The sequence below is a fragment of the Oreochromis aureus genome, linkage group 7 (genome assembly GCF_013358895.1).
Source record: "Oreochromis aureus strain Israel breed Guangdong linkage group 7, ZZ_aureus, whole genome shotgun sequence".
NCBI classification, from domain to species: Eukaryota; Metazoa; Chordata; class Actinopteri; order Cichliformes; family Cichlidae; genus Oreochromis; species Oreochromis aureus.
The window spans coordinates 52,378,566-52,505,247 of record NC_052948.1 but is presented as its reverse complement, the minus strand read 5'-3'; the positions used below and the strand labels follow the sequence as shown (position 1 = coordinate 52,505,247).

General features: G+C 39.5%; 1 protein-coding gene across 4 annotated transcripts; it reads right to left on the bottom strand.

Annotated features, from left to right (window-relative positions):
- Window positions 1–24,016: 24,016 nt before the first annotated feature.
- mast4 (microtubule associated serine/threonine kinase family member 4) lies at window positions 24,017–124,759 on the bottom strand. Of its 4 annotated transcripts, XM_039614695.1 has the most exons (31): window positions 124,155–124,759; window positions 106,382–106,535; window positions 100,214–100,341; window positions 74,878–74,909; window positions 65,775–65,855; window positions 54,700–54,788; window positions 52,028–52,097; window positions 50,630–50,708; window positions 49,328–49,482; window positions 49,147–49,222; window positions 48,854–49,063; window positions 48,611–48,712; window positions 47,796–47,928; window positions 46,431–46,492; window positions 46,219–46,310; window positions 45,828–46,036; window positions 45,600–45,738; window positions 43,162–43,294; window positions 42,915–43,080; window positions 40,310–40,411; window positions 39,563–39,685; window positions 36,360–36,469; window positions 35,601–35,722; window positions 34,441–34,655; window positions 33,815–34,015; window positions 33,132–33,358; window positions 32,489–32,611; window positions 31,993–32,129; window positions 31,129–31,254; window positions 30,870–31,054; window positions 24,017–30,773 (listed from the first exon to the last, which is right to left on the bottom strand). In XM_039614695.1, exons 1-31 carry the CDS (start codon window positions 124,401–124,403, stop codon window positions 27,142–27,144), a joined length of 7,662 nt encoding a protein of 2,553 aa, XP_039470629.1. In that variant the 5' UTR covers window positions 124,404–124,759; the 3' UTR covers window positions 24,017–27,141. The 4 variants fall into 4 exon arrangements, with proteins under 4 accessions (XP_039470629.1, XP_039470631.1, XP_039470630.1 ...); XM_039614697.1 differs by lacking the exon at window positions 31,129–31,254; XM_039614696.1 differs by lacking the exon at window positions 65,775–65,855.
- Window positions 124,760–126,682: the final 1,923 nt, after the last annotated feature.

The following is a 126,682-nucleotide window of genomic DNA, read 5'->3' as shown; positions in this document are numbered from 1 at the left end:
ATAGAAACCTGGACCATCATATACTCTGAGTGTTTATGATTTTTCTTTGTCGTTCTCTCTTAAGTTCTTATGTTCAGCCCTGGCAACTTTTTATGTGGATCTCCCAGTCCTACTTAAGCTTGATTTAGACTTGTGTGGAGCTATGTCCTAACTAACAGCGTAACTTGAAGCCCCTCTTAACCCTACACTGCACCCTTCCACACCATTCAAGTCGCTGTCGGCTGTGCACATCAGGTTACATTGAAGGTTACGGCGATGGGTTTAAAGGAGTTTTTGGCTATGTCCTACATTACCACTGAAGCATAAATCAGGCATTAGTCCAACCCAAGTTGGTTCAGAACGCATTAGCTAGGCTGCTAATAACAATTAGCACACCAGCACTATTCTTGATTCCTTTCACTGGTTTCTAGTGAAATTCAGAATCGACATTAAAAAGAAACATTAAAAGCAGCACTACTGAGACCTTATAACAGCAATCAAACTTTCCAAACAGCTGATCAGAGATTCTAACATTTCAACGCTCTTATTTTGTTTATCTTATCGTAGCTTTTCCTTAGTCTTTCTTCTATTAATTTTGGACATAGTCTACATCTACTGTTTGCATGTATGTGTGTATGTTGGAATTAATGTAAGACTGTATGTTGAAGCACTTCATAACTGTGTGAAAGTGCTATAAAATATATTATTATTGTTGTTGTTGTTACTAATGTGCAGAGATTTTGGTAGTTAAGAAGATTAGTGTACTTGGCCATTATGAAGAAAAAGTTAATGATCTTTTTCCACAGTAGGCAATTTCCATGTGTTATGTAAGCAAGTCTTCCTGTTTCAGTTCCTCTAAGTTTCTCTTTATTCTCGCCATTTTGTCATACACACACACACACACACACACGTATAAATAAATATGTATAACATATAAAGATCCTCTCTTTTTCATTTACTGTAGCTGTCAAACTCTGCCTGTCTGGAGAACTTGTTAGTGTCTGCCCCCTTCTCTGTGCATGCTGTGAGAGCGTGAGGTGACATGTCACATAAGCCAAAGAGGAAAAATAGGCCACATCGTGTGGAGGTGCAGCACGGAAAGTCGCAGAGCCAGCCATAGCTGCACTAGAGGACTCCGTTTGATGTGCATACACAGAGAACAGTGACCTAGTTGGGCAGTGACATGTTTATGGCTGATGAGCACAGGCCAGTGATTTTGCCAACAGAGATTGCACCCTTGCTTCAGGGCCCTCTCATTTAGAGCAGTTGGGCTTGAAAGTATTCCAAAAGACGAGACACGATTCTTTTCGAGTGAAACCTGAGCTCTCCACTTTCAAGCCAGCCCCCTTGACTTTTTCTTCTATCTCTGTTTTTAAGTCATTTTTAGGCATGCTTGCAGCATGACTCTAGAGTTGGTATATGCTGGTCAGTTTGGTAGTCAAACTACTGTAGGCTCAAATATATGTGATGGAGAGACAAAGTCCTAATGACTTTTTGAAGTCATGAAGTTTAGTGTGAATGTTCATGTGCCCCAAACTTTGCCTTTGATTGTACCACCTTCAGATCAAAAGTGAAAAGTTCTGTTTCTAGCTGAAAACAACTAAAAAGAACTCAGCCATGAGCTGTAAGTAAGGCTTGTATGTTACACTGTAACAAACTGCTCTACAAATACAGAAAATATAGTGCAGTATTCTCTGTGAATATGTCGGAATATTGTACATGCTCGTGCTGTTAAGGGAAAAATATTAACAGCAAGCTACTGTATAATCTTACAGCTAAGATACTTTTCCTAGGATGTGGTTGCTCAGATTATGGACAGTTTGTAGACAGCGGGCGAGTGCAGAGACTCATGGGAATGTAAATGTTTAAAATGGATGTGGTTTCTAGTGTTTGTGTGGCCGAGAATATTGTTAGGTTTTAGCTAGCAATGGGTCCCCCACGCCTGAGACTCCTGAAGGGATTAATCACATCCAACCGACATCCATCTTCAGGGTGATTGGGTTCAGGGTAAAAAATACAAATGGATACAAGAGGCTGAATACAACAGCGTTCCTGCTGCATCCATGCACATTTTGGGACAAAAGCTGATATGTGATGAAAAACATGAGACTGAGCACCTGTAGAGAATAGCGAATGGTGGTTTTATACATACAGCACCTTAATATGTTTTACAGTAATAGTATGGACATTATAATAGGAACACTGAAATAATAACGTAATGGCAACCATAAAACATATATTTCCTTTCGCACAGTTCTGGCATATTTTGCTACATTAAGAAACTGTAAAATAACAGTTTCAAGTTTGGAAGCTAGCTACAGGGACTTTTTTCCATAACGCACTGCACTGAATTGATGCCATTTTTACACAGACACAACAATTCACTGGAAACAATTGGGCAAGTACAGTACTGTGCTATTGTTTATGACTGCATACTTGCTGTTAGTTAATAAATGCTGCCATATCAGAGAAGGACTTTTATCACGTTTCAGTTTCGCAATTTTCTTTTTTTTCTCCTGGTAAAAGTTCTTCTTCATCCTTCCTCCTCACTACATGCGGCTCCTGCGTGGTAGTTTTCTTAAGTGCCTGTGCAGAGAACTCCTCTACTAGCTTAAATTATTCATTTTTTTCCCTGAACATGAGACAAACACATCAGGCTGCCTTTCTAAGTTTACATGCAGTCGAACAATAAACTTACTGACCCTTTTAGTTGCTCAGTTCTTTTATTTGTCAAAATGAATCTCTTCTTTTCATATGAAACTGTAGAAATAAGTGATATCCAGTGGCCTGTTTCGCTCTTTTTTTTTCTTTTTCTTTTTTTAGAAAAAAGATACTTAAAGCTCATTTCAAAAGATCACAAGTTCAAGAGCAACAATGAGTCTTAATTCCTCTGGTCGCTCTCAAATGGTGTCCAAGGCCATGTGTGAGTTGCCACAGGGCCTTTATGACAGCCTGCACATATTCATTTTTCTGATTAGAGCCTCAGATCAAGAGGCCTGCTCTATAATTACAGCCAACTCCACAGCTACTCTTTGTGAGATTCAAGTTGCCAAGGAAACAGCCAAATTAAGTATGTCTCCGGGGTGGGGGTGGGGGGGTAAATATACCCTAGCTCTATATATGTAATCTTGTTTGATGTGTTTGCCACAGTTCTCTGCCTGTGAAGGAGGAAATAATTCACAGACATTGGATGCGTAGAGGGCTGAGGTGGGCGAGACCATTGTGTTACCCTGTCATATAATCAGCCAGAGAACAGGAAAGACATTTTGTCCTCAGAATCAGTTTTCTTTTGACATTAATAATACAGTTACAAAACCACAAAGAAAGGCCGCTCCGTGTGATTGAATCAGCCTCAAGATCAATTTCCACTTGGTATTCAGTGGCAAGATTGTTAACCCTCTGAATGGACATCATGCGGGGAATTCTGAGGAATATGAAGTAATCAGCAAAAGTACTCCTTGGAAATATTTGTGAGACATCTGCTGCATGTGAAGCATTTTGGTAATAATTTCATCCCTAATAATTGCTATGTATCCATCCAGGATGCCCTTTCAGTACTCAGCCAAGAACACATGCTGCTCTGTTCTACTCTCTACATTGACACAGAGGATCTGTCCAGCTATTTCTCACCTGCGTTTCAAATTCGTCATCAACACATAGCAAGGGTTTCAAACTGTCTATTTGAATTACATGAGGGAGCTATAAGATCTGGCTGCAAATTGAATTTCCTGGTAGATGCCCATCCATCCCCCTGTCACTAACACTGCGGGTCCACTGTTACAGTTTCAATCAGATTACAAGATACATACATTCCTGGAGAGACGCTGCAATCCAGCTTTATTAATGATAACTTCTCCTTTCCTGAGTAAGGACACACAGTTAGCATTCTAGAACTTCAAGTAAAATGCATTGCTATAGTTGATTTTCTATTGCTAACTTAGTATAGGTTACATAGGTTACAGGTTGCCAATCTGTCACAGTGCTAACACAGAGAAACAGAGAACCCACTTGGGTCGATCGTAGCTCAAGAGTTGGCAGTTTGTCTTGTAATCGGAAGGTTGCCGGTTCGAGCCCCAGCTACGACAGTCTCGGTCGTTGTGTCCTTGGGCAAGACACTTCCCCCGTTGCCTACTGGTGGTGGTCAGAGGGCCTGGTGGCGCCAGTGTCCGGCAGCCTCGCCTCTGTCAGTGCGCCCCAGGGCAGCTGTGGCTACAATGTAGCTTGTCATCACCAATGTGTGAATGGGTGAATGACTGAATGTAGTGTAAAGTGCTTTGGGGTCCTTAGGGGCTAAGTAAAGCACAATACAAATACAGGCCATTTACCATTTACAGACGGCCATTTGCACTCACATTCACGTCTACTGACAATTCAGAATCACAGATTAACCTAACCCCACTATCTACATGTCTTTGGACTGTGGGAGGAAGCCAGAGTACCTGGAGATAACCCACTCAAATATGGAGACTGTGCAAACTTCAGAAAACACAGAAAGGTCCCGGCCAGAACGCCGATTCAAACCCAGGACCTTCTTGTAACAGTGCTAACCATCGTGCCACCTTGCTGCACTGCAATCATCACACCATGAAAAACAACAACAGCTCAAAAAATAATTAAAAGCCTAAAATTAACATGATATTCATGCCCATTTATGAGTATATGTGAACTTCTGACCTCAGCTGAATGTGTGGAAAAGTTTCCATGATCTGAGATGACTGCAGTAGCTCACAACTGTAATGTCCACAGTTGCCTTTGTTTTTAATTTAATGGAAGGAAAATAGACTTTATAATACCAAAGAACAAAACCCACTCTCACTGAACATTGACATCAGGGCAAAAACAAAATCTCAAGAATATCACAGAAGGAAGTGAAAAAAGAAACAAGGCTTAATACGCATCACTGAAACAAAGATCTGATCAACAAGCTGGTACTCAACTAGACATGCAGTTACCAGCATAAGGTATCAGTGTACAGGAAATGATGGAATGGGCACTGCATTGTGCTTAAGGTCAACTATCTGGCATCATTCAAATAAAACTGAGAGCAATGAGACCCAACAGAGTGTCAATCACAGGAGGCAAGCACAAGCTAGACTGAACAGCATCTGTCAAGATTGACTTGTGGGTCTGCTTTAGCAACAATCTCTCACATATTATTCCATTAACTAGGACGGTAGTCAATTAATGTTTCTTAGCACAATGTGTTAAAACAGATAGCTAGCTGGCTCTGACCAGAGACAAGAAATTCATCCAAAAAACAAAAAGAGGAAGAAGTTGTGGTTTTGTTAGGCCTGCGCCAGTTTCATGACTGAAAGCAAGAGCTTCCTCAAAGCATACTGTCAATGGGAGGTTACCAGGCAACCGGCTGTCCACTTCACTTACATATCTACCAATTAAGGATGTTGAGAAATGCTGAAGAAGATGGCTATTAATGATTTAGCAGAACTGAAAAAACCTATAACTAGCAATTACAATAATCAGTCCATCATTTCTAACTCCAGTTTCTCAAATGTGAAAACAAGTTGTCGTTGTCTTTATATTTTTTGATTGAAAATGGCTTTGTCAGGCAATATGACCAGACATCATGCAAATGTAAGTGCAATTCAGTGACAAATAGTGACCAAGTAGGTGATAGTTACACATGCTGGGCAGTTTTGTGGTTAAGCCTTTCTCAATCCTGAGGCAAGTTATTGAATTAGCAACGGGAAGAAACAACCTGGCAAAATAACACATGACAGCGAGATAAATTTATATTGGCATGTGTATTCAGAGTGTTACCACTATTCTAGGATCTCTATTGTCAGTAAAATGGAATAATATTTGTGACTTTAGACCTTTATTTAAACTTTAGACTTTAGCTTGAACTAAGACAGTAGAAGGTTGGTTTGTTATGCTTCAAGGTTGGATTTTATTAATGAAAACATTCAAGGGAAAAATGTTAACAAGCAAACAAACCTTACTAAAAATGTTCATGTTATTCATTGCATTGCACAACATATTGAAGAAAGCTGCAAGCTTGACTAAAATTCAAGTATTAGGGAGATCCATTAGCATCTAGTCTGGCTTCACTCTACAAGCCAGGACAGGTTTGCGTGACTGGAGGCTCAGACTGTGTATGTGACCGGAATAGACCCATAAAACTGGATGGAGCATTGTTTGACATATAATATTAATTCAGCAGTGGAGTTCTCTGCCAGGGCATGACTGACATTTATGAACATCGCTGTGAGGCATTTTATCACTCTTGGAGCCATATAGAAAATATTGCAGTTCCTCTCCCTGTCGGATAATGGCACTAATTTCACCAGCATGGTTTAAGCCTCTGTGACTGCTGAAGGGCAAGAATTATGGGTTCTTTGTGCGTCTTAATCCTTACCAAATAATGAGAAGAAGTCTGTCATTTTGCTTAGCTTATAACCTTTGTGAATTTAAAAGGTGGGCTTTTTCAAACCCCACATTAAAACAAATGTTTCCTTTTTTTGGCATGTATTCATTTATTTTGATGCATCATTCCAAAGTAGTTATGCAATATAGAAAAAAATCTGCAATGAGGTAACCAAGCAGGTCACCAAGGGACAGTCGCCATGGCATTTTGTCCTGATTGTGTCAAGAGCGTGGCTGTAAGCGTAAAGGGAGAAAAACGATTTTTCTTATTGCAGTTCTCAGAGTCACGAAATAATCTGAGAGAACTACAGGAAGTCAATAAACCACTTTTTTTTTCTAGATATATAATTACCTGAAAGAGTTGCTGAGACATGAACTCGCTTCCTGTTTAGTGGCTTCGCCCACTGTTTCAGCTTAAGCCTTGTAAGTTTTGTGAGGCTTTAAAACTCCAAATGAAAAACTGTGTGGCCTGTGAAAATTTTTTCCGTTTTTCCAAAAATTCAAAATGTGGGAAGCTGAATATGATAGAAGCTAATGTCCTACAGTTATATGGAAAAGAAAGCTGTCACAGGACTATGAAAAACTAAATACACTTCATTATTCAGTAGCCTGTAGAGCTACTTCTGCAGCAATAACTTGAACTAATCACCCTCTGTATTGCTTCATGGAGGGATTTTAGCTCATTCGTCTTTATAGCATTGCGTTGGTTCATTAAGATTTGTGGACATTCGTGCATAGCTCTCAAGGTCACGCCACAGCATTTCAATCAGTTTGAGGTCTGGACTTTGATTGAGCCATTGTTGTACATTTTTGAGGCTTATTTTGCTGTTGCATGACCCAGTTTCACTCAAACTGTGGGACAGATTGGCCTTACATTTTATTCTAGAGTATTTTGGTGTACAGGTTAATGGTTGAGCTAATAACGGCAAGGTACCCATGTCATGTGGTTGGAAAATAAACCCAAATCATCGCCCCTCCTCCAACTGAATGTTGCTATGAGGTTTTTGTTGTGATATACTGTGTTTGCTTTTTTCCAAATGTGGTGCTGTGCATTATAGCCAAACATCTCTTTGGTAATCTTTGGTCTTGTCTGTGCAAAGGATATTGTTCCAGAGGTCTTGTGGTTTGTTCAGATGCAACTGTGAAAGCCTGAGCCATGCTGCAGACTTTGTTTTAGAGAGAAGAACTTTAACATGCTAATTGAGGCCTGTAGAGTCTGGGATGTAGCTTTTAGGGGGTTTTTGCAGTTTCTTTGAGCATTGCACAATCTGACCTTGAGGTGAATTAGTTTGGACTGCATCTCTTGGCAAGACTGTTGAATCGTCTTAACAGATCCCTGAATGCTCCAGACCAACAAACTGCTAAAATGTCAACTTTTAAAGAGGCGATCACACTTGCTGATGACTGCATAGGGTCCTGTCAAAACTCTCTTTGTAACATTACTGTGTGGAGATCTTTGCTTAATCTGAGGAATCCCCTGCTACTTTATTTGCATGAAAAGTTGTGCGGTTAAACGTTTCAACTCTGAACAACTGTTGGTGCTGAAGTGCTTAAGACACTGCTATGATTGCTATGATTGTCCCTTATCAGTGCACCAGATTTTACCATATGGCTGTGGGTTTACCACTGAACTCCAAAAGCAGAAAAAATAATAACACATTAAGGCTGTGTACGGCTTTGCATGTCCCCCCTGCCAAATATCTTTTTAAAAAATATCACAAAATTCAAGCCAGTCATTTCATTTCATATTTAGGATTAAGTCTGCCTTCACTTTGCTAAATTCCAAAGCTTCCAAAAATGCCAAAGTAAATAATGCTGTAATTTCCTGTGCCCCATCTAAAGGCCTACTCTGTGTTTACAAAAACATGTGGTTTTTATACTCTAAAAGACCCATGGCAATGGCAACGCCTTTGACTGAATCCTCTCTTGGGACATTACCATATCTGATTCAGTGTGTGGAAAGGGTATATTAGAAGATCCAGACCCTGTTAAGAATCAAACATCCTGTTCCTTTAGCAATCTTCCACCAAAGTCATTAAGAACCCCCTTTCTAATATTAGAAGCTCCCTGACCCAAAATGATGATAACCCTGTCGTTTGGAACGGCAATGTCTTAAAACTGTGTTTGACAAGGTATAGAAATTTTTTTTGAAGTGCAAAACTTTTCTTTGGAAGTGCATGTCATTGTTAAGTTCATGCCTAAATTATTCTAACAGGGTGCATATTGGATGGTCAAGCATTTGCGTCACTGCACTCGTAACTCTTTGGAACCAACAAGTCGACAATTTGTGCACTTTATCCAGCTATTGTTCAAAAACACAAGAAGATGGCAAGGAGTTTCAAATTCCTCTACTTTTTCAGTCATTACAATTTCTGACAACTTTAGCAGAACAAAAGTCGCCTTTATTTGATCAGTTGTGATAGAGAGAGTGCATTGATTTAGGCTTGTAGTAAGAAAGAGCTTTGAGTGCTCTAATTGAGTAGAAAAGTACTATATGAGTACCAGTCCATGGTGTCGTGCATTTCTGCCAGTCTTGTGGTCTGCTCAGGACTTTACAAGCCTAAGCCATGCTGTCATGTTCTATATAAAAGAAGAGGCTTTTTCCAGCTAACCCTTGGAAACACAAACTTGTGCTCCTATGAATTTTAACATTTAGCATTCTAACTGAGGTCTGTAGAATCTGAGAGCTCTTGGATTTTTTGGTATTTTCTCTAAACATAGCATAGTCTTACCTTCGGTTGACATTGCTGGGAAATCCTCTCCCGGGAAGACAGCTGGCAGCTGTCCTGAATGTTTTCCACCTGTTAACAATCTTTTTCACTGTGGAATGGTGGACTTGTTGGGAAATAACTTTTATTATAACACTTCCCAGACTGATTGGCAATTTCTGCTTTAACAACATTGCTGGTGGCTTTCCTCTTTGGCATTGGGTATGTTAACCCCTGAATGCTCCAGTCCAGCAAACTGATAACACTTCCATTTTTATAATAGACTTGATTAACTGTTTACCAAATTTGCTGGTGATCAGTTAATCAAGTCTATTTGACTTGATTTGCCTACACTCTTACATCCAATGAAAGTAGCAAAGGTGTACTTAGTTTTTCCTGGGACTGCAAAGAATCCTTCATCCTATTGGTAGCCAAGTCATGAAACCCGGGTAAAATATCGGAATTTTGGGGTAGTTTCTCAGGTTTCCACACTTGCTGGTGAGTCTTTCTAGACTAAAATCAGTAGCATCAAATCCAGGTAAATGCCATTTGTTATTAAAATACTTCAGCAGATTGGTAATTTTTTCTGACTAACTGGAAGTAACAAGTAACAAGTTAATTGTTACTGACTTTATGGATTCGTTTGCATGAAATAGCCTTTTTCATACTTTGCATTTTCCACAGTATTGTGTTTTCTTCCTAGTGTGCTGCATGGAAACTCTATTAGAGATAAAAAAAAATCAGTGCAACACTGAATGATGCCTCAGTGTAAAATCTGATTATCATAGCCCTGCATGACTTTGGTCAAAAGCCCAAATCAATTTTTAGATATTTCCCTTTTCACTCAGCTGCTCCTTAGACAAACAAGACAGCCTTTGTTTCAGTTTTTTACCAAATTACATGTTCACTAGAAGGTAGGTTAGGCATTTACCCCATCTGATAACCTCATTCTTGATTGAACACTTAAGTGGATAATGTGAGTGGGAGGCTTTTCAGCACAAGTCCCCTGGAAACATTGGACCATGTTCTTGTCAACAACCAGTGTGAGTCATTCATTAAAGAAAAGTGCTTCCTCCGATCGAAGCCCAAAATAGATTGTGGCATTACAGATGTTAGCTTTAGTAGTTACTCTGGGCCTTTAATGCATTCATTTCACATAAATGCCTCAGTGCAAGTCCAAATGGTAAAGCTTATATTCTCTTCCCATCATGTATGCCTTACATTCAGTTTTTTTTCCAAAAAAGAAACCCTGCAGCTTCTCTGTATGCTGAGTATTTTTAGTATTTCACTGTACACCTAAGGGATTCTAACTGCTTTAGCAATCTATTTCTCCCATCGTAGACCACAAATTTTCTGCTTTGCACTGCACTCTGTATTTAGATACGCTCTTGGCAAATTTGGGTGATGCAGTGCTCTAGTGTGACCCTTCAAATGAATGACTATATTCATGGGTTTGGGTGTCATATGCTACCTTTAAAATGCTTAGAAATTATTTTTTTTAACTCTTGGTGGTGTGTTTGTGCCGTAAGAAGCAATGAACGTAGCCATGGGCAGGGGACTGACAGTTCTTCAGTTTCTTACAGTCCACTCGCAAAACCGTCAAAGAAGCACACGAACACGTTATGGTAGTTCTCAGTTGCATCACATTACTTTAAGTTTGACTTCTCTCTTGACTTCTTATGTATCCTTTGGTCTTGCAAGTCTGGAAGATGCAACTAAGGAAGAATCCTTGATTTTTCATGTTGTGAGCTATTGAGCTATCGACCTCAGCTAAGCAGCAGACACGTCCTCAGAACACGACTCCAATATGTCGCATCAGAGGTGGCCTTTGGTATCCTTTTTTCTAGGAAAGGTTTTCTCTTTTAATTGACTGCAGGTATAACACTATTTGTCTGACTCCGACTCGTGACTGTATGCCCAGTGTCTGTGTTTGTATTTGTATCTTTGCTAGACTTTGTTGCTGTGTACATAAGAACACGTATTCCACTTGTTTGCTCATCTTTTCACATTAGTCAATAAAATAAACTTGCACTTGTGCAGTTTCCAAAGACTAAGGCCATCTGTGTATCTTTATCTGTCACACTGAGCCACTTGTAATGAGAGAGAGTGAACATGTCTCCACCAAGCTGATTATTGCACAAGCCTATAATCTGCGAACATCTGCAGCTTGACTAGTCTGTCGCCACTGGTCTCCACGGTGCGAGAAATCTGCCAACAGCAGATTTGTCGACTTTCTGCTTAAAAGAATTATCTCAGTTTGGAGCCAAACACGGTCTTGCTCAATTTCAGCGGGCAGACAGGGTTGAATAAAGAGCCATATTGATCAGGTTCAATTCAGAGTAATCTCTAATACACCGAACTGTGACATACTAGAGCTAGAATTCTATTGCACCAAACTACCAGATGAACTGGAAGGATGTAAGTGTTGGCAGGAGAAAGTATTAAAAAGTGTGAATAAAACAACTGAACCGGTCACGGCAGACGGCCGCCCCTCCCTGAGCCTGGTTCTGCTGGAGGTTTCTTCCATTTAAAAGGAAGTTTTTCCTTCCCACTGTCGCTGCGTGCTCACAGGGGGTCATATGATTGTTGGGTTTTTCTCTGTATGCGCCTGCTGTTGTGATTTGGCGCTGTAAACTAAAACTGAATTGAATTGAAGTGAAAAGCTAATAACACAGTTTGTTTGTTTTTATGAGGACATTTTTCCACATGTTGAATTCTGTGGTGATTATTTCCTTTTGTTTTGGTTACAATTTTTCAATTTTGAATATGTTTTAGAGATCCTTCCATTATGACATAACTACTTTTATCTAAGTTAATGACTTAAATGCATCTTACAATAGAATTTAAAAGTGCCAGAACATTAGAAATAGTCTTGTTGGTGATCTCAGTGACAAATAAACTGGAAAAACTGAAATAGCTTTAAATCTAAGGATTGTTTTTAATAACTGGGTGAAAATTACTTACTTACTGAATGCTTATAACTGCATGCTCTATGGTGTTGGGTTCAGATGACTGACTTGGCCATTGAAGAAAATCCCATTTCTTTGACTTGAGAAATTCTTGGGTTGCTTTTGCAGTATGGTTTGACTCATTATCCATGTGCACTGTGAAGCACTGTCCAATTGGTTTTGCAGCATTTGGATGAATCTCAGCAGAGAGTAATCACCCTGCTACTTCTGTCTGCAGTCACATCATCAGTAAACACTAGTAATTTAGTTCTACTGGCAGCCATACATGCACGTACTGTACTTCGGTCATGTTTGATGTTCACAAGCTGTTTCTCTCCTTCTCCAGCCTTTTCTCTTCCCAGCAAGCTCATTTTGGTTTTATGTGTCCAGAGACAGACGAACTGCCAGGTCTTTTAGATTTTTTTCTGGCAAAGTCTGATCTGGCCTTCCTGCTCTTTAGTGTAACCAGTGGCTTGCACCTTGTCGTAAACTGACTGTATCTCGTGATGCATCTATTGGTCTTTCAGGTCTTTTGGCACTGCTGAGCTGGCCAGTACATTCCTCCTTTTTAATAATGTACCAGATTGTTGACTTGGTAACTTCTGAAGATTTTCCTACCTGATAGTTTTATTTGAGTTATTTAACCTAACAACCCCCCTTCTGACATCTTTTTGGAAATCATACTAAGAGTTCCAGTAAAAAGCTACCAAATACAAGTTCAACACTTGGGACACTAAATCTTTTATCTTATTTTAATATGTAATTAAAAACATAAAATAATGTATGTATGTATGAAATGATGAGGGAATGGGCCTGATCTGGCCATGACACTGCTTGTCAGTGAACTATCCAATTAATTTTGAACTTTTACCGTTGTTTTCTGCAGCTTTTTATTTAACAGTAGTTCATTGTTGTGCAGGTTCTACATTCTGAGCTGATGAAATCAGCAGCTGTAAGCTATGTGTTCCTGCGACTGTTAAGGCTGTGCCATGTTGGCAGACCAAGTGAGGCAAATCCAGTCTATTCCAATTATACTGCGGAGCACTTTACTCCACTTAAGTGCATTACCCCCTAATCAGTGCCTGGCTGTGCTTAGTTAGTACTTAGTGCATGACCTTCCCTTCATATTCATGAAAAAGTAAGAGCTTCTGGAAAATTAGCTTCAGTCACAGTGAATTCTCTTTTTCATATGTGAAGTTGCATTTATATGTGAAATTAGGAAGGTTTCTTTTAAGTTTTGATCAACACCAGTAACTGGCACAGAACACACAGTAGTTATAAATGCATTAAAGCAAACAACTGTAAATGCATTCAAGGTTCACTATGGATTTTTCAGCTGCTTTTTGTCACTGTGACACTTTGTATTTTGAATAACTGGCTAATGTGAAGGAGCAGAAACAAGTTGAGAAAACAACACTGACATGTCATCATCTTCCTCGCTGATATGATAAACTTGTAAGAAAGCGCTTCCTTATTTAGGTGTCATATCCTTATTGCACATTTAAAAAACAGAGAGCAGCTTTATTGTACATCTGGATTTTTTTTTGTAGACATGTGCTATTTGTTCATAAATCAGAATTTGTTACCGTTCTGTTAGCTCTGTTTTTGGTCCCTGGGTAGGTTTTAACTGCTTCTCTGTTGTCTAGTGTTGAACAGGCAGTGAGAGCTGAAAACAGATGCAAAAGAAGGAAAGAACAAAATCTGCAACAAAGTGAGCTCTTGGGTTGTAATTTTATTAAACTGTTATGGTCTTTTTGACCCAAAGTTTTGCATTTTTTTGTTTTTAATCCCTTGGTAAGAGTTTTCTTATTAATTATTTTCTATATTCTTGTAACTGTTGTGCTTTAAGTTCTGTAGTTTCAGCACAGGTTATATTTAAGTCCTTGAGTTTCCAGTTTATTTTGCCTCCCCTCTGTTTCCTGTATCCTGTTATCAAGTCTTAGTCTCGCTGGTAGTGTTTTTCTGTCTTGTTACTTTCTGCTTTCATCTGATAGTCATTTATCTATGGTGCCATGTTTTAGTTTTACTTCCCCATGTTTTGTCTGATTTAGTTCAGCTGTGTCTCCCAGGTGTCTGCACTCTTCCCCAGTTACCCTTCTGTTAGGTTGTTTTTGCTCCTATCCTGTGCACTTTTCTCTGTCAGTTATGCTTTGTGTTGTATTTTTGCTTAAAACCTATGGATTCTGCAGTTGAGTCTCTGTTGCGTATTTTCATTGCAGCAGGCAGTGGTGCACAGGTGGCAGCTGGAAGAGCTGCAGGCCACCGGCATGGAGGCCACCGTAGCCTCAAACACCTCCAGGATGGGGCAATGAGCCACCAGTGTCAAGGGGCATTTTCACGGATGTCCACAGGCCATCCTAAAGTGGCTGGGGCTCTCCCCAGAAGACCATTGTTGCTGGTTCCAGGGTGACTGCATGGGAGCGAAGGACCAGCCTTTCGCTTTTCTCTCTTCTCGCTTTTCGTCCTTGCCTTTCTGCTCTCTTTCCTCGTGTTCCGGCGGCTTCAGGTGCTGTCCCGAGCTCACCGGGGGCCGCACAAACATCGGGGCAGAAGTGTTAGTGGTGTGGCCAGAACACTTCCGCCAGGAGTGTCCACTCAAGTCAGACAGGTGTTCAATATTGCCAGGGCACCAGCACCCTCCCTTGGCCCAAGAGGGACGTACAAGGTTCCAGTAAGGTGCCAAGGGAGTATACGCAAGGCTATGCTGGATTTGGGCTGCATGCAGACTCTGGTCGACTAAATCCTGGTTCAGCCTGGGGCATTGTTGGAGGCAGATTGGGTAAAGGTTGGGCGTGTGCATGGGGACATTCACAAATATCCTATTTTGTTGCTCCAAATTAAATACAGTAAAGGCTGCAGTTAGCTCGTACCTGACACATCCCTTAATTGTGATAACCATCTCACACTTGCACAGAGAGCAGATGTTGGTGTGTTTGCAGATGTGATCTCCCCCCTGCCTGGCCGTACAAATCTCATAGAACACCATTTTCAAACACACTCAGCCATGACATGTGTTAATGGCCTTATTGGTTACCTGAGCGTAAGAGGCAAAATGCTCAGGAATGCTGAAAGTGGGAGTAATAGAAGAGTCACACAGCGTGTGGTGTAGCCCCATAGTTCTGTGGTGAAGAAGGGCAGGCTACGCTTCTGTGTCGACTACTGCAAGGTGAATGAAGTATCCCAGTTTGATGCTTATCCCATGCCCTGGCTCGATGAGCTCCTGGACCAGTTTGGCACTGCTTGTTTTTTTACAACACTGGATTTATCCAAGATTCCTTTGTCTGCAGAGTCCAAGGAGAAAACATTCACTCCTTACAGTTTGTACCAATTTATCACACTTCTGTTCTCTTGTTCGAAGCCCCGCCATTTGGCAGCATCTACTGGACCGCGTGCTGCGTCCTCACCCTGCATATGCTGCCACCTACCACACTGACACCGGGGCAGGCTATGTGCAGTGGGTGGTCCTGGAGTCCCTGATGGAGGCAGGGCTCACGGCCAACCCGAAGAAGTGTGTGGTTGGACATAGGGAGGTACAGTATTTGAGGTAGGTGCGCCCTCAGGTAGAGAAAACAACAGCCCTCGCATGCTGCCCAAGGATGTGTCCCAAGACCAAAAAAGAGGTGAGGCGGTTCTCGGGGCTGCCCGGTCACTACTGCCGGTTTGTGTCAGGGTTTGCGGGGGATGAGTAGGCTAGGCCGGACTAAGTCAGGCGATGGCGGTATGTGGTAGGGAGTGGTTTGTCACTCAGCTGCAGGAGGGGTGGAGCAATGGGTCCAGGGGTCTGTGCTAGGGGAGGCTAGCTGACAGCTGATTCCCATTGCACTAATCACCCTTTCCCCTATCTCAGTAGCTGCTGGGGCCTGGAGCGGAGAGTTGTGACTGAGAGCTGACCGTGGAGCAGATCGGAGACTGAGTGCGAATAAAAAAATCACTAAAACGCAACTCCGAACTCTTCCCTTGTGTTTGAATGTGTGGGGGGCGGGGACAAGTGTTACACCATGTTATAAGGCAATTGGATTGCATGCTTTTTCTTAGTAAGCCTAAGTAATTACAATTTACAGTGGAGTCTCTTTCCAGTTTATCACAGATCTCTTCCTCTTATGTCTTTCAGTAACTACCACACTGCAGTCTCAGCATATCTACACATTTTATGGCCTAAAATGACATGCACTTTTCTGTGGTTGTAGCCTCTTCCAGTGTCAGAGTTGCTAACTTCTCACAAAAGAGGTTGGTGTCGTTGGCTTTTAGTGAAACAGCGACAATGGTTGAAATGTGGAAGACTTAATTCTTATTATTTTACTGTTTTGTTTTTTTGTTGTTTTTTTAAATGCAGTAAATGTAAATGTAGTTTTGTATCTGTGGACATAGCCATGCTAGCTGTTTCACTCTGCTTTAAAAATGCTATGCTACGCATCCGGTGTCTTGTGGGTGGGAGTATAAAAGTATTATTAGGCATGTAATGACAACCACAGGAGCTACAAAAGCTTTCTGTTTACTAAGCAGTAAGAACAAAAACTGAGTTTCAAATGAGATTCTTGCAGACCTCAGGCTGCGTGCCATCAGCTATGTGCTTATTTTTCCACTCACAGTCCAAAGACATTCAAGGGAACTGAACAGAATTTTAATAGCTCTAAACTCTCAGTAAGGATCATGTTACAGTCCAGTTCATAACCTTTAGACAACCCTTAAGAAAAGCGTCATGATCACCCAGGGCAGAAAGGCTCTTTTGATTCTCGTTATCTGGGACAGCCTCAATCCTGCACTTATGTTAATCCATCCGTTGCAGCACCATGCAGCTGGTGTCTGTGACACAGGACTGAGCTAAAGCAGATTTTCAGTGATCTACAAACCCGGATGGCATACACAGAGTCTGAGCCAGGGCCTCTTACGCAAGTTCAGCCAGCTGTGGCTGTTTGGGCTGTGCGTGCAGGGAATGTGTTTACATAACGCTCATTTAGGCTTTTCACTTCACATAGCAGGACCTAAAGAAAGTCAGAGACATGCAGCTAGGACTAGACAAGAAGTTCCAAAAAGTTCTGTACAAGATTTTTTTTTTTTTTTTATTCTGACACTGATGTTTGATTTCCTCTCCAAGATTATGTAACAGTGGAAATAAAATATTGTGACTGTTTACTGAATGAAAAAAACTATTATTCCTGGAAGTTAAATACAGCATAGCTTCAGCCCCACACCCGGTAACCTATTTTTCTGTCCTGTGGCTAACTTTGGATTGAATAACGGAGTGTGAACTGCAGAGGTGCCGTTGTAAGACGTTCATATAAGAAAACAGCTCTTATATTACTATTATTATCTATTATCTACTATTACTATCTTACATTAATATTGTACTTACTCCAGAAAGTTGATTCTGTTCATCTGAATGTAGCATTTTCCGTGGGAGGCTGAAGAAGTCACTTGGATCAGTGACAAAGCCTTTCTCCCAGTGAAAACGCTACATCAAGATGAGCAGAATCAACTATTACCTGGATGACTGAGCATGCATCAAAAAGTATTCTACTTAGTTACAGTCCACCCCTGGCTATCGGTGCTCATAACACTCAGATATCATGTTTGGGAGCATCATTTTCTGTCCCAGATGGGATCAGGCAGCTCAGGTTAAGTCTCAGAGTATTTCAGGTACTGCTTTCATCTAAGATGACCTTAATGTGTCTCTGCCTCCATGTGCCACTGCAGTCATAATGGCAGCTCAGACTCCTGTCCTGCTTTTTCCTCAGGCGTAGAATCAGCTCCTGATCTGCGCTAAGCCCTGGGCCTTAAATCCCTCTCAGACACTCAATAATGCGCTTCATGTGGGACCACACCGGGGTCGTGTCACTCTTCTGAGCCCTGACAGAGGGAGAACCCCCCCCCCCATCATCCTCTTTTATTTGTTCTCGACCACTTGGTCTCAGCTTCTTCTACTTTTTGACCTTCCATTCTCATCCCCTCAGCTCTAAATATGACCGCAAATCCAAACGGAAGCAAAAGGAAAATCAAGAGGACCTCTGCAATGACCCTACCTTTTCTAACTGACATCACATCTAATTAGGCCGGTGAAATTTGTTTAGAGTCACACGTGGCTCGACGGAAGTGTATAAAAAAAAAGTCCTGCGGTCTGCTGAACTAAAAATAAAACAATGCAGCTGAATGTGAAACTTTCATGTGGCACATGTTCTGCTGCAGTTTCAGATCAATGATTGACGAATGTTCTGAGGAGCTGTGAAAGTACAAAACAGACTTCACACGCACTAAGTGTGAATGCCCGTCTGGCCGTTACAAACAGCGATGCACTGACAGTGCTATAAAAGACACAAAGTTCACATCGAGTGATGAATGACTTCCAAAAATATAGCAGCCTGTAATGATTAGCAAAATTCAAGCACCATGTGAACTGTGGAGCATGTGAGAGCCATTACTGCAACATGTACCAAGCCTTTTTCTATTTTACTGAGGTGCACTCTAGAAATCTATTTGCACTGCATTTAAAGCTCTTTCTTGAAAAGATGCACTAAAGAATATTTTTATTCTAACAATTGATTCAGTTACAATGTATAGCTTTATCGTTGCTAATGACTTCCTTCAGGAAGTTTAAGTTTGCAAGTTTGACCACATGTCTTTTAAACATGCTATACAAATAAAGTTAACTTGACTTGGATCAACTAAAGATCTTTCATGGAGCTTTTACAACAACCTGACAGAACAGTACAGTAGAAGAATCACAGGGCTCACAAACCCCTCCACCATGACTGCTGTGCCCATTTACAGAGGGAGAACGCAGCCAACGAGGTAGATCAGACATCTGAACGTCTCCTGTGTGAGGTGTTTCAGGCCAACCACGTCCAACAGAGACCCTGGAGCACACCCAGGACACACTGGAGAGATTAAATCTTTCAGCTGGCTTGGGAATGCCTTCAGGTGCTCCCAGAAGAGCCAGATGAAGAAGCTGGATAGAGGGAGGTCAGGGCATCTATGGGATCAGCTAGCTCCATGACCTGGATCCAGATAAGCAGTAACAAATGGATGATTTTGGTTGATTTGGTCCTGAAGACAACAAGCAGGAAAAAGAAAGAAATCTGATAGATCACTTATCAGTTCTAGCAACTCAAAACTACTAAACTACTGACATTTTTTAAATCAGTGTTCATCTGATCAAGTTGAATTATGGGTAAAAAGGATTTTTTAAAAGAAAACATCGCTCTCTTTTCGTACTATTCAAATCATTTCAAAGTCTATGTGGAGAGAGGCTGCCTTTATTACCACAATGAAACGATGCATAGATGGATAACAGCGAAATCCGAAAATAAATACATGAAAAAATGTGTTATACCACAACTTCCTGCAGAACATTGAACCAACACCTAAAACGCTAACACTGATATCATTTCTTGGTCACACACGAAGCTGAACTCGAGTTATCGTAACACAACAGAGTCCCAAAGGTACACGAGCCTAAAGACAGTATCCTCCGTTTCTGAGCTCAGAGTGTACACAGTTTGTCAGTACACCCGACATTTAGCAGCATTACACAGAGACCACAATATCGCCGAGTCATACACCATCCTCTCATTTCACTGTAATCCAGGCCGCGAGGGTTTTAATCATTGCGCTCGTTGTATTTTGCCACACATGGAGACGACTCCCGTGCGCTCTGAAGGAGCAGTTCAAGTCCCCAAAATCTATTTCAAACTCAAACTCAGCTGTATTCACTTATAACAGTGTTTATTTATTTAATTGTTGCAACACAAGCGTTCCCACAAGTCCTGAAAATAATATTCTTTTATTGGTATTCCACCCTGTTCATAACCTCTGCATTGTGTACTTTGTGCATTCACTTGCCCGAACTCAACCAGACGCCACCCACACATACAAACACTCACTTTTGCTTGTGTCCACATTGCATCATTCATGTGACTTTGCACGAAGAGCTGTATCAACAAAAGTCAGGTATGCTGCGGCGACTTGAGGAGGGCACACATGACAGTGTGAGCTCTTCCATAATCGTCAGGCTTAAAGGAAGAAGAAATACTTAAATTACATGTCACACAATCTGGGCTGGGCGTCTATAATCAGCAGATTCAGGATAGTGGAATTCATGCTGCGATCACAGACTGACTTCATAGAATTTATTCCAGTGTACCGAGACACAGACCGAGTCTTTTCTTTCCTACTCGTTCCTCAGCGTGTTTGTGATGGCCCGCGCAAGCTCGGCCTGAAGCCATCAGTTGCAACATGAGATATGAGAGCCGGGGCTGGAGTTTTGGCTTCTCCCCAAGTCACAGAATGTACTTGAGCAAATTCCAGCAGCAAAATTAATACGGGCCAGAGTGGATTTATCTATCTGCGTCTCAGATTGCATGCATCTAGAGGAACAAGCCTTCTTCCTGCTGCCGTTTTCATTGTCTTTATCTATAAAATTCTTTTTATTCTTTTGCTGTGTGATCAAAAATAAATTTAAAAAAAAACTCCAGCAACTTGTTACAAAGCTAGAGCGTGTACTGCCTGCATGTTTAAGTTACTTTTATTTATACAGCTACAACGGCAGCCCACTGGATGGCAATGATGTTTGGTTGGTCAGTCGACCGCTTTGCGCCACACTGATTTATCTCAACAACAGTTTGATGTACTGCCATAAAACTGCATCGTGGCATTCAGGCTCCCCACAAGTTGAAACCTGCTTACTTTTGCGATCCTCCAGCAGGCTCTGCAATGCCACCATGAAAGTGTCACTTTAGTTTGTATATGAAGAACTCCAACAATGACTGGATGGAAGGCCCCGCCAGAGATACTGTTAGTTTTCCTCACGCAACTCACTGTCCCCCTCTTATTCTGAAAAATAACTTTCAGTCTAAAACAAAGACAAGTGTTAACTCTGGCACAAAAATTCATTGACATGAATCCTCATTTATTTTATATCAGTAAATCTGAGTCATTTTTTTTATGATTAAACCCCCTGGAGGAACTTTAGTACAGCTTTATGAGCAGTAAAGCAAATGTGGGCAAACTAGCACTCTGAACAGACAACATAATCATAATCACCTGCTTTGCTAACACAAGTTAGCATTATTGGTACTAGCTATGCATGAACAATACTGGTTGTAATAATATGATAAACTTGTTAGATGTCATATTTTCAACAATATAAATGTGTAAAATTAAAAATATATTATACTAAAATAAATATGAATTCTAACATTCACAATGAAATATATAGAAGACTATAGTTGGCTAAATGATGGTCATTATAGTAGCTTACTTCGATCGCTTGATCAACAACCAGCAGCCGCTCAGCTGCACAGGGAAGATAAAAAAATTTGTTCAGACCATTAAAATACATAACAAACCTAAATGTCTACAACATAAACAAAAGTAAAAATGCGCACAGTAAGCATCAACAAACTAAACATATTGTGTCCAACTGAACTGCCAAATGTGCAAATATATATACTGTTGATTTGTATAAAATATTTGTATACACCACACAGACGCTAGTGCTGTCAGTGCCCTAGGCAGTGTTTATGCAAAGTTTCATCAAGATTCATCCACTTGTCCAGGAGGAGAAAGGGAAGATAAAAACCTACATGCACTATGATCATTAGCGTATGGTGCACATGCTAAAGCTTTTCGATATGATTTCAGTGTCTACAATCTACATGTGCCTGTGAGCCTATATGCCCCCCTAAATAAAATCAACACTCTGGTAATTAAAATGCACATGACTGTAAAAGAACAGTTTTCAGAGACATTCAAATTGATCAGAGGATAAATCCTAAAGAACTTCCAGCCATTTTCTCCCGCTTATCTGGTTTCGGGTCATGGGGGCAGCAGCAGCAGAGATGCCCAGTCCTCCTAACCTGAACAACTATACTCTTCTAACTCTAAATGTGATTTATCAAAGTTCACTTTGTGCTAAAACCCTGTCAAACTCAAGAAAACTCAAGAAATTCAGTACAGCTGAAGAATCAGAATAGTTTATTAATCCCAGAGGAAATGATGTGGTCACAGTTGCTCTAAGACCGTAATAGTTGCTAACAAGTTAAAGCACCAATTAAATAACACAATAAATTACAAAATATTGCAAAATTTAGCTGTTATAAGCTGACGCTTTATTAGCTTATATACAAACAAGGGCGATGAACACGGTGCCATAAACATGCTAACATCTAGAGTTAGAGAAGGCACATAGCTGCTAGCAAGGATGCAGCCTGTTACACTTTATTAAACTACTCGAAACAATTCCAGCAGCGCTCGATCATCACAGTATAACACGAAGTTAGCAAAACCTCTGGGATATCAGTGAAACATAAACATAATATAAACCACTGTGAATCCATTTCTCCTGCTTTGGTTGAAATCAGACTGACAAACGGTGCACTGGAGAGACAACAACAAAACCTCCAGAGCAGGGATGGTTTTGCAAGTGGTGGCCACAGACCACTGCTGTCACCTTCACTGATTTTTCTCTAGCTCAGACACTGCCTACCAGGAGGAGGACTCGCAGCTGACTCAGGACCCGCTGAAGAGGTTATGACTCTCGGCTGAGTTGGAAACAGGTAAGTGCCACAAAACGGCGGAAGGTTGTTTTTTGTTTGTTTGTTTTTTAAGATTAATCCTCTGAGAAATATGAATGTCTGTAGAATACAATGTTCTGATCCATGCTGTTGATCATACCCATTTAAATTAATAGAAAGTGGAGCTTGGGGGTGGTTAAATGCATACTGTTGAGTACTCTCTACAATGTCTCTGAGCTCTCTCCCCCTTTAACCCCACAGCCTGTTGATAACAATGCACATGGCTGGTTACATCATTAGTATTGATAAATCTTTCCCAAATGGATTATGATCCAGCCAGCCTCCACTCTACAATCTCTCTGTGCAGACTACAGCAATAATACATTTAAATAACCTGGCAATCTATTAGATTATATTTTCAAAAGAAGTAATAGCGAATGGATGAATGCTAAAAGTGAAATCCCAATAGCAACTAGAGAAAGAAACTGATGATCTCCAATGAAATATCGACTTCTTTCAGAGGCTACACAAAAAGTCTGAATTTTTTTCTCCTTTGTTAAACAAGCTAGTGAAATTAAGAAAATGTGTCCCTGTAAAGCGGCGAGATGCTAAGAATGCTGAGGCTAAGCAGGATTTAGAGGTTCAGGGTCAACTAATTATTTCTGACACTGCAGCCATGAAGACACAGGAGATCTAACTCATTTTCAGAAACCTTTAAAGTTGAAGCATATGGAGGGCTTTTGACCTGTAGCTGCAGCAGCTCATTTTCCCAGCACTATTCCCAAACACCATTTTTTCCCACCAATTCATTCCTCTAATTAATGTTTTTGCTTAGTAATCAGGCTGTGGTTGCTGATCCATCTGCACCATTAATCATGGATGAAAAGACCAATGGCGACTTATTTCTCTGAGGCTCGCTCATTTGATTATGCCAGAAGCTCATAATATGAAATCATAACATGTAGAGTTTTACTTTGAAATACACGATGAATGCAGATCAGTGTTCTTTGCATATTTATATTTGTTTAGATTTCTCAGTACTCGGTGTGCCACACTTCATTAATCCTCTGACTCTCTGCATGTTGCGTAACAGAGGACCTACTTGAAGAGCCCTGGCACACACACAGAAAGATGCTGCCCCCTTTTGGCATTGCATTACTTATTGTGATCAAGTGTAAACTTCTTGTATGTACATTTGATTTCAGTTAAACCAGCAAATAACCACAACTAACTGAAATGTGCACATTTCATCATTCAGAATATAAAATGGCATTCATAAAAAATATATTGCTGTATTATATTTAGTCATGAATTTAGGTTGCACAACTACAAACTATTAAAGGGCTGCAAAGCTCATCCATAAACACAGTAGCATTGTGTTGTGGCTTTAAGCATATTTATAGTAAATTCTTGTATATTTTCTGATATATCTTTAACTACATTTTCAATTCAGGCTAAGAAAAAACAAAACTGCAAAACAGTACCTCATAATTCCATTTTATTTTCAGTATTACGCAACATTAGAAGTATAAATATCTGTTTTAATATACAACATGTATGACATCCATAGAGCTTTCCTTGGGCAAAATACAAAACTCAAAACACTTTTATTGCACATATTCTAAAAGACAAACCAACATAAGCAAGTTCATCTAATACTAGCTTTGCACAGAGGAGGAAAGAAAAGGAAATCTGAAAAGACGAGCAGACAGAGTAGAACGTGACGTGAAGAGACATCGATTACTGCACAAACAAATCATGGTGGCAAGGAGGCAAACCTCACACGACTAGAAACATTATCTGTAACACAGGACGCAGATTTGGCAAATCAACAATATACAAAATATACATCCATGACGCTTTGTAAACAAACACTGAATGTGCTTTAAAGATTTAAACGTGTGTCGTCACAGGAAAGGAAAAAGTGAGTGTCGGGGGAATGAGAAAAAACTAAAGTGAGGGATTCATAAACCGCTCTGCTGTACTCACCCTTTGAACTTAACATTGGTAAAGATTAAGGTGCATTTATTACTATCTCACGATACATTAGCAATACTTTTACAATATCTAATGCAGATGAACATTAGATTCTTTTAACATTAAAATCTTTGCTGTCAATCTTGGGTTTCACTTTCACTCTTAGACACATACCGTGTGGAACATTTAGATTTATACCGTGACGTCCGGTCAACACGGTGGATCTGGTTTTATACAGCCAGCACAACAGAGCTAATGATGCTGATACTAGTGTCCTAGGCTACTTTGTGGTTTTCATTTAGGGTTTGCAATTTAAAGGCATCTACCATATAGAAAAGTGTGTAAATGGTAGCAAGTGTATGCGGATATACAACAGCCTATGTGTGTAGTACCACGGTATTAGCACGCTGTCATGAAATTCACATTCATAGCTGAAAAGTTTGTGGTCACTTAGAGTTGATGGGAGCAGTTAAACATGACATTGTGATCAACTGAATCATCTAAGGAAATATTTGCATATGCATACAGAAACACATTTTAGGAAGCTATGGCACATTGCGTAATTAGAGCAGATCATTATCACTTTGAAAGACCGACCGAAAATAAACGTTTTCCACTTTAAACAGCTGGTTAAAAGAGCAATACTAGCGAGCAGATTGTCTGGAGCGTCGGCATGGGGAGGTTTGATTAAAGAATTTCCCTCTGAAATCGATGTTGATCCATTTCATGAGGCAACACAAGATTTCATACAAACTGTGTGTACGACTCATCACAGAACAGCGCAAAGTGGCTCTAATGGCAATCGAAAAAGAAGAAGTGCGTTTACAGCTGAATGAAAGGACATGAGAAACAGATGGCAGCTTCATTAAATGACACCTCTAATAGCAAACTGTGTAGCACTTTTTCCCCCCTTTCTTAGAACAACAGTAATGTGACATGTTTCACAGGAAAGTTCTTTTAATCTTTAGACTCAAACCCACAGCATTTATACTCCAAACATCATTCTAAAGTATTGCTTCTTAGATCGGTGAAACAGTTTTCAGGTTTGCCGACACGATCAGGTAGTGTTTGAACAAGATAAAATTATACAAGGTCAGACAGTAACGAGCAGATATGCCATTAACGTTTGTTTAAAAAAAGCAAAGGAAAAAAATCCAGTTCAAAGTGACCTCAAACTTTCGAGCAGACATGAACTATGTTATGCAAAGCCATCATAAAACCTTCGCCCAGGTGGAGCTTTAAGCTGGCTCATTATGAAGCATCCAAAACACTAGCACTAAACACCGAAACCCTGACAGTGAAGCACTTTAACATGAACTGCTTCAGATCGCTTTTTACTCGCACAAGTGACCTTAACGATAGCGTGGACGTAACCTAGAAATGAGGCCCACGGCTTCTAGAAATCTACTGCTGTGATTACTACGCAGAACTGCTGGTTCATCTTTCTCAAACACAATGTCCCGTATTTTACAATCTTCAGAGCTTAATCAGCCAGTGAACACATCATCAACAAAGACATTCTTGGAAAAACGCTGACAGCCCTCACAGTTTTGTTATATAATGCTACATTTTTTTCTCTGTTTTCAGAAATAGCCCCTCATGCCCTCTCCTCTCTTCAAGTTCATTTTGGAACATGTGAAAACATGTTGAAAGTCACACAGAAGAGGAAACCTTTGATGAGACACACTGCTGTAGCTTACTTTAGACCACACAAGCAGAACATGATACTCTTAATACTTAGCATACAAACATGACACTGCAAAATCTATACATATAATACAAACGACAATCATGTAAGCCCATGTATCCCTGTTTTACAATGGTATCTTATTTACACTATATTGCATAAAAATCAAAAATATATGTACAAGATGCCAGAGGAATGTGAATAAACACCACATCTTGCTTAAAAAAAAAAACCAAAAAAAAAACCAAGCAAGTCTGATTTCCCATATATCTAAGGCCCCTCCACTAATTTATGATTTTTAGAATCCTACCACGATCCTATAGTTAGTTTGTTTCAGGTTTTAGGTGAAAAGCACAGGATATAGTGCGTTTCTTTTGTGTACCACTGCACGAAACCCAACATTAAAAGAATCTGATCATACTGAACGTTAACAACACAACTGCTCGACAAAATTGTGTGGTCTACTGCATTAAAATACTTCAGATCCTCCGAGTCTAGAAGTAAGAGTGCAATTCAAAACTGCTTATGGCACAGACTCTCCAGTACATCACGGCCTTTACAGGTGTCCTCCCAGTTGCCCCTTAAACACGCTGATTGCACGAAGCGTTCTGCAACGAACAGAAAGAAATCCTCCAAACATTCGATTGACATGAAAGTAAAACTTCAGAAAGGATCGGCAAATGATCGCCTACATTCAAACCTAGAAACATCAACATGTTGTTATGAATAATCTTATTAAACACACACACACACACACGCACACACACACGCACACACACACACAGACTTTCCCTCTCTATCAGCGTGTAACAGCTTGCCCGGTCCTCAAATAAACAAAAAATGAAGGCATGATGATGACTGCACAAATCAATCCCAACTTTTTACTTTATCTGTATTCTTTGAAGCAGTCACGTTTTTCTTTTATTTTTTTAAAATCTTCACTTTCCTCTTTACTTTTTGTTACTGGAGCTACGCGGTGACTCCTTCTGCTGCTTGCACCTGCTCGTGTCTCTGTCTAAACGGTCTTTAGCTGCAGATGGAGAAGCCCTGGAAGTGTCTCTCTTAGTGTTTTTCTGTGCAGGCGTGACTTCTTGAGCAGTTTCCTTTTTCTTTCTTTCACCCTGCTCCTTCCGGAGAGATGACGCCGGTTTGTCTGGGGTGGTGGTTCTGGTGTCCGGGGGCTTGTGACTGTCTGGTTTGACCACTTCAGACTTGGGAGCATCCTTGGATATCTTGACTGCAGGCTCACAGCTGAAGCCTTTGCCTGAGGTGTCTGCGCTGCTCGGTGGTTCTGTTTTCGCTGGAAGTTTAGGCAGCACAGCTGGTGAGTCAGGCTGAGAGGACACGTCTGATGGCGGCAGAGGCTCCTTCCTGAGCTGCTGAGATGTAGTGAGAGGCAGGGCGCAGTCTTTTGTTTTGGGGTCACGGGGGTCTTTAATAACTGTGGGGTGGTTTTTAGGTGAAGTGTCTTTAGGTTTGGAATCAAGAGTTTGTTTAATCGCTGGAGCCGCAGCGGGCTTCAGAGCTGATGATGTTTTAGGAGGGAGAGATTTCAGCTTTGAGTTCGGGACATCCTTGATGGCAGCAGAAATTTTGGGCTGTGTTTCTCGCTGCCTCGTGTCAGCATGAGTGGGCGAGGGCTTAGCTTGCACAGAGTCTTCACTCTTTGCGCCATCGCCGGCGGATACCGACAAGGCTTCTTTCCGTTTAGCGTCGTGGGTTGCTTGAACGTGTGAAGTCGAGGGGGCAGACTCCTTAGGCAAATCCTTCTCTTTTGAACTTGGACTTCCTTTGACAGCTGGGACGGGAGGAGCTGTGCTCTCTTGTGTTTTTGCTTCCTTCTCTCTCTTCACAGACGTGGGCAGCGTGGGCTGTGGGTCAGGCCTCGACTTGCTTTTGGGACTCGAAACAGTTTCACTTGTAGCTGTCGAACCTGAACTTTTGAGCTTTGCTGAAGGGACCACAGTGTTTTCTTTAACACTAACAACAGACGTGCAAAGTTGTGCATCGGACGATCTGTGTTGTGATTTTTCAGACGGACATATCTGCGATTGCTGCTCTGAATCTTTCACAGCCGCTGTATTCTTCGTCTTTGGTGATATGTTAACGTCTTTCTTCTGCAGCGACATGCCACTGTCCTGTACTGCAGCAGCAGACACAGTGTTATGCTTTTTGTTCAGTGTGGCATCTGTAATAATATTCAGTGAAGTGGCCTTGTTTATCGTACAAACTTCTTTCTTCTGCTCCACTTTTGCAGCTGTGGAACTTGCACTGTTTTCAGTCTTGGAGCTGCCTGCATTTCCAACCAGCTTCACAGATGAGCTGACAGATGTTTCACTATGGTCTGATTTACTGTCAGGTACAGCTCCAAACGCTGATGCCGAGACAGAAACTCCTAGTTCTGTATTTGAGGAACAAATGTTTGGCACATTCGCTGGAACATGTACCGATGCAGAGTTGGTCTGCACATTCGCCTCAGAAGCAGGTCGTGAGGTTGCGTCTGAGCTCTGTGCAGCAGTTTTTCTCTTCTCACAGCTCTGAAGTTGACCTGTATCCAAAACTGAGTCTGCACTCTGCTTCAGTGGCCCAGTCAGAGGTTTACTAGCAGCTCGAGCCTCCAATGTTGTAAATGGAGGGGAGGTTTTTAAGTCTACCAAAGAGACTGCTGTCTTGGAGCTGTCAGTATTTTGTGATGTAGTGTCTGGTATCTCTTCCTGCTGCTCCACCTCATCCTCCTGATCTTCGTTGCTCACTTCCCGTATGGAGGGTGTTTTTCCACAGGAGGAGAAGTGGGAGCTGTGTCGAGGGCCTCTGTGCTCGTGGCTGGCTTTCATACCGGTCCTTCCTTCTTGTTTAACACCAAAAGTTGAGGGATCTGCTTTGCTGTTCGAGGCCTTCAATGACTCGCCTTGTCTATCCTGCGTTTTCTCACCACTTGCATTGACTTTCATTTCTGTTGCTGGATTATTTGATTGCTCCTTGGAGACAACAAAGCTGTTTAGAGAAGAAACGGCTTCAGGGCTTCGAGAACAAGTTAGGGGGCTCTTCATCTTGTCTGTGGTTTTTGTTTGGGGGATGGTTATTTGCCTTTCAGTAGGGCTCTGAAGTCGTATTGGAGGGTTTACAGAAACTGTGTCACTTGTGTTCTCTGCCATCTTGGACAAACAAGTTTCTGTTTTAGAAACTCTGGGTCCAGAGAGCAGACCAATGTCCAGGGTGCCCTCAAGAGGCTTTAGAGAAGAGACGTGGCGTCCTTCAAGTTTATAGTCAGATGATGTTTTTCTAAGCGGAGACTCTGCAGAAGAGATAAGATGGAGTTTCTCCACAGCGCTCTCTCCTCTGCCAGAGAAAAGCTTAGGGGCCAGACCTTCAGGGCTCGAGTGGACGCTTCCCAGTCCGGCCTTCATGTGGTCGTGAGGCATGGCTGTGTCCAGCTGAAGGCTCTTTGATCTCGTAGAACCAAAGTGGAGGTTCTCATGGAGGGTCGAAGTCAAGCGACACATGCAGTCTTCTCGTTCTTCGAATGACAACCTCTTCCTGGTGAACTCGATGCTGGGAGCTTTGAAGTCCAGTCTGTCTGGCTTCATGCCGTCTTTACCCTGTCGAGAGTGCTGCCATTCTGGGTGACCAGAACACAGAGCCGATCGCAGCGCTCCATCACTTTCAGTGCTGGCACCAGAAGGCTCAGTGATGGCTTCACTGACACGTGTGCTCAGCTTTTTATACAAAACGTCTTTAAGAGTTGAACTAGCAGCTTTAGCCTCCAGTGTTCCAGACTCCGGGCTGCTCTGCGCTTTGTTTTGGCTTCGGGACAGAAAGCCTTCGTCCCCGTCATTGGCACACGGTGCCGATGAATCGGACTCATGAAGAGCATCTTGCTTCTGTAGAGACTCCCTCCTCTCTGACCACTCCTGTCGTTTCACAACCATCTTGGACTTCAGTTTTTCCTTGTCAAGCTCTTCTATAGACTCCTGCCGGCCCATCTTACGGCTGATGGGCCTTTTTAGGCAGCCCTGCTCGACAGGCCGTAAGCGAGTGATTGTCAGTGGCTCACAGGCTGCTTCATCCACACTCTGCAGGCCGGTGAAATCGCGCTCTCCTGTCCTCACCTCCTCGTCCTGCACCTCTTCTTGGGTCACTTCTAAGCTGCGTTTTCTGGGACACAGGTGCTTCTTTTCTCCTGTGTAAGAAGGAGACAGCTTTTCTTCAGACTGAACTCGCTTTAGGAGAGGTGAGCGAGGCGGCTCAGCACTCTTGGGGCGGACAATGTGTCTCACAATTGTGGGTGGGGAATGAATCTTGGCTGGAAAAGCCTGGGTTGTTTTGGAAATGGCAACAGAGTGTCCACTGAGAAGGGGAGGGGGTGAGCGCTGGGGAGATGTTGGCTGGGGAGTAGGTGAAGGCGTGCGAGCCAGTGGAGAGAGGGGGATGCTACCGGCAGACTTGCGTCGACCCTGACGAAGCCTCTGACCTGGCAGTTTGGGGCCGAGGCCATGCAGGGTGCTGGGCCGAATGTGGCCTGAGCCGGCAGGGGAGTTGGGAGCACTGGAGCTGGGAGAGCTGCTCTGGGACGAGTTGCCACCTGAAATATATAAGCACAAAACACCCAAAGGATATTAGAGGATAAACATATTAAGTAACATTCAAGCTGTTATCAAAAATGAGTTAAAATCTCCACCTGACTGGGTGAAATCTGGTGCAGGGCGGAAGGCGGCAGTAGGGGAACGAGGGGAGAGACTGTGGGTAGGGGAGCCGGGGAGACTCTCACCAGATGACAGCGAGTGGTTCAGGGAGGAAAAGCTGCGGCTCGTATGCAGAAGAGGAGAAGGCTGCATGGCAAAGCGTCTGAAAAGGGAGCGCCGCCTGTGAAAAGAAAAGTGAGACGATGAAGTGTAAAATTCACAGTTTATAATGGACACCACGTGCTGCTTTCTTACTTTTTACATGTGTAGCTGCTCTGCACAGTGCCAGGTACTCTTAACTGTTTAAGATGGAAAACAACCCACTGAATCTGTAGGATCGTCAGATTTTCAGTGAGTCCCTCAGTGCCATCTGTCTGCCCTCTAGAGGCCAATAGGAAATAGAGTAATGACTGCACACAGGAAATTGGATCACTCACCTGTTTTCTAAAGAACGATTAGGCTGCAGAAACAAAACTGCAGTTCCCACGCTTACAGAAACAAGTATGAGGGCAGGAATACGACCTTGTGGTCTTCAACAACTTATCAGGATATGCAGAACCTAGTGAAGCTGAACTATAACTGAGCTAGTGCTTGTAACTTACTTATGAAGTTCCACATTGTGTGTGGATGGTTAAGTTTTTAAAAATGTACCAAATTGTCTTAGAGGAGGAACTGCAGCAGTTTAAATAAATCTCAGCATTTATTTATTTCTAACCAAAACAAAAAATCATTTAAACTGTAAAGCTATCAAATTCTGAAACTGAGAAACTGTATTTTTTTCAATATACACTGATTTGAACTGCAAGTTTAAATTCTAGTAGGACAAGAAATGAAAATAAACATGGCCATTTCTCTCTCTTCAGAGCTTGGTCTCATTTTAGAGTCATTTAAGGACTGAGGCGACATTGAACACTTTCCTGTGGTCTGACAAATCTAAACAGTTCATAATCATTATCCGTATCAGTATCATTAATCAGTAACAATAAGACAATAACAAATCAGACAGTGCGTGGAGAGAGCCCTGACATAGTGCACAGCAGCTGGTTGTCTCAGTCCCCCTTAAATAGACGGCGTTAAGAAAAAAAATGATCCAAAGGTAGATTAAAGACTTATTTGTACCTTTCTGGCGTCTTCTCCTTCTTGGGCTTTTTGCCACATCTGACCATCTTGCTCCTGTAGCTGTTCCTTCTGGCAGGTCCAGTTTTTATTGAAGTATTTTCAAAGGGGGTTGTAGAGATGGCCACTTTGCTGCCACTCTGAAAAAGAAAAAAAAAAAACCCGTTGATGTTGGGAAGAGGATAGATTTTTTTTTTTCAAAATCAGAAATAGCATTTATATCTATATTACTGGAATTTACCTAAACCCTTTTATGATTTGAATATCTGCCAATTAAAACGACTGTAGTTGCGCTCCAGTAAATCATTAGAGCTGATTTTCTGCACTCACTTTAAAAAATGTAAAATGGAAACAACATCAATTTCAGCAGCACTTAATCCTCGACCTAAATAGATAATTCAATTTATTCTAAATGACATTACATCAAAAACAATGAATATCAGAACTATTAAATATTTAAACAGTAGCTATCTAAAGATGAACACACATTGTGCGTTACCTTGAGCAGGAGCTCCACCACTTCGGTATGGACAAGACCGTGAACCGGCTCTCCATTCACATGAGTAATGAGGTCTCCAGCTTTGAGTCCTGCTTTATGTGCAGGCCCACCATCTTCTACGTTCTGATCAACATAAAAAGGTATTTATTCATTATCATCCTTTTGTGTTCAAAGCATTTGAATCATTTAAAACTGCTTTTAAGGCTGTGTTTTAGAACATTTTGTTCAGACAAAAGAGAAAAATGCTGTTGCACGCATCGTTTTCAGTGGCCAGCAGAGGGCGACACCTGTAGTTATCAAGAGACTTCCAATTACATCAAGTTAAAACATAAGCACACAAACTTCACAGTTCCCTGGCTGGTTGCATCTGTAAATTATTTTCACCGCAGTTTATTAAAATTAAAATTTGGAATGAAAGCAAGTCTATGTAATGCCTTCAGTTTTAACTGCTGGGGAAAAAAAAAAAAAAAAAAAAAAAAAAAATCGCACTAATGGACTGATATTATGTTAGGATGATGCAGTTTTTAATTTTCATAATAAATAATTTATTTCAAACAAACAAAACAAAATCATACATCGGCTATCATAGTCCTGTGGTCATTCAACAGGGTTTGTTTAAAGAAAAAATGCTTAAAGGCCTTACCCAGACCATGTGATAGACGGTGTAGATGTCACTGTCACAAGCGTACACCCGGATTGCCCTCAGCGTGAAACCAAACTTCTTCCCAGAACTGTGGATGACGACGGGCTGCCGTGGGTTGGAGGGACAGAGGGAGGAGTCTCGGCTCGGAGAGGAGTCTCTTGAGGAAGGGTCTGAGGAGAGGGAGTAAGGAGAAAGGGGACTGGCCAGCGGAGACACTCCAAAGACATCTGGAAAAATAAGAGTTGACCACCGTCTGAGTTTTTAATTTTTTTTTCCAAAATCAATCAGAGTATAACGTGCCCTGAAGTCAGCACCGAGGTATTGCCGTAAAAGCTTTCGAGCCAGGATTAATTCTGCTCCAGCTGTGGGTGAAACTAATACGATTTTCTCTCCCTGCAGCGAAGACCTCTCGCTCTGACCATGCCTGATTATTTTCCTTGTTAGCAGCTTGTGCTCAGGTTTTTGCTCACAGCCTCTTTTTAACATGGAACTTGCAGCATGCCGGGCCAATTATGACAGCTTCACAGTGAACTTTCATCTTTTTCAGATTATTTTTAAAGTCCATTGCTTTTACTGTTATTCTTAACATGTTATTGCTCCCACATACATCAACAATGTGGCTGACAAAATTTTGAGGCAACATCAGCATGGTAATGTGTGTGTGTTTTAGTTTTTTTACTTACCTCCAGGGATCATAAGGGAAAGGGCACCAGTTGACACAGACTTTGGGACTTTTGGCAGGGCTCCGCTCTTCTCTACAGCACTCTCAGGTCGCAGAGAGGTCGACGGAGGTCCATGGTCAGCAGAGGTGTGACTGGTGCTGTCAGGGCTCTCCACACCCTCTCCCCTGGGTGTCAGCTGGTCCAAATGTTCTGAGAAACTCCCTTTTTTATGGATGGAATGAAGCAAACAGTTATTCTTCCCATAGAAATAACAATCATTCTTAATGGATGAGTACATAAATTAATAAAAAAATAATGAATAAACATGCAAATTATACATTTAGGCCAGCTATACATCAATTACTTTTTTTTGGTCAAACGTCAGCACTTAGAGCCTGCATTCTTTCTAATGGCCAGCAGGGGGCAACTGATGTGGTTGAAAAAGGATGACACTTTCTCCATGACTTTTTGAAACCATCAGTGGCACTGAGCTCAATTTAACACAGCACAATGTTCCTAATAAAACAAGCAAGAACATTCATTCATGTTTTTGTTGTTTCCAGAGAACTGCACCTTAATGATGTTACAAAGTACAAACCAAGCACATGTACAGAAAGGTGTGTAATTCTAAAGACTACAGCTCGTACCAGAGAGCGTGGCCCCGCTGTGCGTGCTGCCCGGAGTGGTAGCTTCAGGCTCGTCCTGTGGAAACTCCCCGATGGAGAACGAGGCTTTGCTGGGATCGCCGATGCCTGATGTCTCGTCCCCTTCACTTTCAGCTGAGATGGCAAACTTTGGTAGCAAACTGGGGCGAGGACCCTGATTCATACTGTCTGTGTCTGTCGAGTGAGACAGCGAGGGTCTGGATAAAACAACAGATTTTCGTTAGGTGAGTTTTGTAACTGTCAAATGACTAAAAATAATTTTAGGTCTTTATGAGAGAGCAAAGGCTTGTAAAGGCGATGAACACCATAGACGTCTCAGAATGAGGGACAGCAGGAACAGTATTGTTCAATTTATTTTTACACCACTGCCATTACTAAGTTGAGCTTAACAAGGTTGATCCTCTTTAACTTGGAATGGATTTTTACATAAATATGAGATGCAATCAAAAAGCTCCTGGAATGCACCTAAAATGTGTGTCAAACACTTCACCTGATCACCCTGAATATGCAGAAAGTGCTGAATTTAGCTCCAAGGCTGAGACAGTCAAGTTTTACTTCAACTCTGCTAAGAAATTAAGCAGAAATGGACACTCCTGGACTGTGGAGTGTGCCAGCACCCCATCATGTGCACATACAGCACATTCAAAAAACACCATTGTCGCTCACCATCTGGACAAGCCAGTAGACTTGCCTCCTTGCTACTTTGTCAGCTTCCCAAAACTCAAACACCGTTTTTTTTGACATGCTGAAGATTCTGCATAGGGACCAGTGCAAGCTTACATTAAGGGAATTCTACATATATCTAAAAAGAGTCCAGACGTGCAAAAGGAGACTATCTGGAATGGGAGACCAGCTAAAGTTAAACAAGGTAAGTTTTTTTAGTCTCAGTCTTTATCACATCTTGTAGTTTGGTACTAAAATACTTCAACCACTTCCACTGCAGTTTTTCTATGTTCTACAAACTGTAGCCACCTCACCTCAAACCAAAAAACCATGACAATTGTGTTACAATCCTTCCAGTATGTCTTTAGTATGCCAGCACAATCATCATCCAATGAAGTGCTCATTCTATATAATGGTCAGGTGCAGCAATTAATGAACTCTGGTAATCATTTTTGATTTAGAGATGGAGGTGTTCATACGCTTCAGCGAAGTCTGGCGTCCAGCTGAGAGAGTCCACAGTCAGCGGGCTCTCGGTCTTCTTCTCCTCAGTCTCTCCCTTCTCCTCCAGATGCCCACGGGACAAATCCAGACTGCTGTAAACCTGAGAGCCGCACAGAGACAATGACTCACTTTGTTACATGTAGGCTACAAATGCAAAATGTGAACAGAGGTTTAAAAATAAAAGAGACAAAAAGGTTTAGAAAGAAAATCTTTCACATTCTGTACAGATACTGTGTAACCTCGTGACCTTTTTTTTTTTTTTATATATATTTGTCTGTGCTATGCTCATTGTGTCCAACAAGCATCGAGAAGGTTCAGTATAGCTGAACGCTTCCTCTGAGACACCCTGCTGCTTTCTGAGACACACTGTAATGCTTTGTTTTGATGTGAGGAGAGCACACTGCAATGCAGCACAGCGATGACTCCCAGCTTGTCTGTATTGTGTACTGTGTCACACATTACTGCCAAGAAAAAAAAAAAATCTCATTTGCAAGTGGAAAATGTATGCAAAGCTGAAATCTACGTTTGACACTATGGAGATAAAGGAAGAGCAGGAGGGAGGCTGTGTTTTCAAGACACACATTTCCATATGAAATGGCAGCCGCTCGTGTTTTTTCCCCCTCCCATGAGAATGGGATCGGGACAGATGAGGGCTCGAGCTCATTTATATTGCTAACATCTTTGGCAGTAATGATGATGACACTGGAACAATGTGAGGAGGGAGATTAAGGACATACCTTAGAGAATCTGTGAGAACAAGAGGAAAACTGCCGCAGGTCCACATTGAAGTCTTCATCATTTGTGTCCTCTTCCTCTGTCTCCAGATGATGGTATTTCTCAGAGCGAGCTGTGAAAGAGGGGAGCATTATATTTTTTAAATTGCATTATTACAGGTTATTCTTATTGCAGTGCAAAAATATGACCCAAGTAGAAAAAGAGTATAATGACTAAGAAATGCAAGTGTTTTAACTCCTTTTAAGTACAGGCAGAGTCGCTGCTCTGCTGCAGACATGCTTCATATGTAAAAATGTATTAAATTGGGCTGTTTACATTATACATGCTTCCCCTAGGCAGCATCATTAGAAGCCATAGCATAAACTTTCACTGCTATGCAGATGACACGCAGCTCTATCTATCCATGAAGCCAGGTAACACACACCAATTAGTTAAACTGCAGGAATGTCTTAAAGACATAAAGACCTGGATGGCCGCTAACTTTCTGCTTCTTAATTCAGATAAAACTGAGGTTATTGTACTCGGCCCTGAAAATCTTAGAAATATGGTATCTAACCAGATTCTTACTCTGGATGGCATTACCTTGGCCTCCAGTAATGCTGTGAAGAACCTTGGAGTTATTTTTGACCAGGACATGTACTTCAACGCACATATTAAACAAATATGTAAGACTGCTTTCTTCCATTTGCGCAACATCTCTAAAATTAGAAATATCCTGTCTCAGAGTGACGCTGAAAAACTAGTTCATGCATTTATTACTTCCAGGCTGGACTACTGTAATTCTTTATTATCAGGATGTCCTAAAAACTCGCTGAAAAGCCTTCAGCTGATCCAAAATGCTGCAGCAAGAGTCCTGACAGGGACTAGAAAGAGAGAGCATATTTCTCCTGTTTTAGCTTCCCTTCATTGGCTTCCTGTTAAATCCAGAATTGAATTCAAAATCCTGCTCCTCACATACAAGGTCTTAAATAATCAGGCCCCATCTTATCTTAATGACCTTGTAGTACCATATCACCCTATTAGAGCGCTTCGCTCTTGCACTGCAGGCCTACTTGCTGTTCCTAGAGTATTTAAAAGCAGAATGGGAGGCAGAGCCTTCAGTTTTCAGGCCCCTCTTCTGTGGAACCAGCTTCCAGTTTGGATTCGGGAGACAGACACTATCTCTACTTTCAAGATTAGGCTTAAAACTTTCCTTTTTGCTAAAGCATATAGTTAGGGCTGGACCAGGTGACTGAATCCTCCCTTAGTTATGCTGCAATAGACGTAGGCTGCCGGGGATTCCCATGATGCATTGAGTTTTTCCTTTCCAGTCACCTTTCTCACTCAGTATGTGTTAATAGACCTCTCTGCATCGAATCATATCTGTTATTAATCTCTGTCTCTCTTCCACAGCATGTCTTTATCCTGTTTTCCTTCTCTCACCCCAACCGGTCGCAGCAGATGGCCGCCCCTCCCTGAGCCTGGTTCTGCCGGAGGTTTCTTCCTGTTAAAAGGGAGTTTCTCCTTCCCACTGTCACCAAAGTGCTTGCTCATAGGGGGTCATATGATTGTTGGGTTTTTCTCTGTACCTATAAAGCGCCTTGAGGCGACTTTTGTTGTGATTTGGCGCTATATAAATAAAATTGAATTGAATTGAAATTGAACTGTTCAAAATGTCAGTGTCAATTTTAATGAAAGATGTACTGTAATAGGACAGTGTTGAGTAATAAAAGTGTAACAAAACTGGAATTAAAACTACAGTGTGTGGTCTGCGTGTCCTTAGAGAGTTTTAGTGAAAACAGCATTTTACTAATGCAAAGTTTACTTTAACAGCATCTGGAGGAGAGTCATGATCTCAGATGGGATGCAAGGATGAAGCAGAATTTTGTCAGATTTGGTAAGCTGGCATTTCTGGTTGTAATTGGATTGTTCACTTCTTCAGTAACACAAAGAAATGGAAAACTCAGCAGCAGACAGCTGTTGAAACATTTTGGACACCAGGCTACATGATCGCAATGCTGCCATGTAATTCTGAGCAGGCTGTTTATCATTATTATGAGTATTTGCACTTCAGTGTTGCATTCTTGGACAGTTACACCTCATATGTGATACATGGCTCCACAAAATACAAAGAAAAAATTAACACAAATATGTACACACAACTTTGTTTACAGCGCATTTTCGCTCTGTTGTATTCAGGCACACAAACAAACTGAGAACTGCAGCTGAAATTGTACTATTGTATATTTATCTTTCCATTACCCATTTAGTCAAATACATTAAAACAACCATTTATTTTTAAAGCTGCTGATGCTCCATAGTTATGACAGCATACATGCAAATATTTCATATGTGAGCAACAAAATATTGCTAACATATTTACAGCTCATGCTGCAGACTCAAATACAGTTCTGGTTGTTTCTTTGACAGCAGTGGTTGAAATCTTGCTGCACAGCTGAGATGTGCGAGCAGCAGCGTGCTCACCAGGAATAATGCTCTACAGTTTCAAAAAACACATCTGAGAGGGGTTTTTTTCTGACAACAAATATTTATGTAGTCTCCCGCTGTGTTTGGAGGAGAGATACAGAGAAATACAGAGTATGACCCAAAGAACACCATCCCCACAGTGAAGCATGGAGGTGGAAACACTACGCTTTGGGGATTTTTTTTTTCTGCTAAGGGTACTGGACAACTTCACCGCACTGAGGGCCCAGTGGGCGGGGCCACGTACCCAAAACAAAGCACCAAAGCAAAAAAAGGAGTTGCTAACAAGAAGTAGCAGGTTAAGGTGATGGAGTGGCCTAGCCAGTCTTCAGACCTCAGTTGTTTGCTAAGCAGCAGCCAAGGAGTTTCTGTAAAGAGGAGTGGGCCAAAATCCTAAAGTGTGCATAAACCTTGTGACCAACTACAAGAAACATCTTACTGCCGTGCTTGCTAAGAGGAGTTTCTCCACCAAGTTCTGAGTTGATGATTCTCTCTCTCCCCATTAAAATGAAATTACCATAAAAATAGAGACTGTTCATTTCATTGAAAGTGAGCAAATTTACAAATCCAGCATGCGATCAAATAATCATTTCCCCCACTGTATGTTGTTGAAATCGCATGAAAAAGAATTAAAATTAGCTGCTACTAGATCCTGTTTACACTCCAAACATGAATGAACAATCAGCTATCAGTTATCAATCACAAAGAATGAGTGTTTTTATGAGGCCGCTTGATAACTTACTGTCGAAGTAACTCGTGTCATCCTCGGACTCCAGCTGAGGGATGAATTCGGCCTTCTGTCTCAACAGGCCGTTCCAGTCTAGGTTGTGAAAAAACTGATGCTGCTTCACTTCGGCCGCTCCACCTGCAGGTCGGATAAATATGGAACAATGTGAAAATTGCTTGTGGAGAAAGCACACGCACAAATCACTGGACACTGAATGGTTCAAACACAGGAACAGAAGAAATGCTTACGGTGTGTTTCTCTTTTCCCTAGTGGCTACAGGACAAATCGCTATCATGACCATAAATTATGCAGAACAATTTCCTGCCTGTGACCTTTAGTGAAATAGCAGGAGACTTTGTGAATGGCAGCCCGGTGAGGGGAGATCTAGATGCATAAGTAGATCCGGATGTCTCCAGACCAAGCTGGTTGTGTGCATTGCACTGATTAAAGGCTTTTGTCCGGGTCATGGTCACTTGGTCACAGTCTGCAGATCTACACACTCAAAGTCCCTGATTGTGCATGAAGCTAGATTCATGGACTGGTGGGAAATAATTGCAATTGATCAGGAGGAAGAGGTGAGTAGGCCACAGGATAAACTGCTCCGCTGGTGGATGACCTCAATTTCTTCCCCAGTGACTTGGAATAATGAGCCATGCTGAGGTAGCACATGAGGATTTATAGTGGCCTGTTGTGCACGCCTAGTTCTCACCCAGTCCCTGACTGCTCCACATATGAGAAGGTCTTCACTCTTTGTGTTTGTACCTGTGCCCAGCCTTTCCAGGGGATTCTGTCGCAGCAGCAAGGTGATGAGCTCCTGAGCGTCAGGAGGTGGAGCCTCATCCCCATCTGGCCAGTTGATCTCATCTAGAAACGTACAAACAGTGTTATAGAATGACTTTACGTACCAACACCTTATAGATTTTATTTCACTGACACTAAAACTGGATGTCATCTAGTCAGGTAATGCCTCAAACGGCTTTCTAACAATACACTAGGGCAGGGATGTCAAACTCATGTTACATCCTGGGCCTCATACAGGCCACTTTGAACTTAAGTGGGTCGGTCCAGTAAAACTACAAACGTGTAAAATCACAGAGGAATTTCTGGTTGTTCACCGCTCAAGTTCAAGTTTTCACAAATTCACAGAAAATATCTTTTTTCTTCTGTGAACCAACTGTGGAAAAAATGCTACAGTAGTAGTAAAAATACATTTAAAACAAAAAAAGGAACTACTGCTTAATTAGTTTGTTGTAATATAACAGGCAAGTCTAATTTTATGGTTCATATAGATTTGATACATTTATTATTCATAAATGAAAAACTATCCACACCTATTTGGACCGATGTGAATAAAGTACCTGAGTGGTAACTTTTACTTTTGGATAGTTTTTCTCTCCCTTAATGAAAAAAATAATTATTTAAAAATTGCATTTTCTATTTAGTCTTTTTTTCCTAATATAAAAATGTGTTGACCTAAAGCACGTAATTATGAAAAATACACAAAAAACAAACAAACCAAAAAAACATTTTTTCATAGCACTATACACATGAGAAACTGGGAATGTTGAAGACAGCTGCCCTACATTAAAGTCCCAGAGTCTCACGTGACCCATTGTGAAAATTCATTCCCCACCCTTGTTTGGTGATTGGAAATGAGTTATAGCTGCAATTGTATCAATCGTATCATAACTTCTGATATTTTATATTAACATTTTTTTTAATTAAAAGCTTTCTGATTCATTAATCAGGTATTATCTCAATAAATGTGTGTCTTTAGGATTTTATAGTTTGAAAAATCCTAAGAACTACTTTAACCCTCATGTCATCCTTTAAAAAACTTACTTTTAGCGACTTTTTAGTCACTAAAAGTCTGAAAAATCTGACTTTTAGCAAAAACAAGCATAAACAAGCAGCGAACAGAGCAGAGCTGTGTGCTTCATGCTGATTGTCTGCTATGTTCTCTCTGTACCCCATTCTAATGAAATTTGGGTGTAAGCTATGAATATGTATGTGCAGCCGCAGGCCATCGTGGCATGGTTTCAGTGTATTCAGGGCTCTCTAATTAACAGTCACACACAGAACATTGGTACAGTTTGTTTACGAGTATACCAAATCAGTCATTGCACGCCACTCATTTCCATGGCACAGACAGAAGCTGTTATCCAACATGCCACACGCTGCTGACAAGCTGAAAGCTCGTGTTTTTCAAGAAGATTTTCTCTGCTCTGTCACAATGACACTATGAAGGAATAAAGTGACAAAGTATAAATCACAATAATAAAATTTTATTTGGGAACTAAAGCGAGCTAAAGCCACTTACTGCCATCTGTTTGCTGCTAGCCTTCAGGGAAATCTCGGTCTTCAAAAAATTGGAAATTATACACAACTCATTCCATGTGGTCACTATATGAATGTTTAATTCATATTTGATCTAGCCTGGGAATTTCCCGGATGTGCAGGATAGCATCTAAATGCCAGATGTGATAAAGTTTCACCTTTAATCGCCTTCATGAGCAGAAAACATGTCTTGTAACATTTTAGGTATTTAATAAACTTACATAAACAAATAAGAAAATAAATAAACTGTATTTTTTAGGACGCTGGAACACAGTACTGTGTAATAAAAAACTTAAGCCACCCCTTATTTCTCTGTATTTTGCTTCCAAAGAAACAGACTTTATTGTAACTGTTTTTAAGTGTAGTTAAGTGTTTCTTTGGATATTGGCTGCTTTTTCACTCATTTTCAGCTCAGATGCCTGACGATTTTCAGGAGAGTGTTTTTAACACTTAAACAGATAACAGATAACAGTTTGACGGGTATAAAATAATATTTTTTCACCAGCAAGATGATTTCCAGAAAGCCAAAAACTGGTAAATTTCAGGCACGGTGGGCAGTGTGTCCTTGAATCTTTTGTCTGAAAGTCAAGTCCTTAAGAAATAGGAAAGACATCCAGCAAAGACCTGACCTTCATCTAATAGATGGCTGTCAAGACGTTATTCATAAGGAAGGGAAACATGTAGAAAGGGTTCCAATCATCATCAGTATGTACAGAGGAGGTCAGCAGAGTTCATGGTGGAGGCGCTGTCATGGTTTGGGGCTGTGGTGTTGGGGACATTGTCATAATTGATGGAATCGAGAATGCAGAAAAGTACCATCAGATTTTGATCCATCACGTAATACCACCTGGAGAGTGTCTGATTGCCAATGGCTAATTATTACACAGGTATCTCATTTTGACAGTTGCTGTTTTCAGGTATGTAAATTGAAACATTTTGAGCACGACTGAGGTATCTCAGTAACTATTTAATCTAAGTCTAAGATTTGCTTTAACTATCAAAATGAAAAGGGGATGTTGTTAACACTGACCGCTGATGACCTGTCCGAACAGCTCCTCCGGTGTGTCTCCAAAAAAAGGCACACAGCCCACAAGAAACTCATACAGGATGATGCCCATAGCCCACCAGTCCACTGGCTTTCCATAGCCTTGTCTCAGGATCACCTCTGGAGCGATATACTCTGGGGTGCCGCATACCTATACAGCAGAAAACAAAAAGGATTCTAAATATGGTGAGCTTTGAGAAAGCGTACATCTGTAGACCTCAACAACATTTACCTGCTTATCAGAGAACTCCCTGGCATCCTTCTCTATGTGTCCCTCGTACAGGTTGGTGGTCATGTTCATCAGCCCGACTTTGGAAAGACCAAAATCTGTCAGCTTAATGTGCCCCATTGAGGTCACCAGCAGACTAAAAGAAAAACCAAGTTGGACAAAGTTTAATTATAATAAAATGATAAATGCAGTCAGTTGTTCTATGATTTTCTTTACAATGTTGTTTTTATGAAGGGAAAAACAACCCAAAACTTAAAGCATGACACTGACAGAGGCAGCCATTTTTCTTCCTTTTTACAAAAGAAATCTGCTGTTTCCATGCCAATATGTGTAAATACAAAAATTAAAATTGCTCAGTTCAATCTTTAATGTTACTGAACAAACACAAAGGTGGCTAAGGTAAGAAAAGAAGACATTTCTATTATTTTTAGAAATATTATGAAGTACAGGGCTGTGCAATATGACAAAATATATCGCATGATGATATGAAAACATCTGTTGTTTCAAATTATACATTATCGTTTGTTTCGTGGTGTCGCAAAATATACTGTTTACGGCAATATTTTTTCATCGGGACACAGAGAATACCAGCATAGCCAGTGAAAATGAGGCACAACCAGGTAGTTCCAAACAGAAGGACCAGTCAAAACAAATCGAGGACCTTATACCTAAACGAGGGGCTACCTCTGTAGCATGGACATGGTTTGGTTATGAAAAGTCTGACAAGGACCAGAAAACTGTACTATGCAAATTATGGAGGAAACCGGTCCCCACCTCAGACTCAAACACAGCAAACCTCTTCTACCACCAACACAAGAATCACGAGAAAGAGTATGGAGAGAGTTTACAGATGAGAAACAAAAGAGCCGCCAGGTGCTAAAAAATAAACCTTAGACTCAAACGTTAGAACAGGCTTTTTCCCGCAGCAGTTTCATGCATCCGTCAAAACACTCGACTCCAGGTACACGGACGCCCGGCTGAAAACACTTCACACAAGTCGAGCTGGCCGAGATTCACAGAATTTACAGAAAAAGCACTATTTTCATGATGAGAAATGTCTTATATCGGGATGTGAGATTTTGGCCATATCGCACAGCCCTTAAGTACAGTTATTTAATTGCACTTAAATATGGTAAATATGGCTTCCCTTTTAAGCAGCCAACAAATCCAGAGCAAAATCAGAACACATTTGGAGTTCTGTCTTGGTCAACTGAATCATTAATCCAGTATTTACTGACTTTCTGCTCTCTTCAGCACCGAGTTGTACCCCTGGGGTTGAAGAAGACTCTCACTGCGAGCCAATGTCCACGCCTCCATGTTAAAAAAACCCTGACTTTATAGTAGAAATAAACATGTTTACACCTTGGTATAAAAATGTTTTCCTTCCTATAGCAGATTTCCTCGTTGACAAAAAAAAAACTGTTTAAATTTTGATCAGACTTACAGTCTGCATTATCAGGAGCACTGGCAACTTGACTGAATGGTTGTTGCATTAAACAGTATGCAGGGTTTGTGCAGCCATTGTGATGTCCCTCACTGAAGTCCCATTATGGGACGTCGAACTGAGTTTTCTCTGTTGCCATCTTGCCTTTTTTTTGTTTGTTTTTTTAAATGGATGTAAAGAATGATGGTCAGATCTGATTGTGTAACTGCGCGCTCAGAGTCTCAAAGTCATTAGCCACTGAGTAAATCCTACATAATCCTCCTTTCTGACTCTTAGAATCCCCATAATTTACAAAATGGACTTGGTGTCCTATTCAATGTGATCTTAAACCTGGAAATGAGCCTATAAACTCAACAGAAACATGTTTACTGTGGTCACATAGCCAAAGAACCCAACGCCGCGTGCCTCTTGACTTTTACAAAACTGGATAACCCCACAGGTGTTGCCCCCTGGTGGATATTAAAAATAATGATTTACCACATAATACCACATTTCAGGGTGGGTTTCATTTTTCAGACCTAGAAACGATGTCTACTTATTTTTATACTGTCACCTTGCTGACACAGGTGACTTTGGCAGCAAGCTGTCTTCTCTTGTCTGCTAATCTGAATCGTGAACTTCTCTGGTCAGGTCTCGCACATATTTGTGCTATTGATACCTTTTGGAGCATTTTAATGCAGGTATCTGACAAATATTACAGCTAGGTGTGCAAATAACTGTATCAACAGCCATTGCTCAAAACAATAGGTCACAATGTCTTTTAAATACAGTACAGATGCATCACCAACTTCAGTTTAATTGTTAGCTACATTCAAAAGCTCCTGACTAACACTGTCAGTCTGCTGTTTGGTGTTGATCGAGTTACTGTACAGGTTTTTTGTTTTGTTTTTTAAATGGCAAAGATGCCTGACAGAAAAGCAAGAAAAACAAAAGCCTGAAAATAAAATATAATTCTCTGAGTTCCAGCATTTATGTACAAATATTGTTTACAGCTCACTTGTCAGGTTTGAGGTCCCTGTGAACAATGCCATAGTTGTGTAGATACTCCAAAGCCAGTACTGTCTCTGCAAAGTACATCCTGGCCATGTCCACAGGTAGGGGACCCATGTTCTTCAGCAGGGTGGCACAGTCTCCTCCTGTAAAGAACAACACAAAGAAGACATTGTTCAAAGCAGACTGCTTTCAGCGGTCACACTATGCACTTATAATAAAATAGAGTGCTGACCTTCAACATATTCCATAACCATGCACAGGTGCCTCCGTGTTTCAAAGGAGCAGTACATGGACACAACAAAAGGGTTTTCAGCAAAGGTGAGGATATCCCTCTCCACAAAGGCCTGCTGTATCTGATTCCTTAACATCAGATTCTGCTTGTTGATCTTTTTCATGGCAAACCTCTGCTTAGTTTCCTTGTGCCGCACCAGATAAACAGCTCTGTGGAACAAAAAGTTTACCTATGAGCTGCGCAAAGAATAGAAGAAAAACTGCAACAATAAGTGTGGTTTGATCACAATGTGGTTTTGTCAACTGTGAAACAAAGAAGAAACAAACAGCCTGTAACCAACCATCTATCAGCAGAGATTAGATCGTCCGATAGAGAAATGAGACGTCCTTACCCATAGGCACCGTTGCTGATGAGTTTTATCATTTCAAAGTCCAGCTCACAGGGTTTCCGCCGGGACCGCAAGGCCGTGCTGAAACTCTGAGACTGAGGACGAGAGCGAGATAAACGCTAAAACAAATCAAAAAGATAAAATCTGGATTTCACTGCTTCGCCTGCAGTAAAGATGAACTAGATCAATAATGTAATCAATATCTAAGCACTTACAGAGTCATCTGTTTCTGGAGTTTCTGCAATTCCGCTGTCACTGCTGGTCAGCTGAGCGATTTCTAGAAAAGAAACAGAGAAATAATCAGAAGCAAAGCTGCAGCAGGTTTGATGTGACAAAACTATGAATCTAACTTCATGAGAAACCGACACACAGGTTCTCAATTGCAGTTACTGAAACAAAGGCAGCCTAAATGAAATCAGGCCTTTTAAACAAAACAAAAACAGCAGACTTCAGCTTTTATTCACCTATTAGGTTTGAGGTGCTGACTTCAATGTAAGCAGAATTGAGGACAAATGAGGCGGAAATCAAAACTGGCAACACAAATGCACGTCTTACGCTCATTTTGAAAATCACCACCCCAGAACAACTGCTCATTAAAAACCACCTTGCATCTTTTTCGGTGCATGTTCGTCTGTGCAGCCATGGCAAAGTCCATGTGTGCTGTTTGTCTCGTCCCTGGAGAGCTTGTAAACACATTTTCAGTACTATTTAACATCTGTCCTTCCTCGTAGGTTTGCTTCCGGCACACGAGGTGCTGGGCAAACGAAACACGGGAGACACTCGGGGGAAATAAATGGAGAGACTAGCTGATGAGCCCGCCTGTGTAGATCTGTATAAGGTCTGTGGGGAGGCCATTCTTTTCTAATTAGTCATAATGAATGTTGCTGGTTACAGAGTCTGGAGAGACAGAGGGTCATTAGAAAGACGATCTGTTCGGTACAGGACATTAGTCAAGAGTATCTTTGTCTTTAACTTCCCTCCACAATTCAGTTCCAACATTCCTTTAGAGCAGGAGTGGGCCATTCATTTTCAAAAGGGAACCATGAAAAAGGGACTGTTGTGGAGGGCTGCACCGAGAAGCTCATTTAATTCAATTCTGCTTTATTTATACAGAGCCAAATCACAACAGCAGTCACCTCAAAGCGCTCTTGTGAAGAGATGAAATAAATTTTGAGCAGAACAGTGTTCAGCATATTGTTGTGCCCCTCCACAACAGTCCCAGTTTCTCATTTGGCCTCTTGGGAAAACAAACTGCCAAATCCTGCTTTACAGCCTCACCCTGACAAATTATCCTGTACTCTCTTTGCTCCTTTGCTATCCTGATATAATAACAATAATAATAATAAAAGGATATATTCTATTAATAGAACCTTACTGCAGTTATATAGGATACTATATATTACAGTATGATCGATGATTAAATATATAACATTAAATGCCAAATGAGCACATATTAAAAATAATCAGTTTCAATGAGGTGTTGTACTTAAATTCTTCATGTAGATATATATTTATTATATTTGCATTTAAATGTATTAAAGGTATTATGAATAACGATGATGATGAAGTCCTTCGTGTACCTTCCAGAGGATCTCGTGTGAGTCCCAGCTGGCTGATGATGTAACGAGGAATGTCTGTTTTGATGCCCTGGCCTTCTTTAGCGTGTCCTTCAGCAGCTTCCAGAAGGTGGTAAAATTCCTCTGGGTCAAACTCCTGAAAAGACAGCAAAACACTTTCCTATATGCTGCTACGAGCAACTTTAAATAAACAAGTAAACAGTAAACAAATTCCTGATCTTGTAGTTTGAGATCAAGTAGGAGCTCTATTGAGCGAAGGAAAACATACTTATTTACGCCTTATTTTCAGCTTAGAGGAAGTAGAAGTTGAACTTTCACTTTTTAGATTGCCATGGCAAACTTATAAGCAAACAGGTTTCCCAAGCAGCCTGAGCAACATTATAATGTAAGGGAAAGGGTTCTCCAGGTATAGGTTAGTCCAGAATTTACTTTCTTTAGGCTGGTTGTAGTCTCTACTTTCTCCTTTGAGATATTTCTTTAGCTGCTAAATGCTCTGTGTTTGTCAGCTTGCCATCAGGTATGAGGTAGGTACTGTGCGGCTGAAGCAAGTCATCACAGCTTTAAATTTTATTCTGATTTGAGCCACTTTACCCTCTCTTTGATTCTGTAATACAACAGACACTTGGATGAATGGCAGAAAGTGTTGCCTGAATAATGAAAATGTATAGAACTTTTAAAGAATATTAGTTAGACTGATAGATTTGAGCTGCTGACTCCAGGGTCATTTGAAATAACCTTAAATGGCAAAGAAACCAGATGTAGCAACCCGTCAGCATGTTTTTGACTTAGGCAGAAAAAAAATAAGCCCATAAACATACCAGACATTCCAGCAGCCGAGCAGGTCGGGCTATCACTATAAGGATCTTCTTTACCAGCTCTCTGATGAAGTTTACCTCCTCGCTTTCTGACCTCTCTGTGGACTACACAACATCAACAGGAGAAGAAAATAAAATGTTTTGCAATGCAACTCTAATGTTACAGTAAAATCCAGAGTCCTAAACATGTCTTATTGCTGAACTTTCATGAGGAAACATCTACATGATTTCTGCAGATGTTCTCACCTCTTGTACAAGCCTCTCCAGCTTGTCAGTGAGTTCGCAGAAGTAGCTGGAGGTGATGAGTCCCAGCCGACTCTTTTCCAGGCAGTCGCGGGCCAGTTCAATTATCTGGTGATGGGCGAAGCCAAGCACACCATCTGCCAAGGGGAGGACGGTCTCAGGAGAGTTGCTGCGGATGATCTCCTGAATCCTTTCCTCCATCTGAGCTGTGGCCTGCAGAAAGAAGCGATAGAGCAAGTTTGATAATGCAGATAATTTGTGGTCAAACAGAACTGTAAGGTCTTGTGGGTCCTCACTTTAGGGAACCGCTCCTTGTAGACGTGATTCATCATAATAATTTCGTGATCGTAACAGGACGGAGATCTCCCAGGGCTGAAAAAAGAAAAAAGAAAAAAAACCTCTGAATAAAATCATTGGTTCAGTTCCACCAATGCCACGTACATCTGAGAGAAAATATTAGTAGAAGTACATTAATACCTGAGACTGCGTGAGCGGGGTCGCATGGCCGTCGCTCTGCGGCATTCATCCCCCGAGATACTCTCAGTGCAGAAATGTTTGGAGAGGAAGTGCAGTTCATCAGGCGTAGGTTGGAAGGGCAGCTGATGCAGCTTCTCCTGTGATGAACAGGATGACTGGAAATGAAACAAATATACATTCAACATGAAAAGAAAAAGAAAAATAGATTTTCCTTAGTGGGGAAAAAAAACTTATTGTAGTGGACTGTCTTTGTGGTTGTTTTTTATTTTTTTTCCTCTGTAGATCTTCTGTGTGTGTGTTATATATGCAACTATACTTATAGCTTATCCACTATAAGAAGTGAGAAAATGCTAAGATAGGTTAAGACTGCGCATAACCAACAAATATGAGTGTATGAGATCGAACTAACAGCCGTCAAGAAAGCAAGTACGCATGTTTTTTTAAAGTAAATATACTCAACAATCATGTGCACCATGGTCAACAATACTGCTCTAATAAATCGCATAATGAAAAAGTAAACCTTTAAAACAATGAGCCATATAATGCGCAAATTATTCAGCACTAACTGCAATAATAAAATAACATGTGGATTATAATGTATTGAGGAAATCTGAGTCCAGCCCTCGGCGCATACCAAAAGCCTTATTGTTTCTAATAGAGGCTGACACACGCTGTATCTGCTGAAACGATGTGTTTGCCTTCCAAAGAGCATCTGAATAGCAGGAAAAGCACTAGGTGACCAAACGTCACACAAAACAAAAACACAGCATTAGTGTGGGTCATTTTCAGTCCCCCCGGCACATTGTAATTCCTGTAAATGAGTGTTATTGTATACACACGTATTGTACAGTAATCAAAGCTCAGCTTCCTGTACAGGATAATGCTGACATGTGGGAACAGTGTAACATTTATACTCTTATAAATGTAAGAAAAACTAGACAGTTGTGACATAAAGGCTCTCCAAATGTAGCTCAGACATGTTGTCACTGAGCCATATGTAAAAACTTGAGTAAAGACAGAGAAAAACTTACTAAAACTGTTTTACTTTGTTCTTTCTTGTGATTTACCCTCATCACCATCATGTTTTATCATTAGGAATTGCAGGGGATTGCCTCCTGTCTGTTTTACACAGGCAACGAGAAATTAGGCAATGGTGAAACGGCTTTTTGACTGTTTTAAGCATTTGAATCTTTTAAAATCTATTTAAACTGGGTCTGGCTCTAGGTTCAATTCTATGTTACAGATATCTGTGATTCTGTTTATGAAATATTTACACTGACATAATGAGTGGGCGATGCTTACAGAGACAGTGGAGCTCGGTGTGTTGGTTCCATATCCAGAGGAGGGAAGGGAGGCCAATGACCAGCGACGACCATCAGTCCTGCAACACAACACCAATGACAAACAGATGCACGCCATCAATGAAAACATATGGGTTTAAATACATCAGCACATATGACAAATTTCTCTTGGGACAAAGACAAGTTCTTTTTCAAACATGCTCATCTCGAAGACACAAATTCTGGGTTTAAACATTTAAGATAACGTCTACATCTCCAATGATCGTAAGTTTGGAGATAAATGTTCAGCTTTCTCTTGTTAAAAAAAATAATCCTATTAGTAACTTGACACTGTACAAAAAAGCAGAAAATACAGAAACAGAGTTCATGAATGTAGAACTATAACTATTGGTTAAAATGAAGTACAAGAAAGGCTCAGAGTTAAAGGGGACATATTATACTTACTTCAGCTCTGCATGATTTACAGTTTTAAGTAAATTATACTGCTCGTATACATCCTGGCCTGCAGCCCCTGTGTTGACCAATTTGAAAGTCCACTTTCTTGTCACTGGCCAACACCTGATACTTGTGAGCAGCACCTCATCCTCTTGACAGCAAACATTAAAAAACTGATCCACATTAATTAGAACCATGTGTCATCTTCTCTCTCTTCTCCTAACAACAATTTAAGACCAAGTAGATCAGCCTGGTACCCGAGCCAGCTGAGATGGAAAACGTCTGCTAAGAAATACCAAAAGCTACACAGCAAGTAAAAAGTTACTCCACTGTTGCCAAACAACTGTAGCGTCATCCTTGCAACACTGGCTATTTGTAAAATATGGAAAAATAAAGACAAATCAAAAGAATGTTTCGGGAGAGAAAACACAGCTGGTTGCAAACTAGGAAAAAACAACTACCATTCGGTCCGACTTTTTGGCTCTCTAGGATTCTTTTTGCATTTGTTTACTTTGCCAAATTTTAGCCTTATTTAATATGTATATCTGACACTTAGACTTAAAGTAAAAGCATAATGTGTCCCCTTTACTGTGAGGCACACTAATGAAGGACATGTGAATGATAAAGTGTACTTCAGACAGATGTGGGGCAATGAATATTTCACAGAAAATCGAAGCCTAACACAAGTTTACCTGTCTGCTCTGTGGCAATGACTGTGGATACAGAAATACACAATTATATGATACCGTGTTGACAAATGGTATAAAATAAATGTTCCTGATGCTGAATTTGTAAGTATAAACAGACCTAAGCAGCTGAATATTTACACATGTGCTGGCTTAGAAAAGATTTCTTTAATGACTCAATGACTTCACATCTGTTTTTAAAGAATCTGCATCTGTCTCACGATGAGCTTTACTTACTGATTTGTTTACAACGGAAAAAAAATAATTGGTCAGGTTACCTTCGTGCAAACGAGAAATGAGCAGAGGCACTAGGAGAGAAGTTTCTAGGACTGTCTTGTGGGCTTGTTCCTGCGAGGAGGAAAAAGAGAAAAGGGGCCACAGTGCTTTTATAGAGGAAAATGAAATGCGAGCCAAAAAACATGAACAAGACAATACGGATGTTTGAAAGAGAATTCCTTAAAAGATAAAAATGAATTACAATACATAAAACTGTACGGAAAGTTAAGTCCTCAGCATCGTTGCATCAGGTCTTGTTTGGAGTTTGGATGTTCTCCCTGTGTGTCTCTGGATTCCTTTTGGATACTCAAGCTTCCTCCCAGAGTCCAAACACATACATATTGGGTTAACTGGTAATTTTAAATTTGTCATGTGTGTCAATGTGAAACCATCTGTCTCTCGGTGTAAGCCCCATTATGAACCAGTAACCTGGCTAGGATATACACTGCCTCTTACCCTATGACAACTATATCGCCCGTCACAATAAGTTTAATAAGAGTTCAATAAGCGGTTCAGAAATTGGGTGGATGACAGAAAGTTCAGTGAAAATAGATTAAGGCTGCAAACAACCATTGCTTTCCTGATATCTATCAATGTTCAGATAATTTTATTGATTTTTCCAACACTCAAAATTCTGAGGACACATGTTACAGCCACAAAAACAGTACATTTTCATATTTAAGAAGCTGAACTGTTGATTCTTTAAAAAGTTATTTTCTCCTGTTGATGTGCAGAGCCAAACTAAACATTTCATCTCTAAATCAACACATACACAAATCTGTCAAATGTTGGAGAGTTCTCAAAAGAAATTAACCGAGATGACTCCACACCACGTTGGTAGAAAAGAGATTATATGACTGAAAACATGTCTGCTCTGTCGAGCTGGAGGCTGTAAACGCAGTATTTGTTGTAATACTGGATAAAATGGGGCTACGGAGTTCATCGCATTTGTCATGTATTTTATTTTATTTATTTTTTTTTAAACAAAGGATATAATATCTATAAATGTTTACACTGTGAGCTGACATGAAAAATAAAAGAGAAAACATTGCATCATCTATTAATAATGCATTGTTCTCCGAGCTTAATGAATTAAAACTAATTCAGTGAGTTTAACAAAATGCTTTAGACAAAGTGAAATTTTTGTGAATATAGAATTCCAACACTGTTACTAACTTTTAGACAACATCTGAAAAAAACAACATTATTCAATGTATGCAACTGCATATATGGGCTAAATGTATTCTCTTTTGTCCCCCCCCCCTCAGATTCTATAGCAGTCCTTCACTCCCTTATTAAATTCATTAAATGTAATTTACTTAATGTTGCCTTTAGAAGAGAGCTTTGTCCTCGTCTGCACAAGTTCTTTTTCCTTTTTACACTGGCTCTATAAATGTCTGCATGCTTTAGAAAAAAAGACAAACTAATTTATAAATTATACACATGACTTACTTGTTTTTATCATCTATATAATGTTAAAGAAAGGAGTTGTGTTTCTACACCCATAATGTAGAAACAAAGCCATGGTGTCGTATTAATCAGACATAATAACATCCTTCACAAAGAGAGGGACTAACTAGCTAATTAAACACAATGCGACCACCTCCTGTGCTGACACACACGGGCCTTTTCCCTATCGAGGAACAACGATGGAGCCACTGAATAATAGTAAGCCATGAATGTTACATATTTAAGTGCTTTAATCACAGCTCCTTCCAAGATGATAGCCTCTTAAAGTATACCCGTCTTTTTTTTATTAATATTCTCCAAAAGTAACAAAATATGGTCTGGTTTCTTTCTTTTATGAACAAATTCATGATCATGAACAAAAATTTGTTCTCCTACACTTCACTAAATAGAAAAATATTACATTTCTGTAGAAACCCATCTTGTTATTTAACATAACCAGCATATATGTCAATGCACTTAGCTATCTGACAGCACTGAAAAGGGTTAGGGTTTTTCTTACCTTTTGAACTAATATTACGTCTGAGCCACAGTGTTAAGTAATCCCAAAGCTGGATACTTTCATTAGCAGGAACACAGGTGCTTTCTGGGTCTGAATCCATCTTTAGAGCCTGGGCTTTCTCGTAAGCTTGAAATACAGACCAAACACTGAGACTCTGTTTTTCCTGACCAATGGCAGGAAATAAAACGCCCTATGGTAAATGAGGGCTGCCACCCCCCCCACAATCCTGTGCATTTCCTCTCTGCAGGCCACCACTTCCTCACACAAAATAATCACTGCATTTAATTTGCCGCTGTTCTGTTAAACTGTTACCCGAACATGACAGGACAGACCTGACACAGACAATAAAGCGCACAACATAAAAATCTGTATTTTTCAGTGTTTAATTTTTTTTTTTTTAAAGTAAAGGTCTTCATCTTGGTTTAGAGTCAGTTAGCAGTGCTGATTAACCAGATTTTTCTGTATGAGGGTACCAGAAAGTGCATCCAGTGGATACAGATTATCTGTTGGTGCAAAGACTGTACTGTGAACTTTCCTGTGTTGTTCTTCAACCTTTTTTTGTGCATTACACAATAGACTGCATTCCTGTTGGAGAACATATTGTATTAATGGCTCCTCCTCTATGCACCCAGTGCATATGTTTCCAACAATGGGGCCCTTCCACAGCATTCACACATTAGGAGATGTGCTGGATCATGCATTTACCTGTGAGAGATGAGAGAGGGGAATGGGGTCGTGGTAAACCTGAAGACTGGCCACTTCCTATCAGGCTTTTTCTGTTGCTCGTTCTGCAACTGTGAAACCACAGAGCCATATTAGTCAGGAAAAAATCATGGCTGTAAAACTGAAAAGACACATGAAGCAGAAAATAGAGGTATAACATAAAAAAGGGTTATGGGTTATTTAAAAGATAACAGTGCATGCTTCAGAGCCTTAGGCAGGTAGTTTTGAAATGTAATCAGCAAAATCCTGACCTCACCACTGACACGAGCATCTCGCTTTTGTTTTTGTTTGTTAGCTCGACTAATACATGGACTTCAGCATGAATATTGTGCTAAGATTGTTCAATCAATATGAGATGCACTATTTACCTGATACTACACAAAGAGCCTTTCATCACACCATCTTGGACACTGACATGAGAAGAAAGCTTTGTGAAACACAACATGAAGTGTTTATTTAATGAGAGGTCAGTGTGTTGACTCAGATTTTGAACTTCCAGTTAGATTTGCCAACAAGGGGCTGAAAGTGAGTAAATATCTAAGATAACTACTTGTAATTAACTCTAATTGTTTGGAATTTAGCTGAGGACAGCCGAGAGACACAGAGATGATGTAGGCTGTACGTTAGCTGCATTACACTGATTCTGAAGCAAACTTACTGCAGACATACACACTTGCAGAAGTGAATAACTGAACACTGAATTGTAATATTGACCTATTACTAAATATTTTGAAATGCTTGACTAAAAGCAGCAATCTAATAGCAATTACAATCAATTCTTTGCCAGCTAAGAAGGCAAACCCCACAGCATGAAGCTTTGAAATTTTGATTTGTTAAGTATAAATATGAAGAGCAGCCAAGAATAGTTAGCTCAGACAGGTCAGCATCTACATGTAAAAATGGAAAATAAAAATTCTTTCTTGCAACGTTGAACATAAGTGCCTCAGTTTTTGTTTGTAAGCGTCTGGCCAACATTTCTGTACGGTTGGAGCTGTATTGCCACCTTTCGGATTTTGTTTGTTTGTTTAAAAAAACAAAACAACAAAACATGTACCTAAATAATTTCATAGTTACATATTCAGTTCTCACGAGATTCTGTCTTTTATTTGCATCTTCATCTTCTCAAATTATATTTATGCCAGCAGTGTCTCTGTTATCCCGTGGCATTTATCATCACTGATACCGATCAATTTTGTTCTGGAAAACATTTTCTCAGTTCGAAACATGAAGAAGTTGATCCAGGTCTGAAGGGATATGTAGATGGTATACAAATCCTAAATGTCACCTGTATTTTTGAAAAAAATATTCTTAAAACTGGTTTGAAAGTGTACCTGCAGACACCAAAGGTCTGACTTTACTATCAATCTACACATCCATTCAAGTTATTCAAAAATAAATGCATTTGCTGTGTAGATCAATTACAAAGCCAAAGCTTGCCCTCAACATAATATACTCCACAGGGAGGCTACAGTCCTCGAGCCAACAGCCATTAAAATAAGAGACATCATCAACAACAAAATCATCTTTCAGGCACCAAAAAGCAGGTTCTTCATAATATTTCCATATTTGTTGGTCAATTTAATACAGGACTATGACTCATGAGGAGCCACTGTGACCAATACCATGTGACTCATAAAGGAAGGGCAGTTTTTAACCTTGAGGGAAAAAATGAAATATTTCAGTATAAAAGTACCTTCACTGTTCAATGAAGTTCGTGCTGGGTTTATAATTTCAAATTAGAGGCTGTCAGTGGAAACACATAATGCCTGAAGAACATGAATTCACTTCAAGGTCAGACACTCAATGACACCCTGTTACATAACCTCCTCAGAGATGTGAACCATTTCCAACTGAATTTTCAAATGTTATTTCATATTTTCCTACAAACACCACAAACACATTTCTCCTTCATTTTTTTCATTACTGAAGGAGAGAAAATGTTCTGAGGGAGAAATAACACAACTGGATGGAAATGTTGTGAAGTACTTTACTGCAGTAATAGAGGAAACAGCCATACATGTTGGAGCTACAGAGAAAAGTCAGAGTGTCATCCTGTGTGCTGCAGTGAATGCACAGATTGATCAAATTGCAATGGCGTGGTGCAGCGTGAGCAGGCGTCCCTCATGATTATGTTAACACCGCTGCAGACCCACTCAAAGAGGTGCCACTGCAGAGCTCTCAATGTCACAGCGGCAACAGTAAAGAGAAACAGGAAACTTTTATCACACCTGATGTGGTGGTATAAGCTGTCAATGCTCTGTCCTCTCAAAAGACAAGATTTCATAAACACTGCTAAGGATGATAAAAACAGCCATGTTTATACCTTGTAACAAAATGTATGCTGGGCTTAGAATGCTGCCCAGCAGCAACATACTCCTGTACTGGAATGTGTTTTTTTTAAGTGTGAGTGATTTTTGCAGCCCAAAAAGTGACAATTACAAAACCCCACTACGACTTGAGAGCAATGCTGTAATTGTTAAATTATAGTACTGGGAGATAGATTTACCAACACTAAACTGTCATTTAGTCTTCACTAACAGGTTCTCACAGCTGCTTGGTTACCATTATACCATTACCGTTACCATGTACTTTAAAGTTCCTACAAAAATCTGCATAAATGACTTATTAACGTATCAAAGCACTGTAGATCTGTAAAACCAATCCACATGGTTATGGGAATGCTTCTGTACTCAACACTTAACGGCTACTGAAGAAGCAGACAGACTGCAGGTGATTAACTGCAGTCCAAATGTTAGTTACTGCTATCTAAACAATGCTGTCAGTCAAGCAAACACTGGAAACTACGCCACACATCCACAGAAATTGTAATATAACTGTACAACTACAATAAACACAACACATCACCACTAAATTAATTCCAGCATTTACAGTCCCATTAATCTTCTTTGTGCTCACTTTGCAGATGGCTCCTGAGGTTGCTACAATATCTTCCACCTAATTTTACATTTCTTTAAAGAGGCTCAGTGCTAAATGAAGTAGTGGGACTTGATGGGACATGATTTTCCCAGATGAACTTTGGGCAGACTTAAGAAACTGAAAGAAAAAGTACAGAAAGAACACACAGGAGCCTTCTTCCTTTAAAAAAATAAACATTTAGAGCACTCAAACTGATATACTTAAAAATAACTAATTTTTATGTGTCTTCTGCAATGCTCAGGTCCTGCTCGGTGGTTAACAAACAACATCTGGCTTATGCCTGATATATTCAAAGTTTATGGGCACAAATTAGATGCCATGTTAAAATAATATGTTGCTTTTATCAAGGTGCATAAAAGGTACAAAGGTCATTGTCGGTAGGTGGCTGGTAAGAAATATGATGACATCATAGTATCAGATGTAGATAAGAACCTTCAGTTGTACCTGTGGGTGTATCGCAGTAAGATTGGTGCACAAAAGGTCAGTCTTTTTAAAGCCATCTGTTATAGTCACAATCTAAGTCAATAATATTCATTTATTTCAATTAAAATCGTGGCAGTTTTGGCTACAGTATTTCTATCTTAATAATGCTGGTGTAGCCACATTAACCAACATTTTGCTACATTGTAGCACCGACTTCATTGCCAATTGAATTAACCAGACCTGGAAAGACATCGTTATTACAATGTTAACATCTTTTCAGTAAAACAGTCAGCTACATAGTTACATTAATATGCTGGCTCACTCACGTGCTTGGATACAATTTTACATTTTAGTGTCACCACAAGTACACCACAGAAAGTCCACAGGCAGCTGTTTTTACCTGAATATAACAGTCATCATAGTTTTGATGTCTATTCATATGTTGTGCTGGTATGGAATGATGTGTCATAAAAGTGGTTTCTGTTTTGGTTTGGTTTTTTTCCTGTTTTTTTCTTCCTCGAGCTAAGTGGCTCCTATCCTGTTGTTTACAATACTTTCAGCACTGTTAGCACATTTAGCAGAGTAGCATCAAAGCTGAGATCACAGATGCAGGGGCAGACAGCAACCTCACAGGAAGTTGTTCAAAATAGTGCTGCAAATGTTCATTTTTTCCCCCTTTTGGATATCAAATAAAGCACAGATGTATACATAATTTATTTCAACTTCAATATTATATGCCTCATAAAACACAGATGTTCCAAATGTGATAGTTTTCTATCACAGCGGAAAACACATTCAATTAAAGCGACCCCTCTATGAAACCGGGGAAATTATTTTAAACATATGGAGGAGAATATGAACCAAAGTCAGATCCGATGTACTGACAATTTTGAATGCCCTTTGGCTAACTTTCTTCTAAACCTCTTAAAGCCCAGGAAACACCTGCTCTGACAAAAAACAGGAAACAAAGCAGTGTAGCATCATAAGCTGCTTGTAGCTTCTTGTAGTTATGCTGCTACCCCACTGGCACTCAAAAATCCAAGTTTATCTCCCTACATTAGAAGGGAAATCCGATTTTGACTGAAATCCCAGTCATCCTTGTTTACTCTGGTTTCTAGAGCGAATCATGACTGTGGACATGTTCCATTAATCATTGATCATGATGGGGAATGAGTGAATAATATCTAGTACACAGGTTCTTGTAGAGGATCAAATTTAACGACATCTATTTATACCCTCTATGAGCATTCAGCCAAGTGAATGCCACACTGCCGCCCAATCAAGCTTCTTGTTGTTTCACCTTCACACTGCCCACCCCAGTGTTTGTACCTTCATGACTCCTATTACAGAGCTGACTGCCACTCATTGAGAGATTTAAACAACTGCTCCTGGATTACTTCACAAAAAGACTTCCACAGTTTCCGACGGTATGCAGTTTATCTTCATCACATTTGATGTTAAGCTGAGCTTTAGTAGAGGCCCCTCTGTGGCCACAGTGAGGGGGGGAAATCATGTTGGTATAGTGAAGCTTTAAAGGGGGGGATAAAGAAGCCCTGGGCAAAGATGATAGTGAGAAAGTAGGCCAGTATTTATGCTGTACTGCAGATGTGTGAGATTCCTGGAATGGATCCATAAGTATTTGAAAAGTCTCAGTATTATGCAAACTTGTCCGGATCAGCAAACCATTGTTGGATTACGCACAAGCACTACTACAAATTTCTCTTTTAAACCACTAAAAATACTTTCTGAGGGTGCTCATAAAATGAATTCACAGCAGAGCTCATTTTATTTTTACCTTACTTTTAAGACTCATTTTACAGTAACCTACATTACTCAAACACACAGTAGTTTCAATCTGTCAGAAGCAATTTCTTAGAATTCAGCTTGCTTACTTATTCGGGACACAGGAAGAGGCAAAAATAGATAAAGCCCTTTGATTTGCTTCGATTCCAGATAAATCTGAAAAGTCTGATCCTGACCCATGTCAACAAAAAGCCATGTTTAATCTCTTTTACTTCCGCGAGTTTTGCTCCCCTGTCACAACTGTCAGGTGAGCTGACAAAGCGCAATGACACACAAATTGCAACTCTGTGCTGACAAACCCAAATTCAAAGTCAGACATACGACACACACCACTCTATTAATAGTATTTAAATACTTGCTGCTTGGGTAAAAAGCCTAGCTGCTCATTTTTGAAGGCAGCTGTTTCCTTTAAACTACTCCCAGTTGTATCTGCAGCTTTCTTTTTTTAATATATATTTTCACATTTGGTTTATGACATATTTTACTTTGTACCTAATGTCAATTTGGCATAAATTAAATATTACAGAAAACGGCTTACTTTACAGTATCCTCCTTCCCTTTTTTCCTCATTACCAATTCTATAAGTAATGAAAAAAATATATAAATGGAAATCCATTCCAGCTAATCTCAGGTCAAAGATTCACTGGTATATAAAGATCTTAATATCTACATTAAATTAATTATTTAATAATATTTGTGAAAAAATTGGTAACTTGTCATGAACAGTGGGGGGGAAAAAGAAAAAAAAAAAAAAAAAACAGACAAACACATTTATGAACTAATGCAAGATGTCCAAAAAAAAAACTGCCAGTCTCTCATGTTAAGCTATTCTGCACTGCAAAATAGGTCAGGACATGGATTAAAAATAAATTTCAGTATATGAGCTTCACCAGTACTGTAGCCATGTCATACTGTATGTGAGGGGGGAAAAAAGGGATCAAGTGGCTTAGCCATAAACCAGTGTCTACACACACCAAATCCCATAAACCAGCAAAACATTTTTAATTCAGTCAGTCTTTAACATGTCAACTAATAAATGACATCAAAGCGTGTCTTCTGGAGCTGGACTTTATAAAATTTGTCAGAATAAAATAGATTTTATTGGCAATGGACACATACTGAAACAAGATCAACAACAAACAATTAAACAATAATCCCCATTGTCACATTCTCGCTGTAAATTAATAGGAATGATCCATGTGGGAAACCTGAGACTACCTCAACAACACATTCAACTGCACAAAGCAAATAACGCACAACAGGCAAGACGGGAACACCCAGCTTCTTATTCATGTTGGCCTCATACACCAGGTCAGGTGACCTACTGTAAACACGGTCCCTGCTGCCACTCAAAGCTCCAGAAACTGTAAATCCGTTTGGTCGAAAATAAAACTTTTTGCTCCGTAAAGACACATATCTGAGCCTGACTACATTATTTGAAGGACCCTGACTAAAAAGCAACACAGGACAAAAAAAAGTAGCAAGTTTCTTCAATCTCTTTTGGATGTTACCTTTGGGACCGACGCAGGCGAGCTCCGCTGAAAAAATGTGGCATGTTAAAGTTGGACAGAACTGTCCACAAACTAGAATCCGACATTGTGTCCAAATCATGCCAAAGAGGGAGATGTAAAGGAGGCTTCTGAAGACTTGATGAGCAGAACCGATGGCTATCAGAGTTCAAGAGGTGGTGACCTCTGGAGCAGTCTTGACAAGTACTCTCCTTGGGTCCAAACTTCCTCTGCACAGGCACATCTGCAGGCAGCTGCGGCATAAACACACAAGCAGGGAGGACACGTTGTCCTCCTCTGTCCTCAAACAAAAAGTAATCCAGGGAGGATCCTGAACGGCAAACAGTGTGTGATCCAGGTCAGGTGCCGACAGCCTCGACTGTTGCAGGGATATGACATCTAATACCAGCTGACTTTGTGTTTTCCCATCTCACTGCGACTGCGTTCCGTATCCCAAACACTCACCGTGCTCCCTGCGCTCAACATGCTTCATATCATGTAACAGGCATCTACCACTTCACATCCTGTGAAGGGGGGTTGTGAGACAGAGGGGTAATGCATCATCAGCAGATGCTGCTGGGCATTCGCTACGTTCACAAACTGGCACCCCTCCAAAAGTCTGGTGGGTCAGTATTAAGCAGGACCTATTTGAAATTGAAACACTGTGCTTCTCAATGGATTCTTCTGCTATTGCATAAATTCTTCGCTCCATAGACAGTCTTACCTCATTCATTTATTGGAGCTTCACCTTAACTCCATCACCTTTGATCTATGACTCATTTTTTTTACTCTGTAAAAAGATAAGTAGCTAAACACAATGCATACTGGGAAATCATCAAACTTTACAATGTTAAAAAAAAATATGAATCAAAAACAATGGCAAGCTTTACAAGTCTGACGTTTCAGGCGAGCAAAAAAAACAATATCTCAGAGTTAAACTTGGGAATTCACATGCTCGCTCCGTTAGTTTAGTGATGAATGTAACTTCTGAGTGCTGCGCATATGTGTGAGAGTTCAGGTCAGCTGATCACAGCAGCCTGTAACGTGCAAAGCATGCAGGCAAATTCTCTGAAGTAGCTGTCAGGTCTCCAAACAAAACAATATCTCAAACAAGAGGAACCATTAAAAGCTTCTCCCAAAGTAATTTTATTCAGTGATAATTCTACACCGGGAAGAGCAGAGTTCAGCCCTGAAAACTCTTTACAGCTCCAGAGCAACGATAAGAGTCCCACAATCACATGCACACTTTACAGTCAGTATACTGAAGATGGCACTTTCACAATCCAACATAAAAACATTTGTGTTTTCTCATCTGAGCTTCAAGTTGTAAAAAAGATAGAAACAGCTGTGAACCTCATGTGAGCACATGCACACAAAGAAGATTGATTAAAAGTAACTTGCATTTTAATAAAGAGGACATGTTTGTTTTTGCTGATACAACAGAGTTGACACTTGAATAAATGTCTCAAAAATATTGTACATTCAATAAGAGCGTAAGTTATTTGTTTAATTATTTATATATTTGTTTAGTTATTTATTTATTTCAGTTATGTAAAGCATTATTACAACTAGATTTCTAACTATAAAAATCTTTCTACAGCCAGTGAGATTAAGATAGTATATCATTCTTCAACCAGGACAACAAAGCAGTTCAAAGACGGGCCGCAATCCTCACTGAGGAAGTTCCAGGTCAGACCTGAAGACCATCAGGAAGCAATGAGCAATGAGTCTAATAACTTGCCAAGTATGCTGTCTGGAAGGGATTCAAAAGCTAAGGAAGAGAGATGGAATGCAAAACCGACAAAGACTGGCACCTAACCACTGCTACTTTACATGCACAATCTTTGGTGACTGTGTCATCATCAGAAGTCATTTTTGTCCGTGTAAAACCTGAGTTTGTGTGTGTATTCTGTCAGAGTGGCTCAGTCCTTCTCCCTACAGGCCAGCGTGACAACCTTCACTCTAATTATGGCCCTGCTCTGTTTCTGTGTTCCACATTAGAAATGGCAGTTCAGATGGTTCAAAGTCAAACTTGCATAGAGCAGCATGAATAGGGAGGTCACTGCTTGTGCTGACATCACAAGTAGAAAAATCAGGGTTGCTGTGCCTCTTTTTCTAGTAGCTCTTAAAAGAAAGGATCAAAGCTATTAAAGTGAACCTATTGTGCTCATTTCTAGGTCCATATATTTATAACTATCATTTCACTCTTTCTAGAATAGCACTGAATTATTCAGTTTAAAACTGACATGGAAACTATCTTTGTTTATGTTAAAGCGAGTCCTTGGGTAAGCCCGTCAGTTCATCCAATGGCTAAAATTAGTCATTTTAGAATTCTTTTGATTGGCTGCCCCTTGTCAAAGCAACATTTGAACAGCAGGTAAGAGAAGCGCGCACTGTAAGATCACTGTATTTGGCATGTCACCATCTCTGAGAACATGAAAAGCCAAGACTAAGAATAAGCCAGGCTGAAACTGAGGACTTAGAGGAGTCAGAACATTTTGACTCATATGAATTGCCTGTATGTTGACCTCTGTTAATCCAATGGTGACCATATTAGCTGGCGGTAAATTACTCCATAGGGTAACTTTAAACCAAAAAGAAAAACTTTTTCAGAAAATGTTATTAAGTGCAGATGCATGTGGGTTAACAGTTCAACCAGAAATATCTCTGATTTTACTATATTAGACCATATAGTCTAAATCTTCATATCTCTTAAAGAGCAAATACTCTGCAGTTTTCAGACCATGGTGTCAATATCTTTTAAGGCCGGATTCACCATCTTCAGCACTGCGTGAAAAGCCCCAGTGCCCTCAAGGATTTGAAGCCAGTGTTGACGCAGCAGTGTTGCTGACTCAGAGCTCTGGCAAACAACTCTATGTTGTCAGGCAAAGAAGTTGAACATGGCTCAACTATTACTGGGACTAATTTTCAAAGACAGACTTTGCAACTCTTGCCAGATAATATCGCATTTAGACACTGGTGTGCAGCCTTTAAATTTATACATCTCCTATTAAATGTCAGTAAATGAAAGCTTTAATTTCTCCTTAAATCACCTTAAATCACATTTTAATCAGCACTAAGGCTGGTCACCACTGTCCATCTAAATATGAAATGGCAAAAGATTAAACAAACAAACCAAAAAACAGTTGATATATATATATATATATATATATATATATATATATATATATATATATATATATATATATATATATATATGTTGATATACATTATGATGGTACAATGTGTTGCTATGTAATGCTCCTGTAAGATCACCACAGGCGTCCTGATTTGGCTTCTTAACTGTGACCATGTCCACTGGCACATGAATAAAATCTGAAAATGTCAATAAATATATATAAAAATAAAACCTTTCTACATTCTTGTATGGAGCTGACTCACTTAAATGCCTGCTCCACTTGACTCTCTATGAAAGCTGAGCAGGAACAAGAGGAGACCAGAGGTGAAATGGGTGGGTGTTTTCATGCTATTCATTGATACAGAAAATTCTCAGAATTGAGCGTTTTGAATGAGCTGGAGAAAAATCCATTCCAAGTTTCATTCCACCCATTTTTCTTGGCACATGTGCTTTAGATTCAGGCTGAATAAACCTGACAGAAGACCGTGACACTGTATATATCAGTAAAACATATATGTTTAATGAACTGACTCTAAGACTGTACACTCAAAGTAAGCCCATGGTGAAAGAATATGCCGATGGCACTAAATTTCACAGACTGTAGGGAATCACTGATAGGACAAAAAGGACACAAAGATCTCATCTAGTGCTTTCATGCCATGTGTGCAGACTGCCTGATCAGCTCACCAGTAATTATACAAACATTACCTCACCAGCAAGATGGCTTCAACCTGAGTCTCTCATTTCAAAGTGAAGCACACATAGTTGGCTCATGAACAATCGCAGTTTTAAAGCATCTGGCTAGGTATAATGTGAAGAACGGAGAGAGGACAGAGTGACACGCATCATTTAAAATCTAATTATAAACTATTTGAGATCTAACCAATAAGCCCTGATGTTGAACCATTACCAGCTTTTACTGTTTTGAATACTCTTCAATCCTAAATGAAACAAGCCTGGGATTCACACAGACTGAGACCATAATTAACTTTGATGTATTGCAAATGCCACAAATCCTACTTAGCACATGAAAGAGAAGCCTAAACCTCAGAACACAGAGGGACAAGATGGGGGAAGGGGTGACATTATCAACATTATATAAGTATCACGTCCTCCCCTTTCAATGTCATTTCAATGGCAGATGATTTTGTTGTCGCGCTTTAGCCATATGACACATGAAGACAAGGTAACATGCACCAACAGGCCTTTCAAAACAAAACATCCATGGTTGAAGAACTCTTGCTTACCTCCAGAAATGAAAAGCGTGCAGTGGGCTGCACGGACTGCAAGGGCTAGTGGGAGTAGGGCTCAAGCTTCTGGGAGTGAGGCTGTAAGTTAAATGGACTCTAGTGAATAGTTGTCTTTTATCACTCTCTCACACACTCACGCACACAAAGACAAAAACCCAACAACTCAGACACATGCCCAGATGAAAACAGCAGCATCATGAAGAGTAAATGATCCCTGTCAGATGAACTTAAGTTGTGTTTGAACAGCAGGTCTCCGAGGCATTTGTCTAGTTCGCCAGTTTTTGTTTGACATTGGGGATGTCTGACCTTGTAGACTATTCAGACTAAAACAAAACATGTCAATCAAGTGCGTTCGCTAAAATGCTCATAAAAGCAGTTACACATTAACCAGTCTTAACTGACTTTAGAGACGGTGAATCTCCTGTTGGTCGGACCATACAGAATGACTTTCACTTTCTCTACTGTAGTCTATGTGGCCTCATGTATCGAGTCATTTTTCAACATAACTGTCTGCTCTGCAGAATACTGTAAAGGTAAGAATGTTTTACGACAGACTCTTCTGATGACTGGTCCAACCAGAACAATGTTTATGGTTTTTACAGTGACACTCCCCTATTAAGCTTAAAACCACCAATCATTTCACCACAACCATTAAGACTTCATTCATGTTGCCCAAGAACCATGACATGTGAACTGTAGATACTTTGAATCAGTAACACATGTATTAATTATCCAAGTTAGTTAGCTCCCAGATATGTGCCTTTTCCACAATATAGTCTGAATTGATCATTTATTTGCATATTTTTCAAAACAATAGAATTGTCCAAAACAATAATAACCATTTACAACTGGACAATCCCCTTGCTCTTATTTTGAAAGTTCATCACTGCTAACCACTTTGCATCTGATATTCTCATGTTGCTGTTGTTCCTGCATTATCATAATAATGTTGGTACCGGGATCAAAACTGCAACTGACCAATCATGTTGTAATAGCTTTGCAATGTAGGGAAAAAGGAAACAAGTCTACATTACTTAATTTGGCTTGCTAGTGATCTTTTCTTTTTTGTTAGTTTTTTTTAAATAACACTAGTAAAAAATCTTGGCTAATGCTAACGGAACACTAAGACAATGTCATTGGTCAGCTGCAATTTTGATCATGGACCACCATTATTATGATGTTATAGAAACACCACCAACACAGGGATATCAGATCGTGCACTAACCACCCAGCTGCAGTTCAGCAAAATTAAGGACCTGAGTCTGTCATCCAGCAGTCTCGATGTACTCAAACTCAACTGTCCTGGACTGCAGCTTGCAACAGCAGACCTTGTTTTGGTCTGAAGACCTGCTGCAGGCTCTAACAAGCACCTGCACCAAGCAGAGAATTGGACCTGCTACACCGAAAGAGCAGAACAGCAACTATTTTTATCAGCTGCAGTCCAAAACAGTGGAGTTGTAATCCATCCATTGAACGAGGAACTTACTTAATACTCAATATCTGCCTCTCTAGTGTTTGTGACAAATTATATCAGGTATTATTTATTTTTTAAAAGCACTTCCTTTCATGCACTCCTGTCTACCTTCCACCACAAAGACAGTTTAAATCTTTGGGAAACACTGGAGAAGAAATTCAGTTTAACACTTTTTGTTGGGATTCGCTGCCAATGTGAAAAATTTGGTATGTCACCAACCTTATTCAGAACCACAATTTGGTGTGCCCCAACATCACAAGAGTATCACAGCAAATATAATCAGTGGGCAACGTTTGCTTGGAGATTTTTAAAATATGAGATAACATATTATACAATCATTATCTGCAAAATTCCATTCCAAACATTTTAGAAAAGTCTAGTTTGATGGATGACTAACACCGTAAAAATATATGCTCAAATGCAGATTTTAAATCCTCAAATGGAGGAAACCATAACAAATGCCTTGTTGACCTAAATAAAAAGTGTATGAAATCAAACCAATGACAAGAGCTGTGATAAAAGCGGAAACTGACATTTAAACCACACAGCCTTCAACACTTCACTGCTTTTCACCTTATGAAGCACATCTAACAAACATCGTCTCAACACTCTTGATAGGTGTTGCTCTGTGTATGCTTTCTACGTGTGCACTGTTTGCTTGTGTCACACCAGCAAATAAAACATATTGTGCAGTTGCGGCACTCCTTTTGCGTGGCACGTTACAGTATCTGTCTGTCCATCACATGCCCGTGCATGATAACATAAATCTGCGAACACGAACATAAACACAGACACGCGAGCACATGTAAGCTGCTGTTACCTAGCTGTTAAAGATCTGGCTTTAGACTTCCTGCTGCAGATGCTGCTGCTGCTGCTGCTAATGCTAACACAGCAAACAGCATAAAGCAACAGTAAAAGACAGCAACAAATAAGACACAGAGATGGATCAAGCTACACACTTCAGAGGAGCCGTCTCCTGGGTAGGATAACGGAGGAAAATACTCACTCTAGCGTCAGCCCTGGAATTCTCAGCCTCTCCCGCTGGGCTTTCATGGCTGAACTGTGCTCGTTTGCTCTATTGTGGTCATGATATGCATTCACACTGCCTGTCTGCTACCCCCCCCCCCCTGCACTGACAAAGAGCCAAACCCAGCCACCACAGGACGATGAGACGGATTGGTTTTCTCTCCCCCGTATAAAAAAGGGAGGGGGTTAAAAAAAAAAAAAAAAAAAAGGAAAAAAAGGGGGGGTGTAGGGGGGGGCTACGGCTCTTGTTTTGGTCTTTCCACGTTCCACCTTGAAGCTGTCAAATGAGATCCTCAGTTGCCTGTGGAGGGCATGGAGGCAGGACAATACCCCTTCTCCCCTCCCCTAATACACGCCCCCTGCTCCTTCAAACACATGCACATTTGTGCCCCCCCGCCACCACCACAACCCCTTCACAAGCTGGTGACTTGCTACGGAGCAGAAATTAAACGCAAGTCTTGGATGTGCAGTCACCTTGACAGACGCTAATGTGACGCTGCTCCGTGCGATGTCAACACAAACACAGGGATGACGTCATCTTCGGAAGAGAAACAAAATGCATCGCTAACTGCCAGTCTATATCCGTTAATGTACAGGAAGCAGGACTGTAAATCAAACTCGCAGAAATGCAAAGATGGGGGTTTTTTTGGTTTGGTTTTGTTTTTAAAGGGAGACATGCAGCGAAATTGAGAAATCATTTAAGTGCTTGTGCATAAGCTAAGGAGCCATAAACTGAAAAAAAAAAAATACAGTAGGATGACGCACCCAGAGTGTCCTGCAGCAATTTAAAGCACCCTGAAAATTATTATTCATCATCAGCAAAATTATTCGCACTGCCAGACCATCAAGATCCCAAGAAGTTGAAATAAGTCAGTGACTCACTGCCAGGAAATTATCTGTGAATGAGTTGCTGAGTTACAAAAGATTGAGGTTATTAGGTATAATTTGACATCACTCTGTAAAAGAAACACACTTCCAAAAAAAGTGTTTGCAATGAGTCAGCTACAGGAACTGCAAAAGATACCTGCTGTAGGATGATGCTTCTGTGCAACCTGGATTTGGCTGGAGAAATATAGAGGGCAAAGGAGACCTCACTCATTCAGTCTGTATACTAATGAATTCTTTATTACTACGAACATGTCTGAGGAGCAAAGAGCCACTGCAGATGATACCAAACATTGCATTAACTGCAGACATAGCAAGCAGGAAGTGCCACATAAGGAGATGTAGAGCTGTATCTAGAGTATAAAAGGTCAAATGTACGGCTATTGAAAATGTCAAATATTTATTTTTTTATTTATTTTATTTTTTTCCGGATGTGCAGAGGCAAGACATTAGCCAGGTTTACATTAAAATTAAAATTCACTTTTTTCACAATACTTTGTGCACAGGGGTAAAATTTTAATTCACTGCTATTATAAAGGACAGTGTGGCCAAAGAATTTGTACTGTTACATGAATTATCACATTGGCTTTCTTTGCCGGCTTTTAAACTGTAACTTCTTACAACAGCTATAAAACACTTTCAGATGTGGTGGGCAACATGTTCTACATGCAAAATCCAATAGATTTATACTACCTAAATTCAAACTAGAAGTTACAGTCCATGGTCCTCTGCTAGAAAAGAGTGGAGTGCCCACTCCGGGTCAGGGACGATTTCCTGCCCCAAGTGGAGGAGTTCAAGTATCTCGGGGTCTTGTTCATGAGTGATGGGAGAAGGGAGCGGGAGATCAACAGACGGATTGGTGCTGCGGCTGCAGTGATGCGGATGCTGTACCAGTCCATCGTGGTGAAGTGTAAAAGCGAAGCTCTAAATTTACCGGTCAATCTATGCCCCTACTCTCACCTATGGTCATGAGCTCTGGGTAGTGACCGAAAGAACGAGATTGCGGAAGGGGTGAGGAGTTCAGCCATCTGGGAGGGGCTCAGAGTAGAGCTGCTGCTCCTCCACATAGAAAGAAGCCAGTTGAACTGGTTTGAGCATCTGACAAGGATGCCTCCTGGGTGAGGAACACCTCACCCAAGAGGCCCTGGGGCAGACCCAGGACACGCTGGAGAGATTATATCTCTTGGCTGGCCTGGGAACGCCTTGGTGTTCCCCCAGATAAGCTGGAGGAGGTGGCTGGGGAGAGCGACCCAGCCCTGGATAAGCAGAAGAAGATGGAGGGATGGATAGAAGTTACAGTATGTTTAAACAAGCACACCAGGTACAACTGGAATGCAATTACAGAGATTAAGTAGAACGATATAGACAGTCCAGTCTAAGCTAAGGCTAAGCTGAGATTTTACTGCATTCTTCTAGTTTTTTTCAGTGATAGCTGAAATATCTTGCTTTTGGTAAAGGAAGGTGACTCAGTAAGTTGTTGTTTGTTTTTTTAATTAATGTAATGCATGACTGTTACTGTACCAAGGACAAGGAAAACAAACTCCCTCACAGTGTAGAGAGAAGCTTCAACTGTTCAGCTAGAAATCATTTGAAAGTTAGTTCTACCTTTATGCAAATGTAGACCTCAAAGTAGAACATCTAACCATCTATGCATACTTTCCTCTTACCTTTCTCTCAGTACATGAATAGAAATATGTAAACCTTATTTAAAAAGACCTGAATTCAACAGCTTTCTTAAAGTTGTTCAGTGCTAGAACTTGATTCCTGGGACTGTCATCTAAATGAGGTCACATTAAAAAAAAGACTTTTTAGAGAAGAAGCAAAGGTTAGGTAATGATATAAACAATAACAAAGAATTTCCTTGAGAAACCAAGTGAACAGTTTCTGTACATTTTGGAGGACAAATTATATTATATGGTTTGGGACTACATTGATTAAACCAATCTTTGATTTACCTTTAAAAGCTGACAAGTGGAGATATTTTTCTTCTTACGTTTTTTCGAGATTAACATCTTTTTGCAATAACCTTTGAGCTAAAACCTGGTTTTTCAAACGATTTCCTGTTTGCTTGTTCAGCTTCCCTTGGGTACTTATTATCCAATTATGTTCTGCCTTTACTGCAACAATGCTGAGTAAGAACTGAAGCACAGCATCTGGGTGCTCTCATCAAATCTGCAGTGTAACAAGCTCCAGCTAAAAGTATTGTTGTGTTTCCACACTGTAAAACTGACCTCTGTGGTCACTGTGTGTTAAAGAAAGTTAAAAGCGTGTATAAGTAAAAGAATAACATAACTCTTGCTCAAATTTGCTACCAAAATAACATTTTATATTTTGTTGATACAATACAGACTGAATGATAGTAGGCTAATATAAGGGTAATATAAGGCTAAAGTAAGCTAACATAACTAATAGGGATAACATTAGTTGCATTAACTTAAGCGTTTAGAATGTTAGCCACCGCAAAGGCTTTAGCATATGGTCTTCACCGCTGCCTCAAACAAAATGTACCATGTATGTAAGGATAACATAAGAAGAAAAATGCTTGGATGTTGAACAAGAACTCAGTAACTTTGAATTTCTAAAACAGATCTTTTAGGTACTTTGCTAAATTGGAGGCATTTCCATCCTTGTTGTGAAAAGCACAGTGGCATTGTTTGAATATTAACTTTTGCAAATCAGTTTTCTCTACTAAAACACAAAGTAATTCTACACCCAATGTATCCAAGTTATCACAGCAGCTGCACTATTTGTCACAAATAGTTTTTAATGTGCTTGTATGCATCTTTCTTCTGTACACATAGACTCGAAGACTAGAACACAAACTAATAGTTATATGCTATGCCATTCATTTTCAATAGAACTGCAGCCTTGGCACATACATTACCTATAGTAGTAAAAAACATACTTTTACGTTTTCAGAATTTTGCAAGTACTGGTTCTGGTGACTAACTTAATTGATATCTACTGTTACAGCAGCCACTGTGAAATATTTCAACTCAGTACTTGAATACAAAGTAACTTTTTAAAGTTAATGTTTTAAGCACGGGCTGTTTTCCGTATGCTGCGTGTTGAACTGTTCGGTGTGTAGACAGATACCACTAGATGGCACTAGTGTTTGGTTAAATCATTAAAAAACCCTGCTTAACCTAAATCTTTCTTTAGTAAAAAGCAAAAATGTGTTAGGTCTATGTTATGTAATTCAGAATTGTCACTAGAAAATACTGTGCAAATAAAAACTGAATCTAAGAAACATAAAAACTTTGAAAATTTGCTATTTTTTAAGTTAAGGGATTTAACTACACCCAATTTTCCAGATACGCTGCCTTCCTTTGCTTTCTGGAAGTAAATATATTTCTGTTTTGGACCGTTGGCCTATACAAACAAGCAATGTCAAAGGAACTCATTTATAGTTTTAAGAAATAATTACTGATCTTTTTTAATGGTCTATAACATTTTGTAGACTAGCTAATTAAAATTTAGCAATAGCTGTAAGCTAAGACTCAAACATCTCAGTAAACACTAGCAACTGACTTAATGAAGCATGGTTGAGCATCTGTTAAACTAAATGTAATAGAATCTACAGTCAACAGAGGCACTTAATATCCTGTTGCATGGCAAAGCAGCTGATGATGCTACACAGAATGACAGGTTTAGTACACTTGAGGTCAAACTGCAAAAGGCTATGATTTAGGCAGGTGATGAGAAACAGGATCTAAAGCCATGGTCAAGAAATCCTGTGATCCATGTTGATCCGCATACAAATAATTGATTTTCAATTAGTCTTGGAACCCAGCAAAAGACTTCCAACTATTAAGGTCAGTCTATAAATAGGTTAAACTGATATCTCTACTAGAATGACTCATACTGGAAACAAGTGTAGATATGACTGTCTGAAGAAGTGTAATCCATCACTTCTGCTGCCATGGAAAAAAAAAAGTAAACACAAATGCCCTCAGTAATGAAAAGAAAATGTGGATAATGCTAATTAAAAGGCATCACCCAGCATGTTAATGACATCAAATGTTCAGTAGATGGCTCTGTGTCACAAAAAAACCTCAGAGACTTCAGAGATTTAATCAACACTGAGCCAGCACTAAGGAACCACTTTGAATTCAGTGCACTTTTCCTTGCACTGATTAGAAGATGTAGCTAGAGCACCTGGCTGTCTTTTTAAACCTTTTTTCCCCCCCAGCATATTCTTTAATCGGCTCGTACATGTCATATCAACATGTGACCCAACCACACATAATAAGCACCAACAGTGAGGATATAGCTGTAATACTAATGAGAATTGATATTCTCTTCTTGTTTTAAAAGATGACAAATTAGTACAACCATGTTTTGGCTTAGTAAATAAAAGTAAGCTTGGATACATCTGAAGCCACCATATCAAGTTTGTCATATCCAAACAGCATTACTATGGTTACCAAGGTCACTAGAGGTTCTAGCTCTCTAAATATACACCAGTGCAGTTGGTGATCTCACAGCAGCATGTTAGTAATGGGTCACCTCCATTACAGTACCTGCCCTCTCTGGTGAGGTGGCAGCGAGAGCAGCAAGGTGTCATGATAACTCTCTCACCACCAGGAAATAAATCAAACTAAAGCAGATCGATGTCGAGGAAGTCTTTTATGGCTTCACATGGCTTAAAGCTGCATCTCATCTGCCCATGGAGCACCTTCAATAAGCTTGTGAACACAAATATGAACAGCCAGCCTGAGGAGGATAGTCTGATTCAGTGCAGATGTCTGTTCTTTTCTGATGACAACACAGACCATTATAAAAATAGAGGTCAATTATTTCACCATGCAAATTGATATTCCCTCTATTTTCCAAAATGACAGTGTGGGGGGAAAAAGGCAAGTACTCCATTCCAACAAAACAAATCAAGAGCTGTCATATATTCGCTAACATGTCAAGATGATTACATGTATAATATAGAGCTAACAAGATCCATTCTTCTCCAGCTATAAAAGGATTTTTTTAAGGAAAATTGACTTGTTTTTCCACTTACTTACATCATCTTAAGAGAGAGAGACTCTAGAGAGTATATGACCAAGCACCTTCAATATGTAAAACCTCTTTAAGGTGAGAACTCATATAGGTATTAGCTAAATAGGTTACATAAGAGCTATTTTAGGCAAACAACACAAAATACAATGAGCCCAAATGGGGCTAATACTTTATTAACTAGCACACAACAGCTGGGAAAGAAAATAATCTGCATAGTAAAACTGAACTCACACCTTTGTCCAACAGTTTTCTACATGTTGAGAATCAGACATTCCCAGGTATTTCAGAGTTTTATCCTCGAGTTACAAAGCACTCATAACACCACTTTGCTATTTCATGTACTGTAGTATTATTGTAGTATGGGTAGAGAGTTGGGGAAAGTCCATAATAATATTAAAGTACATTTTTAGATGAAAGATAACATGGCTGGACAGGACAGGCTGAAAACCTTCCAAATACCATGAATACTGTTTAGCTTTATGTTCAGTGTACACGTATACAGTGGCATCTTTACAACTTTATTTAAACTTTCATGTAAATATTTCCTTTCATTTGAACAAATCTAACGAATAGACAGCTTCTAAGAGTTTCATGTTGCTCATAAGAATGGACAAGCACGCCTTACTATTTTTATGGATACAGTGGGCATCAATAAAAGAGGTAGTTACTTTATATCTCTTTAACATTTAAGATGGTACTTACAAACTGCCTCTTCTGGGAAGACTCAGCTCCTTCTGTAAATGAAAACAAGAGAGTTATAAGCACCAAAATTAGCACCACAATGTACTTTAACTCATCTTTTACCAAGAAAGAACAAAGAAGAAAGTCAGCATTATTAAAAGGTTACTTTGGCTCATTTATGAAGAACTACCAATTACTTGTAGAAGATATGTTGTCATATATGTGCATATTTATATCCTGAAAATGACAAATGCAAAGCAAAACTTGAAAAACAGCATTAATTTACAAGCACCATATTCAACATTATATTTATGTTTAAAAATAAATGAAAGGAGGTAATGATTAAGGTAGCAACTGAAGTTCTATCATAAACTTTAATCTGTTCTGCTTTTCAGCTGCTCCAGCAGGTTAACACCTTCAAAAACACCCAACATATGGACGGAGAACACAGAGCAGGTGTGAAGCTGTTATATCCATTCCCAGAGAACTGGAATAATCTGCATCTGGAGTTCAAACTGTTCACTTTAATCACGTAACAGCTGTAATAAAATTAATGACTCAAATGATTTAAATTGATTTTGCCTTACTTGCAGATTGTTTACATTTAGTGTAGATTAAGGAAACATGATAACTCCGTCAAACACACCAAACACAAGCATAAAAATACATTTCACAGCCTCCTCATGCTGTGAATGCAACTTGATGTCTGCCTAACTTCTTCTACACGTGTTGGTTTTTAATACTTTATATGTATAAAAAACAAAAGGAGAAAAAAAAGTGACTGAAAATCAGTTGTAGAGGGCAAAATTACACAGAGGTCACTGTGTGTACTGAAACAGCCCAGCAAACAACAATGCCCTCACTGATTTCTGGAGGGTTTATGTTTTCTCACAAGATTGTTGCATGAAAAAAAGAAACTGCATGCAAACATTTGCAGAGATGCAAATTTCTTGCAGGCAAACAACTTACTTATGATGGTGTTTTTTGTTTGTTTATTTGTATATTTATTTATTTTTTAAATCCATAGCTGTGTCCAGTCTCTCAAACACAGAAATCAAATTGTATTGTGACATCACCAAAGAGATGGCACAAACTTACTGAAGAGGCATTAAATACATACAAGATTTCCCACATTTCAGGATTGAAAGCCCTGCTGGCTTTCTTCCTAAAGGTAAATACAATGGTTTAGCTGAAGGACTGGATACAAATCTACATCACATTCAGAGTAAAGTGAACTCTGTACTGCTGGCAACCTTTGGGTGCTGGCGAAAATTGTGTATTGCCCAACCAGTTTGTGAGTAGTTGCTGAATGCTGCTGGGAGTCACAAGGTGACAAAGATGGTGTTACACCAAAAATCTTTCTGATTGCTGGTTGCTAGAAGGTTGCTGCAGTCGTCTGGAGTTTGCATGAAAGACGCTTGCTTGCAAACACTTGGCATTTATTCTCTGTGGAGGGATGAAACCTGAAAAAGTGAACGGACAAGTCGGCATCTGCCAGGCAAACTATGGCCAACCATGGAAATTTGCTACCAACCAAACCAGTCACAAGTTTTAAGCGTATATAGCATTCCTCTTTGCAACCAATTTTACACTAGAGACTGCAAGCAACATTCAGCAACCAGTCACTGAAGACACAATTTTCCTGAGTAACTGGTGGTCACGGGACTGTCACTGACCTGTCTGTAAGCCTGTCTGACTGGAGCCTAATTTGATTGCTTTGAGGAGCTAAGCTATGTGTATTCAAACGTTCTAACAGGGCCCCAAATAAGACATCTGGATTACTTACAGTGTAAAATCTAACATTTCTTTAATGTTCCAGGTGCCATATTTAGTAACTTTGGCACGTGTGTTATGATGTTGCAGTGAGGTGATTTTTTATTTTTCCCCACAGAAGCATACCTGATGAAGTGAACACCACTGTCAAAGTTTGTTTGGTTATTTGTTTTGGATTGACTGACGTCCATTTCAATTTTTTTAGAAGTATTATGACGGTGCCTCTGGGAATGTGTTGAACTTGTCCACAACTGAAGTTATATATACATATTTGTCCGTATCTAAGAGTACAATTAGTCCCAGGATTTTAACAATTCCACAAACTGCTGCCACTTTCCTCATTTCTTTAGTGACAAGATGATGTGCATTTCTTCTGGAGCATAACTGATGGACAAAGCCAAGCTGTCAGTCTTGAGCTTTGAAGGAAGCATTTTTAATAAGATGTAGTGTTGCACTTGGAAATTTCCATATTTGGAGTACTAAGGCAGCTTCACTGGAGTGAATGGTCCCTAAAATTGGGTGCTTTTTTTAAATTAGAAAGTAAGACCTATGATGTTATAATATTTTGGTTCTAGAGCAGTCAAGGAAAATGAAACCTTACTAAACTACATTTTTCAGCAACAAAATGTTTGCATTTTTTATGTGGAGCTGCAAATCACCTGAATCCACGGCAACTGCTGACACCATGGGCAGAGAAAAAAAAAAACTGCAACTGAAACATTAAAAAAAGAATATCAGGCTTGCTGCCCTCTTGCTTTGTTGACAAGTCACACCTAAACACCACCTTCAGTGCATTATAACCTGTAACACAATCAGCTCCTACAAATATTCAGCTACTTTAGAGAAATTAAATTGCATGTTTCAGGAAAATGCTCCAAAGAATTTCTTTCTCTAAAAGCTGCCAGGAACAAATAAGTAAAATACAGCAAGCTACAAATGAAGCCACTGCTGCTGCTATACCATCTGTTGTATGAGTACCACATGAACAGCCATGCAAGTCAAGGACCAACATGAGACAATGACAGACAATCCCAGTGTACAGATCATTATATCCCCCGTAGAATTAATAGGACAGTTTGTTTATACACTCCTGCAAAGAACTCAGGTGTTTTATTGCCCTCAGAATAATTCTGTGTGTGGTTTCAGCTCTGATTGCCACAAATCTTTCAGTGCAGTTCAATGTTTAAAATAAGATAAATAACCAGGTTTGGCTACATTTTGTTTTGGGGCTACAAATCCCAAAGATAGGATAATAAAATGTTTTATTGTCTAATAACAACAGCCTGATAAGAACAGGGCCTTTGTCTCAAACAGCATAGGACATTGAGTTGATATGTATCGGCTGCTACAGTCAGCAGAAAAGATGCTAAGCCCCACTCTCCCTTTGCTATCAATTAGGGCTTAATGTCTGGTTTCCCCCGGTGCCTACTGAAGACCAAGGGCAGAGTGTTTCCTTGAGAGACATGACCGAAGCTAACACAACACTAATTACCAGGCAGTGAATGACTTACAGTGATGGAAAAGCCACCAATCATAGAACACCAAATCAATGTGTGAAGTCTGTAACATAAATGTATTCATATTCATGCCTCAGGAACATATTTACATAAGTAAAATAAATGTCTCATTTCTTCATGCTTTTGACACCTTTCTGAGTAAGCAAAGCTTACGCAGTAAAGGGCTCCATTACTAGCAACAAACGCTTTCAGATAGCACTGAATGCGCACTGAATAGTGAGACGAGTTCTACCTCAAACCAGAGTTGGGCTTTTGTCAAAATCACATTTTCTTGTATTAAAAAAGCAGCGCTGATCTAACACGAACTGAGAAATGACATCAATCCTCTTATTCCACAAAACAGCATCTTTAAAAAGCTTATGAAACTCTGAGCTTGCAGAAATATACAAAGTTACAACTCTTAACATTTAATGAAATCACATCCGACTTTTCAGAATGTTTTTGTTTTACATTTTCCAGCAATACGATTGTCTCAGTGCGTTAGAGAGACTGTATCAGTTAAGAGTCATATTTAATGAAATAGCTCTTTAATAAAGTATTGCAAAGGCTTTCAATAGCTTGAGATCTGAAAGCACTGAATATGTGTAGAACACACTGGAAGGAGGATGATGTATAGACATGCATGGCTTATAATGGCAATGGACCACTGGTGCTAACTGATATGACATAACACTGAAGAAATAGCTGAATAATGAAGTGAACAGAGCTCTACTTAATGCCAGATTCAAGCAAATGCAGAAAACACATCTTCATGGAACATATAAGCAGCCAATCCAGGAATTTCTGAATATAAACTCAGAAAAATCGACATCTCAAAGTGACAGATGGACAAAACCAAAGACAATCTTAGTTATTTGTCATAAATTCCACTAGTATTGTTAATTCATAACATGGCAAAGCTCAGTACCTCTACTCATACTCAAGTTTCCTTGAAGAGACTTAAATCGCTGCAAAACAAACCAGAATGTATGAGAAATGCTTTCGTCCTTTTTGTTATTTGGTGCCACTGGTGAGTCGGTTTTTATAGATTGTTACTAGAGCAGGGCGATATGACCAAAATTATTTACCACGATATACATTTGATAATTTGCAATAACGATATAACTGACGATACAATTGACACTAGACAAAATACTTTACAACTCCACAACTTTATTAGTGCAAAAAAAAAAAGGAAACATCAATGTATTTTCACTTAAACAAGCAGCTGTGTTTTATGTGCATTAAAGCTATATAAAAATTTAACAGTGCAAATGCAAATTCCTTGCTGACAGTTTAACCAAAAGGCATTTCCAGTGGAAATTGGCTGACATATCCTCAGCATAACCATATATAATATCCACAAAACTTAAAAAGAGATTATACACACAATACGGTAATATTATGTTGAAGCACAGTACGTATCACTCCGCGAGGCTCCTGCCTACGATAGCCGTAATGCTCCGACAATCCATCAAGCGGTGCGGGTTCGTAGCTTAGCAAAGTCGTACTAAAACATTAGACAGATTTTCGAGCGCCGTGTACCACATAAAATCGTTTCGAGGTCAGTAAATACAATCAGAATTCATACATAAGGCACACGGGATTATAAGGGGCACTGTCGATTTTCAGAAAAATCAAAGGATTGATTTTAAGTGTGCCGTATTTTCCAAAAAACACGGTAATAACGACGACCCACTAGCATGCTCTACCAAAAATAGTGCTTTGTTGTGTATCTGACGGACGAAAGCTAAACCATTTCCACATCAGTGAAGTTGCAGCAGTTTTACAAACCAATTCTGGTTCATCCGTTTCATTCAACGATCCTCTTTCGCCCTTCTCATTCTCCGTTGCCGCCATGCTTTTTCCACCATGTGCGTATGAAAACAAAGGCACTGCACATTTGCGTTTTACCCATATTCTATCGCGATATTTCATTTTCTTATCGTTGCTCAACATTATACCGGTATTACCGTGAACAGTATGATATGGCCCAGCCCTAATTGTTACCATGGAAACTGGCTTTTAGTTAGCCTGTAGCCTGGCTAACTTTTAGGCCTAAGATAAATCGGTCTTTGTGTAAACCTGTACAACTTCAAACTCATTTTAAGGACATGCCAACCAGTCTAAAGAATTGGTTTTGTCAAAAAAACCCCAACAAGAACAAAAAACTTGGCAAACAGATTTTCTGTTACGCCAGTTTCAATTGTGTTAGCTGACATCGTGGAACTTCTTCACTTTTTTTTTCCCCACTTTATCATTGCACCAGTAGACCTCACCTCCCTCACCTACCTTACAGATATTTCTGTGGGTGTCATTGTTAAAGTCATATAGAGTTTTATACCTCCATGTAAAAAAAAATAAATAAAAATATGTGTGTATATATACACATATACATATATATACATACATATATACATATATAATTTTATGACTAATTTCTAAAGTTAATTTTCAACTAAATTGGTGAATAATGGTTACTTTTAATACATGCATTTTAAATTTAAATTTTTAAATTTACATTTAAATTTAAAATTTATTTTTAAATTTCCTTTCATAGCAAATAAGATCAGACTGTAACGCCATGAAAAAGTGGCAATCTAACAAATGAGCAATGAAAGTGGATCCTGTACATGTACTCAGCTGTTTATACAGTAACATATTTGGTACTGAAAGATAACATTTGTGACACGATGAACCTAAAAGTTGGTTTTGTTCCACAGAGTGAATGTCAATGAATGCCTTCTAGCCACAACATTTCATATCTAAGACACCACATCAAAGTGGTGGTGATACTCTCGTAAAAAGGCCTATGTGTAATGCTTCATTAATAATTCCCTTTGATTTATTTTGGATTTTCCTACATCTCAAGATCAAAAGTGTACTTATTTTAACTGTAGTTTTCTGCTGACTAGCAAGGAAATTCCCATTCTTGTATCAAGTCATAATGTCATCAAATCAAACCCTGAGTGGAATCTGGGGAAATGAAGCCTAGTCTCCTGAATACTTATCACATCTGGAGGCTGCTATAGCATGCCAGAATGATCACTCAGGATTGCTATTCAGATCTAGACTATACAAAAAAATACCAATACTGTTTCAGTTGCAGAAACTCTCAGCAAATTGCAGCTGTGGGGTACGAGTCATGTTGCTAGTGAGGAAGACATTGACTATGCTGACTTAAAATTTAACATGTACTAGTAATCCCACCATCACCTTGCTGGCTGCAACCACAGATAGCCAGCTGGCTGAGAAAATGGATGGATGAACGGGTGTTGTTTGCAAAGCCTAACACACGAGTCAAACAATAACAGGATGGCATACAGAAAACAAAGTTCAGCAGCCCATTCAGTAATATAATCAGTTAGAAAAAGCAAACTTTTAGTGTTTTTTTTTTTTAAAAAAGATAACCGTTTACCAGTGGTGCCATAGGAGTGACTCCTATGTGGTAATTTTAAACTTCAGTTTGTCTTCCAAATACTAAAAGAAATCAGTTTCAGACAGTTGGTTGAACAAAAGCAAGCTCCTGCTCCAATTTTTTCCCCTCTTTTATACATTTTTCAGACTCATAAAATGAGAGCTAGGTTAAAAGTAATTATTAGATGCAACCCCCTGTACGTGTGTGTACACTCTTAAGCACTGCACAAAACTGAGGAAGGTTCACAGAAACAGAAAATAAAAAATACTTTGATCACCATGCGTTCAGTGGAACTGTTAATGGGCATGCTCCACAGGCTTTATAAGTCATGTTAAGTGGGGGAGAAATGTGATTTGAGGTTCATAACTAGTCCACTATTTAATCAAACACAAAGCGCAATTTTGTTTGTCGTTTGTTAGTCAAATTCTCTATAAATAAAAAAAAAAAGTTAACAGAGGATAGATTAATTGTTCACAGTTCAGTTGTTTTATTCATAACATACATGAAACGAACTGTTGGTCTTTAGAGTGGCAAAAGGAACCTAATCAAAGGTTTTACTCAAAACTAAATTTTACCTTCATCATTGCAAAACACTCCTTCAAAGTCAGAGAGCTAAAGTGAATCTGGAGATCAGGAAAGATCAAAGAGTTCCAAACATGTGGTGTAGGAAGGACTACATACAAGACCCTAATGTGCATTCACCGACGAGCAAACAAAAGACGCTATGTTAAACAACGACATTAAATAATAGACTTGATGCTTGACCACAAAGAAATGAAATCTGAGCAGCTGGCTTTACATCAGTAAAACCAGGTCTACAATCTCAGTAATAATTTCTACCATTACGCTTAGCTTACTCTGAAAGACATCGATTTCTGCGCCAGTAGGAGGAGATTCGACAGTAAAGTGCATATACTCTTCGAAAGCTTTGCTGATTAAATCTGTTGGCATCCTCGTAGTTTTGCTTGTAGCAGGATGTTAGGTGTCATAAATGCTTAACCCACTGCCTCATCCAATGCTGTAAGAATGAAACACTTCATTACAAGACTGGTACCCAGCTTAATGTTCTTTTAATTTGATGACCACCATTGTTTTTGAGCAAGTTCTTTTCAATCTGATAACAGTGAAACCTTAACACCAACTCATTAGAGACACCTGCTCAACTCCTCTTTAACACAGTATCTAATCAACCTATTACACTCGGCGCATTTAAGAAGTTCAAAGCAAGCATATTGCAGAAAGTGAGATAATCTACACAGAACCATCTCTAGGGTTTACAGAGAATGATCATCCTCTCTCATTACCTTGTGTTCATATGTAAACACTAAAAGAGAGACTGACTTTGTGTTCTTGTTGGGATTGAGATTTGTGCTACTATATAGTACTCTGGTCTAAGATTCATATTGTGAAAGAGTAATTACTTGACAATGTGTTTCGGATCATTTTATGAAGTAACGCAAAAGTAATTATTTTGTCCAACAAATAATTGAACAACGTACTGCATTACTTTTAAGAAACATAACAAGTAATGTGTAATGTACTATTTTTTTGTGGAACGTTCCTGTGTCTGTGAAATCGGTCCAAATATCCAAATCAGGGTTGGTGGAGGGACACCTTAAAGCCGTTTTACTCAGTGTACTGTACAATTAACATGTTCAGGCACTTCTCATTTAAAAAAAGCTAAAAGAAACCCCTACAAATATGTGTTTAGTAAAAGTGACTTGCATATCAATCGAAAGTTTAGGTTTTGTAGAATTAGGTTTTATTTACCATATTTAAATATGTAAAATAGCAAGTTGGCCAATTTAGGAACAGAAAACGATCATTTAAAGCTGTCGTGGCCAACTGTTTCAGTGAAAAACTGTCACAGAAATATATTCAAAACAACACAGATCTGTGTGTGCCAATCTGCTAACAGTGCTTAATTTAAACCTAACATAAAAGCTAAAGTTACTTATATAATATAATAACAACATTTCTTTGTTCACAAGTTTAATTGCTGCTGTCTTTGTTAATACCTTTGAGATTGTTTAAAAAAAATGCCCAAAGTGTCCATGTCACATTTGTAACTGGGATTTGCATATAGCTCATTGCTCCCTTCAATGTTTAAAGTGGAATTGTTTGTTGATGTTTGATAGGAGCAAACACAGATGATGGACGTGATGTACAAACTCAGACAACAGACGGTATGAACAGCTGGAGATGAGAAAGGACTGGCAAGCAAAAATAACAAAAGACATGAGCTGAGTTTAAACAGTAGGTAGGCCTACTGTAAGGGCATTGGAAAAATGTAAAAGTAGAGGCTTATGCTACATGATATAGATTAAAGCAAGAAATGAAAGGACTGAAAAATTGCTATAAACCCCAAACCTTTAGAGAAATTGTGCCTTTCAGAACAAAAGTTCATAAGATAAAATTTTCAGTCCACCATGACAAAATTTCTCCCTCATAAATTACTGTACAGTATGTCTCCTAACTAGTCATTTGGAGTTAGACTTCCTCAAATGCCATTTCTCAGTAATGATTTTATTTGTGGTTGTTCTTGTTTAAAGGGGAAAAAAATCTCTTAATGTGACTTCATTCATAGCGAAACTCAAGTACTGCTGGAGTTGCTTGAAACTCAGTTTCTAGCACAAGGACACTTCAGCAGAGAAGCTGTTTGCCTCTTCTAGCAAAACAACATTGCCCCAATCTCCCCCCCACCCCCCAGATAAGAGCTTTTCTTTGGAGCTTCACTAAAGTAGTTTTGCTTTTGAGAAATTAGCACAAAAGAAAAAAAAATATTTCAGTGTGTACTGCTTTCATGGAGTATAATTTCAATCCATAGCTATGTTAATATAAAGAAGATTCATGGGTTAGCTTTAACGAAATGCGCAAAATGTGAAAGCAAATGGACTTTCTGCTTCGGCACTGTCATAATTTGTTGGCCAGGCTGCATCTCACCAGCTGGCTCACACCACTTCACACAAACGGCTCTTTGGAGGCACACAATGTCACTGCACTCATTTCGACTGGGACCTTTTATTATGAGGTGGTGTTAGATGGATGCCAGAAGTACAGTAAAGCTCAAAATGCAATGCGAGAGCTTCTGACAGAATGCTCCTAATTAAGATGAAGGGAAAGTGCAGCTGCTATAGGCATCAATAAAATCAATAGAATTCCAGCAAATTTTATGTAAAGGAAAAAACATGGCAGCTATAAAGACATGAAAATCAAGCAGGAGAGCTATGGAGAGGTAATACAATAAAGAACACATTCATTTTCTCTTCACTTACTTACCAACAATATACTGATTGAACTCACAACCACTGAAGCTAACTCACTGTCTAAGGAGTTCATTTAGAGAACTCATTAAAGGGTCTGATGTTGGGAAACAATCCTATACCACAGTATTGAGCTATACCACAGTATTGAGCTATACCACAGTATTGGCTATACCACAGTATTGGCTATACCACAGTATTGAGCTATACCACAGTATTGAGCTATACCACAGTATTGAGCTATACCACAGTATTGAGCTATACCACAGTATTGAGCTATACCACAGTATGGGCTATACCACAGTATGGGCTATACCACAGTATGAGCTATACCACAGTATTGAGTATTGGCTATACCACAGTATGAGCTATACCACAGTATTGGCTATACCACAGTATTGGCTATACCACAGTATTGGCTATACCACAGTATTGGCTATACCACAGTATTGGCTATACCCAAAGTATGAGCTATACCACAGTATTGGCTATACCACAGTATGGGCTATACCACAGTATTGGCTATACCACAGTATTGGCTATACCACAGTATTGGCTATACCACAGTATTGGCTATACCACAGTATGAGCTATACCACAGTATGAGCTATACCACAGTATGAGCTATACCACAGTATGAGCTATACCACAGTATTGGCTATACCAAAGTATGAGCTATACCACAGTATTGGCTATACCACAGTATTGGCTATACCACAGTATTGGCTATACCACAGTATTGAGCTATACCACAGTATGAGCTATACCACAGTATTGAGTATTGAGCTATACCACAGTATGAGCTATACCACAGTATTGGCTATACCACAGTATGAGCTATACCACAGTATTGGCTATACCACAGTATTGGCTATACCACAGTATGAGCTATACCACAGTATGAGCTATACCACAGTATGAGCTATACCACAGTATTGGCTATACCACAGTATTGGCTATACCACAGTATTGGCTATACCACAGTATGAGCTATACCACAGTATGAGCTATACCACAGTATTGGCTATACCAAAGTATGAGCTATACCACAGTATTGGCTATACCACAGTATTGGCTATACCAAAGTATGAGCTATACCACAGTATTGGCTATACCACAGTATTGGCTATACCACAGTATGAGCTATACCACAGTATTGAGTATTGAGCTATACCACAGTATGAGCTATACCACAGTATTGGCTATACCACAGTATGAGCTATACCACAGTATTGGCTATACCACAGTATTGGCTATACCACAGTATTGGCTATACCACAGTATGAGCTATACCACAGTATGAGCTATACCACAGTATGAGCTATACCACAGTATGAGCTATACCACAGTATGAGCTATACCACAGTATGAGCTATACCACAGTATTGGCTATACCACAGTATTGGCTATACCACAGTATTGGCTATACCACAGTATTGGCTATACCACAGTATGAGCTATACCACAGTATGAGCTATACCACAGTATGAGCTATACCACAGTATTGGCTATACCAAAGTATGAGCTATACCACAGTATTGGCTATACCACAGTATTGGCTATACCACAGTATTGGCTATACCACAGTATGAGCTATACCACAGTATGAGCTATACCACAGTATGAGCTATACCACAGTATGAGCTATACCACAGTATTGGCTATACCACAGTATTGGCTATACCACAGTATTGGCTATACCACAGTATTGGCTATACCACAGTATTGGCTATACCAAAGTATGGGCTATACCACAGTATTGGCTATACCACAGTATTGGCTATACCAAAGTATGAGCTATACCACAGTATTGGCTATACCACAGTATTGGCTATACCACAGTATTGGCTATACCACAGTATTGGCTATACCAAAGTATGGGCTATACCACAGTATTGGCTATACCACAGTATTGGCTATACCAAAGTATGAGCTATACCAAAGTATGAGCTATACCACAGTATTGGCTATACCACAGTATTGGCTATACCACAGTATTGGCTATACCAAAGTATGGGCTATACCACAGTATTGGCTATACCACAGTATTGGCTATACCAAAGTATGAGCTATACCAAAGTATGAGCTATACCACAGTATGAGCTATACCACAGTATGAGCTATACCACAGTATTGGCTATACCACAGTATTGGCTATACCACAGTATGAGCTATACCACAGTATTGGCTATACCACAGTATTGGCTATACCACAGTATGAGCTATACCACAGTATGGGCTATACCACAGTATGGGCTATACCACAGTATTGGCTATACCACAGTATGAGCTATACCACAGTATGAGCTATACCACAGTATGAGCTATACCACAGTATTGGCTATACCAAAGTATGAGCTATACCACAGTATGAGCTATACCACAGTATTGGCTATACCACAGTATTGGCTATACCACAGTATTGGCTATACCACAGTATGAGCTATACCACAGTATTGGCTATACCACAGTATGAGCTATACCACAGTATGAGCTATACCACAGTATTGGCTATACCACAGTATTGGCTATACCACAGTATTGAGCTATACCACAGTATTGGCTATACCAAAGTATGAGCTATACCACAGTATTGAGCTATACCACAGTATTAAGCTACACCAAAGTATGAGCTATACCACAGTATTGGCTATACCAAAGTATGAGCTATACCACAGTATTGGCTATACCACAGTATGAGCTATACCACAGTATTGGCTATACCACAGTATTGGCTATACCACAGTATTGGCTATACCACAGTATGAGCTATACCACAGTATGAGCTATACCACAGTATTGGCTATACCACAGTATTGGCTATACCACAGTATGAGCTATACCACAGTATGAGCTATACCACAGTATGAGCTATACCACAGTATGAGCTATACCACAGTATTGAGCTATACCACAGTATTGAGCTATACCACAGTATGAGCTATACCACAGTATTGAGTATTGAGCTATACCACAGGGAGAGAGAGAGATAGAGAGATAGATATTATTAATCTATGTTTCAGTTATTCTTTGTGTAATGGTTTCTTGTTTCCTGTTTTATTGTGAAAGTCGGTGTCTTATGTGAGTGTATTCGGTTTTGCCTCCCTTGTCTCATCAATTACTTCCAGCTGTGTTCCCCACCTGAATGTAATTTCCCCGTGTTCTTCTGTGTGTATTTAAGTCGTGTCTTATGTTGTAGTCGCTGGTCCGTCTGTGTATCTATCGTGTCTCATCCGTGTGTTCTCCCTGCTGTCTACCGTCATATGCGCCTAGAGGCGACTTTTGTTGTGATTTGGCGCTATATAAATAAAATTGAATTGAATTGAATATGCCTCTGCTCACCCTCCTTCATGTTCTTGTTCATGTTTAGTAGTTTAGTTGTTCCCAGTTTAGGTTATCTTCAGTTCCGTTTGCCGTTTTCAACTTGTGTTTTATTTTTACAATAAACCTCCTTCGCACGTCCACGAGTGCCTGCAATTGGATCCTCCTTGATTTTTCTCCACACGGCTCATCCCACTCGGCGTGACATGAACAAAGAATTACAATAGTCCAAATGATCATTTCCAGTTCAGAGCATGACACAATAGGACTCTGCTTAGCAATGTTTCTTAAATGGTAAAAACAGGAGCGGACCAGAGATTTAACATGAGCGTCCAACATCAGAGCTGGGTCAAAAGTAAGACCAAGATTCCTAACAGAAGATTTGGCAAATGAAGCAAGAGGGCTTACATTTTCCAATACCAAGGGCACAAATTTATCGGGAGAACAAACAAGGACCTCAGTTTTCTCCTTGTTAAGTTGAAGAAACTTATCAGCCATCCAACCTCTAATGGAGTCTATGCACCTATGCAAGATTTGTAGTTTGGAAACATCATGAGGCTTAAAGCAGATACATAACTGAATATCATCTGCATAGCAGTGATACAAAATGTCCTTAAAAGTGCTAAGAAGGTGCTGAAGAGGGGGTAAATACAACAAAAACAATAAGGGTCCTTGCCTATGGTGTCCTTGTGGCACATCATAGACAAGAGAAGTGGAGGAGGACCTGAACTTAGAGGTAGCCACAGGATCGCTCACACAAATAAGATTTGAACCACTCCAAAGCAGACCCTGATATACCCAACCAATGCCTAAGCCTATCTAACAAAATGTGATGGTCGACAGTATCAAAGGCAAAGGTCAGGTCCAACATCAGCAAAACCGAGCATTCTCCTGCATCATAATTCATCAAAATGTTACAGGACACCCAGAAGTGCAGTTTCAGTAGAGTGAGCTCTACGAAAGCCAGATTGGAAATTATCGAGAATGTTGTATTGATCTAAAACAGCTTTGAGCTGCTTAACCACTACCTTTTCTAAAATCTTAGTGATGAATGGTAGTTTTGAAATTGGTCTATAACTGCTAAGCAGAGAAACGTCAAGTTTGGGTTTTTTTAATGGTGGGAGAATGACAGCATTCTTACAAAAAACAGGGACCTGACCAGAAACCAATGAAGCATTGATAATTGTAAGCACATAGGGACCAACAGACTGAAAGACATTTTTAAACATAGATCTAGGTAAAATATCAAGAGAGCAGGAAGATGCTTTCATTGAATCAACTAATTTGACCAGCTCAGGCAAGGACACGGGTAAAAATCTTTCTAAAATAACAGGCCTAAGTGAAGTTGGTGCAGACAACAGAGACACAGAAGGAGAGATGTTGTTCCTCACATTGCTAACTTTTTCAACAAAGAAAGAAAGTTTTCACAATCTTTATTCGATGAAATTTGGACAGCAGGTGGAGCAGGAGCAACAATATCACTAATGGTGTCAAACAGTACCTTGGGGTTACCTCTGCTCTTTGAGACTAGGTCTGAGAAATAGGCATCTATCACATCTCGAACTGAAAAAGAAACTAAAAAGAAACTAAAAGTCCTTTAAAATGGCCTGTATTTGTATAGCGCTTTTACTAGTCCCTAAGGACTAGTAAAAGCATTGTCTAAGATAGAAAGACAATGATTATTAAAAAGATTTGTTAATAAATCAAATTGTTATAGGAAGGTAAAACTAAATTAAAAACATCAGAAAATTTTGCAGCAGTAGAGGAATTTAAGATGCGAGAGCAAACCACATGTCGAACAGAAGAGAGAGACAGACGGAAAGACAAGTTAAAAAGAAAACAATGGTCCAAAATAAAAATGTCCTCAGAACAAATAAAATCAATGGTTAATCCGAAGGTAAAAACAAGGTCCAGTGTGTGTCCTTTGGTGTGTGTGGGGCCAGACACATGCTGTGTAAAATGAAAAGAATCATTAAATTCAAAATTAATGAATTTTTTTAAATTAATTTTGAATAAACCCGAGCTACTGAAAACAGAATCAGCAACATCTGGCCAACTCTGAACCTCCCTATTGTAAAGAGTCCTGTTTTTACACTCAACACTCAAGGAATGATGTCATCCCTTCCTTGTCTGGGAATGAATGGGGAAACTGCAGCGCAGACAAACTTCCGTGTTTCCTTTTGAATGTGAAAGTTAGAGTGCTACCGCAGCCTAACCCACAGTCCACTGTGTTCGGTGTAGCTGGTGCATGTGAGGGAACATAAAGAAGGCTTGTGTGGAAGAAGGGGGGAGGTGGTAGGGGTTTGCCACAAAGGAACAGAGAGATTAGGGCAACTGTGCACAAAATTACTGTTTGGAAGCTTTTTGAAAAATTACACAAAGTATTATTGGTTTCTCCACAGAAACTCATTAAGACCATGAAAAGAATTTCAGTTTATATTAAACATCAGTATTTCTGCTGTCTAACTTTCAAAAAGATTCATAATCACTGAGCAACACATTTATACTCACAAAATTGGTGTCAAAGTCAAATCTTACAGATTCTTTCTTAAGGCTTCCTCAAAAGCTAATTTTTAAGGAGGAAAAATTCCAAAATATTCTCAGTATGTTTTTTTTTTTTTTATGTCACATTATGAAAGCAGTTTTACTGGTTAAATTCATCAGCCATGGAATAGGATAATTACCATGGATTACACAGAGTTTGTGAATCAAAACACATGTACAAGTTTGAAAAAGCAGTTTTCTTTTTAATGTTTCCCAATTACTCTGTACCTGGCTCTAGCTAGAGTAAGCAAAATTATAAATTAAGCCTAGTTAAAGATAAAAAAATATAGCAGCTGCTGCAGTGTTTGTGGTGTTGGTGGAAGAACATGAATAAAGCTTAAAAGGCCTTTGATTAAAAACGATATGACATATGTTATAAAACACACGTGCATAATTTCCATTTTTATCTTATGGTATTGCTGTGATGGCAAACATAATTTACTAAAATACATAATTTGTTTTGACTATTGTCCTGATCTCTGCTCACACCTCAATCATGATTTCTGACAACAAGGAAAAAGCCTCGATGTGAGCTTGATTATCATAAAAAGTCAATACTCCACAAGAAACCCCCTCTCAAAACATACAGTAATCAATCTTTCTCCAAGTACACGTAGCACTCGTTTCCCCTTGCCAACAGCTAACACAAATAAAATGTGAAAATGAATTGATTTCATTTTCATTTTCAAGAAGTAACACAGCTTGGATGAAAACACAGCCACGTGAACCATTATTTACAAATCTTTACAGAGAAAGAAAGACAAGGATTACCAACTGCTATGGTGAATTATGTGCAGACAGTCCTGCCAAGAGATTCTCTCACACACAAGCATGCATCAATATGCCAAGTGTTAAAGCAGAAAGGTCTCAAAGTCCTGAATGTGCTCTGTTAAAAGAGCAATCAATGCACAAGCCTCACAAACAACATGCAGATCCAGGGAAAAAGTCCCAACAGACACAGCAGCACATGCAGGCGTAGCTCGATTTGCTTTCCTACCTGTAGCCCCCGTCTCCTCAGAATGCTGGGCTCGTCCATGGTACAGAGCCCCGACTTATCATACCTCCTTACCGGTGCACAGCCATGCTGCACTGGCTCGCCTCCTGCACCCTCCCTCCCTCAGGCTAAATCTGATCTTAGCAGCTGCTAAACACTTCCATCAGAACTTATCTGATTGGAGGGGGGCGGTCAGCTGACACCTCCCCTTGTTCCTCAGCTCTCCAACTTCAGGAGTGAAGGAGAGAGACAGAGCAAGAAAACAGGAGAGAGAAAGAGAGAGAGGGAGAGAGAGCGTGAGGGGAGAGTCAGAGAGAAGATGGGCAGTTCTAATTTAGCGTAGCGACTGGTGGGAGTGAATGGGAGGTATGGTGGGTGCCGGGGGCATATGGGAGCCCCAAGACTCATTTCTCTGAGCAGCCATGCTTTTTGGGCACCCTAGATGACCATGAAAATGAGAGGATATCCTTCCCAGCATTGTTCTGCTCCAAACTCAACAATGAATCTGGCATCCTGGCTGCAGCATGCAGGACTAACTGTCCTCACTGGTCTTATTGCAGTCAGTGACTACTCACCTGAAGGTTAGGCCAATGACCAAAAAACAAACATGATAGCTGACACTGGTGTGAAAGAAAAGGAGAGGGCTACAGAAAAGCAATGCATCAGGGGAGGGGAAAGGGAAAAAAAAGGAAAATTACAACCAGCCTCATACTGTTGCTGCGCTACACCCTTTTAAACTAGCTGTGGAAATGTTACAAAATGCAAAAATGCGAGCCAATTCGCACGCATGCAATGCTTCCTTCATTCTAAAGAACCCAACACAGAATCATCACCATGCTGAAATCAACTGGCACAACCTGCTACATATATCCAGTGTCAATTTCCAGCAATTTCATGCACTGGTACAGCTCCAAAGAAATGAGTTTTGAGGCAGTCGGTAAGTGATCACAGATCTTCACACTCACTAACTCCATGTCCCCACGCCATCCTGAATTATTAGCATTTGTAAAGTAAGTTGTTTCCATGTACCACGCTGCCAATTTGATCTTGCAATTTTGCATTCTGTTTCAGTCTGTGTTTTTCGTGCCCCCCCCTCCTCTTTTTCACCCTCTCTCACTCATTTCCATTCACTGTGGTACTGCTCTGTGAATATTAAGTGGGCCCCTTCCATTCTCCTCATCTCCAGCCAAGCTCAAAAGATTCATCTTAGAGACTAACGCCTGGAATGATGGCTACCACAGCTGGTGGAGAAGGTGCAAGGGATTGTCGCACAGGTGACCACTACATCAACTTTTTCTCATCTTGAAACCTGTACAACAGAAAGCTGATGAACTGGTGCAGGGGCTGGGGGGCAGCAGTCATTTGTATTACTGTGCTGATAAGGAAGAGAGCAAAAAGTCCAGGTCTGTGCTTGGGTAATCGGGTTGTTTTTGAATAAACCCCATAATACCTCAGAGAACAAGGATTACAGTAGTCAACTTTTTCAGCTTGAACAATGGCCTTCAGATTACCTGCGGGAATTAAAGAATCCTGTTATGTCTCAAGCCGCTGCTCAGTCTGTGACTGCTTGAAGGAACAATTAAGAAAATTCCACATTGGGCTCAAAATGAAGATGAAGAGCAGCAGGAACACAAGGGAGGGGTCATTTGTCTTATTCAGTACACAAAGCCCAGATTTTTCTATTGTACACAGCCACTGAAAGAATCTCAGCAGCTACTAATGTCAAAACAATTAAGCAACACCCGATGACAACACCTGACAGACAATTAAGAAATATTTTGATAAATACAAGGAGCAACTCTCCTCTTTAATTCATCTTCACAAGCACAATTACACTGCTTTCCATCATACTGGATGTTAAACTTGTTGCTTAGCATATTTTTCTGTGCAAGCAACAAGTATTACATAGCACACCAGAATTTAGTGGTCATTAATATTCCATTAAAAGACAACCACGGTGTCTCTAAACACGGATCTCAACAGCAACTCTTAGTTTTAAAGGTAATCTCATGTTAAAGTTGACATAGTGGTCACCTGTCTGAAAATCCCTTGCATCTTCTCCAGCTGTGGTAGCAGTCATTCCACACAATAGTCTCGGGTTTGCCTAAGGCATATTATGAGGTCATCTTCATGTGCACCTCTGCACCACTTTTTGTGCTTCTGCTGTTTTCAGTTCACTCTGTGAGCCTTTTCCTCTTCTTTACAGTTTTCAAGGGAATAGTCCATAGCTTGAGCCCAAATTCAGCACATCAGATCACAACTTCATCCAGGAGCATGCTCATTGAACCTAGAATTCTACTGTAACGTCCTGAGACGTCTGAGGACATTCTATGAAAACAAACCAAAAATATGTCGCATGCCATTGTTTATTCTCTTGCACACAATGACACTGAAATAAAAGAGTTGCTGATTTGACCAAGTCTCTCTCAGAGGTACAAGTGCAAGAAATGCACTTCAAGTGTTCTTAGAAGCAATTTCAAAAGATGAAAACAAAAGTGGAAGTGGCCCATAGGTGCACAAGAAGAGGAAAGTGTAGAGATCAGACAAATAACATCAGGCAATAATTCTGATTTTCATAGGTGCTGTCCAAGAACTTAGACTGCACATTCTAATTATGGAAAGGAAAATCCCAAATACTGGATCAAAGTACACAAGGACAGTTATAGTTTATAGTTATATAAAAATTCTGAAGACATCAATCTAAAAATTATTACATGAAACTGTTTCACAAAAAGAACACTTTTATTATCTACTTATTACACTGTGTCATTGACATAGTATAGATGCTAATCTAAATGCCTAAATAGCCACATATAAAATTCTAAAATAAATAGAAATCAAAAAGCCCATTGTGGACAGCTTTCAGAAAATAAAATCAGACAAAGTAAAGCTGCTTTGACATGGGTTTAGGGTTTTGAGGTTTTGAGGCTTTGAGGCAGACAGTTTGAGCCAATGGCCTCAGAGCAGGGCTACAGAAAAGCCTCTGGGAAAAGTCCAGGGGTTGTCTGTGACTCATTTCCTCCTGGCGGGTGCACAGCTGAGGTTGTTTTCACTACCTCTGGAGAAAAAAGGGAGAGCTGGCACTGAGAGTGCTGATTGAGTGACCCACAGCCTCTACTCTGCCCGGGCTTATCAGACCAATAGGTAACCTGCAGATATAAGGCAGGCAGAGAAGGGACATGGCATGTGAAGAAAGCAGTAAGACTAGAAAGAGTGTATTCCCTCCATACAAATCAGGGTCAGCCATACTAAGGCCAAAAACTGACAGCCTGTGAGTGAAGTAAGCCTTAAACCTTTAAAACAAGAAGCCACAAAGCATCACTCTCTATTCCTCTTTTTTTTTTTTTTTTTTTTTTTTCAAATTTGGACAACACTGAGTGGCCATGTAAATAAAAATACAAATCCCTCCATAAGATGATATTTGACGGTTTAAAGGTCAATCTACGTTCCTACCCTCAACTATGGTCACGAACTCTGGGTAGTGACCAAAAGAATGAGGTCGCAGATACAAGCGGTGGAAACCAGTTTCCTTCGAAGCGTAGCTGGGCTCTACCTTAGAGATACAGCGAAGTGAGTAACTTCGTCATTGAAGAGGGACTGAGTAGAGCTGCTGCTCTTCCACATCGAAAGGAGCCAGTTAGGGTAGTTCAGGCATCTGATTAGGATGTCCTCTGGACGCCTCCTAGGCGAGGTGTTTCAGGCATGTCCTACTCTGGAAAGAACCCCTAGGGCAAACCCAAGACTCGCTGGAGAGATTATGTTTTGCTGCTGTCTTGCGAACAATTTGGTGTCCCTTGGATGATAAGAGGTAGCCCAGAGAGAAGAATGTCTGATCTTCTCTGTTTAGACTTCTCCCACATGTCCTTAACCCGGGATAAGCAGCCGAAGACAGATGTCTGGATGGCTTAATTTATTTGGTTGGTTGGTTATTTATATTCAGGTTTAGTGTAGATTTTGGTCAGTGAGACGGTTGTGGTAACCCAAACCAGCACAGCACATACCAGCTGTGATGGTTTGGGTAGAGAGCTAGAGAAAGCAATATGTCACTCAATGTCCTCAAAAAAAGGAAGTACAAACATCTCAGCATCTGGTTTACAATAGACAATAACATCTGTAATTGCCTATTTATGGCACAACTCTTCCTTGTGTGCCTTGACATAAACTGCATTTCCTTCTTTGCAAACACAAACTACTCAAACTACAATGATATCAGTAAAGGACATCAGTGACTGACAATTACGAGCGAAAACGAGAGTCCACAAAGGCACAACATCAGGATTATGACAGTCTTATCTCCATATCACACCAGAAGTGAGGTATTGATTTTCTGCCAAAGAGCATCACAGTCAAGAGAGATGGGCCACGCTACTCAAAAACCATGCACACTCAGGGGCATGATGGAAAACCATGATGGACAGAAAAGGCAAAGAGCAATAACAGCAATCCAGTGAGGTAAAGGGGTAAAACATTGCTGTGAGATCTTGAGGTTATCTGTGCAAAGGAGGTGCTTTTGTGCTCAGATAAAAAACAAATTGAAGGAGACGAAGTAAAAACAAATAACCTAAATATAGGATAGGAATATTAACATGGAGCCTGCCTTTAGCTAACTTCTAATGTGAGCAAGAAATTACATGCTGATTCTTGGCAAGTTAAATAATATCTCAGTTTAGTATGTTTGTATTCTTTCACGTTTGTACTGTATCCTTTTTAAACAATTTCCGATGAGGTGCCACGTCCTGTTCGTATGTGGTTTGATTACACCAAATACAAGTCAAACTTAACAAAATGGAAATCCATCAAGCAGACATTTGACTCAAACCACTAAACAATATCAACCCATTGGTGCTGGGAGAGCAAAAGTCAGAAGATGAACAAGGTCCCTAGACTGTCACTGGATGAACATTAGAAACGTCTGCAAAAAAAGGAAATTATCCATAGAAGATCCAGAAAAGAAACCAATGAGCTGTCTAACCACAGGCATTGTAGAATTATGCCTTTAGTATGATGTTAACTGTATCTTGTACAGTTTTAATGCCATTTCCTGATAAACATATTTATACAAAACCCCTGCCAGAGTACAAAGTAATGAAAACCACCTTTGTGGTAGTCATAGAAAACCAAGAAAGCATCCAACTCTGGCAACAAGTCTCTTCAGACATGAATGCATCTGCCAAATCTAACCAGGGTTACAACTGACAACAATGACAGGTTACAACAGAGTCTGTATTCTGGCAGACCTCCATTCATTCATTGTCATTATAGCCGAGGACTGGAGGGCTTCACAATCATTTAACCATGACTATGACAAATGTCATTCTGCCTGCATGGTCTAAGTGACAGGAATAATCTTTTCATGTTGAAGTAGACTGTTTAAGAGTTTGCACCCTAAAATGATATTCAGGCAAAGTGAGCCCTCCAAAGCAGGGAAATATTCATTTAGAAAATAAGTGTGAAATTACCAAAATTAAATCAAATGAAAACTGTAAGAAGAAAACCAAGAAAGAGCACATTTAGATCGACTAGAAGCTGAGATATTCATCCATTTTGCTCCTCTCTCAAGGTCAGCCAATTCAACATGTTTTCTAAGCTCATTCTGAAGGCAGGCTAATACAGTGGCTGTAGATGAACCCCTAAGGTGTCAGTGCAGCCGACTTCAAAAGATACTGTTAAGATATAGCAACACATCAGCCATTCAGCTTGTGTCCACACAACACCGTATCCGGGCAGCGGTCACCAGTATTTCATTTTCTCCTGCCGTTAAGCACAGAGTCACCAGAGTCATGCAAACAGTGTTTAGAATAAGAATCAGCAGAAGAGAATGGCACAATCTTTGTTCCTAAAGGCACAACGATAACACCTGGCCATACGTTGTATACATACAAAAAGAAGACCGGGCTGTAAAGACGTACACGTTTAAGAATAATCAAGTCTTTGTCAGTTAGACAGGTTTCAAAACATATCTTTTAATAAGTAAATATTAGGGAATGGATCAATATAACATAATATATCGCAATATTTTGCATGGTGATAATCATTATCAACATTTTATTAAATAAATTAAAATACTGTGGGAATACTACAAACAAGAGGGCTCGTCTCATGCGTCCATAGAACATATGGATGGATGAGATGCGTCCATATGCCCATATGAGGGCATAATTTGCAGTTGAAAAGGGGTGATGCATTTTTTTGTAAAGTCATTAACAACAAATGATGCACGTTAATTTTCATGGCTCCTAAATAATTTACAATACTTGTCCAGTGTCATTTCCCCGCTGACCTGATTCATTTAAGTTACAAATATAAAATTTATTGAGACCACACAACTACAGCACAATACAGCAGCAGCTTTTTGGAACACATTAATCCCATTATGAAAGTCTGTCACAGCTCGATCACGGGACTCTCCTGAACACTCAACACTCCACCACTTAACATTGTTCTTCCCTCATTACATTTGTATGGGAGGCACTATCTTTCTGCAAGCTAAAGCAACAAAAGAGGTTTGGTTACACTTGAATTATTTTCAGAGGTTGAACCAAGTCCCCAATCTTTCACTGACCTTAAACATGTCTTAGGAGATCCTACAAAGAAGACTTTTTAAAAACCACAAAACTATCGCTTGAAAAAATTGTATGTTAGCCTCTTAGGGCCCCATGGCCTTACAGACTACGCTATGAGTACACAAAATTGACTTTTGACTCAATCTGGGCTCACAATGATACAAATGCACTTATGTTAACACACCGGATAAACAGAACCTGATAAATGTGGCACTGTGTCTTAGTAGCCTAATACAAATCTGCTGAGACAGGAAGATTTTTGTCAATGATAGTTTAACCAAGTATTTGATCTAATGCTCATTGTGTACAAGGGATGTGTTACAATAACACATAACATAAAAGTCACAGATGTCAAACTGATTGAACACATTAGCTGAAGGACATCTTCACATGAGAATTAAGTTACAGCAAATCATGTATTCATTCCCAGTACAGGGCACAATGACCAAAGGGAAAATGTGAGGCTTTTACAAGCACAAGGGCACATGTATTTAAGTTTCACATGCTGAAAATGCACTGGCGCCCCCAAGTGTAAGGAAGCAGGTCGGATATTTTACACCTGACTTGTACCAAGACAAAATTTGTTAGATTAAAAACAGCAGAATATTTACATTTTGGAGTTTATCAAACTACATAACATATGTCTATTTGACAAAACAGACCATCAGGATGACTGCAGCATTGTCATTAATGTAAAAACTGTCACCATGAAATAATGAGTCATTTGAAAAACAGACACCCTCAAGCTGGGGTTACAGTGCCTGTTTTAGGGTGAACCCACTGTGATCACTCAGCATCAGTTAGCAAAAATGTGCTTTCACAGTGACTCTAAAGTAAGCGGAGACACACCTGTGCATACAAACATACATCTCACGTTTTTTTTTTTATTACATTAACCTTTTCTGTAACCGATAGTAAGCACACACAGAAATGACTCATAGGTTAACAGCATTAGATTAGCCTCTTCCTTTGATTGCATCTTGCTCCTGAGATAATAAGATCACAATACGGCATCAGAGTATCTATCAGTGTCATCTCAAAGAACCGAGCGGGAGCACAGTGAAGGTCAGGTCTGTCTTCATGACGCAATTTATGTCAAAGCACACATGCACTTGGACCTCAATCAACATCATCTCCTTTTTTTTAATGTTTAGACTTTAAACTACACAGATATGCACCAGTTTAAAATTGCCTTTGTGCATCTGGTACAATAGGAATACTGATGTTGTTCATGTGCAGTCTGTCATATACTGTATCCACAGAAAATGCAGAAATGTAAACCGGTTTATAAACAGAAATAGAAACATTTACAGAACAAACAACGCAATCAAGCGTTTCATTATCTGTCAGTTGTGACAGGATACAGTCATTAAGAAAAACATACAGGTCATTGGCTAGACCACAGGTCAGTGGAAATACATGAAACTAAAAATAAAACCCATGAAAAAACTGTTAGTGTTAGTCACAGCAGGAGGTACACTTACCTGGAAATCTTGATATTGGCTCACACTAATAAGCAACTAATTATACCTTTTTTGGTTTTTGCGGTTTTATTTTTTGAATTATTGTACACTTGCAAAAACAAATAGCGAGCTAGCTTTAAGCATTAAGAAGAATAATGTTCAGTTATTTTTGATTAAGTTGATTTTGGATTGATTTATAATTTTGTCATTTCAAAGTGTTTGTTAAAACATACTTTAAATTTTAGTAGGATTTAGGGAAGGTTTGGCTGAGGGGAACATTTAATGGCATATGTGCTACTATGTTTATGTCTGACTGTCTGAGGGAGGAAAATATAAGAAAAACCCTCTTAATGTATCTAATATACTGTATCAGACACTCTGCTTATATGCAACGTATATGTTTCGGGGGTGGGACCAATATTATGAAACAACTGGTTTAGTGAAATTCACAAACAGCGGCTTTTGTGTCTGCCTGAATCAGGGTAACAGATTTCACAGTGGCTGACATAATGAATTACTCACCACGCTGGAGGTGAGCGAGGGGTCTGACTTTCCAAGGTTCAGGGAATGCATTCGAACCAGGTTAGACATCTCAGATGACGCCTGCCCAGCTGTCTGCTGAAGGTTAGTGGGTAGCAGGAGATACTTTCCTGCAAAACAAAACAGGAGAAAAAACACTGAACACAAGCACAGTGACAGTTTTTACTCAATTATATTTGAGAACTACCGGAAATAAATGAATATTCTGATAAATGTGGATGACATTGTAAACACACCATCTTGCTAAGATTTAGAGTTGTTTGATATAATTTCACAAAAAAATGAAAATTAAAAGAAGACAAAATTTGAAGCTTAGATGTTTTTCATCTTTCATCTCAGATTTTTACCTCAGTTTTGAGAAAAACAACCTAACACAGGTGAAACCATTAAACAAGGTCCAATTACACCAGCTTATTCACAAGCATTTCCTAATCACTCATACTATGAGCATTCTTCTGAGTTACAGGCCCCCAAAGCAACCTTTTGACCCATTATTATGCACTCCTTTGTTTTTACATAATAACTTACTCTCATAACTTTTTGTAACAATAGCTTTTACTGCACAGAATAGTTACAGAGTAGACTGGAAAGCAGGGTGAGAGTCGGACAGGAGTGGCACACAGGAAACAGTCCTTGGCGGACCCGAGCCTAAAGAAGCTTCCGCTCAACCAGGTAAGCACAAAACTTCTTAACAGGGACTGTTTAAAAAAAAAAAAAAAAAAATTAAAATTAAAATAAATTTATACCATTTCAAAGTGTCTAAATATAAAGCCAGAAACCTTTACACAGCCTGATAATCCATGACCACAGGAAGAAAACAGGGAGACTACAGGTCAAATGTCAAACCAGTAACAGGAAAGACAAGAAAATCTTTCTGCTCTTGTTGAACATGCTAAGCTGAATTTCCAACAGCCAGGCAGGATGTCAAAGGTTTAGATTAAGCCAGAAGGGGGAAAACTAACTAACAGGGCCACCACAGTTTACTAAAAGTGAACAAATGGGTGGCCCTATAAGTTTTAACGATAGCACTCCTGCACAACAATATTCTTTGCAAAGCTGAATATGGCAGCTAGATGGCACCAATTCTACTTTTACCTCTCACCCACTTTAATCTGCCATCTTCTATTATAAATCCTCAGCATACAAAGGCAGGGCAAAGATTAAGGCTAATTCAAAAGCTCACCATTTAAATTAGCAGACTTCATTGTGCAACTGGATTTTCATGAATTTGAAAAAAATGTCTCGTCTTTTATCCACAAGTGTGTATTTTAGTGTCACGTTCAGTTTACAGCAGAAACAGAAGAACAGCAAGAAGGAAGGAAAGATAAGAAGGCTGAGCTCAAAACAGAAAGGGAGAGGGTATGTCAACAACATTTAGCCTGAAGCAGGCGTCCATTTATCAGGTGTGTTAGGCTTAAGATAAGCTAAAAAGGGAAGTTTGTCAACTCACTGCTTTGCTAACAGCAAAATCTGAATTGAAACAATAATGCTATTCAAGATGCATCTATCTCCAGAAGACGTTTTAATTTCATTTTCAGTTTGAAACCTACACTCCTGCTAAAAAGCTCAGAGTCTCTTAGAACTGTTCCCGTTTTCTGGAAAGAACAACACATGTTGACATTAGATAAAACAATGAGTTTAAGAGGAGCTGAAAACGGGCCTCTAAAGAGTTTCCATTTAAAAATTAATGAGCTACGATGTCATTAATAACTCAGTCACTTTCAACATTCCCAATTAATTTCATGTTAATTACATAAATTCAACAAATTTGCTTTTCTGTCGAGATCAAACACTTTTCTAAATGAGCTTTATGAGCGCTACTGATGATGATTATCAAAACGATTAAAGCAATCTTATTTTAAGTAAGAATATAAAAATCTATCATCATAATAGTACATGGATTCTATTATTTTTAGTCTCAGCTTTAATACCCTCAGTAGTTAAATGTCTCTGTTGTGCCCAACTACAGCTACAGCTGTTGCTGGGCACAACACCAGATGTATACATGCGGGTAGCAATTACCTGCCCTGTAACCAGGTAAGTGTGACATTGTGTCTGTGACATTTCTCTCAAATGTTTTATCTTAATTGCATGCTGGTGAGTAATGCAATGCAATTATGATTATGCAATCTGATGTATCACAAGTGGACCACTGTATAATCTAGGATAGGCAGTAATTGCATTATGGCATTACTCTCCCACTACAAGCGTACCATAATGCAATGTTCAGAAATTTGGAACATTTACAGAATTAATTCGATCAGTTGCATACAGTAAACATTTCTGTTACGTTCATGACAACATATTATTTTACTTATCGATATTTTTCTAACCACTGTGGTTCATTATAGATCTCTAAATGTTGTTTTCTGAAACTCAGCTGTTGATTTCACTCCCATATGGGAGTAAATCAGCAGACCTGACCCTTAAATAACCTCCAAAGTAGATACAGTGAAATGTTGGCTTTTATTGTTGTTGGGCAATAAAGACAGTACTGATATAGTAGTTGTAAATCTCATCTTCCTTCTCAAGCTTCTGCAGAAAATTCATATTAAAGGGAAAATTAAATGTTTGGAAAAATAAGCTGTTTTTTGTTTTGTTTTTGTTTTTTAATTAATCTGCTGTTTCTTTTCCATAGCAGACTAACTATGAATATCAGTTTTGGGCTTTAGTCAGACAACTGCTTTGTAATAAATAATGCTATCTGCTCATATTTGCCTATTGTGCTGCTGTTATCCTGACAGTTGCACTGTGATCACTGCTTTAAAACCAAGAGAACTGAGGGGAGACCAAACAGGATGAGGAGGGAAAATTAAAGTCCTTCCTTCCTTACCAGCAAATGTTTTCCTCACTAGAGCCCATCACATCCCAGCACAAAGGAAATCTGTCACACACTAGTCAACACTTTCAGAAACAGGGGTATCAGGGGGGCAGTTTTATTTAGATTTTGAACAGGTATTTGAAAGGTCATTTCCTAGATCTTTCAACCACACCTCTTTGAACCATCATGTGAAATATACTGAAACAAATTAGAGTCTCTACACACACACTGCTTCAGTTTAACATTCAATTTGAATCTAACCTATTACTATGTTCATGCATGCTTCCAGAACCTTGAAGGGTAAAAGAAGCAACCTGTTTAACCTTCAAATTCAATTTAGTCCAACTTGTCTAAATTTAAGAGATTAAAATACACTGTTTTGTCACAATTTTCGCATTACCAGGAGAGAAACACTCCTCATCCTGTTTATATCTCAAGCCCTTCTGTATTAAGTGTATTGAAAGCTGACCCTAGTTTTTATATGAATACAAAGATTTGACTATACTGGTCTTAAAACCGAGTGCATGATATGGATTTCTCTAAAGATTACAAGTACTGCCCTGACCCAGGCATGTTGGGTCTGCAGTTGTACTGTTAGGCTAAAGACTCACTGATTTTAAAAACTTTTCCATTTTGATACTGTATACATCACTGAAGCACACTGTAATCAACAACTTTTCAAAAGCAGTCAGTACCCTGCATGCTGCAAGCACAAATAATCTATAGCAAAACCCAAGAAAAATACATTTTGAGTAAGAAACAAAAACATCACACTCATCTTGTTCTAGACAGGAAAAGGTAACTTGCGGTGTGCAGTTTGTTTAGTCTTATGTTTTATGCAGCCCTATTAGTAAAAGCTAATCCTTTTATTCAAAGCTGCACCTGATGAAAACAATTTTCTACTGAATGTTAAAAGGTTAGCATTTTAATTAGCGAGCTGGGGCTCCATAAATACGTCACAAGGGAAAAAATAAGCTGTTCAAAGTCAAGGGGCTTCCAATTACTGAATGGAAGCAAACAAGGCCAGTGAGCACAGCAAAAAATAAAAAATAAAAACCAAACAAACATAATAATAAAAAGTGGTGCTGGCCACCACTTAAATTGGCCTAGTGTAAGGATGAAACACCATTCTTTCAAAAGACATTCATTTTGTGTCTTGATGAGTGAGCGACACCTGGTCCCATTTGGATAAAGTTACTATAATCCCAGATGATACATTATAGAATAAAGGTACTCACTCAGAATGACTTAGTACTTGTTAGCAGCAACTCTTAATTCCACGTAGATCCAAAATATGAGCAAAGTGCCCCTCACAGCAGAACATGAAGTGGTTTTCCTTTTATCTGACACTTGTCTCCATCTCCAACAGTTCAGACACCCACTGATATATCCAGACAGATACTGAAACTTGAAGTATTTGTTGCATTTTATTTTCCACAGCGCTCTCTGACAGTGACAGAGTTTCTATGATTTTACTTCCACAGGTGTATGCACTGATCCAATATTTGAACCTGACTAAAAGATTTGTTATGGGTGAAAATGGGCTTAAGGCAGTGTTTCAGTCAAGCGTGATGTTGTCCTTCACATAAAATAATGAATGTCGGTCTCAGAGTGAGGAATTAAGGTTATTTATGCCACACTTGTATTGTGGATCAGTACTCAGTATTGGCTGATATCCAAAGTTAAGGTAACATATCAGAATGGTTTGGATCAGTGCATCCAGCTGATAACACATGTAAATATATGTGTTGACTATACTAAGAGTTACTAACAGAATTAACTTTAAAGTGGGCAATTTACCATTCAATTCAATTGTATTTATATAGCGCCAAATCACAACAACAGTCACCTTAAGGTGCTTTACATTTTAAGGTAAAGACCCTTCAATAATAAAGAGAAAACAATGAAATGACCAAGCACTTGGCGACAGAGAAAACTCCCTTCTAACAGGAAGAAATGTCTGGAGAAAGAAACGGCTGAACCAGGCTCTGGGAGGTGCAGCTATCTGCTGCCACCGGTTGGCAGTGATGGAGACTTTGCTTCTAATGCCAAATATTTTTCAAATAGCTTTCTTGTGTTTAAATGTACAACAGCTATTCCAGTACAGCTATTTCCGCATATATTCAAATGGTTAAAAGGCCCGAGTGCTGCTCTAATGTTTATGACTTCACCCTTTTCCAACCACATGCCGCCCCTGACCAAACATTTTTGAACTCACTGTTCATCGTGAGAAAACATGTTCTGTAAAACCCCACATAATGCCAGCAAATAGCCTGCGCATAATTCCACAACGATACTGTTATGTTTTACAGTTTCGCAAGGTGTCCAGTTTAGTGGTATTTAAGACAGATCTGTGGCGTCTGCAGATGATGATGTAATCATTTTGGCTTCAGGAACTGATGCATCACTGATGCATTCTCGAATTTTTTCCTGTAAAAGGGTGAAACTTTTGTTGAATTCCTCAGGCAATGCTCTCTGAGAGTAACACACAGGCACACAGTAACACACAGGCACACAGTAACACACAGGCACACAGTAACACTGAAAATTGTTCACAGTAGGATCTGTGGATTATCCCGATTATTCCGAGTAACCAAGGCAGCTTCTGGAAATACATTTTAAAGTCACTTTTCAATGCTCTTAACTCCATAAATTAAATTCCACTGTGCTACAAAGCCAGTAATAATTGAAAGCAAAAACATCTCCATAGCTGCTAATAACTATAGATAAGAGGGAAAACATGTTCTGGATTAAAGACCTTTTCATTCCCATGTTGGATCAGCCAAATGTTTTTTTGTTTTGTTTTTTTTAAGCAATAGCTGGTTAAGAATTTTTAGACAGTTATGTTTGAATGATTAAGTGTTGCCTCTGTCTCTGGGGTCAACCACTCTGAATACATTTTCAAACAGTGGGAAGTGGTGAAAATTAAATATGAAGGTACATTTCACTGAGTGGGGAATTATTAAGTGATTTGATGAGGGACTTTTATGTTTGCTTACTGGATCCTTCATGTGGAGTTTTTATTAATGTTTTGGTTACACAGAGAAAGCTTAATTACAGTGAAGGAAATCAGGCTGTACAAAAATACACAAACTCTCCTCTTAAGTGGTTTTAAAGAGTGTATGCCATATGTTTATTATTTGTGTACCCAGACTATGAGTCATAATATTATGGGAATACAGGAACACAACCGAAAAGGCAGCCCCAAAGGACAAAACTTTCCAGAACCAAAGACGAAAACAAATGCTACGATCTGTCAGCACTTGCTCATGGATGATGTTAATCTTTCAGTGTAAATCAAACTAGTGAGAACTTAAAAAAAACATTACCTGTGAGTCCACCTCCAAGGCTCCTCCTTCTAATGTTTCTTCCATCCTCACTGAGATGTCGTTTAAATTTGAGTGCAGGACTTAACCCATGTGTCAGCTCTGGGTTACTGGACTTCCTGAGGTATGTGGAGGGTGGGTAGAGGATGTTGTCAAACTAGGAAAAGGAAAAAGGCGCAAAGCATTGAAGAATTAAATTTAGCAAACTTTTTTGGAGGCAAAGCAATACAAGTGCGAAGTTCCAAAATAAACTTTTATATCATGAAAAAAAGAATTTTAGCTTGTATGATATTTTTTCAGCATTTAATCAGTAATAGTATGTTCCATTTTAAGAATGATTTTCTATCTTGGGGTGGCTGTAGCTCACGTGGTAGAGCAGGTCACCTACTAATCAAAAGGTTGGCAGTTTGATCCCATCTGCCCCAGTCTGCATGCTTGGATAGTATCTCGGGCGAGATACTTACCCCATCGAGTATAGGGTAAGTATCCATCTCACACACATCAAGTATAAATGTGTGTGTGTGTCAGTTTACTTCTGGTCATTAAAGACTCTTTGCTGAAGGAGACCTGCAGAGCTGTGAATCTAAATACATCAGGAAAACCCAAGGAAAGGTTTGGACTTCTCAGACAATATTGAAAGGGAATTGCCAGAGTGTTTTCCAGAAAAGAAACGTTCAGCAAAGAGCTTGTAGCAACATCTGATTAATTCCAAATGTCATTCTTTGTTCAAGAACACTGAATGTGAAAGGGTGTGGTTACATGACAGTCTAAGTACTCAGTGTGCTTTCATTATTCATAATTCATGAGAAATGTTTCAAAGAAAAATGCCCAGCTGTTTATGTCAAGAAATATGGCAGGTTTAAAATCCATTGCTAACACTCCTCATGATACAAGCACAACACATTACAGAAGTCCATTGTATTCTCAGAAGATAATACCTTGTATGAAGCTCAGAACAAATAAAACCTAGGAAGAGGCCCTCCCTGAGAATACAAAGACATACAAGGCTGAGAGCACTCTGTGGAAGGAAATGCCCTTTGCTTCTCTGTGGGATGATTCATGATCCTAAGTCTATGAAGGACAATGAAAACGAACCCTCTGTAGGGTGACATGAGCTCACAGTAAATACAGAAGTCTAAGGCGACAGCTATATAGTAAAAAGAAAGAAATAGCATGAGCAAATAATAGCTGTACTTTTGAAATGCTAAATAAATAAACTTAACAATAAAGTACCCGCTGGTACTAAAACAGATTATCAACAATAAGCACACAGTAACAGGACAATTTACAGGACTGTACCATCAAGATCTCATGATTTTGAAACGCCCAGGCTCTACAACAGTAATCGTCGTTGTTAAAACATAATATTCTATTTGTGCTGAGGGCAAATATCAATGTGCATATCAGTCTGAGTTGTAGAACTGTTACACATGATGAACAGCAAGCCACGTGCAGCATAGTGGAGAATGCATAGACTTTTAGCTGTCTGTAAGTACACACATGCATTTTTACCAAGGTGGCACATAGAGTTCAGTACATGGAAAAGGATGGCTTAAATCAGATATCACCCTGCGTCCACACACCTGAATCAAATGATTAGTTCATTATCAGGCCTCTGGAGAACTTCAAGACATGTTGAGGAGGAAATTGAGCCATTTAAATCAGCTGGATCAAAGACACATCTAAAACCTGCAGGCCACCAGCCACTGAGGCCTGGAGCTGGACAGCCCTGGCTTAAATGTACTGTGTGTATTCACAGAATAAATTTGCTATACAATTTAAGCACATGTAATGCTGTGTATATTATTAAAACAAACACAGCGACAAAGACTTTTCTTCTGTACTTCAATATTTGAGTTACACTTACACATTTTATTGGTCCTGATTAAGTCTATCCTGGTTAGGCTACCAGTCTATCGCAGAGCCAACACAGAGAGACAGACAACCTACACAGCTACAGACAGTTTAGAATCACCAGCTAACCTAACAAGCATGTATCTGCATTGTGGGAGGATGTCAGAGTAGCTGGAGAGAAGTCCTCCAGGTGCAGGAAGACCATGGACTCAAACCAGGACATCCTTGCTATTGCTCCACTCTACCACCTACAACTCATCTAAATAAGCCCTAATTCCAGTATTACTTTTGATTTTGTATGACAACAATTCATTCTTTAATGAAAACTGTACTATAGCTTGACAGGCCCATTGATATCACACTACATACTGATAAGCTTTACATAAGCCGAGTGAGCGATAAATACAAGGAACCCTTTCAAATTGAATCTCAAAACACAGTACTCAGTCTAAAGTCTTCACCACACTCTTCACTGGTCATTTGTTACAGTAAGAATACTGTAGTTCACTGCAACCTCCAGTTTCCTATCTGAATGTCCTTTGAAGACTAAAAGGTTCAGTCATCTGTTAAGCTCAGGATTTGGCTGCATCAGCTTTAAGTGGATTGGATGCACAGTCTCGCTAAATCCTTATTTACAACATCAGGTTGCACCATTAAAAACAGACTCACTCACTTGAATAATGTGCAAGATAGTTGCTAGGAAACTATCCGTTTCTCAATCTGAAGCACAGACCCATCAAAAGCAAACAACTGTGCAAACAGGAAGTATCTGTGGCATCATTAAAATGGTTTTAGGGGCAAAAGATGCAAATCATTAACACGAGTACATGAAGAAATGTGTTTTAGAGGTAGTGTCGTGCAAGCTGTTTACAATGAAGTCACTGATCATATTAAACAAAAACTAATCCTTAAGTTAGATATGCTTGGGTTTTTCAGTCTGATACTGTCTACTGTTTAATATTGGTTCACTCATGTTTAGTTTCTAATTCTGAATGGTAATGTTTTTCTCAAAACCTACTAATAATCGGGTGTTGCAGGGAGAAATCAGAAGAGACTGTAGAGCTGACTCTCAGTATAAATGGAATCATGCAGTCATTCAGGAGCTAGTAACTTGAAAGGAGTAACTCAGGAGTAACAGCAAATTGCCTCATAAATATCTACAACAAGCTATAATTCTCTGTTCACATGTCTGCTACAAAAAAATAAAATAAAACGGTATGTAAGAATCCTGATATTTAAGTGGCTTTATTGTAATTTCAACCATGTGCAGTGGTACAGTACACAGTGAAGCGAGACAGCGTTCCTCCAATGGTGCTACATGTAACAGACAATTAACACGGGACTACATAAATTGCAAGTGTGCAAAATGTGCAAAAAACAAAACAAAATTTAAAGAGAATAAAAGATCGTGGTTCACAAAATTCTTGCAAATCTAACTTAGTGAGCTGTCCCGATTACAGCTAGCATTTGCGAGTGTAAAATTCAGTGTAAATAATATATGTAAACATAAGTAGCAGCTAATTCAGTAAGACTAACACTAATTTAATGATGTGGAAATAGTAAAACTAATGTGATGATTTAGCAAAGTGTGACCTTCTGAACAGCTGGTGTAACAGTGCCCAGGTGTTTAAAGGCAAATACATTTAAAATAATCACACATGAACAGATGGTTATGTAACTTTCAAGCAAACAGATAATAACCAGACACTGCATAAATAAGCAGCTTACGGTTATGCAGTGAAACAATGAAACTCCTGCATCATTCAGTCCTAACTTCTGAATGCCACCGATGGAAGGTGGCACACGTACAATGACCTGATGGACGTCCTTTAATCTATTAAAATGAGCACATGACTGCTTTATGCTTCTACAGCAAAAGGAAGTTGTACAATTTTGGAGAACTTCTCTGTTTCTCAATAACTTCATTTGCTTGGCGTCATCTTTTCCCCGAGGCTGTTTTTCTGACTCATTCTGGCCTTTTCCACTGTACATATGTATCAATTATTTTAAATAAGAGAAGCAGTGTAGCGTTTCTCTTGTGTTAGTTGGCCCTATTAACTATAACTAGCAGATTACTTTGATTCATATGTTTTGCTTTGTTTTGCTATTGACTCACTGTACACCACTGAACTTCAGACTTTGACTCAATCTACTGTAGTCTAAACATTTGCTTTTCACAAGACTAGTCAAACTCAACAAAGGCTCTACAAAGACTTAAATGTGTAAGACTTGTTATCCTTCTAACCCTTTTCCTTCATGTCACATATGATGCACCATCTGAGGCAGTGCAAACTGGAGGAATGCCAAAGCTGGCACAAGTTTTATATTTTCTGTTTTTCTTGTTGAGCATGTCAATTATCAGTGAATATTTCCCAGACAATGTATCTTTAATTTACGTAAATTATATCCCACCCACTTCGCACAATAGCTTATTAAAAAGGTACAAATAAATAAAAATCCAAAAGACAAAAGCATCTGCATACATTTTATGAGACATAGCAGCCAGCCATTTGCAGCTCCCTTTCTGTGTGGACGCATTGTAGTTTTGGCAGCAAGCAGTGCCCTTTCACCCATCATTCCTTTCTACCTGCAGCAGAGCCTCGCTGAACTCCAGAGAGCAGGATCAAACCTGACCTATACCCTCCTTCCTCCATCCTCCTGTTCGCCCTCGGCCTTGCACAGAGTGTACAGTACCAATAGGGTTTTGTTGCCAAAGCAAAAACAAAGAAGGTGGGCTACACAACACAATGCTGGTTGTGTTTACCAACTAAGGAATGAGGCAATCTCAGCCTGCATGTATTTAAGACCATATTTTTTTTTACTGACATGTTTTTATTATCATTGGCTGTTGTGCTACTTTCACTTCACTGAGACTACTGTCCAATATTTAACAAACAACGCTGTAACCTTGATCGTATTATGAGATTACACGATCTGGCATCATGATACCCCTGTGGTCTACAAAGTCATGTTAACCACTGCTTGAAACTAAGCTTTTAATATTTCCTGTCATTCAACAAACTTAAAAACGTGTAACACTGATAATCAATCCTTGCAACACTTGCCCTTTTAACACTTTTAACAGTATTGGAGGCAAATAAATTAAGAACCTGACAGCAGATTTTCAGATAAATTAATGCTAAAATATTGCTATTTATACAGTATTTACAGCATTACTTGTATTCATTTTGAGTTATGGTTCCTCTGTTTTTTAACTCATTTAACATATCGCCAGCTTTAAATTGACCATTTGCTTTCACATTCAATAATATGGACTTGGACTCGAGATAACGTTTGTAAACACTGAGCCACAACCTGATTGCCAATGTGCTTTGCTCTACATAACACCCAGGAAGTGCTCAGTGGAAGCTGTAAAAGAGCAGGCAAATAACTGGCAGGAGATTTCATGAACCATCCATCTACAAACAGGCTACATTCACAGACTGTGAACACGGAAACACAACAGCTCACAGGCTGAGAAGCTTTGCACACTGTCAATGTACTTGGCTTATGAAGAAATACTTCCCATCATTTACTTTGCAACTAGCTACCATAACAAACAATTCAGCTTCACCACAGACATTTATCACATATAAAAACACACCCTTAGTTACGACTGGTTCCTCATAGGATTCAGATTGGTAAGGACCATCGTGGTTCTCCCACACTGGTCTACATCTAATCCTGCATGTATTTGAGAGCACTGTGAAAAGCGAGGTTAGAACAAATTAACATTAAGTTGTTATTACAGACTCAGGGTCAATAAGGAAAAGCAATGAGCCAAGAACACAAAATCAGATCAGATGTCAAAGAATGTAAAAGAAAACAATCAGTGTTCAGTCCTCGAACAGGGCCAATGCACCATACTGCAATTTTAAATTGCAGTATAATAAATGATTACAAGCATAACGGTTCCTTCCTTTGCCCTGACTTCACCTCTCAAATTTCATGAAATCTGGCCAGGTGGTTTCTGTGTAACCATACTGACTTGCAAACAGTGCTAAAAACACATGGCTGTCTTGGCAGAGAAATTAAAGTATGAGCATTTGCATTAACTGTGCACAGCTGAGAGGGAACAGTTTCACTGAACAGTGAATCAGGCTGACAATGCAGAAAACGGAGTTAAAATTCAGGACAGCCTCTGGGTCTGATATGAACCTTTCCCGGACAACACGACAAAGACTAAAGGCACTGCAAGTGGGAAGGACACACATTCTGTACGGGTGCACAAGCAATAAGAAAAACAAAACTGACAAAGAATGTAGGAAGACTTTCATATATTACACTGACAAACACAAAGACTAAGGTGCATGACTGCTCACAGAAACTCCAACTCAGAGGTGGAGAAATGAATCTCAGGAGTCCAGGCCAAGAAAAACTGTGTTGCTCAAATACTTGTATACTACTAGACCTCAAAGAGTAGCTATGAAAACACAAGTACAAGCATGTAAACACCAGTGTCAATGTTTTTCCACCAATTGTATCAAACTTCTTCACTAAAGTTCTCTCTTATCAAAGTGGATTCAGTGATGATTTCCACACTTAAGTTATCCATCAGTTGTGCATAGGGAGAACTGGCAAACATTCACAAAGGAGGACATTAATTCTCTTTGAAGGCTTTGTGGTGAAGTCGTGTTTATCATTTCACTTAGATAGATGAAAGGAACCCTTTAAAAGTAGGAACAAATTGTTATTACTGTCTTCATCGGTTACTAAGACACCCTGAATACACGTTTACAGTAAAACAGGAAGAGAAACCTGGTAGATCAAGAGGCAACACACTTTACCCCTTTCAGTTTGTGCTATCCTGTGTTCCACCAGGCGCTCTCTCTGCCATTGTTTCTCTATCGTATCCTTTTCTATCCAGCAGCCGCTGAGAACAACACTGATAACACCTTTCACTTGCTGTAGTCACACACAGAGAACATGGTTACAGCTCAAAACAGAATTTCCCCTTCAATTCTGTAAATTTTCATGAACAACAACAACAAAAACAACTTTTTCTGAAAATGGTTAGACCCTCTATGACACAAGGCAGCTTTAGAAGTCGCAGTCTACATCTGAATAGTTTTATTATTAACATGATATCACAGGTGGTATTTTGCCATCTTACACAATGAAGTGACATCAACTCCAATAGGGCTACAACCAGTTAAGTCATTTGAACTCCATCATAACGTTGCGCTTACCATGCAAGCATTTCACCCACATTTGAGCCTAAAAATAGATATATGGTAAATGGTCTGATTCTTATATAGCGCTTTTTTACACTCCTGGAGTACTCAAAGCACTCTACTGTACTGTACTGTACTTGATACTCTAAACCACCACTAAAACTGTTATTAGGCAAAAGCATAAATTAATTTTATTATTATTAACATTAATTATGAACATCTATATCAGCAATATCAAACTCATTTTACATTGTGGGCTAAATACAACACACTTTGACTTTTGGTCAGTGTAGTTTAAATGCAAATCTAATCCCCGATACTTCCTAATATAAGAAGAAGCAGTGCATTTTCAACAGTTTTAAACATGGTAGAGAAATGCTTTGTATTTGTATTATTACTTATGTCCATAAGGAAGGTCTTTATCAGTAGGAACAAAAAGTAAAGCCTTTTAAAATACATTTTAAAGAGCAAAATGTATGCTTTCCATAAAGAAAATTAGTAGACTGGGTTGGAGTCTCTGTCAGGCCAATTCTGGCCCCTGGGCCTTATGTTTGACTCACACTCAGGAACTACATCATCCCTTTTCTGCAGCAGGAAATGTTGCAACAAAACACAGGCAAACCTCAGTTCTGAGAATTTTGATATGCTCACTTTTTTTTTTTAAATTGCAGTCGCCACATGCTAGTTTTAAAGTCTTACAAACACATACTTATTCACTAGCACACTTAAAGACACAGACACACGGCCTTCCAAGGCTATTTTATTTTATTACTTAGTAAGGTTGTAAATACACTAGGGCTTTACTACACTAGGGCCCGAGCACTTGCAGTGCGAATGTCTTTGATGGCCTTTTTTTAGGCTTTACTATGCTCAAAAACTCATTAAATTGTGAATTCGAGTCAGGTCTGGCGAAAATTCAAAATGTATTTTGTTGGTTTCACATAATTACGTAGGAAATGGTTCAATAGCTACCAGAAAAAAAGTCTAGGGGCCTATTGACCCAACCCAACAGGAAGTCCGCCATTTTGAATTGCAGATGACATTTTGGCGATTTCCTGACATTATACTTTTTGAAACTCCTCCTAGTGATTTTATTGGATCAGCTTCATATTCGGTCAGTCTAAACGACAGACCTGGGCCGTACTAATTGCAAAGCTTTTGAGTTTTCGTCAAAAGGCGCCAAGGCGAATTTTCATTCGCAGTGAAATTTTAATTTGCTCTCATTAACACAAAATTGTCAAATCCAGACCAATGTTCTCACATGTGATAAGGCTCCGCCCCTGCAATATTTATATTTATTTATATTTAACAAAGGATCACAGCGCCAGGTAATGGAAACAGGAAATGCCATAGTTTACACTTTCGAGGTGGCTGACCCAGAAAACCTTAATTTGTCCAGTAAGCCCTTAAGGAGTTGGTTTTAGACTCCATTGAAAACGTTTTCATCAGAGGGCGTGACCCCAACGGCATGGCAAATTTTGATGTTTCGCCATGAAGCACAAAATTACTATAACTCAAAGAAATCTGCCCCAATCTTTACCAAACTTCACAGGCATGATGACATTCCCAATCTAAACAGATTTATATGCCCATTGTCAGCACTAGACTGACTGCCACTTAGAGTGGGATCAGGATATATAAATATTTATAGTCTGATGCACTCCTCACAGGTCGACTCCATCCACCTCAAAAGTGGTGATTATAACCATCAGGCCCTTATGATGGTATTGTGCACAAATTGTGAGTTTTCATTGAAGGGCACACCTTAGTGGCATGGCGAGTTGGCGGGCTCTTGAAAATTCAGTCTGAGTGCACTTGTGCTGACACAAGTGCTGACTTGTGTCAGCTTTGTTTTGAAGGGAAATGTTGTAGAAAGGCACTCAGTTGTACAACTGATAGATACATATGCAAAACTGCACTAAAGGATTAAAGTTTAAACCTGTGTGCCCCCTGTCAAAAAAGGGCATTAACACATGATGATGCAGGAGCTTTCAGAACATTAGTCACAACATTTATTAGTCATGGTATTAGGTTACCCTTGTTTGTTTGACTGGCTGCTTACCCAACATGCCAATCTCAAATGTGCTTTCAATTTAACCATTACAAATATGATCATTTTGGTAAGAACCAAGCAGCATGTTCAGCAAATGTAACATTACCTCAGTTTATTTCCAGAGGAGTTCGGATGGGGAATTCAGGGTGTCAATTTTGCTAGAGTTTAGCAAATACATAGTCTCATTACAGTGTGTAGCCAATACAATACTTACATTTCTGCGAAGTGCACTCAGTGGACTTTTGAACATGTTTGTTCGTTTCTTTCTCAGGGTCAACTGCAGTACAGCAAGCTCTGTTCTGGCCGACCTCATCACCCAGCATCTGCCTTCAACTCTTCCCAAATTCCAATCGGGCCTGAAACTCTCTCCCCTCACAATCTCTGTTCTTAGGGTGTTGATGTTTACACAAAAGAATAACGGTCCCTAAAATTCTCACAGCTCAAATGCTAAACACTTTTCCAAATGTATATTTCAGTTACCTGAAATGGACACTTTACACTGAACAATATATAACTTTGGTTTAGATGGTTTGACCTTTGTATGCTTACACATGGGAATTCAGTTTCCTGTGTTGACAAGATCTAAACTTAGAAAAACACAGTATAGTACTTTCCTTCTCCAGTTTCATACAAGCATCTGTGTTACGATACGAGGAGCTTCAGCACTGTAAAATCACACCATACATTATTACTTCCACCAATGAAGTCATATTTTCTTGGAGAGTGCCTTAGAAATACATCAGTGGACTTTGAGCACTCAAAGCACTTTCATATAACATGTCTCATTCACTCATTCACCCATTCACGCATGTTCACACTCCAGTGAATGCATCGGTAGGAACTCTGGATTCAGTATCTCTTTATCTTGCCCAAGGATACTTTGGTGTACATACTGGGGCAGGCAGGCCTTGAACAACCAACTTTCTGATTAGGAGATGACCTGCTGTACTTCCTGACCACCTACCACCACAGCATCCAATAGCTGTGGCTCAGGAACATCTATTATGTCCATGTGAGATTTTGTGGCAAGAAAAATACTATAAGACGACAGGTGAACAAGCGCTGTCTTCAGAGTTGTGTTTGATCACAACTAGAGTCAGCAGCAGCTTAATTTTGTCAAACATATCTTGCTCCAGACAAGAATTTATTTTTCTACTTAGGCAGAAAGGAACATTTTTAGGAAAGAGGAACAGACCTTGCTGTTGGCTTGTGTTTATTTGACCTTAACACTTCACCTTGACTATCGGTCCTGCTCTTGTAGTGAATGTCTAGGGCTCTCTTTAATATATGCTTGCAGTTCAAAGTTGGTTTGGTTACATAAGGTTTAACTCCTACTTGGATTTTATTTACAGCCTACTGTGGACTCCTATAAAATACTCTTCATTAATTTTATATAAACACTATATCAACATCAAATATGGAGTTATAACGCAAAATGATATGTTTACAACCAAATCTACTATAGTGTAGAGTTAAAAAAAAAAAAAATTTAGTAAATTAATAAATTCCACAATGATAAGGTTCAAACAAGCTTGCTTCTTTAGAAAATGAATAGGATCAAATTCATATCATTTAACAAACCAAGAATAAAAACACCGAAGAACACATTTGACTACTTCTTAATCCAATCAGTGTCTTACCTTGCTTCCCTCAGATGATGTACACAAACTTACAGGTAAATTCCGACCAAGAGACATTTTGTTTGGGTAGCAACAGACTTAAAGACATGGACTACGGATTAAACCGCAAAAGACATGAAAGGGCACGAAAAAAAGTCAAAAATCACCGATGGATCCCAGAGAGAGAGAGACAGCCTGTCGTAGGAGGAAAAGAGTCTTAACCAGATTCTGTTAATCCTCTTAGACTCAAAGTATACACTGACACTGGATGTCCGTCTAATCACCCTGACTGGCTGCCTGCTTAAATGAATGACTGCTTATTTAGGGAAACAGTAGAGGGTTAGACTCACTGGTGAGAGAGAGAGGGGGGGAGTTAAACATGAATCTGAAGCAAATATTGATACGCAAGCAAACACTGATGCAATGTGCAGCAGATGACCTCACTTCAAGGAACAGGCCCTCACAGAATAAACAAACAAGGATTGTGTCAGCAAGTTAAGATGGAAGTGGACCTAGCTGCTGAAAGTAAAGATTTCAATTTGAAACGTATACAGAAACGCAACAATTTAAATTTTATTACGAAATCTAAATTTTTCACATATGATCATCTACTTCTTTCCTAAAGTGTCTACTACACAATCCAAAACAGAACCTGAACATTACTGCACCCAAGCCATCAGTGTGTCAGCTGAGTCATTACTTAAGCAAGCACAGCACAGCCCAACCCAGCTCCAGCTACAGTGCATACTAATTTTTACCTGTCTGTTCTTGTCTGCAGAATTCTTTAAATGTTCACTCACTACATGCATCATGAAAAAACTGTTAAGCCAAGGAAATAACACAATTTGCAGTTAGCAGCTGGTTTCCATTAGTTTTATAAGGTATAATAAAAAGGACAACCTTGAAACTCACTGGCTGTCTAAAAAAAGATACTTGCTGCAGGGTAACAAGTATGAGGACAGACACTAAATTGTGGGATTTTTTTTAAGTCAATATATAAATAAAACAATGAATTGCTTTGAGAGTTGGCTATAGCCCTAAGCAGTGTCAGTTGCTATTGCACAATCAACTGTATAAGATCTACAAAGAGGCAACAATTAACTGTTTATCACATTCAGATTATAGACATTAGACTCAGACTTTACTTAATCCCTCACTTGTACTTATAATTGACAAAAAAAAAAAATATCCCAGCTACCACAGGGTAGGAGGCAGGGTGCACCCTGGACAGGTCGCCAGTCTGTCGCAGGACTAACACAGAGAGACAGACAACCATTCTCACTCACATTCACACCTGTGGGCAATTTAGAATGACCAGTTAACCTAACCCCACTAACTACATGTCTTTGGACTGTGGGAGGAAGCCAGAGTACCCAGAGAGAACCCACGCAAACAGAACACGCAAACTCCACACAGGTGTTGGAATCAAACTCAGGACCTTCTTGCTGTGAGGCAACAGTGCTCGTCATTGAACAGCCATGCTGTCCAAAAAAATGAAAATAGTGTAAAGTAACAAAAAAGCCAAAACACTATGCTATGTACAGATGATTACTATATACAGTAAAATACACCAAGATTTTTATATGTACATGAAGTGTAGTGGGAGTGATAATAGCCTGTATTTCTTTAAAGTATTTTAAGAAGTATTTATTCTGTGTGGGTATTGTATAGTCTAACTGCTGTCAGGAAGAAGGACTTGTGATAGCACCCCGTCCTACACTGTGGCTTTAACAGTCTACCACTGAAGGAGCTGCTCAAGGCCTTCAGTCTCATGCAGGGGGTGAGAGGTGTTGTCCATAATGGATACAAGCTTGGCTGAAATCCTCCTTTCACCCACCTCCTCAATGGGGTCTATGGGACTAGCCAGGACAGAGCTCGCCCTCTTTACCACTCTTTCAATCGGTTTCCTATCCCTCTCTGTGCTGCCACGTCCCCTGTAGAAAACTGCGTTATTAGGGACACGTAATTCAAGTAAGAATAAAGAATCCTTATAGAACCCTTTTGATTAAGTGGCTGATAAAAGTCAGAAAACTATGAAAAACCCTTCCTGAAATGTCAACTAATATCAGAGAAAAGCAGCGTTTTCCTGTGGTGTTGAAACTCATGTAATTAGTCATTTATCAGAATAGCTGACTTTTGATGAATTAATTTGAGTGCTGAAACAGTCAAACTATGAAACTAAAGGCTAAGCCAGTGTAGGAAACTGCATTTGTAGACAGAGGTGTAGTAGAAAGCATATCACATGAAGCACTAGTGTATGCAGAAAAATTATTTGGCTATGAAGTGTGTTTAAACAGACAGAAAGGTTATCTAATATTTATAAAGGGTATCTAAGATGCAAGAATAAACCAATTTCCATACTTGTCTCAGTGGCTGCATTTTTTATTATTTGCATAAAGATTTTTTTTTCTTTAAAAGCACCCACTGTAAGCCAAATAGACACATCTTTTCATGTCATACATGATACAGGTTGACCTAAAAACACCACCCTTACAGCGGTTTAATCGTCTTGGTAATGAAATTTGCTTAGTCTAACACATGGTTAGTCCTCATCTGAGCAAAGTTCGTTCAGACTTTACTGCTCCATAGGGAAGTGCTGAGAACGAACTGTTTGCTTTCACAGCTGACTAACAAACTAGTTGTAAATGATTTGACTGCCCCATACAATACACCATTCATGGTAATACATATACTCATGGACATGGCTCCGTGTCAAGAGTCACCACAATCACTAAGCAGCATATAAAGACATTATGTTTGTCATATTAAATACATGCTGTATAGTCAAATGTTTGTGTATGTGGAAGGTATTCCCCTCTTTGTTTTTCTACTGCAGAAACAGGTAGAAACGGAGGCTACAGCCTCATCAGTTTGTTACCTGTTGAATTTCAGTGTCTGGCTGTTGGGCTGGGGTTGGCAGTCACTCAGCTTTAACATCACTCTGGGTTCTTGGCTAGCTTAGTGTTAGGATACTGTCTGTGCAGGTGCTTGCAAAGAGCCAAGCTGTGTTAGCAGTATAACCAGCCATTGAGCAACTGTTTCTTTCCTGGATGCAGTTTCTGCTTTATCACTGCACTCTTGTCCTTTGGTGTAATAAAAAAAAAGGAAATGTTCATATCCATGCTGCAGACTCCGCCACCATTTTCCTCCTCCGGCACATAAACTGAAATCAGCTGATTGTATTGCAAGTACAACTGGAACCAGTAAGCAGGATTGATAAACAAACAGACTAATCATTCCAAGAAAATGGACTACTGGGAACCGGTTCTCTACAAAACCAGTTCTCAATTCCTATCCCCAGTGAACAATGAGCTGAAGCTTGCTATAAATGTCCAGACTGCCAAAGTGAGCTGCAGACACAAACAATTCTCTGTGCACCCTCTTTCCTAATGAAACATAATCAAATGTTCTTCTACAAAAACCATTTCAGTCACTTAAGGATTGTTTAATGATTAAAAAGGAAATATTTTCTTTATTGAAGTCAGAAAGTGCCAACTTCAGTATGTGGGGAGAATAGCAAAAGTTGTCATTTTTCTTCTTAATTGACTCAAGTCCCTGCACTCTATCCACATTGTATAGTAGAGGGAATACTGATTAAAAGTGTAATAAATTAAAAGGCACAGAGTTAGGGATGAATTCTAAAGATAAGAAATATTTAGTATCCTTCTGCAGAAAGGATATTTGTTATGGCAACAACAGCCAGGGAAGAACACTATTAAAAAATGAACAATTGGAAATATCCATATTCTGCTGACCCAACAGGATAGTTAGAAATGAGAAAGTAGGAAACAGGATTTATGATTATGAGAGGGCATAAAGGCAGCAGGATATATAAAGACAAAGAAAACACAATGATTAACAAGCTGACAGATTTCATACTTTAGGAAGCAGTGAGTCAAGACTGTGTGGACAGTAGCTTTGGATAGCTGTGATCTGTAACAGCTCTAAAAGCAAGTGAAGCACAGAATATTGGGCCATGATCTAAAATTTAGGGTTTGTATTTTCCAAAGCTTTAATACTGTACTTTAAATATAATTCGTATTTAAGTATTTTGATTGCTTCCTCAGTAGAAGTGAACCTACTACTATTTATCTTCAGGCAGTTGCGTAATAGCAAGAGTAATTAACCATAATGGAGTCTTCTCAGGAACTCTGCTCCAGGGATGAGCACAGAAGCCCAACCCACATGCTGTTTAAAACTTTAATTAGTGAGGGGCAACCAATCAGAACTCAACTGGCTCAAAGCGAGGGTGGCCTTAAAAGGAAAACATACTAAAAAAGAGACTTAACAAAAAGACTCGTTTCAGACAGAAGACGACGTAAGGGACTAGACCACAGGTGTCGAACTCCAGGCCTCGAGGGCCGGTGTCCTGCAGGTTTTACATGTGTCCTTTATCCAACACAGCTGATTCAAATGGCTAAATTACCTCCTCAACGTGTCTTGCAGTTATCCAGAAGCCTGGTAATGAACTAATCATTTGATTCAGGTGTGTTGACCCAGGGTGTTATCTAAAACCTGCAGGACACCGGCCCTCGAGGCCTGGAGTTCGACACCCCTGGACTAGACCAAGGCTCAATATCAGATAAATATGAATCATGTAAAGCTACGTTAGGAATGTCCAAGAACAAAAATATTGAATAATAAATAAAATCAAGGAAAGAAGTGATTAATTAGGTTATCAAAATAGCAGCTATTCACAGCCCTAAACCAGACTGATGGGAAACTGAAAAAGGTCATGTTAACAGCTGCATACTCCAGATACATTGATAAACATGCTGGCCTCTCAAGTGAATACTGCAGAACTATGAAACACACGCAAGTGCTTTATAAACATCCATATAGAGTGTTTGGACAGTGAATTATGGGTGCAACCAGTAGCAATACTTCCAATCTTAACCTTTTCCCAGTAACTGTTTACATACAGCAAGCTTGAGCCAAACTCTGTTAATAAATCTGAACTGTATGTTGCTCATTTTCATCCATTTCTGTTGTCTTGTGCATAAAAGAGAAGGATTATGCGTGGGATAATCTTGTCCTGACTGTAGATAATGTTCTCTGTCACTGCCCACAACCCTGGACAGATTTAGACGTCTGGAACGAAGCACTATGCAATTGTACAGAGATCTTAGGAAGACAGGCATCATACAATCAATGTGGAAACTTACTCTATGAAACATCACCATACTCACTATCCTTGGAACTTGAAACAGTAGTAAGTCTGGAGACCGAACAGTAACTGAGCTGCTCAGCCTGCTGAAGTCATGTCACACGAGTTCTCAGAAGACTTTCCTTCTTTAAACCCACAGGGGCAAAAAAAAAGGTCATTAGTCAGGGTTCCTGATTAACCCTGCAGTAATACCACTGGAAAGCTTCTCTGCACTGACAGGTTATGTGACCTGCTTTGAGGAGTTCCAGGCAGCGACATGTTGGCTTAGTTCAGTATGCCAGGTCAAATTACATTGTTTCTTCTGTGGCCAGCACAAGAGAGGTCACCGGTTCAAATTGAACCTCAAAATGGCATTTGAAAGCAGTCTGGAGAAAGGTGCACAGGCTTTGTGTGACTCTTTTGCAAAATTAAGGCAAACTTTTTTTCTTTTTAAAAATGGATTACATTTGGTTGAAGTTCAGTAAAGCTAAAGTGAAATAAGAGACCAATACCAGGCCTGCCTCCTCGTCTGTAACACTTCAGATCTATTGAGGTAATGAACTGTCAAACTGCTTTTCACCCCAACTAAATTAGCTGAGCACCACTGTTACTAAACACGACACCAGCCCAGGGGCATCATTCTTTGGGTTAGTGTGCATTGGAGAGTCTGTTATGCTTTCAATTACTGATTTATCCATTTTAAAAACCAGCAAATTACAATTAATGAAAGTAATTACACACAGAAATCAGGAATCTGATTGGTGTGCAGATTTTCTGTATTTCCCTACTGCCTCAAAAATGAGAGATCATATGGCATTTTAGTCAACCACACCTACAGCCCTAAGTAATGTTGCATGATATCATGACTTGGAAAATATTTATGGGTCAGTCGGGAGCTTGCAATAGTCAAACACACCCAGGCTACATTGTGCGTACTGGAGCAAGTTAAACCAGTCTGCAGAAAAATCCATGTAAAGCCTTATATAAATTAAAAGGCTGATACATGCATTTTGTCTTCCTCATTTTGCTCATCTGTTTCCTGAATGAGCACCACTTGGGGTCACAACAGCAAGTCCCAGATTGTGCCATTTGTGTGTTAGTGTTACATCATAGTTACAGAGCTAACAATGAAACAATTTACTCACATTTGCTCTAAAATCACATTCCATTTTGCAATGAACCTGTCACCTTTCATATAATACACACATTTTTCAAGTTTTGGATATACCTACATCCAACTTTGTTTTGGTTTATAAAATACGGGCAGATTTGGACTGGATGCAGTCCAAATCTCCATCCAGACAGTCTTTGTCTTTGAGGTTTGAGAAAACACCTCCAAAGCAGTGGGGAAGACTGACAGGCATTTATTTACAGATGATCTATTTATGCCTCTGAAAATGCAGGAGCCACAGTAAAAACAGAGCAGTGCGCATGTGCTGAGGAATGCATCTCGACTTGTAAACTTGTAAATGGAGTGGATGAAGACTATTATGCACACAGCATGAATAATAGTTTAACTTTGCACTGACTTCATGACGGAGTGTAACCCAGCAAGCATGAGCTCAAGCACAGCTGATCAACTGGTTCACAAATATTTTGATTGTAGGACCAAATGTAATGAGTTTACCTTCTTCAGGAGTGGTTGCTTTCTTGCTGGGTGAGGGGGCAATTAGTTGGACGTGTATATCAAGGGAAATAACTTTTTATTCGAATGTCTAGCAAAAACGAGAATGAAAGTATCACATTTGAGAAGCTGGAATCAGTTACTATTTTGGTATTAGCTTTCGCTTTGAAAATTAAATTAATAACCGGTTACCAAAACAGTTGCCATCTAGTTTCTATGCGCTCATAATTAATTAATCGGCCAATCGTTTGGTTTTCTGCGTGTCTGAGTCGACCCTTGTTTTGTTTAGCAGATCACTGTGTTTACCTTTTCGTCTTCCTCTCCTTCCTCTTCGTCTTCTTCCCCATCTCCTGGGGTCTCCTTGTCAGATTCCACATTTCTGCCGTCCTCCACCTCGTCCACATTTTCAAAGTGCAAGCTGAGCCTGTCTTCGCCATCACCATAAACTTTAATGCCCAGAGCAGCCGTCATTTCTTCCCCCTCAGACAAGGTTTGGGAGCCCGACGATGACTGGCTCTCGCCGCTTTGGGACACCACAAAGTCTTTCTTCTCCATTGCGTCGCCTTCTGGTGCTACTTCAAAACAAAACGTAGCAATTAATTAACCTGCCAGCACACCTGTCCGGTTCATTATGGTCAGGAGCCGCGAGCCCATTAGAGGACACAGCTTTCTTTTTCCCTCTCTCTCTCTCTTCAGCTTCTCCTTTTTCTCCTTCTTCGAGTAAAACCAAAGTCACGACGTTGTCGAAAGTTGGTGATATCCACTAAAACATTATTGGACCCTGTTTAACATCAGCGTTACCGCCAAGCAGAGGCGTCCGCTTCGGTTAGAAGGAGCCTCTGTGGATTTTTTCGCTCATGACTTTCAAATCAGCGTGTGCCCATGCTGTCTGTGCCTTCCTATCGCACCAGTACAGCTTGTTGCCCAAAAACTAACCCCGCCCACAACGTGCGAGGGTTTACCAATCAGATCGCAGCGGCCGCCAAACTCTCTACAGATCGCTTTAACCAGCTTTAGATGCATTGGCGGTTCCAGAAGAAATTTGCGAGGGGGGCCAGGGTGAGGCCAGTGTTTTTTAATGGGAGGGCAGAACAAAAAAAAAAAGAAAAAAAAAGGGGGTGGGGCAATAATTAATTGTTTAATACATTAAGTGAATTTATTTGGTGCCCAAACCAAAATAAAATGTAACAATTAAACATAAAAATGAATTTCAAACAAAAGATTTCACATACTGTGCATATGCACAATAAACCAAATTTTACTTTTTATGTAAGATATTTTTCTTTTTATGTAGTTATGTATTTATTTTGTTATATAGTTATTTTTTACAGCATGAAACTTAAATGTGCACTCATATTTTCTGTTCAGTAGTGTCTCATCTTTTAGCATTGGCAGTGCAGTAGTATGTAACGTCATAATAAAAGTATTCTTTGTTACCGATTTCTTGCAAAACAAATGCCTTAATTTTCAAACCCTTGGCTTTTCTGGATTCAGTGCCTAGCACCCCTATCAGTAAGATGCTCATTAGTAATGGGGGACCAGAGGCATGTTTTTACTCATTTTAATGTGGAGAAACTCTGCTCACAAGTGATAGAACTCACTGGGAACTCAACAGCTATTTTGCACAGTCTAAAGAGCTCATAAAATACCTCTTTTTATGCATCATTGAAACAGATCAATTCCACTATAACGGATAGCTTTTGAATCACAACCCTCTTTATTTTTCTTTCCAAAATGTCTGAATTAACTTATTATTTTATCTATTTTTTTTTTCATTATTATTCATTTCATTAAGGTCAACAGTCAACATACTTCACATGCACTTCACAGTGTATGAATTGTAATCACACGACACTCACAGACACACAGGTTTGTTCAACATCACAAACCTGATGGTACTATACATGGTGCACATGATGGATGATCGACTGGTTGTCCCTCTTTCTGTTCCTCACTCTCCCTCACAGCCTGTGTCTTCCTCACTCTCAGGATTTCTGCATCCTCTCCAGCTAACTCCACTGCTTCTCTTTCATCCTACTCCCAAGCTCCCTCACGATCTTCATCCTCTCTCTCTCTAAGCTGTTCTTTGCTAACAGGGGCAAAAAAGACCGTAATGTCTTTTTCTCTTTTCATGGCAACTGATGTTGTTCCAAGTGCTGTAAGAAAGCAATAAATAATGGAAACTGTGAATCTCTCTATATATGGCTGAAGCTAAAAGTGCAAAATGTTCAGACCAAACCAGAGGCCAGGGCCAGTTCTACCCTTGTTGGCCCCCAATCTAAAACCGCCTGTGTTAAAACTAAAACTTTACATAATGAGTGTATTTTCATTGTCACTGTCGTTATACCACTTTATTCCTGCCTTTTATTTATTTTTTCAAATTTCCAGTTAATTTTCTTCCCTCAAACTTCCTCTCTCTCTTCCTTCTTCATCATTGCACTCTACGGTAGACTCAGGCATTACAGTACCTCTTACTAACTCAAGTCAAGCCTGGTCAAACTACATGTCTGCCAGTTTCCTCCATCTTATTTTACTTACTTTCCTTTTTTTTTTACTTTCATCTCATTAGATGAGGCGCCCTCCAGAAGTATAACAGCAGCAGTAACGGTGCTGTCACACTCCCAACATATGCTGCTGAAAGTAGTAGAAAAAGTACTTTTAGGAAAATAACTTACATTAATATTGCAGTTAATGCATCCAGTCAGTTTCATGTTTACAGACTAACACCATCAATTACACATTTACTTTATAGGGCTATACAGTGTGTACAACAGAAGACTCAGTCCTTTATGGAGGAAACAGCAAGCGTATTAAGGGGATGGATGGACTGCTAT

Bases quoted from the DNA above. Each gene is read 5' to 3' on its own strand.
- mast4 (XM_039614695.1), bottom strand. From the start codon at position 124,403: ATGGAGAAGAAAGACTTTGTGGTGTCCCAAAGCGGCGAGAGCCAGTCA. The intron at 46,311-46,430 runs GTAAGTGCTTAG...TCTCGTCCTCAG, and splicing joins CTCCAGAAACAGATGACTCT to TCTCAGAGTTTCAGCACGGC. The intron at 35,723-36,359 runs GTATGTCCTTAA...TGCGGCTCTCAG, and splicing joins GTTCTCACAGATTCTCTAAG to GTTTACAGCAGTCTGGATTT.